Below are 122,624 nucleotides of genomic sequence, written 5' to 3'. Positions count from 1 at the left end.
TGATTATTATAAGGTAAATATATATTTTTCTGAACCTCAAACATCCAAACCATCCTGTTTTACTGAAGAGAACGGAAAAATATTTTGTAGTGTTTTTTTTTATTATTATTATATTATTATACACCAAGGATTTACTGCATATTAGACTAGAAAGGATGTTGTGGGAAATGGATGTAAGGGTGTTTTATATTTTGCTGTGCATGCACACCATGTTAATAATAGTAGTTATTATGTGCTTTAGAAAAAATGAAACAAATAAAAGCCAAAAAGTTGAGATTAGATTCATGATCCATGTGGGGAAATTGGGTCGTTGCAGCAGCAAATAGCAGTAGGATACAGCAAAGAGGAATAAAATATGAATAACAATAGAGCAAATGGGGGTTACTTAAGCATACTCAACTGACAATTTCAACACTAAAACATATTAAGTAGAATTTATCAAACTCACGTTTTAAGACATGTGAAACAAGCTTACAGAATATTACCAAAGGCAAATATATGGAAGCTGAGAAGTGACATAATTAAATTGAAATCATGAAATAGAATTGCAATTTGAATTCCCATATATGCGAGCATAATGTATGACAAAATGAAAATCAAACAATCCAATTTTCATTTTCATTTACATGTTGGAAAATGCTTTATTACTGCCAAAATGAAAATGAAAATGAAAATGGAAGCTCCATTGACAATTATTTTTCCATGCACTCCGAAAGCATAACTGTGCCATCATGTTCACATTTGCAATTTAATTTCATCATTGTGGTCGCAATATTTAGGACAAAAATAAATGTATTTATTTATTTATGTATTTAATCATTTATGTATTTATTTAATCGTTTATCTATTTATTTATTTAATCATATATTTATTTATTTCAGGCTTAGTTAAAATATAGTTAAAAACAAATTATACAAAACTCTGCCTGTAAATTTATTTTTAAATTTTTTTTAAAGTGATTTAAAAGACTTGTGAAGTTTGACTGTGTGTAATGTTTTGACCCGCATATTACTATCTCAGAGTCAGCGTGGATGTGAGAATGGATGTGATCTGTCCTCTACCTCCTCCAGCTATTTCACCTTCCCATTCAATGAGATGACCTTTGACCAGGAAATGCAGCTGATGAACCAGGCGGACAAGGCGTGCCACTTCCTGGCCCACAATGGCTGGGTGGTGGGAGACGACCCGCTCAGGAACTTTGCCGAACCAGGTTAGCAGATTAACAGTTTGTTTTTTGAATTTTGATTAAAGGCCCATGTGGTATAAAACAGTTTGGACTTTGTGGCGTCACAAAGGTTCGCTCATTATCATTTTTGTAAGAAATAGTAATAGTAAGATATATAAGATAATAATAATAAGTAAGATAATAGTTAATAATAATAATAATAAGTAAGATAATAAGTAATATAATAGTAATAGTAAGACTAACAAAGTATTTTTTTCAAAGCGGTTGAGCGGTTGTCATTGTTTACTACTGGAGAGTTTTCCCTACCTGTAGCCGCAGGGCCGCAGCGTCTCACGTTTCACTCTTGAAACGGTTAGCCAATCGGAACAGAGGATCGTTAATATTAATGAGCCTTAAAGACACAGCGACAGAAACAGCCTGTTCTTGGTAAGGCTCAGAGAGATGCTGGAAAATGGAAATGGAAATGTGTCAAAATGGATTGAGAGTGTTTTTTTTTTTTTAGTGGGCACATTACTGCGCATGTGCCCACTAAGATGCATCACTCTATGATCTGCATCACTTCAACTATGAATGTGACTACGCATAGGTAGTCGTTGCATACAAGCCATTGCATGAGCTAACCCAGAAATGATTCAATGACAATTCACAATTGACAATTAATTTCAGCAGTGTAGCTCAGTTGGTAAAGCTAGAGACCTGCGTTTGAATCTTAAGCCAAACAAATCTAGTTTTGCTAATTGCATTGCCTGCTTTTCCCTTTTCTTCCTTACTGCACAGCCAAACATCCTCTAAATTAGTACAGTCTATACAGTTATAAATGGCAAATCAAGACACATATTCAAATTACAATTTAGCACGCTGGTTGCAGTTTATCACAGATTACATGCTTGTTCATTTATTTACCGAGTGGCCCAAGGGGTGACTGCATCATTTGTACAGTCAACCAGTAGAGGGCACTACAACTTCCAAAAAGAAAAGCCTAGCAGACAATGGAAATGGGCCTAAATGGTGTATTTGCATTGTCACATAATAGACTGAAACTTTGATCATTTTCACATTTGAAGAATTTGCGAATGATTAGCGCAGAGGGGGGCTGCATCACTGGTAGGGGACGATATGTTTATGGTTGCCTTGTTTTGAACATGCGATCAATTCATTATTCTTTGCCTTTTTTGTACTTTATGATCATTGACTGATTGTACACAGAAGACCTAGGCCTAGTCTCAATGTCCACCCTCACAGGCTCTCAGACTTGTAGCATCCCTGTAATCTAGCAATGTGACTCGAACTTGGTGATGTCAGCAGTGCTGTCCCATTTGCCCCTATTATGGCACTATTATGGCAAACTGGAAATGTAATATTATCACTACTGGGCTTGTCTCCTCTCCTCTCTGCTCTAGGTTCAGAGGTCTATCTGCGGAGGGAGCTGCTGTGCTGGAACGACAGCGTCAAGCTTCGTTACGGAGAGAAACCAGAAGACTGTCCGTACCTGTGGGCTCACATGAAGAAATACACAGAGATCACAGCCAAGCACTTCGCTGGCCTCCGCCTGGACAACTGCCACTCCACCCCTCTGCACGTGGCTGAGGTACTCTGTTACTACACCCAGTGCAACCACAACTAAAATACACGAGCCTATGTGTTCAATGCACAGTATATGTTATGGTTTATGCGGAAAAACGAAAAACATATGCACTGTCACAATATGCATCTTTTCTCCTTGCAACAGGAAGTATTGTTAGTCCCGCCCTCCTTCCCCTCATTTGGTCAAGTTCCTGCTCCAACACTTGTCACTCAAGTTGCATAATGCAGCTTTAAGGCCACATTTCCCATAAACCCGGTTGCTTCTTATTGCGACTTAAAATCCCCCTAACAGCACTATCACAAGAACCTTTTAAGAACCACACTGGGTTCTGTATTCTGAATTAACGTTTTTTTTTAATTTATTTTAGGAAGTCAGAGTTCTTTGAGTTATTATGGTTCCATATAGAACCACCACTCTCACCAAGGAACCCTTGAAGAACCTTACATTTACTGGGTGCATACATTCTTACCAAAAAGGCTTTTATATAGTAGCACAAAATGGTTCTTTAGGCTTTTACTATAGCAGAAACCTTCCAGAAAGCTTTTCCATAGCACCGTGCTCAAATGGTTCTACATAGAACCTTTAGGGTGCTGTAAAGAACCATTTTAGAATGGAACCCTTTAAGAATGTATGAAATGCAGAAGGATCCAGAAGAACCCCTGTTTCATTCAAAAATGAGATACCCACCAGGTTCAAAATGTTGCATCTACTCTGACAAAATAGTTAGAATTAGTCAAAATAGACAAAAAAGTAAAACTCATTATTGAATACTGTTATTAGCTAAGTTGCTGCTATTTTAGCTATTTTGGCTATTTTAAACCCATTACTTAAAAAATTGAAATATTTCAGGAGATGTCATCATCTGTTTTTATTTAATATTGAGCAAAGAGCATCAAGTAATTTTTTTCTTCTCCAAACTAATATGATCTTGGATACATAGCGGATATACAGTACAGTAGAGTGATTTCTGTAAGGACATTCTTTGAGAGCCTCAGACCAAACTGACAAGTTAACCAAATGTCTGCCAAAAAATGTAATTTTTGGAAAGGTGACACACAATTTGAAAGCATTTCCATTGAGAATTTGACTGTATAAGGCAACTAGGAATGTGTGTCATGTTAGAAAACACTTGTAATAGTTTGAATTAGCAAGGTTCTACTATAGCGCCTTCGAAAGTATTCAACCTCCTTGAATTTTTTGAAGAAAAGGAAAAAAATTGTTCAATGTTTTTTGTTTCAGAAATATATTTATTGAAAAAGAAATGTAGAAATGTCTCATTTAAATAAGTATTTAACCCCCTCAGTCGCCCCTCTGTATTTTGCTCTGTGTGGTCACACATTCAACTCCCAGGTGTCAATAGAACCATTCTTCAGATATTATAACTTTTATAAAGTAATAATATAATAATAATTTTATTTATATAGCACTTTTCAAAACAAGGTTACTTTAGGTGCTAAAAAGATAAAAACACCAACAGATTGTCATAACACTACGAAACCAAACTCCTTAATTTTATCCCTGAGATGTCCTTAATTTCTCACTACATAAACATGAATTATCCATTAAAAATAAAATAGCTTTAAAAAAGTAAGGTTAGTATCATGGGTTTTTAAGGGATTTATTCATGGGTTGATTCGTGAAGAGACGAGTGATTAAGCGATTTTTCATGCCTTTTGTGCAGGGTTTACAGGTTATTAATGGAAAGTTGCTGTCTCCCTGAATTTTACATTAAATTAGAAAGTAAGCAGTCAAACATTAAGGGGTATTTAAGGGGGTTTTGATGGGGTCTCCTCCATTAATGACTCCCTTAACTTTTTTGCATGAATTAAGGGGTGAATTCATGTAAATGTACGGGCACTTTAAGGGATTACTGGTTTGTAGAGACATAAAAATAAAAGTCGGAGTAAAAAAAATATTAAAATAAGAGAATAAGACAGGGATAAAAGGGAAAATAAAATAATAAAAACAAGATATAAAATAGTATCCACCTTGTGATGCGAAAACAGAGGGAATCCAGGTTAACTGTTGTGCATACTGTATGTGTTGGTCTCTGCAGGCGATGCTTGCAGCAGCCAGAGCCATCAGGCCTAACCTCTATGTGATAGCAGAGCTCTTTACCGGCAGCGAGCTCATTGACAATGTCTTTGTAAACCGCCTTGGAATCACCAGTCTGGTGCGAGGTACTGACCCCGACACCGGCCCGCTCCGCCCTGAAAAATGCACAAGTTAGACGAAGCAGCTAGAAGTTTTATGGCTTGCATTGATCTATTGGTAACGCTTTATTTTCCAGGTCCGCAATTTCCTAACAATTTCCTAGAAAGGAACTGGTAATTTCTTGGGAAGTTTCCTGGAAAGAACCATGACATGATGCAGTAGTTATACAGAAAATATAAGCAGTCTGGTGGAGTCGATAACATACTAAGTTTCTAAAAGAGGTTCCTGGAAAGAACTGCAAAACTATATTAAAAATAATAGGTATCCCAAGTCATTATTCATATAATTATGCAGAGGTGGAAAGTAACTAAGTACATTTACTCGAATACTGTACCTGAGTACAGTTTTGAGGTACTTATACTTTACTTGAGTATTACCATTTTATGCTACTTTATACTTCTACTCCACTACATTTCAAAGGGAAATATTGTACTTTTTACTCCACTACTTTTATTTGATAACTTAAGTTACTAGTTACTTTGCAGATTCAGATTATTAATACAAAATATAATCAACTAATAAATTGTGATGTATTATTATAGATTACTGTAAGCTACCCAGCAGTATATAAAGTAGTGGAAATCAGCCCCACTTTTTCCAGCTGCAACATTAAAGTGATACTTACACATTAATGCATCAATAATTATAATTCAGTAATATAATATATACTGAATTATTCTGAAATGGACCATTCCAATGAGTACTTTTACTTTTGTTGCTTTAAGTACATTTTGATGCTAATACTTTTGTACTTAAGTAACATTTTGAATGCAGGACTTCTACTTCTGTAATATAGTTATTTGTTGAATTCCTTCCTCTAATTTCAAATTTTCTATATAACTGCTACATAATTTCATGGCTCCGTCTTGGAAACAACAGAAGAAATTGGAGAAAATCACCAACTACCATTGAACTCGTTCTCTATTTTCACTATAATTAGTGCATAATTTCATGGTTCAGACATTAACAGTTCCTTTCTAGGAAATTATTAGGAAAGTGCAGAACCGGAAAATAAAGCGTCACTGATCTTTTTTGGACTGAGTATGACGCTAAATCTATCTCTTCTGTTTCCTTTTTCTTCTCCTTTCTTCTTGTCTCCTTTATCTTTTTAACACACTCACTTGCCTTTGGACCTGGCAAATTATGATGCACATGCCATAATTGTCACTCCTCTCTTCTGACAAACTGTCCTCCTTCATTCCAAATACTCTTTTGCTTTCAATACTAATTTGTTCAACCATGCTGTATGTCCATGATTATTCTACCGTGTTCACCTGCAAATATTTCCCCAATCTCTCACCGATGTGTTAACACCTTGTTGCATGTATTATCGCCTCTCTCTCTCTGTCTGTCTATTCTTCTGTGCTGCTTGTCTACATTCTCTCTCTGCCCATATCTATATCTATACATATATATATCTATACTCTCTATATCCCCCTCCCCTGTTGCTTCCTGCATCTCTCTGTTTTGTTCCCCTCTTTCTGATTTTAACCCTATGTCCACCTTTACCGCCTGCCTGCCGGTCTCCCTGGTTTGGTTGTGTTTGCTGTGTTTTGGCCTGGCCTGGCCTGGCCTGGCCTTGGCTCTGCAGTACATGCTGGATCAGGCTCGTGCGCTGAGGCCAGAGCTGTATGTGGTGGCTGAGCTGTTCACCAGCAGCGAGGAGCTGGATAATGTCTTTGTGACTAGGCTGGGTATTACCTCGGTCGTCAGAGGTAAGCAGTGACAGCAGCCTCGTGTGTGTGTGGATTGGAACTTAGCATCCATGCATGATATATACTGTACAACCTCTGGCTCAAGGCTGGTATCACTGAGATTTTGTGTCGTGGACAGATTAGGGCTGCACAATTAAAATCAAAAAAATGAAATGAAAAAATCACTACTGCAATTTCCAAATCGCGAGAGGCTGCAATTTTTTATCAGAGGGAAAGTTGTTGTCGACAGCTTCCTAAACAAACTTTGTATGTCATTGGTTTAAAGTTGCTATGTGTTTAATTTTTAAACATCAATATATGATTGTCAAGTTAATTGTGATACCTTGGTATAATGACAGTAAACAAATGAGACTATGGTTGAGATGACTATGTCACACCAGTGTTATTGCTAGTGCTAGTGTTTCTCAAACTTAAGACCACATTTTCCATAAACCCCTTTCTGTTTGTTGTAGATAGGATGCTAGCTGGCTGCTAACAAAAAACACTGGTGTATGCTGCATTCCATTGTACTCTGAACTCCCAGTTCCCAGTCAGAAATTCGGACAGGATCTGTGCCACCCGGGTTTTCCGACACAAACACAGCTGACGTCGCAGCATCAATTTGTACTTAATAAAACTGGATTTTCCTTGATATGTAGTTTTTGTGTTATGAAAAACTTCTTGTAACAACTTTGTACTTTCCATTTCAAACCTAATTCAGTTGACTTGTGCTTCGTTACTAGATAGACGTTTTTGCTAGTATGAACTAGCCTGTTAACGTTACTAGAGCATTGTCAGGTTGCTAACGCTAACGTGGGCAAAGCGTGATGTGTCCATGTTTTCTCCAGCAGACGCACTGGACAACATTTAGATCGGAAGTCGGTAATACCAACTCGGAAGTATCGACTTCCGACTTGCAATGGAATGCAGCATCAGTTTGTGGTGGAAGAACAGTGCCCTCTTCCTGTTTTGTGCCATAAAGCAATTCAGCAGATTTCCCTCCAAATCTGAACTGCTGTCACACAATGTTAAATACAGTGTAGAGGCCGGTAGAGGCTGCCAATCTTCTCAGCAATGGTCTTGTTTGTTCACAGAAATTGTACTAATGCCTCCAAATTAATGTGGTAATTATTGATGTTAAAATGACAATGTAGCACCTTCAAAGAAAAGAGGATACAGAATGCTTCTGTTTGATTTTGTTGTGTGGAGGCATTTTTGGAAGGTGCTCTTTGGTTTGAAGATGTCGCTTGAATGGAAATTCAGGAGTTCCAAGACACTCTTTAAGCAAAAAAGTAAAAAGCTTTTATTTAAAGGATAAGGCTGGTGTTTTTTAATGCATTGCTTACCGTCAACAAATCCTATGAAAATAACAAAATCAGCAATGATTTTGTTTTGCCGACAAGTCTCGTCCATGTAGCTGGTGCCCAATAAAGCCATGTCCCAGTAGCCATAGAACTCCAGTGTATTAAAAAAAACTATTAAAAACACATCAAGAGCCAATGCCGTTGCTCTGGGCAACATATTTCATCATCACGATGCACTGGGCCGGCCGACTTTTTCCTCAAACAACTTAATAAGCCGACTGTAAACATGTTTTCCATCTCAGGAAAGTAGTTCCGTAGCACTGAAAATAGTCCCCGACGTAATGATGAATTTGTTCCCATTTGAATTTGATTTGGTAATAACTACAACAGTCTGACTTTTCATGGTAACAGTTAGCGATTTTGAAAATGTAAACTATGTCTTTGTGAGCTGTATTTAAAGGTTTTTAGCTTACAATTGGAGCCAATGACTTCTGGTTTGAAGGCTAAAAAGGGAATGTGGGAAGTCGGAAAGTAACGGGAGTAGAGCAAACACATTGTTGCTTTTGTTATTTTCATAGGATTTGTTGACGGTAAGAAATGCATTAAAAAACACTAACCTTATCCTTTAATGGATAGTTCAAAAGAACATGTTAGGCAGTCGGTTGTTGTGGAGTTTGTTTTAATGTCTTCTTTTGAACTAGCCATAAAATAAAATTTGTTTAATTTGAAAATGGGAACTCTTTATGTACATCAGTGTTTCTTCAGACCCCTGGCCTACGTGTTACACTATATGTCGGAAAAAATGTTTCACTAAACTATTTTCCGACCAAGCAACTCGCACACAGCGCTGAAAAAGAACTAGTGGAGAAAATGTTGTGTCCTCACACTTCATATCATGATCACAGTATTCAGAAACAATTGCAATATGAAGTTTTACATTGTGCAGCCTGAGTATGTTTGGATTTAACATTGCGGAACTTGTGGTGATGTTTGAAGCACGACATGGTGTGTCAGATTTGTTCTATTCTATATTTCTGTGTAATAATTCTGTTCTGGGACCAATGCTTTGACATAATTCAAACCATGTCAGTATTAAAGCTGCACTGAGCAATTTTGCACATTGGCGGCCCCAAATGGCAACGAGAGGTAACTGTTTCAATGTGAGAACTTCATTACCCAGAAATCCTGTGCGGTGATGTCAGTAAACTTAATGTCTTCTTCTTAGTGTCTGGTGGGGTGGAGGTAGTGAAGAGCTCTTCTCTGTTGCAGCCCCACTGTGTGATGTAGGCCAGCGGTTCTCAACCTGGGGTCTGAGGACCACCAGGGGTCCTTGAGGGGGTTCCAGGGGGTCCCCAGCAAACTGATGAATTGTAAAACTTTAAAGCATTATTTCATTTACAAGAAGTTAACACAATTAGAGAATGTAGAAGAATGACTGTTTTGGTCATAGTTTCACTGTTATCGCTCTACCTACAATACAGATAGTCATGGAATTCGGGACAAAATCATATCTAACAATAAAAATATTCTCAGACGTACAAAATCTCATCTAATGGGGGTCTGTGGCCCTATTGTGTACTAAATTAGGGATCCTTGATATGAATAAGTTTGAGAATTACTTATATGAGGCTGTACCTTTACATAAAAATCTTGCCTAATGCAGCTTTAAGTACATCACTGACATGGGCTTTTTTACCTGGATAAAAAGAGCTGCAATGACTTCTCTTCCCTCTGTCTGTCTGTCTGCCTGTCTGTCTGTCTGTCTGTGTGTCTGTCTGTCTGCCTGTCTGTCTGTCAGAGGCTATGAGTGCTGGCAACAGTCATGAGGAGGGTCGGTTGGTGTACCGGTTTGGTGGGGAGCCGGTGGGCTCCTTCGTCCAGCCCAGCCTCCGACCTCTGGTCCCGGCTGTTGCCCACGCCATGTTCCTGGACGTCACCCACGACAACCAGAGTCCCATCCAGGTAGGCTCTCCCTCACCTGGACAGATAATATGAATCCTATACTGCTGCTGCTGCTATTACTACTACTTCTACTGCCACTATTTCTACTACTACATAACTTCATACAGTGATTCAATTCAAAGTGCTTTACAAACATGATTAAAAGCGTCAAAGATACAAAAATAAGTAGACCTATAAAAAGTGTACGTATATAATCAAGCATATCAGATAAACACTTGAAAAGATTTAAAAACCAATAAAATAATTACAATATTTATTCTGAAACTGATTGGAATCCAGTGTACTGATTAAAAATGTAAATTAAAAAAAAAAAGAAAGACATACAGTAGTTCCCTGATGTGTTGTATAACCAGTTGATTGTTTCGATATTTCAGATGCGTTCAGTGTATGACTGCCTCCCCAGCTCTGCTATCGTCTCTATGGCCTGCTGCGCTACAGGCAGCACCAGAGGATACGATGAGCTGGTACCTCATCAGGTAGGATGACATGCAAATACCACATGACAGCATCTCTCTCTCTCTCTCTCTCTCAGCACAAAATATAAGCTATTGGCCGCTTCAACACAAAAATTGGCCTTCAAAAACCCATATCGGAAAGTATGCAGTACCTAGTATCCAATATCTAAAAACAGAGTAGCCTATAGTACAAACGATACATACAACAAAATAGTCTAGATTGCATATATACAGTATCATTCATACTTGAGCCCACATAGTGTGGTCTACTGGTCTCCAATAGAGATTTTAATGTACAATTGTCTGAAACACATTTTATACTTTGATTGAAGAAAATACTTAAATTAAGTAACATCCTGGTGAGTAGGATCAAGTAGGTTGTGTTCATTTAGATGTTAAAGTAGGTCAATAAACACAAACTGTTGCACAAGACCTACAACTGCTAAGATAAGCTGAAACTTGAATTATCTCTGTGGGGAAATTGGGTTGTTAAAGCAGCATATAGTAATAGAGTATAGCAACGATAAATAGAATACTAGAAAATTTCAGGAAATTTTGAGTGTGCCTGCTGCTTGGTGCGCATCTCCATCCCTCGCACACACACAAACACAAACTGTATGACAGTATTAAACAGTATTAAACAGTATTAACTGTCCACCTAGCCAATCACGGGCAGGTGTGACAATTTCTGCCCAGAGACCGAGTCACTAGTTGCTATGGATACAGGCCCCCCTGTGGCGGGAAACTTTGAACTAATGTTTCATTAGCACTCACAATAAGCCAAGACTGTCCCCGAACAAATCCCTGTATCTCGAAAAGTAAAGCTCACATCGAAAATGTTTTTTCACTTTGAGCGTCCCAAGACTTCACCGGCGACACTGATGTATGACATGTGTCTGTATGATTTTAAAAAAAGGAGCTGTGATAAAATATAAATCACCTCCTTTTCTTCTTCTCACTCTGGGTTTGAGCGGTCAAATTACATTGAAGCGGATGGGAGTGTCGGACGGCACTCCCTGCCCTTTCGGGCGATTTATTCAAAAACCGTGGGTCCTATATCAATGGAAGTAACATTGGATGAGAGAGGACAAAAATGCCTACAATTTGGTGTATAAATCTTGCTTGTAGAGTGGAAGCTGTGGGACTAAGATGATAATGTTTGGAAGATTTCTGATCAAACTTGAAGGCGTGGAGCTAGAGTGTGTGACGACATCACGTGCTCTAGGTCTGAACATTCCGCGCAATACACACCCATTATAAAATCTGAAACTGTCCAAAAGTCGTATAAAACGTAATCTGCGATTGCGTAAAAACCGTAGTAGCTATTGAAAAGTGTCTTTAGACCAAAAGAGTTCAAAGTCTTGTGACCCGTGTAAACTTTTAATCATGTTTCTGCGACAAAGTATGACCGAGTGGCGTGGCTCCAAAGAGGGGCCGATTTGATGAATTTGTGCGATTTTTTTTCCGATTCTCCATTCATTTCAATGGGCCGAAAATCGCACATTTTCGCACTTCGTGCGAAAACTTTACGTACAATCTCTAAGAAAAGTCATAGCACTTGATTCCCGTTCAAGGCGCACGTTTTGATGTATTTTGACTAGTGTCGCGGCTACGCCGCGACACTAGTTACATACCGAAGTTTTGCAAGGAAGAATAATAATAACTAGAAAATTTCAGGAAATTTTGAGTGTGCCTGCTGCTTGGTGCGCATCTCCATCCCTCGCACACACACAAACATAAACAGAATGACAGTATTAAACAGTATTAAACAGTATTAACTGTCGACCTAGCCAATCACGGGCAGGTGTGACAATTTCTGCCCAGAGACCGAGTCACTAGTTGCTATGGATACAGGCCCCCCTGTGGCGGGAAACTTTGAACTAATGTTTCATTAGCACTCACAATAAGCCAAGACTGTCCCCGAACAAATCCCTGTATCTCGAAAAGTAAAGCTCGCATCGAAAATGTTTTTTCACTTTGAGCGTCCCAAGACTTCACTGGCGACACTGATGTATGACATGTGTCTGTATGATTTAAACTAAAGGAGCTGTGATAAAATATAAATCACCTTCTTTTCTTCTTCTCACTCTGGGTTTGAGCGGTCAAATTACATGGAAGCGGATGGGAGTGTCGGACGGCACTCCCTGCCCTTTTGGGCGATTTATTCAAAAACCGTGGGTCCTATTTCAATGGAAGTAACATTGGGTGAGAGAGGACAAAAATGCCTACAATTTGGTGTATAAATCTTGCTTGTAGAGTGGAAGCTGTGGGACTAAGACGATAATGTTTGGAAGATTTCTGATCAAACTTGAAGGCGTGGAGCTAGAGTGTGTGACGACATCACGTGCTCTAGGTCTGAACATTCCGCGCAATACACACCCATTATAAAATCTGAAACTGTCCAAAAGTCGTATAAAACGTAATCTGCGATTGCTTAAAAACCGTAGTAGCTATTGAAAAGTGTCTTTAGACCAACAGAGTTCAAAGTCTTGTGACCCGTGTAAACGTTTAATCATGTTTCTGCGACAAAGTATGACCGAGTGGCGTGGCTCCAAAGAGGGGCCGATTTGATGAATTTGTGCGATTTTTTTTCCGATTCTCCATTCATTTCAATGGGCCGAAAATCGCACGTTTTCGCACTTCGTGCGAAAACTTTACGTACAATCTCTAAGAAAAGTCATAGCACTTGATTCCCGTTCAAGGCGCACGTTTTGATGTATTTTGAGGGGTGTCGCGGCTACGCTGCGAGACTAGTTACATACCGAAGTTTTGCAAGGAAGAATAATAATAATAATAATAAGTATGAGCAATAATAAGAGTGTGCTCCTTTGCCTTGCAAAGCAGGCACACTAACTAGAAAATTTCAGGAAATTTTGAGTGTGCCTGCTGCTTGGTGCGCATCTCCATCCCTCGCACACACACAAACACAAACAGTATGACAGTATTAAACAGTATTAACTGTCCACCTAGCCAATCACGGGCAGGTGTGAGAATTTCTGCCCAGAGACTGAGTCACTAGTTGCTATGGATACAGGCCCCCCTGTGGCGGGAAACTTTGAACTAATGTTTCATTAGCACTCACAATAAGCCAAGACTGTCCCCGAACAAATCCCTGTATCTCGAAAAGTAAAGCTCGCATCGAAAATGTTTTTTCACTTTGAGCGTCCCAAGACTTCACTGGCGACACTGATGTATGACATGTGTCTGTATGATTTAAACTAAAGGAGCTGTGATAAAATATAAATCACCTCCTTTTCTTCTTCTCACTCTGGGTTTGAGCGGTCAAATTGCATGGAAGCGGATGGGAGTGTTGGATGGCACTCCCTGCCCTTTCGGGCGATTTATTCAAAAACCGTGGGTCCTTTTTCAATGGAAGTAACATTGGGTGAGAGAGGACAAAAATGCCTACAATTTGGTGTATAAAGCTTGCTTGTAGAGTGGAAGCTGTGGGACTAAGATGATAATGTTTGGAAGATTTCTGATCAAACTTGAAGGCGTGGAGCTAGAGTGTGTGACGACATCACGTGCTCTAGGTCTGAACATTCCGCGCAATACACACCCATTATAAAATCTGAAACTGTCCAAAAGTCGTATAAAACGTAAACTGCGATTGCGTAAAAACCGTAGTAGCTATTGAAAAGTGTCTTTAGACCAACAGAGTTCAAAGTCTTGTGACCCGTGTAAACTTTTAATCATGTTTCTGCGACAAAGTATGACCGAGTGGCGTGGCTCCAAAGAGGGGCCGATTTGATGAATTTGTGCGATTTTTTTTCCGATTCTCCATTCATTTCAATGGGCCGAAAATCGCACGTTTTCGCACTTCGTGCGAAAACTCTACGTACAATCTCTAAGAAAAGTCATAGCACTTGATTCCCGTTCAAGGCGCACGTTTTGATGTATTTTGAGGGGTGTCGCAACAACGCCCCAAGACTAGTTACGCGCCGAAGTTTTGCAAGGAAGAATAATAAAAAGAAAAAAAATAATAATAATAATAATAAGTATGAGCAATATTAAGAGTGTGCTCCTTTGCCTTGCAAAGCAGGCACACTAATGAATAAGAATATACAGTAGCAACTGGGTGTATTAAATATGTGCAACCAACAATTCCATGATGACAACATACAAAATTGAAAAGTATCAATGAGAAATATTAAAAAATGTATGGATTACAGCATTGTAAAGCTGTGGCAAAATAGCAGCAGTAGTAGCACTTAGACAAAGAAAGAATGAATGCAGAATATGTACGGTTTGAAAATACTACAAATATGAAATATGTGCAATATGCAACATATAACAATGAGAAAGATATGGGTAGTCTATTTGAAGAAAACAATGTGATTTTTTTAGTTATTTCTAGACTAGTCATTTACAGCAGGTATCCATGTGTGTAGATGTGTGTTGTAACAAGACTATACTTACCACGGATCTGTTCACATCTGTGTGTTGTCCAGATCTCGGTGGTAAAGGAGGGCCGCCTGTACGCCCGCTGGAGCCCAGAGGCCGAGACATCCGATCCAGCCAAGGTGGATCTGCAGACGGGCATCCTGGCTGGCAAGCTGGCCCTCAACAAGCTGCACCAGGAGCTGGCTGCTAAGGGCTTTACTCAGGTGGGCTGGGTCAAGAATATATGAGGGGCTCCAGTCAGAACTGCAAATTGGCCCCTGACATTCATTACTATTCCTTGATATTCTTTATTTACATTGCATTATAATATTACAGAATGATTCGATGATTCGATTTTCTACACAGGAGATGTGTGTTTGAATCTGTTATCTGACCATCAGCAAAGAAGTCATCTGTAAACTAAACCTGTTACATAACACATGCATACTTTAACGGTCAGTGGGTGTTAAAGAGGTTGAGCCAGGGGAAGGCAGGCAAAGCCCTCAGCAAAGTACTTCACCTGAATCTCTAAACAAGACAAAAACACTTGATCCCTTAAGAGAAAATGGTGAAATCACTTGACCACGGTGAAGAGCATTAAGTACCATCAGAGTGGATTCCGACCCCTTTGACTTTTTCTGCATTTTGTGGTGAGGCTTGAAGTACGGAAGAGGATTAGGGCCACATGTAAACAGAGTTCTGAGTTTAAAGTCATAATTCTGAGTTTAAAGTCATAATTCTGAGTTTAAAGACAGAATTCTGAGAAAAAAGACAGAATTCTGAGTTTAAAGTCAGAATTCTGATCCTCCCTTGTCCCTTAATCAATATGAATGAACCATATTAGTGTGATGCATCATGTTCACACAGCCTGAAGAAGACCTACTGAAATTCAAACTCCTTGCCTGTTTTGTCCATTCTGAGTTTCTGAGATCCTTGAAAAATGTCCTACTCTTTAAAACCTGTATTGCTATTGTGCGTACCAATGGTAAAATATCCCGGTTGAATGTGTGGTTGTCAGGTGTATGTGGACCAGGTGGATGAGGACGTGGTGGCGGTGACCAGACACTGTCCCAGCAGCCACCAGTCCGTGGTGGCCGTGTCGCGAACCGCCTTCAAAAATCCCAAGACACACCACTACAGAGATGACGTTCCGCCAATGTTCATACCAGGTATTAACCCTAAAGCCAAGTCCTAGATCTAAACTAGTCCTTTGAAGAAGGAGAAGTAGAAGAAGAAGGATACAAGTACAAGAACACACACACACCCACAAAACTCAAGGACGGACATTTGAAAACCACAGGGAGGCAGCACTGATATGTGGACTACAAGAATCTTTGGCCCCCTACCTATCCTAACATTTGCCAGTAGATGAAGAAATGAAACACAACACACACTAACAAAGCCAGATAACCAAAATGTAACACAAAACATTCACTGTAAATAAGAATTTTCACTGCCTGCCTCTTCCCTCCATAGGTAAAATTGAGGAGGTGGTGTTGGAGGCTCGGACCGTTGAGAGGAGCGCCGGCTCCTACAGGAAGGATGAAAACAGCATTAATGGCCTGCCAGACTACACTCTAGAGATCAGGGAACACATCCAGGTAAGGACAGCTGTAATGAAGATGACTTTCTTAAGTCTCTTGTGGTTAAAGTAGTTGAAGTCGCTGTGGTGTATCCATTAAAATACATGAGAAGAGATACTGAATTCCCAGACTGGACTTTAGTAAGTGGCTGTACATATACCCCTTGCTGGGTATAAAAAGTGTAGCATGTGGTTTCTGGAAATAAGAACAATAAACAATGAGGATAATACAGATATAATAAATATGGCACAACCAGCTATTAAACTACTATGTTGTCCTGTCATTCCACTTTAGCCACAAGGTGGCAGTCCAACGTCAATTATATGCAGACAAGGACAATTTCCATCAGCAGATGAGTGAAATACATTGTGCACACTATATGATTACTCAAGTGAAATAGTAATTAAAGCAATTGAAAGTGTAGCTTAACCTAAATAGTAGACTTCCAATATACATAATGAAGCTAGCACAGTAAGCCAACAACATGAGCATGTATCATTTACATAATCAGAATTACCTTTAATTAATAACATAAACAAATTAGATGTACTTACAGATTAATAGACGCACATAAATCCAATACAGCCACACTCTTAGTCCCAAACACGGATTATGGTTGTTAAAGTCAATTTAGACTGCAAGCCTTTTTTACAACAGCAGTCATCTGCAGTGGTTTGGGATACACTGCAATATCTGTTCCATATATTGTCAAGGTGCTGTGACCTCTGACCCTTAACCTCCTTACTATTGGTTGCTTGCAATGTGGGAATCTAGACACTGTAAGTGGCTCTGGATAAGAGTGTCAACCTAAACAACCAATGGTGGCTTTATTGCAGATCTCTAGTACTCAAGCACTTTCATGTATCTTTGTAATAAACACACCATCAGAAAGAGATGAACGGCAGGATTAGAGGATGTCAAAAACAGGCCAGCGGGGCAGGGACTTCCAATCTACGTTAGTTCACTCTTCCATTCTACGTTATGTGGGAGAAAAACCTTCAGTTGGGCCAGATGTCTTCAGGTCTTCTGCCACACGTAAACCAAGTTGGTCCATGGACCAACTCGGTTTATGCGTGTACTCTGTTTGATTTTGAATCTCTTTGATTATTTGATTACTGACAAATACGAAGTGTGGCAGAAGACCTGAAGACATCTGGCCCAACTGAAGGTTTTTCTCCCACAGTTACTTCACTCTTCTATTCTACATTAGTTCACTCTTCCATTCTACATTCATTCTCTCTCCTATTCTAGTTTAGTTCTCTCTTCCCTTCTATGTTAGTGCAGTCTTCCATTCTACTTTTTGTATATAAAACTACATCACTCCTCTATAGCTATATGCTAGTAAACTACATCACTCCTCTATGTATGCTAGCAAACTACATCACTCCTCTATAGCTGAACGCTATGAAACTACATCACTCCTCTATAGCTATACGCTAGTAAACTACATCACTCCTCTATAGCTGTACGCTAGCAAACTACATCACTCCTCTATAGCTGTATGCTAGAAAACTACATCACTCCTCTACATGTACGCTAGCAAACTACATCACAGTTTGGTAAAAAAATTCCCTAAAAGTCATTTCTGTTATATACACAGGGATGTAATGGAGGGTAAATCCAGCTCAACTCACCTTACCCACCTTATTACACCATAATGTAATAAGTAGTGCCAGTTATATGAGGATAGGGTCTTTTAAAGAAAAAAACATTCATAAATTAAGTTAATTTCTGTAGGTGTATTTTATTTTAACTCATATTTTAACTCATAGTGTGTTATGATCAGAACTGGATGATATGATAATAACCAAATGAATTTTTATTTACCACTACATCACTGGTTATAAGCTACGTTTGCTAATGTTACTGTATTCCATAGATGAGATGAAGGCAGCTGATTGACTAGGGAGCCAGAGATCTGAGATCAAATTCAAATAAATTCATCACTCATTAGATCAGTATGTCGTTGCCATGAATGCACTGTGGGACTGGACAGAATGTGTATTTGTTTTTTTCTTCTTGTTAATCCCTCTGAGTGTTTTCCCTCCCCTCATTCTCTCGCTCTCTGTTTGAAGCAGCAGGTTGATGGTTTCTAGAGTTACAGGAGGAATTTCCCTTTTGTTTGCTCACCCATTGTTGAGAGTGGAGTTGCTATGTTTTGCTGATAGAGTATGTGTACCCTACATACTACGTCCTATACCTTGGCCTAGAGAAGGGATTGGTAAAAAAAAAAAAAAAACATGTTTTCCATAGTCCTTCAGGGAATTAAAAAAAAAAATGTTTTAGTACTTTGGACTGCTGATTAGAGGTGGGTACAACTTGCATTATACCAATCTGGGCTCAGATGATGACATGGGTTAAAATCATCTTCAATGGAAGGAAAATTGAAGATAAACAGATTCTCTTGGCAGGGATCACAGCAGCTAAGAGGAGGATTGTGTGCCATTGGAAGCACCGCACACCTTGTGTATCACTGATTGGCAATCTCATTAGTCAGATATAGCTCATTTGGAGCTCTCTGCTGCTAGACTACATCATGCTAATACTTCTAATTTATCATACTGGACTGAATTAATTGTGAAAATTGGGAATACAGAGCTGATGGAGTCCTTGGGTAGGGATCTTGACTGATCAGTGATGGAATAGGGTGACTCACTCAAATTGTAGTTGGAATGGGGAAGGGGGAATCAAGGTGGGTGGGTGACCTAATTTGTGTGTGTGTGTGTGTGTGTGTGTGTGTGTGTATGTGTGTGTTTGAGGTGAGAACAATGACATATGGCACACAGTGTCATGGAATTTAGGGTTGATAATTCTGTAATATGTTATGATATCCTGATGTGAAAGGACTACATATTTGAAAAGTGACTATAGTGTTATTTTCGTCTATCTTGTCTTTATGGTCTTTGTAGTCCATGCTGTGTTTTTTGTATAGATGTGTATGTGTGTGTGATTTGTGTTTTTGATACTTGGCTGCACAGCAAATTTCCCATCAGGGACAATAAATGTATTGATTGATTGATTGATTGAATTGTAAACTGCAAGTCCCTACCCCATAATATTGGATTGTATTATACATATACAGTATTTGTCAACTTGCTTTGGAGCTGAGATATAACGATATAACTGTCTTAAATTTTTGTTGATGTTGTCATGTGCCACCCCTCAGTAATTAAAAAAAAAAAGATCACAAAACTAATAATTACTGTAAGCAAATGAGGCCATGATAGAGACAGTTGGTAGCCTCTTTGTCACTCTATGCGAGTTTCTCAAAATTAAGACCACATTTCCCATAAACCCCATTACTGAACACACAATGTAAATTGAAATGCAGAGGCCTCATTTGTTTACGGTAATTATACTTATGCCTCAAAATGAATGTGGTAATGATTTATTGAGCTTAAAATGCCATGTAGCACGTTTAAGTGACTCAGAAATAAAAGTTGATGAATAAAAGGTTGATGTCATGACATTTTAAAGCGTATTGAATGTGTCTTCCAGCTGAAGGACAGCAAGGTGGTGAAACAGGCCGACATCACGTCAAAAGGCAGCAGCGAGTTCGTCCAGGAGATTGTGTTTGAGAAGCTCAGCCCGGGCAGCGTCATCGTCTTCAGGTCGGTCAACTTTTTTGTAATATTCCATCAATCGCAAAAACCACCTCCCACAAGCCTGCTTCTCTAACCTCTAGGCTATAGGCTACAAGGTGCAGGCTGTATGTCGGGCCCCGGTTCTGCTTGCAATACAAATTAAAGGTCAAGGTCCGTCCTTTGCAGGGTGAGTCTGGACCCGCGGTCCCAGGAGCTGCTGGGGGCTCTGAGGCGCCACCTGATCCAGTTCAGCCCCCAGTACCAGACTGGCAGCCTGGCCGACAACAACACCCCGGCCATCCTCACCATGCCGCTAGAGACGTACGTATGCCTTAATAGTACTACTGCCAATAAGAAGAAGAAGAAGCAGAAGAAGAACTATGTCTACATATCAACCTCCCCTCCTCATTCTGTTGTAGATAGAATCCATGTAGAGAATGTCCAGAAATGACTGTAGCCATTGAGCACGACTGAGAATATGAGGCAGGTTCCAGCATCTTTTTGGCTGCACTTATGCCAGAAAAGAGAGTGTCCTTCTGGGAGGATGATAGGTCCAATGATGAGGTATCGTTTAATAGTAACAGTCTGGGACAAAAAGGTATGTTTGTTCCCAGTATATCAGATAGAGTATGACATACCAAACTCCTTATAATGCCTTAATTTATTTGAGAAAGAACCTATTTTGCCTAAAAAAAAAAGGGTGTATAGCTTAGAAACTACACATCTAGATGGACCCCTGTAACACCGCATTATGTAATAACTTGACAAAATGTAATACATTTTCACTTCATTATGTAATAACACCCGCATTTTGTAATAATCTGTCGCATTTTGTAACACACAGCCTGAACGCAATATGTAATAAATTTCCCCGTATTTTGTATTAAATTATTACATATTGCGGTGGTTATTACAAAATACGGGAGTTGCACTTTTTTTTTTATGAAAATCTAATAATATGGTGCATTATGTTATAACCAACCAAAATGGATGTCTTCATTCATAAAAATTGTTATAATATTATAACAACGTTTATTTTATGCATTCTAGCATGAATCATACTGACTCAAAATTAATTTTAAAAAGATGCTATTAATTCAATAGATTAGTATCTTTCATCAGTCCAAACTACATTAAGTGTCACTGTATTCCTTAGCTTAATAGAAACTGTACTTGAGAGTTCATAGAATTTAAGTAATTAAGTGAAAAACAAACACAGCATAAAGCCAGTGGATTTCTAATATACAAACAGTTCAGTTTTAACTTGTAAAAACTACTTATCAAGTATCCATGATAGAAAGAACCATAGATGGTTGTTACATAATGCACTGTATTATTACATTTTCATCATAAAGTGCAACTCCCGCATTTTGTAATAACCACCACAATATGTAATCATTTATTACAAAATGCGGGGAAATTTATGACATATTGCGTTCAGGCTGTGTATTACAAAATGCGGCAGATTATTACAAAATGCAGGTATTATTACATAATGAAGTGAAAATGTATTACATTTTGTTGAGTTATTACATAATGTGGTGTTATTACATAATGTGTTGTTACAACCCCTTACATCCAAAAGTATGGCTTAAAAATCCCCCAAAAGACAACTAATAAGGACATCTGCTGTCCTCATTTCATGACCCTATATCAGAAAGTGGCCTCTATTTTATGCCCCTATTTTCCCTGGCCTATCTCTCTACACACCTCTTCCTCATTCTACCTCTTGATGTCTTACTCCATCCCTCTCTCCTCTTCAGGATCATGTCCAGGCTGACCCTGGCTGACATGAACATGTTGCTGTACCGCTGTGATGCTGAGGAGAAGGAGGACGGGGGAGGATGCTACGACATCCCTTCCTGGTTACCCCTCAAGTACGGTGGCTTGCAAGGTACAATAGCGCACACTATAAATGAGAGCCATACAACATTCCCAGTTTGAATCCCCAGACCAGCTGGGAAAATCTTTGCGGGGGAAAGTCAGGGTTTCCAGTTGTGTTTATAGTCAAAGGAAGTCAAGTACAGGAAAGGTAATAAAAAAGAGGTAATGAAATAAAATAAAGGTAATGTACATAACATAAAACTACAGAGACAGTGCAAATAAATGCAAATAATAAATGCAGATTCGGATAAGGATAAAGAAGGGAATTTAATGGAACGAGGCAATAAGTTAATAAGTAATTCATAGTCATAATAATGAATGTACCACTACTGTATGTTCAAGATCAGTGTGTTAATGCATATCCACGTATGTGACTGTGTGTGTGTGTGTGTGTGTGTGCATGAGGCCTTAATTCAACGGCAAATTGAGGTGGTTGAAGTAGATTCTACTGAAGCTATGCATTTGTTTTTTTTCAAGAGAGGGTGTTAGTTTTTTTATTCCAGACTTTATGAATTTTTGCCAACATTTATGAATAGCTTGCGGTGTAACGTCTCCTCAGGGCTGATGTCGGTGATGGCAGAGATTCGTCCCAAGAATGACCTCGGCCACCTGTTCTGTGACAACCTGAGGGAGGGAGACTGGATGATCGACTACGTCTCCGACAGACTGCTGGCCAAGGGCGGGGCTCTGGGAGAGGTGAGCTACAGTACAGCTAGCTATCAGAGCTAAGTTCAGTCTTAAAGGGATAGTTCACCCAAAAATGAAAATTCTGTCATCATCTCCTCACCCTCATGCCAGTTGAAACACAGGTGAAGTTTGTCCATATAACACACAGGGAGGCTGCCAGCACAACTCCATAGCAGCCTTCTCCAAAACAACTGAAGTCAGAGGGGACCAGTTCTTCAGAGTTCCAAAAAGACCTACAGTATATTTACACCATCATTTAGTGCAGATCTTAACTACAGCTGATTGATCTGCAACAAATAATGGTGTATAGGTCTTTCTATTCACAGTGTGATTGTTTGGCTGTTTTTGTTTTGGAACTCTAAAGAACAGGTCCCCATTGACTTCAGTTGTTTTGGAGAAGGCTGCTACCAAGTTGTGCTGGCAGCCTCCCTGTGTGTTATATGGACTAACAAATTTCACCTGTGTTTCATTTGGCATGAGGGTGAGTAGATGATGACAGAATTTTCATTTTTAGGGTGAACTATTCCTTTAAGCCTAGTCATGATGGCAGTCAAGATTCTGGCACCACTCATGATGACCACGGCATAAAATCTCCAGTACTTTAGTGGTGCTGTAGGAAAATTCAGCTCTCCACATCCCCCAACAAGAAAACCCCCACCAGAACCGACCAGCAGCCCCAGCTCACTTCATTTTGACCGCGCACACTTTGTCACGTTTGTGACAATCATCGCTGTTACACTGTTGCATTTTTCCTGTGGCCACGGAGCGTAATGTGCCGATTACTTTCATCTCTGCTAAGAGAGCATAAGTTCTTTCCATGGATAGAGAGATAGCGTCACGCACAAAATCCATTACACCCTGAGATATGAGCACTTTTATGTCGTAAGAATGTTAAATGCATGTTACTCCTATGCGTAAAAATAGGACTAAATTTGCATTAATTGCGTCAATTTGCGGGCAGTTGGGACTGGGCTTGGGCCGGTATTCGATATTATCGACCATCGCGATATTCCCGCGATATCGAATCCCCCCCCCCCCCCCCCACCTCCCCACCACCACCCAAAACAAAAAAAAACACGTGTTGCTTAGATCACAATTGTGCAAACTTTTAAACTTATAAACCTATAATCTACTTGTGGTCGGATAAAAAACAAAAATAGTCATACTTTAAGTGAAAAAATGTGTCTTTTAATTCAGGTGAGTTTCCTTTTCCGCAATCAGCCCGTTTTTCTGGAAATGGCAGGAATGAGCAAATTACACCTAATGGCCGTCTCCTCCAATGCTTGAATAGTAAGATCAAATTTCTAGGCTGTTAGTAATAATTACTGTTATTATTATTATTATTAACAGCCTAGGGATTGGATGTAATTTGGAAGAAATAAAATAAAGTTCTCCCCCGCCCAAAAAACAAACAAAAAAAAAAAATAATCTTGCCAACAACCAACTGACTGGTGTTGACTTGCAGGTGGGCCAGTGGTTCCAGGCCATGTTCAGCTACCTGAAGCACATCCCTCGCTACCTGGTGCCCTGCTACTTTGACGCCATCATCCTGGGAGCCTACACTACCGCTCTGGAGGCTGTCTTCAAGCTGATGTCAAGGTGTTTTTTCCTCTCTTTATTTCACCTTTCTCATATTTTCCGGAGAATAACATTTTAGATTTACTTTAGATACCAAAGATTTAGCAGATGTCAAGGATATTATGTAGAGCTCATTCTGCTTTCCTAATATTTTCTGATGAGATGATTACCAATGTAGGTTCTCCAGACTAATACTGTATGTACATTACTTTTTTACTGTATTTGACTTGTAGCGCATGTCAAGGTTATGCAGTCTCTATTTGGCTTGTCAAATGGTTTCTAATGGATTTATGGTAATTACAATAATACAATAAGGGTACATTAATTAAGGGTTAGTTAATGCTTAATAAGCATTAAATAACCCTTAATTAACAGTTAACTAATGTGTAATTTACTAATGGTGTTCAAGTTAACTAAGGTATTAATTTATACATTATTTAATAGTTTATAAAGATGACTATTAAATAATGTATAAATTAATACATGAACACCATTAGTAAATGATTACCAGACACATTAGTTAACTGTTAATTAAGGGTTAGTTAATGCTTATTAACCATTAACTAACCCTTAATTAATGTACCCTTATTGTAAAGTGTTACCGGATTTATTATTATCAGCATATGAGTCATCTAGACCTACTTCAGTTTACTTTACTTTTCCTTACTTGACTTGACTTTAGCAGATGCTAATTTTTGTCTAGTCTTATTTATTGTAGTAGATTTATTATCAACGTGGGTTCTCCACACTTAACTTAATTTTCCTTTACTTTTAATTAAACTTTATTTAAATTGACTTGACCTGAATTGACTTTACTTTTCATTGTCTGTTTTCTAATTTATTTATTTCTGATATATTATCAATGTGGGTTCCCCAGACTTATTTTCACTTTACATTATATTTTAATGGTTACTTTACAGATTATTGATTTTATTGGTTTCTGCTTTTTTACTTTAAAGGAATTTAAGTATCTGTTCATGTGTCATTGTTCACCTAGTGATAGCTGCTGTGTGTCGCTGTGTATTGTGTCCCCCTGGCTGCCTCAGCTTTGTGCAGAATGGTTCCAGCCTGGTTAAACAGTTGGCGCTAGGTTCGGTGCAGATGTGTGGAGTGGGTCGCTGCCTGGCGCTGCCCCCCCTCTCCCCTTGCCTTAAAGACGTCCCGTACCGATTCAATGACATCACCAACCAGAAAGAGCAGTGCTGTGTCTCGTTGGCAGCAGGTCTGCAAGTTTTACTCTTCTCTCTCTCACTGTCCATGTCTCTCTCTCTCTTAAGCTGCATTCATGTCATATAGGAATAACCATCAGAACATCCTAATGTTTAATAGCAATGGCTAGGAGCATCCTGCCTGGCTCAGTTGTCTATCCGGCCTAACCTGACTCTGGCCCAGGACCTTTGCCGCATGTCATCCCCCTCTCTCTACCCCAATCTTTCCCCTGTCTCTCTCTCTCCGCTTTCAACTGTGTAATAAAGGCCATTAAAAAGCAACAACTTGGAAGTGTTCATAAATTTGGACTCGCTTGAAGCTCTCAAGATGCCATGACTTAGGTTTTCTGTAGACTTGAGTTGCTCCTGATGAGCTTTTTCACACTCAACACACATGAACTTATGTGATGAAAATCTTGGTTTTATTTGAAATGAATATATTATCCCCTAAACTTGACTACAGCCATTTCCTTGTCGGTGATGTCAGAATTCAGGAAACTGGGTCCATCACCAAAGCCTGATTTCACAAGTAGTATTTACCATCTGGAAGCTGAGGTGAACAATAGTTTCTAGTCGTATTTACCAACTGAAAGCTGAGGTGAACAGTATTTTCTAGTAGTATTTACCATCTGGAAGCTGAGTGAACAGTATTTTCTAGTAGTATTTACCATCTGGAAGCTGAGGTGAACAGTATTTTCTAGTAGTATTTACCATCTGGAAGCTGAGTGAACAGTATTTTCTAGTAGTATTTACCATCTGGAAGCTGAGGTGAACAGTATTTTCTAGTAGTATTACCATCTGGAAGCTGAGGTGAACAGTATTTTCTAGTGGGGAGATTACATCTACTGTCTTTCCCATGGGGCATGAATGCAGCTTCAGCCTGATGTGCACTAAAAACCACACCTGTTCAACGGCCGACTGAGTTGATGTTTTTCACTGTTTCAGGTCTTCCACACTTCTCCTCTGGGATTTTCCGCTGTTGGGGTCGCGACACCTTCATCGCTCTGAGAGGCCTGATGCTGCTGACTGGGAGACACCTGGAGGCTCGGTCAGTCCAGAGCAGCAGAACGCAGTAGAATACAGGGTTCCACTGATATCGGGTTTTGAAGGACAATAGCAATATATTTGGATTGAAGCTGTTGATCATTTCCATGCCAGAAAATTCAAATAAATCAAAATGTCAGATCACATTTTATTTGGATAGTCCAATGTTGAAACTCAACTTGCTCTCAGATGAGTTTCAGGTGATACAATGCGTGAAAAGTATTCACTGTCCAGGGTTAATCTTAGGGTTAGGGTTAGGCTAAGGCAAGTGACATCTAGTTTTTGTCACCTGGGTATCAACCTTAGACTCTCCAAATAAAGTGTTACCAAAAATGTAAGGGGACGACACCGACTGGACCAGACCCCATTGTTGATAAAAGGACCATATCTGCCCCCAGATATCAGCAAACCAATATAAAAAGGACAATATCTGATGATGAAACTGGGGGATTGATGCATCTCACCACTGTGTTCCAGTATTTGCAAAATTGCACTGATTGGCCAAAGGAAGTGCTACAATTACAGGTCAAAACAAGGTGACATTGTTATATTTGTTAATGATTGAGCCTCTTTCATACCAGGCTAATTAGCAGTTACTAGGAGTGGGTCTACTGATTGTTCTGACTGGCAGAACAAGTATCCAGTACGTGTTTTCCAAGTATGACTGTCATCCGATCATTTTGGGCTTACGTGTGATCGGAGATATCACATTTGTTTTCATTTGATCTCATTGGGTATATCTGCTGTTTAACACTTTGTCACTTAGTATGATCTGCAATATGTGGTATCAGGCCTTATAATCAATCCTGAAACTAACGTGTGCTATGTCTAGTATGACCAGATCTTGTCACTCATCTCCTAGAAACGCAAAAGTATCCAGATGAAATGGTCTATACTAAACTAGTCAATGCAACGTACAATTATTTACTATAATTTAAAGCAATTGCCTCTGTACTAAAATATTTTTTAGGCCTATGTGCAGCTGACAGTAGACAGGTAGCCTCAGTCAGCTGCAGTACTTCCAATTTAGGCAACTTTCTGAATCCAATCATACAATCACGAGTATTGGGGCTTATTTTACAGATACGGATCTGATTCTGACTATTCTGACCAGTTACGCACGTCAACATTATTTAAGTAAAGTAATTCTATTCCAATTGCCACTAAGCGTTATGTATATGTTTTATCCTAGGAACCTCATCCTGGCGTTTGCGGGCACGCTGCGCTACGGTCTGATCCCCAACCTGCTGGGCCAGGGCAGCGGTGCCCGCTACAACTGCCGCGATGCTGTGTGGTGGTGGCTGCAGTGCATCCAGGACTACTGCACCCTGGTAACCGACGGCACCCACATCCTCAAGTGCCCCGTCTCCAGGATGTACCCCACCAACGTCTCGGAGCCCCAGCCCGCCGGAGCATGGGTAGGACTCAGGAACCCAACAGTCACAAACAGTAGCTATACTAAACCCATCTCACCTACAAAAGTGACGACTTGCAATACAGAAACCAATCTCTTATACTCATATATCTTATACTCGTATATCTGCAAGTCTGTTGGTTCTCAATCTGGGAACCCATCGTCTATTGGTTTGACGATGATTAGACTCTGGGGGCAACGGCCAATATTTCGGCAACCAAGTTGCTAATCGGACTGTAAACAATGACCGGCGCACGGAAGAGGAAGTCTTGACCCGATGTCCGCTGGTTCCACCGGAAACCCCGAAATATTGGCCATCGCCTCCAGAGTCTAATCATCCTCAGACCGATAGATGATGGGTTCCGAGATTGTACAGAAACAAATGTACACATACCCGGTGTAACCCTGTACTGATTAGTTTGTCTGCTCAAGTAATCTTTATGCTAAAACTTTGCTCCACTCTAAGGCAGTAAGGCAAAGATTAAGATGTGGCCCAAGACATCCAACACCAAATGAGGAAATTGCAGTTGGTTAACTGGTGACATGTTGATTTCGTATTCATTATATGAAAAGTTTTGCTCCAAAATGAGATATTTGCCATGTGAAAAAAAGTGACATTACCTCCAACAAAATGATTTACAGCACAAAACTAAAACTAGAAGGGCACTTGGAGAGTGCTATTATTGCTTGTTCGTGAGTCGGATCCGGATCCGCTCCAAAATTTAATGGGTTCTTCCTTGGCCCATGCTACACCCTTCCACGAAGTTTCATGAAAATCAGGCCAGTAGTTTTTCCGTAATCCTGCTAACAGACAAACAGACAAACAAACAAACAGCACCGAAGACATAACCTCCTTGGTGGAGGTAACAAATCATGGTGCTTTTTGAGGGGTGGGTATATTTTAGGGGTGTTGAATGATGAACTTGAGGTAATGATTTTTTTTAAATGAATATACAGTTTTGTACTCTTCATCTGTGGCTTGCTTCCAGGATCAGCCCCTGTACGATGTGATCCAGGAAGCCATGCAGCGCCACATGCAGGGCATCGAGTTCAGAGAGAGGAACGCTGGGCCGCAGATAGACCGCAACATGACCTATGAAGGTATGTACATGCACACATAAACATACACACACACTGGTGACACCTCCCACCGACCTTGCCCTTAGGATGGAAGAGGTCTACGTCTTTCACTAAATTGGAGAGGTAATGGAGAATAACTAATCTCAGACTCTCCAGACTTGAAGAATTCCTAACACACAAATCGCAGAAGACTCTACAAACATGTAGAGTCTTCACACTGGAGATGCTGTTGACTGTAGGGTGTTGTGGACAGCAGTGTATCTCTCTCCCTCCAGGGTTCAATGTGGAGGCCAAAGTCGACCAGGACACCGGCTTCGTCTACGGAGGAAACCGCTTCAACTGTGGAACCTGGATGGACAAGATGGGCGAGAGTGAAAAGGCTCACAACAAGGGAGTCCCTGCCACGCCCAGGTACCGCTTCTTCAGCCTCATCCATCCATCATCATTTGGTCATACATGACACCCATCGTGACACCCATCTGATTACTAGCTACATAAAAATAGATATAACGAGTCACAGTTTGAATTGCTTGAGACTTGACTTGGGTTCTGGTGACTTGGGACTTGACTCTGACTTGTACTCTGATGACTTGAAAAGGTTTCTAAAGTCTTGACTTGAGATCTTGTGTTTGTGTAAATGACTTAGATCGGAAGTGATGAGATTTGTTCCAGCAGACAACTGAAATTTAAATTCTGTTTTCTGAATTTGTATGGAATGATTTAATTTATTGAAGCTGATATCCTATTACTGTAAAACCATATTGCATTGAAAAGTCCTAGATATTTAGTTTTCTTTAAGATATTAAATTGATACTGGACTCTTGATTTGTTCTGACTTGACTTGGTAATCTACATTTATACTTGAGACTTGACATTAATGACATGGACTTGACTCAGACTTGACTTGGTAATCTACATTTAGACTCGAGACTTGACTTGAGACTTCTGCCTCAAGAATTGAGACTTGACTTGGGACTTGAGCAAAGCTGACTTGGTCTCACCTCTGATAACGACCATCTGATTGCAATAATTTTCACATTTTGGTTGGCAAAAATCCCAAATGTTAGAAAGGTTAGAAATGTAAAAGTTATTTTGGTCTCTAGTATTTGTGGTATCTAGTATTCATCAAATGTTCGTCACGTGAACTATGTCTGTTGAAGAATGTTTTCCATTATTATTTTCTTCCACAAAATGAACATTTCCTTTGTGTGTGTGTGTGTACATGTGTGTGTGTGTGTGTGTGATCCAGGGATGGCTCTGCAGTGGAGATAGTGGGCCTGTGTAAGTCTACTGTTCGCTGGCTGGTGAACCTCCATAAGAAGGGCCAGTTTCCCCATGCTACAGTCACCATACGTAGAGAAGGTACAGTCAACCACATACATAATCACTGCAGCAATTTGTCTTACAGCACGGAGCCCATTTTCCACATTGAGATGATATTGCGGGCACTTGAGATGGACCTTCTTCCCTCATTTTGGTTAATTAGTGCCCTTATTTTCATTTGTGTGCATAATTTCACAATTTGTGCAAACAAATTAACACGTGTGCCCGTAATTTAATAAAACAAATGTGTAGAAATGTGTGTAATTTGTGGTCAGTTTAGCCAATTCAGCAAGTTTCAAACACACCATAATTAGATTAATTTGAATTTATGATTTCAACTTTTGAATTGATTTATTGAATGTAAAAATCCAGCTATGTAATCAGCCTAACTCACACAACTGGGGCTACAACAGGGATTAATTGAGACGATGTAGATTCACCCTATCTACCCAGATTAAATTGGTGTTGGCATGGTTACTGGTGGGAAATCTTCTCCACACAGGAAGTGATGAATTGAAAGAAATGTGAAACTTGGTACAGTTAGGAGTATCTGAACATGCTGAACATTTTTGCCTCTAGGACCCATAATGTCCGTCAATTGGGATTTTTTTATTTAAAACTTATAAAAGTTTTTAAACTTTTGGCAAGTACATGACCTGTCAGGCTAATAAAATTGAAGTCAAAGTCATTACAATTTTGTTTTGATAAACAAGTAGGGCTGGGCGATATGGATGAAATCAATATCATGATAATCATAAGGATTTTTCACGATATCGATATATATCACGATATGGTTCATGTATGCAAAATCACATTGAATAATCAAATTAATGTTCATCTCATTGAACCGAATGGTAATGTTAGGTGTGATGTCAAACAAAACAGAAATATTCAAATAATATTCCTACCATACCTCATTTTATGAGAGTTTTTAAGTAAAATATGCTTGTCATCGTCAATTTAGACAGCAGAAATGTGTGTCATGATATCAAAATATCTTCATATCATCACAATATGATTCCACTGAAAGACTGCCCAGCCCTATAAACAAGTATCATTATTTCAGTGATGTTGGAACAGTTAGCATTGGTCAGCCTCTCAGTGGGAGAAATTGTACCTGCAGGCTCCCTGCCCAGCAACAACATCATCACCACAGTGACAGACCAATCAGAAAAAGAGTGTGGAAGCATGGTTATAGTAATTTTTTTTCTTGGATGTTCTTATTCATTCTAAATGTTTGACCTCAGGCCGCAATCTCTCTGTGCCATATGCCGAGTGGGACAGAAAGATCCAGGAGAGCTTTGAGAAGAAGTTCTACGTTTCCCATGATCCCGCGGACCCAGAGGAGAAACACCCACACTTGATCCACAAGAGAGGCATCTACAAGGACAGCTACGGGGCCTCCAGTCCCTGGTGTGACTACCAGCTCCGGCCTAACTTCACTATCGCCATGGTGGTGGTAGGTAGCTACACCTGCTGTGCCTATGTGTGTGTGTGTGTACATTTTAGTCATTTAATCCAATTTTAGTTTTTGTTAAAGGCATACTGAGCAGGATATTCCCCCTTGAAATAACATAAACTCATCCAAAAGTGATCCAATCATTGCATATAGCTCATTGGTAGTGTGTGACAGTGTGTGTCTACAGAGACCCTGCTGCCTTCTGCCTGGATTTTCTTATTTCTGAATGTTCGGGACGTTTCTGGGCGTCAACCTTTTGGCAGCAGGTGTGTCCGCCTGCAACCAAAACCACTGCTGAATCCTTTTATATCTAAAAGCCTCGCTGGCTATGGTAGCGGTCCTGACCTCTAATACAGAGTAACTGGAGTTCTGGGCAGAGCTAGTGTTTGTCTGAGCTGGCTGCTAGCTAACAGAATTGTATCCAATTCCAGACACTGTATCCAATTCCGGTCACTCACGTAATTTCCAGTGTTTACGGCAGTTCCCAACCAAAAGCTAAGTGATGTAAATTCATACACATTTCAGAAGCTAGGTATAAAATTTCATAAATATCTATACACATTTAAGCATATAAAACATTAAGTTACAAACTTAGTCACAAACAATAAGTGGGAAGCCTTAAATCCCACTCCCATCCTACAGTTACTTCATGTAGAGAATCGGTATTGGCTGATAAATGGAAAAATAAGAGCTTTGAGTACATAGCCTGCACTTCTTACAAGTATCTGTAACATTGTGACGGTACAGGAAGGGTTAATAAAGGGTTAATATCGAGTATATGAATACACCGACACGGACGAAAGTAAGTGTCCGGAATTGGATACAAATTTTGAATCTCAAAAATAGGTGCTCTATCATCCATTTGCAGGGACTGGAAGAAAATCAATTACAAGTTAAGGTAAAAGTGATATTAAACTTGAAAAAAGACAGATGGAGGATTGTTAATTTATGAGAAACTTCAGCGAAAACAGTACAGGATGAAATATATTGGTATATGATTGTGATTTTTTTTGGTCATATGCTGTCCGGAATTGGATACCCTGATGTTACTTGTTAGCGTAGCTTCGTTGTAATAGAAAAGCTGATATCTAGCTAGCTAGCTAAGCTAACCAACACCTACCTGTCCAACAGAAAAGAGGCCAACAGGCTAGGACAGGGTATCCGCGGGTCATTAAAAAGTATGAAAAAGCATTAAATCAATTTTGCAAAAAAATAAGGCCTTAAATGTCATTAAAAAGTCTGAAATATGATTCCCAGGGGTCTTAAATATCTTCTTTATTGTCGCTCTTTCCGCGACCACACCTGGCTAATACGCATAAAGATGCGTCTCGGCAGAAATACATTTGATTTAAAAAAAATCTAGTGCATTTTCAGCGGCGGCAACTGGATGACTTCAGTTCACATAAATATCTGTCAAGGAATATGCTAACAAACAACCTCAGAGTGGCATTAAAAGGTCTTAAAAGTGGCATTAAAAAGTTGTTAAAAAGCATTACATTAAATTTGCTGATACCTGCAGATACCCTGTAGGAAGGAGGGGTCCATTTTGAAGTTGCGTTTACAAGCCACAACCGGCAAAATCCTACTCAGTATGCCTTTAAGGTTCAGTCAACAAAACCTGGTGGTCATCATGTTTCCATCATGAACATATCCAGTGTGTGTGTGTGTGTGTGTGTGTCATGCAGGCTCCTGAGCTGTTTACTGTAGAGAAAGCCTGGGAGGCGCTAGATGTGGCTGAGAAGAAACTGCTGGGGCCCCTGGGAATGAAGACCCTCGACCCTGAGTTAGTAACCTGCTTTAGTGTAGAGGGTTTTCAGGTGACATGATACACTCTCTGGCAGCCATGTTGAAGGTCCACAGCTGTTGGCAACAGCAGCTGAGAACAGCTGGTTGTGTTTCTCAACTTATATTGACATATTTTTCTGCTGTTTTTGACTGGAAACTGATAATTTCATCACTGATACATCTGATTGATTTTGTATTTAGATAATTATCTAAATAACCATCACTGTTCTGTTTCTGATGTGCACAACAGCTAACATTACATAACTAGTAATTGCATATTCAAGTCACACTGTAATGAAAAATGACTTTTTTGCCTTTTTAGCTCATTTTATCATACAATATACTATTTGACAATTTATACCCAAAAAAATGACATTTTTTTTGTTTTCTTGTATTTTTATATCAAAATCTCATTACTTTTACTCCCTGGAAAACGGAAAATGATTAGTAGTGACTAGGAGGCGTACATAAAAATTCCATTCAATAAAACCATCACAGCATCCTGTGTCAACAGGAAATACGTCACATTAAGGAAGCATGAATCTCTCAAAATACGGTTTCATTGTGACTGTAAGCAACCGTATCAGACTAATTATTTTTACTTAAAACACTACTGAATGGATCCACACTTGCATCCTTTTTCTAGCCTGGTTGGTATACTCTCACTGGCCACTTTATTAGGTACGTCTGCTCATTAATACAAATAGCCTGCAAATCATGTGGCAGCAACTCGATATATACAGCATGCACACATGGTGAAGTGGTTTAGTTTTTTGTTCAATCAAACATTAGAGTGGGTGAGATAAGTGACTTTGACCGTGGTATGATTGTTGGTGCCAGAGGTGGCGGTTCCAGCATCTCAGAACCAGCTGCCCTCCTGGGATTTTCACACACTACAGTCTCTAGGGTTTACAGAGAATGGTGCAATAAACAAAGAACATCCAGTGAGCGAAAACACCTTGTTAAAGAAAGAGGTGAGAGGAGAATGGACAGACTTGTTCTAAAGTTAACAGAAGAACATGCTCAAATAAAAAAACAGCTCTTTACAACAGTGGTGTGCAGAAGTGCATCTCTAACACACATGTTGTTGGCCCTTATGATAAATGGGCTACAGCAACAGATAGTTGTACCTAATAAAGTGGCCGGCGAGTGTATATTTAGACATTATTTGTGCACATTAATGTTAATGTATTGCCATTATTCTTCAAAGGACCTCCAAGATGGCATTAGCCATAGTTGCTAGATTCCTGACACAACTGAAAAGTCTCTATTCAAAGTTGACCTCTTCTGTTAAAGGAATAGTTCACCCAAAAATGAAAATTCTGTCATCATCTACTCACCCTCATGCCAAATGAAACACAGGTGAAATTTGTTAGTCCATATAACACACAGGGAGGTTGCCAGCACAACTTGGTAGCAGCCTTCTCCAAAACAACTGAAGTCAATGGGGACCTGTTCTTTAGAGTTCCAAAACAAAAACAGCCAAACAATCACACTGTGAATAGAAAGACCTATACACCATTATTTGTTGCAAATCAATCAGCTGTAGTTAAGATTTGCACTAAATGATGGTGTAAATATACTGTAGGTCTTTTTGGAACTCTGAAGAACTCTGAAGAGTAGATGATGACAGAGTTTTCATTTTTGGGTGAACTATTCCTTTAAAAGAGAACAGTTCTGTTCTGTTCTATATGCTTTAGCCAATCAAAATCACCTTTTAAGAACACAAACATTTACCAGGACCTTGCTGTTTGATGTTGCACTTGACAATATGAGTTGAGACAGACATATGAGGTGTGGTGATTGTTGGCCATTGTTGTCGGACAGGTGATATTCTCCTTCTCCCTTGTTCTTCTCCAGTGATAGTGTGTACTGTGGAGTCTACACCAATAATCTGGATAATGAGAACTTCAACTTGGCTAAGGGCTTCAACTATCATCAAGGCCCAGTAAGTCATTTTTGCTCCTTTCAGACTTCTTCTGTTTCCACTGAATACACCTTCTTAATAGGTATCAGTAGTAATTCTGCCAGCCATTTAAAAAGTTCTCTCTATATTCCTCTTTGCAGGAATGGCTGTGGCCTGTAGGCTACTTCCTGCGTGCCAAACTCTACTTTGCCAAGAAAATGGGTAAGGAGACGTACGACAAGACGGTTTACCTGGTGAAAAACGTATTGTCTCGCCACTACATCCACTTGGAGAGGTAAGCAGCCCTGCTGACAGTTTTACGATGTCGTTAATGCAGTTGTGTTCGTAAAAAGTAATGATTCCGATCTGCTAACCTGTGTGCACAAGCATTTGGGGTCACCTGGCAGGACACATAGTCGCATAGTCGGGCAGGGAAAGCATGTTCTAAGTTCTCAGCCTGAGAAAGCCATGGCAGCTGGGTCATTTGTTCAAAGGCACAACAGGCAGAGAGGATGACAAACAAGAGAGAGGGTGTTCCATTTGAGTCTTGAAACTATGGAAGTCAGAATTCTGACCTTTTTTTTTCTCTCGCAAAAAAAGTCAGAATTCTGAGATTTAAAGTCAGAATTGTGAGAAAAAAAGTCAGAATTCTAAGATATAAAGTCAGAATTCTGAGAAATTAAGTCAGAATTCTGAGATAAAAACTCACAATTGAGTCGTTTTTTATTTTATTGAGTGGCGGGAATTGGCTCTTTCAAATGTCAGAGGATGAGATTTAAAAATAGTTTGCTAAATCAAATTATATTAGTACTGCTTGAACAGTAAAGCACCTCTTAATAAAAACAGCCTTGGGTTGGCATCATGAAGATGAAACTTTAATGATCCCTGTGGGGAAATTGGGTCGTTGCATGTTTTTATCCATTGTCCAATGTCTCCCTGTAGGTCGTCTTGGAAGGGTCTACCTGAGTTGACCAATGAGAACGGTCAGTATTGCCCCTTCAGCTGTGAAAGCCAAGCCTGGTCCATCGCTACCGTCCTGGAGGTCCTGTACGACCTCTGACCCCACCACCACCACCCCCACCACCACCAACTACACCATACACACACAGATACACTAGATCCGTTCACAAGCAGTGAAAAGCACACCATAGGACAGAGTGGTCAGCCAGTGTGTGTTCATCCATGGCAGTCCCAGCAAACATTTTGACGTTAAATAGATGTTGATAGGACGGCCTTCAAAACAGTTTTTAAATCTGTTTGAATATGAATTTTTAGTATGCCGTATTATCAATTTGGGAAAATATTGGACTCGTTTGGGTTTCCATTGAACCTGCACACCATGTAGACCTAATGGGTTGGCCTTGGCCCCATCTTGCATGTTGCTGTCCCTCAAATGCTTGCTGGGATGTGTCCTGTCAAAGTGTCCTCCAGCAAGACACCGAACCTCTACATGCTCAATCTCTGGAAGTCTGGATTAGAGCACCAGATTGATGCCTGAAATATAAATGTTAAAAGAAACATTGTGCCAAGCTCGTCTAGACATTTGTCCAGAGCGTTGTATATCTGCGAGTCTGTTGGTTCTCAATCTCTGGAACACACCGGAAACCCCGAAATATTGCCCGTTGCCCCCAGAGTCTAATCGTCGTCAGACCGATAGACGATGGGTTCCGAGATTGGTTGGTTCTCAACCATGTGCCTTCGAGACCCAATGGTATAGCAGCTGAGTTCACTGACTGACACATCTTCAACCAGAGAGGAGGAATTAATCCATGAAATCAGCTGCTGTAGCGTTTGGTTGGAATGAAAACCTGCAAACTCCTGGACCTCCATGGCACATGGCTGAGAACTGCTGCCCTAGGCCACTACAATGCCCCATTGATGGATCTTTGAGGATGATCGCATAAATATATGGCAAACAAGGAAAGGCAGTTTCCTTGAAGCAGGGCGTTGCTGAAAAGGAGCACACATCTTTAGCTAACCTGTGCGGGATAAAACCACCCTCCTGTTCCTCAAAGCCCACGGTGGAAGTGAACAACCTGTGGATTCAGTGAAGCTGCTCCATCTCCAACAGTAGCAGATCAGTCATTCAGGCGGGAGCAACTGTCTTAAAGGAATAGTTCACCCAAAAATGAAAATTCTGTCATCATCCACTCACCCTCATGCCAGCTGAAATACAGGTGAAGTTTGTCCATATAACACACAGGGAGGTTGCCAGCACAACTCCATAGCAGCCTTCTCCAAAACAACTGAAGTCAGTGGGGACCAGTTCTTCAGAGTTCCAAAAAGACCTACAGTATATTTACACCATCATTTAGTGCAAATCTTAACTACAGCTGATTGATTTGCAACAAATAATGGTGGATAGGTCTTTCTATTCACAGTGTGACTGTTTGGCTGTTTTTGTTTTGGAACTCTAAAGAACTGGTCCCCATTGACTTCTGTTGTTTTGGAGAAGGCTGCTACCAAGTTGTGCTGGCAACCTCCCTGTGTGTTATATGGACTAACAAATTTCACCTGTGTTTCATTTGGCATGAGGGGGAGGAGATGATGACAGAATTTTCATTTTTAGGGTGAACTATTCCTTTAACTCATTGCCGGAACAGTGTAGGGGAACTCCACGTCACATTCAACATTTTCATGTTTATTTCACTTAATAAATCTAAAATGTATGTAACAAAACATCAGAAGCACTTTGTGTTTGACTTTGTTGTTCCAGTGAAATCCACTTTGAATGTCTCAGAAACAGAAAACTCCATGTTCAATCCTATTTACCCTTTTGGGGAAGTGTCGTTTACTCAAGATGCAAGTACCTGCAAATGAGTGACCAAGGAATGACATCACCAAGGCTGTTCTAGCTATCTTTTGGCCAGACCTGAAGACTGCTTGTTTGATTGCCTTGCACAGCAAACAAATGAGACAAGCAACAAACTTTGGTGTCATTTTTTTCTCTGACTCCCTGCCATGCACACTCATTCACACTCACACTGGAAGTTTGTCATTTGTTAACATAAAACGTCTATAAGCTGTGTTGGTTGTGAATTTTTGTTCCATTGTGACATACACCTATTTGAATTTTTTGAAAGTTTGAAGGACTTCATTACCCAGAAATCCTGTCAGTAAACATTACATTTACATCACCGGCTATTTCCAGCACAGCCAAGAGAATTTGATGGCATAATGTTTATTCAGCTATTTAAAAAGGTTTTGGTGTCAGTCCCTCAGAATCAAAGAGTGAGGGCTTCTTTCTAGAGCCGCCATTTTGCACCAAGAGACGTTCAATAATCATACAGGGAGAAATCCATCGTAGAAGAGGAGAGAGACCAATTTCTCCACCCACAGGAGCCTCAATAGACCAGTTGTGTAAAGCTAGTTTAAGACTAGTCTAAGCTTTAGACTGGCCTTAGATTCTCAGGTTGGACTAGTCTAATTAAGACTGACTGTTACTTAAATATTACGACTGACTTATTTTGAGGTAGGAATGTTAGCCACCTCCCCCCTGGCTAATCCTGAGTTAAGAATTTTGTTGTTATGGCAACGAGTCAGCCTAACTGTCAGAGTGGGAAGTTTAAATACTGAAGCTGTTTCATAAAGGATAGCAAATCTTTGGTTTTTGGGAAGAGTCTGAAGAAGCAAGCGAGTCTTTAGAGACAGAAACAAACCATTAGAGATCTACAACAACCAAGAAGTAGTAGGAACAGGTAAATATAAATGGCTATAGCAAGTTTGACTTAAAGTCACATTTAAGTCTAAGACTAGGGCTGTGACCGGAATGGATCACTATCTGTGTTTTAGGGCACTAATACGTCAGACATTTTTTGTTAGTGTCCGAACCGTAAAATGATATTGTGGAATGATTTTGAGGGTGCTACATATTTCCCACAATGCACTGTAATATGTAGTGAACAAGCCTGGTCACTAAAACGGTGAAAGTACCAAAATGCATTGCGAGTCTGTCGTCACCTGGCCGTTACCAAGCAACCAAGTTGCAACCATTCTGTGGTTTTATAATGATGCATCCTCTTCTTCACCAAACCTCGTTTACTAATGCAAGTAAATAAACCTTTTTTTGGTACCAAAAAGACGTCAAGCTACTCTAAAGATATTTTCTTTTAACTGCAAATTCATAACTAATTATAAATGCACGTTTTTTTATGCTAATTTGAGCTAGTTAACGCTAACATTAACATTGCGGTCTGTTGTTCAGGAAGGTATTTATCTCTAGCTGCAGGTTATACAGTACATAGCTTATTGTAAGGTGTTTTTTGTTAATGTCAGCTAGTGAGAATCCAAAACCTGAAGGAAACCTCACACCTGGATTGGTGAAGTGCTGCTGTGTGAAAATAAACAGAAAAAAGTAGCCGCACACAACTCCAACGCATAGAATATTTATTCAGACATAAGGTCGGAAAACGCCTAGACGGGAACGTCGGTGAATATTTTTTTCTGTTTAATGTCAGCTAGTGACACATATATGGCTTTGAAGGAATATTGGTAACTTGTCAAATGTTATCTGAAACATTTGTTTATGTGACTGGTGAATGCAGACGCAGGTTGATGATGAATGATGATGAATTAAATGTCCGAATTCACTCATTAATCATGTGTGATTTACCGCTAATTAGTGCACTAATAGAGCAGCACTATATAGGGAAATACAAATGAGGGAATAGTGATCCATTCCGGCCACAGCTCAGGTCTATCTTTATACAACTCGCCAGAACGCAATGCAGCCACAAGAACTGTTGTGTTTTGAGTAAGGGCCGAAAGTCACTCTGGGAAACATAGGAAATAGACTTGTCTACTTCTACTTCAGGCAGGTTTAGAGAAAGCGAGTACAGCAAAAAAGTAACGTGAACAAGATCTGAGGATCTGGATTTTTTCCTTGACCGAACATAACATGTCATCACTCTTCATGAGTTGCTCAAACAGAGGGAGCACACTGGAAGCAAGGTGACATTTTTTGGGTGTGTCCCATGTTAGGAGGCTGTTGGGATGAAGAAGCACCGCTCTGGTGATGCAACATCAGTGATCTGCCATCACGGATCGCACAGACAAAACTCTTGATTGTTCCAGTCCAGGCATGAATATCAGAGAAATCAGTACTGCTGGAATGAGGATTTATTTCAAAGCTCTTGGAAATTCTGCCATGTCATGGTGTAGTCATCATTTCTGGTACCCCCCCCCCCCCACACACACACACACACACACACACACACATACACCAGCTCTTCCTGGAAACACTGTGTTTTGTTGTTGTCGGATGTGACTCGGCTTGGTTTGTGTCATGGTTTGTGCAGACAAAGGGGGCTCAGTCACGCTCGGCTCAACTTTATCCTAATGCTTGGAAATGTCTTGTGTGTGTGTGTGTGTGTGTGTGAGAGAGAGAGAGAGAGAGACTGGATGCACTTGCCTTCTTCCACACTGCTTTATTCAGTCATATATTCTTATTAGTGATGATAATAAAAATGAACTTTATAGAGTTTACAAAGCGTTTTACACAGCATGAAAAGACATTATCCTAATGCTTGGAAATGGCTTAGCTTGAGTGTGTGTGTGTGTGTGTGAGTGTGAGTGAGTGAGAGAGAGAGAGAGAGAGAGAGAGAATAAAGGGTACTTGTTCATATTCTTATTAAAGCTGGTAATATAATCAACTTTATTTGTAACTTTGGATGATAGACAAGGTTAGATTATGATTATTATACAGTGAAATAGATGAAAAGAACAGGTGCGCTGTACCTGTAGCCCCTCCCACAGCTCCGACCCCCCCTCCCCCCACATCACATCCCCACACCGACTCTCCACCCGAGAGTGAATGGGAATATTCTCGGGTTTCCCTCTCTCTCTTTCCCCCCCCCCCCCACCACCACTTTCCTTTCTTGAACAGAAAGGGGGTAAAATAAACTAAATATTCAAGTCATTTCATTGCAATGGACCGTGTCGTGTTGCTGCTGGCGTGCGTCGCTCCCGCGGTTCGGTGCTACAGTTCGGGTCAGGTTACGGGAAGCTGCGACGACATGCGGCCCCGCCACTCCGGGAACAGCCCGCAGTCGAACCCAGCGCCCTTCACCGTCACCGCCGACCGGAGCAGCTACAGAGTCGGAGAGGAGATCACAGGTAAGAGACAGATTTATCATCCAGCTGATAGTTATTACAGAGGTGATAGTTATTCATTATGGAGGTGATGATTATTATACCGCTGATGGTTATTATACAGCATACAGCTGATAGCTATTCATTATGGAGGTGATATTATTACCCAGTTGATATTCATTGGAGCTGGCAGTTATCATTCAGCTGATAGTTATTATAGAGCTGACATTCATTTTTGGATATGACAGTTATTACACAGCTGTTTTAATTGTTATTTATATAGCACAGAAGAGTAATTCAAACAAAATATCCATAACTATACCAACATCATAAAGAGCATGTGCAAGGAAGACCAAAGAAACCCAGAGGGGCTTATGGAGTGTCTCCCTTAATAACAATCATACATAATTACAGTATAGTGTAATAAAACCCCCAAAAAAGTTTAGAAAGAACAAAACTATATGAACAAATCAATAGGTCAGGTAATAGGCTACTGTTAAATAAATAGGGGGAAAAGTAGAAAAGTAACGATATTAAAAGAAACTGAAAAGAAAAGGAAAAGCGGAGTAAAGGGATACAGAGAGAGAGAAAAAAAACGTTTTATACATTGTGATGAGGATGTTATTAGAAATAAAGTGAATGAATGAAAACTAGAGTCCAACCAAACCAAATACACCAAATAAATCTGGCTTCATCACAATGTTAACTTTGTGTTGGATGTAATGTCCATTAACGTCTACATAATTACACCTAAACTCGAACCAAGCTAAACTATGGCTACTTCACAGAAAAAAAGTGGCAGGAATGGAAACTTTCTATTGGATGGAAACCTAAAATAAAGAAATAAAAGGGGGCTTTGTAACAGCTGACTGGTACTACAATTAAAATAAAAAAGACTTGCTTTTCTTTCCCTTCCTTTATAACCAAAATAGTTGGTAGTTGCAGTATGCAACTATGCCTCAAAAGACAAAAAAACATATATATTGCCAAATGTAGTTAAACTGCTAGTTTAATTACGTGATGAAACTCCTCCCCAACACTGTGTATGCTATGAGTGTATCTCATTAATATTTATGTGAGATGTTCTTTATGTGATTTATGTGAACCTCATAATTTTCAGTAGGGTTTAATTTCCCGGCTGTGAGTAGCCTACTGAGCTGAATTGTTTTTCCAGTTCTGCTCCAGGCTCCAAGCTCGACCCCATTCACTGGTTTCCTGTTACAGGCCAGAGAGGTGGGGGGGTCTCCCCTGGGCTCCTTCAGCCTGACCGGAGGGGCCGCACAGTTACTCACCTGCAACCAAAAACCTGTAAGTTAACTCCCCTACACCGTGCTTTGTCCTGGACAACATGTAGGCCTAAAGCAAACACAGCATACCATACAATAGATACATTATGTACAGACAGATTTAAAAGCTGTGGGTTAACACTACAAAGGCCAAGACATAGTCAATTGTGTTTTGAAATTTAGAATTGAGATACTGAGATATTTAAGTTTTCAAACTTTTGCTAGACCCAATTTCTGTACAAACAGTGTTTCTAAAACACAAAAGGAAATGGTACTTATTAATATTATAATTATGATATTATTATTTTTCTTAGACTGGGAGGTGTGGTTTTACATGGAGTCCCCAGCATAATTAAGATTAGTTTAATGTTGCTATTATTTAATTCACTAGAATTTGGCAAAATGATACAATACAATAAGATAAGATAGCACTTTATTTAAAGATAAATTAGATTAGATTAGATTAGACACAGATGAGGAAATGGGTAATTTCAGCAGTGAACGATAATAGAATTCAGCAAATAGAATAGGACATAAATAAGAATAGAGCAAATGGAGGTAATATGAACATGAATGAAAATGTGTAAAAAGTGCGGATTCCAGCATGTAAAATAGTAACAGTATCACTAGCAGCACAAGCACAACTTACTGAGACAGACAGACAATGTGAAATACATTATAAGAAAGTCGGAGAATCAATGAGGAGAATATGAGTATGAGATAAGACAATATGAAGATGATGTGCAAAAATGTGTAGATATGTATCGTATAAATAGATACTTTATTTTACCCCAGAAAAATCACAATATATAAGAATAAATGTTTTGACAAGGTTTGACACTGTCATCTACATTAGATTATGTAATTCCAACATTTCACAGATAAATTATGTCTAACAATGACAGTCATGTCTTGTCAGATCAGGGTCAAATGGGAGTCAGTGGTCTGATGGTAGCCTGCTGACATAGTAAGACTTAGAAGCCCTTCAATACTATGTGTATGTGTGTTGTGTGTGTGTGTCCAGAACTCAGCGGTATCCCACACATCAGAATCTGCCAAGACCTCCATCCAGGTGACATGGAGAGCAGCAGCATCAGAAGATGCAAAACCCATCCAGTTCCAGTAATGCTGAATTAAACTCATCTCTGTTCTATTCTATTCTATTCTATTCAGCTAATGTAACTCAATGGATTACTTTATAAACCACTGATTGGATAGTTATGAAGTAACTGCCCGTGAAGCAGTGCCTCACCAGTCTGATGATGATGATTGACATGTGTCTAACCGAATCAGAACACAAGTTCAGCCGTCCAGTACAATACAGGCACTAGGACCGCCAATTTCTCTTTGTTGGGTCTTAGAGGCGTTATGCAGCGTGTCGTTTTCAGTGGCATGTAGTCTATATATTCTAAATAGTATAATTCTTAAGTAATTTCAATTTGTTCAGATTTTTATTGTTGATATTTCATTTTTTTTGCGTAACATACAAGCTAATCGCTAGTGATTTAGCTAGCTTAGCAAGAAGACAATGGACAACATCGTGGATCGGATTCTACGGGATTCTTTCCAGTCTTTCAGTTATGAGGAAAAACTGAGAGTGAAGACCAAAGCCTCTTATTAACTTGACTCAGAGAGTGGGATTCGTACGTAAGAGTTTTAAAAGTGCTTGGTATGACAAAGTGGAGTGGCTAACAGGGAGCTTGCTAACAAAACCCATGTATTGCTGGCCATGTGTGTTGTTTAAGTGCGCTGCAGCAGGTAATGGATGCTCCAAATTTGCCAGAAACGGATTTGAGGATTTGCGTAATTTCTACAGGTCTGTTAAGATTCATGGAAAGTTGAAAGAGCATGTCAGTGCAGCATGCTGCATAACGCCTCTAATGATGGTGCTTCTGTGATGAGTGGGATAAGAGGCAGAGTGCAGCTATTGCTGCAAAAAAATATTGGCAGACATATACATTGCAACAACCATCAGCTGCACCTGGCAGTGGTGCATGCAATGCAGGCAGAGCCATGTGCCAAAGCCTTTTTTGAGTTATCAGGATCGCTTCATTCTTTCTTTCATCGCCACTACATTACACAGCAATACAATGCACCCTCTCTGAAGAGACTACTGGAAATACGGTGGCCCAGTCACTATGATGTGACCAGGTGTGTGGTTGAGAATCAGCAATCTAATCTTGAATCTATCTTGAATCTTCTCTCAGAGGTTTCAGATGACACTGCAGCAGTAATGGATATTTGAGGCATCTGGACTGTTAGTGCAGCTGAGGAAACTCCATTTCTTTGAAATAGGTGAAATCTTCGTCAAAGTTCTTGGTGCCTTGAAGCCTACTAATTCTATTCTGCAGGCTCAGTCAGTAGACCTCTGGTGTGCTGAGGAGATCAGCAGTGCCTCTTTGCAGGCATTGAAAGATATGTGTGGAGACAATTAATGGGATCAATCTGGCAATCTGGCTACAGACCTTTCTTTAACAGACAAGTTAAAGACTACAAGGAAGCATTCCCTGAGCTGCATGCACAATTAACAATAAAATGATGAAAAAAACAAATGATGCAAGCATGATGACTGTAAAAAGATGCCCCTCAGAACTTTTGACTGCACCCCCAGTCAAAGCAGGCTAAATCTGGCCCTGGTTGATATAAGATTTGTGATGCAACTGCAAAGCTCTATTCTATTCTATTCTATTCTATTCTATTCTATTCTATTCTTAACTAAGACAAAATGGCATTTTGATCTTGTATTATTTGTTTGCTGACAATAGTTGTTGTTGTTGTTCACTTAACACCTCTGTTTCTGCAGTGCGTCCTTTGTGCAAGATTTCAGGACGTTCTGGGTTGAGGTTAAAAGTCCTTCACTGATGTTCAGTAATGACAGTGGATCCATCAGCTCCCCCACTACACCAACAGTGACAGCAATGGCAACGCCTCCGTCTCCACCTGCTGTAAGTAATGATGATGATCAGGACTGGGCCATGGAACTAGCTGGCTATCTGCCAAACTGGCTAGTAGATGGAGAATTACCAGCCAAAGTGAAAATGTTCCAGATTTGGCTGGAGGCTGGTGTTAGTTTTAAGTCCTGATCAGAACCTACATTCTCTCTCGGAATAGTTGACCTAGGATCAGTGAAGTGGAGATTTCTGTGATATTAAAAAGAAAATAATTGGTTCTGTACATTTGGTACCTCAGTCTGGAGTTTTTGATAAAGTGGAGCCCCCCATCACCATGTAGGTGGACAGAGAAATTACAATAGCGATAGCGAAAGTAATGGCAAGAGAGTGAGAGATTCCAGTCGAGAAAATTGACTCGCACCCCTTACTCAAAACGCAACATGTCTGGTGCTGCATTGCATTCTGGTCTATTGAGGCTACTGTCAGTCCAGAAATTGGTCTCTCTCTTCTTCTGCAGTGGATTGACAGCAGAAGAATGGTTAGATTGCTTTATGTACTTTGAGGAGTGAATAGGGTTTTTGAGGAGTGAATAGGGTTTTATAGGAATTCACACAGATTTGCAGCCCCAAATGGCAGTGAGAGGTAATGGTTTGAATTTTGATGACTTCATTACCCAGAAATCCTGTGCGGTAACGTCAGTAAACTAAAAGTCTTCTTCTGAGAGTCTGGTGGGGGCTGAGGTGGTGAGGAGGTTCAACCGTTGCTGGTGAATCCAGCGTACATACTCACCGTCATGTCAGTCGAAACCAAGTTTGTATGTTTGTATATAACATACAGCGAGTTTGCTAGCACAGCTCTGTGGCAGCCTCCTTCAAAACAACAGAAGTTGCTGGAGAGTTCCAAACACTAAAAGATTACAATAGAACTACTCCAACAGCTTGTGCAGCATAATCCAAGCCAAATGATTGCACTGTGGGTCCAAAAGTCCAATATTTACCTCATTATCTCCTAGATTTTTCTGCTCCATGCCAACAGTCACAACAGTAGCTAGGTGATGCTGCCTTCAAATACAGTTGGGAATATTGTAATATTATAATTACAGGTAAAGCACACTTGAACAAACCAATAAAGTGGTAATTACAAATGGGAATTCAATTACTTTAAATTTTTCCAATTACTACCGAAGTAGAAATCTCAGATAATGAAGGAAAGTGGTTGATGAGATTGGTTTTATCAAGTGTTTGAATTGACACCTCTAGAACAGTGGTCTTTTATCCTGGTCCTTGGGGCACACAGCCTTACTGGTTTTCATTCTAGCCCTCTAATAGGGACTGATTGTCCCCCACCAAAGGGGGGACTATGGATTGGTCTCTGTCCGTTAGTTTGTTAGTCACACTGTAATGTTGACTTTGTGCCACTAGGGGGCGACATTGACAATGAATGGGGACTCAGCGACTCAACTCATCCACCACCGGTGTGTAGCACCCACCTGGGTGATGCACGGCAGCCAGTTTACGCCAGAACGCTCAGCACACATCAGTCAGGAGTCAGGACCTCGGTTTAACGTCTCATCCGAAGGATGGTGCTCACTCACAGGACAGAGTCCCTATCTCTGTCCTGGGGCATTGGGGATATTATTCATGAGACCAGAGGGAAGAGCACCTCTTACTGGTCCACCAACACAACACTGCTTAACTTCCCAGACAAGCTAGCGATGTGATGCAAGAGCTATGGTGCTGAAAGCCATTAACTATATACTTGGTAGGATAGAAAACCAGTGGTGCTCAAAGTTCTGAGGACCAGGATTGAAGACCACTGCTCTAGAAGTATCTTTGTAATTATACAGGATTGGTGTTTTCTCTCCAGCAGACCATCTCCAGTGCCGGCTGTGGCATCACTAAGGTTTGTTTCAGCCGACCTTTGAACTGTGACCCTGCAGTCAACGCCGACTGTCATTTCATGTCGGCTTGGATGTCCTCTCTCAGCGATGCAGCCGTTCAGTTTGAGATGACTGGCCCCTCGCAGGGATATATCTCCTTTGGATTCTCCGATGATCAGATGATGGTAATGGGATGACAAAATACATGATGATATGAATGCTTGACTGATGGTTCTGGGTTACTGCTGTATGTGGTCAATTTCAATTTGGATATTCCCTTACAAAATTAATCCCTGAGACTTTGATTCTGGCTTGAGCTGTGGTTTTCTATCATGTCCCATGGAGTGCCAAGAGTCTGCAGGTTTTCATTCCAACCATTGGTCTTCTTCTCCAAGCATTTCTTTACTGATTTTTTTTCTTCCCTCTGTTTTCCTTAGGGAAATGATGACATTTATATTTGTGGCCTGGACAGTAACGGCTTGGTTCAGTTGCAGCATGCCTTTTCAACAGGACGATGGGCACCACAAACCCTTCCTCTGGTACATCAATTCCTCTCATATTACTGATTAATATCATCTAGGTCAATGGTTTGCTAATCTAGCATTTTGCGTGTCTGACTATGAAATATTTAATGCTTTGCAGTGTTAGTAAGTAAAATGCACACGTAACTGAAGGGTTTCATTCCAAAATGCCACAAATCAAATTTGTAACAAATTTGCTCCCAGACAATTAAAGTACAGATTGTTATGTCATATTTTTGAGTTATTAAGATGACTCATAACGGTACATAACATAATGGTAGCCCATAATGTGCTCTACTTTCATGCCAGCTGTCGTTTTGCAAGAAAATTTTCTTTCAAAGGGTGGATATCTCATTTTAGAATGAAATGCTTCCCATGAATAAAGGGATAAAGAGGACCTGTGGTGAGGAAAACCAGACGTCCCCGACTTGACGTTGAAGTGTTTTGTAACTGTCCAGGGGAATGTTTCTGATGTGAGAGCCTCAGTACAGGACGGGATGATCAGCTGTTCCTTCACCTCCATGAACCCAATCTCTACTCAGAGGACCACTGGCTTCAGCAAACCCTACCACCTCATGTTTGCCTATGGACCCACCAGCAATGGTAATAAATAAGTAGTGTCATGGAGAAGGAGGAATATACGGTTTCCTTCAATATTTACCTGTGATCAGGGATGGAAATGTTACTAGCTCACTAGAATTTAGCCAGTATTTTTCACTGTATTTCATTCTGTTTTAAATTGTCCATATTAGCTAAAAGTTGGATGGGGGCTAAATGATGATTGTATGGAGATGACAAAAATTGCCCCACTGGGATAGTGCCTAAAACCCTTAAAGCTGCAATAAGTAAAATTTTCTGACCACTAGAGGGTGACAGAAACTGCTAAATATTTGTAAGTAAAACACAGCAAAGCCTCTGCATTACGGAGGCCTACCATGAACAAACTTTACAAACCACTGTGTATACAGCCAAGCTAAATGTGCCCATTGAGAAGTCTGTCCGGTTACAGTCCCACTTTGCCATAACTTTCTCCCGCTGAAGGTTACATGTCCCACAATGACAAGTGCAGAGGTAGGTAGCAAGTGTACTAGTTTAACAAGTTTACTCTCTCACTTAATCGATTCCACCATTAGGAGTACATTTTCAGTAATGGGACGGGATGAGGGTCGCTTTTAAACAAATGGTGTGGGAGCGGGAGGAGCTTCATTCCACACCATAATTTGACAACAAGCTTTAGAAAAGAGGTGAAAACAGCAACACAGCTGGCTGCTGTGTGGATATTGGTCATTATGTCTCAATGAAATCTCCACATAGCACACATTAGTTTCAGGATTGGTTATAAGGTCTGATATCGCTTATTGCAGGTTTAAGCTCTTTCCCTGACTAGGATTGATTGAATGGGTCTAACACCATGAAGCCAATTGAATGTATCAATACACAAAATCATGGCCATTGAGTATGGTGTGGTGTGGTACTCTCCATACCTTAGCCTGAGTCCAAATTTGATCTTGTAGGTTTTATTATTGCAATTAAGAGCAAAGCTCGAACAAAAATCACTTATTTGGAAGCCAAATCTTAATGACCAAATAATTATCTTATATCTAATAATAATTTGCTCAATTGAGTGCTACACTACTAACATCATTTCAAAGTGGTCTACTGTAAATACATGAATTGGAGCATTTAGTTCTGTCTCTGTTTTATTTGTCTCTCCTATAGGACAAATCCGCCTCCATACTGGGACCTTCATCAGCGATGACAAGGTGGACATTTCCAGGCCTCAGCTTGTTGGTAAAGCTAGCCGGCCTCATATCATCAAAGCACATGGTGAGATCCTGTCCAGAGTGATATGTGCAGTAATGCTGTTGTAGCACTAATTGGATCCATACACTTGTTTTTTACTATGTGTATCATTTCACCATCAATAAATCATTACATTAATTTTGAGACAGTATAGGCTAGTTACTGTAAACAAACGAGACCATTGCCAAAAACATTGGCAGCCTCTACTGGCTTCTAAACTGCATTTTACACCATGTTGGATTTGGTAGGAAATCTGCTATGTTCATTTATGACACCAAACAAGAAGGTGCTACTCTTCTAATGCAAACAGAGTTAAAACTTTCAGTTTCTGGCAATGGCAGATGGTGGAAGGAGTGAAAGACCAATGGGAAAAATCACTTCCAACATGTTTATCCTCTTCAGTAAAGACAAAGACGGCGGGGAGGGGGAGAGGGGACAGGTAGCCATGGGGTTTATGGGAAACATGGTCTTAAAAGAATAGTTCACCCAAAACTGAAAATTGTGTCATCATCTCCTCCCCCTCATGCCAGTTGAAACACAGGTGAAGTTTGTCCATATAACACACAGGGAGGCTGCCAGCACAACTCCATAGCAGCCTTCTCCAAAACAACTGAAGTCAGTGGGGACCAGTTCTTCAGAGTTCCAAAAAGACCTACAGTATATTTACACCATCATTTAGTGCAAATCTTAACTACAGCTGATTGATTTGCAACAAATAATGGTGTATAGGTCTTTCTATTCACAGTGTGATTGTTTGGCTGTTTTTGTTTTGGAACTCTAAAGAACTGGTCCCCATTGACTTCAGTTGTTTTGGAGAAGGCTGCTACCAAGTTGTGCTGGCAACCTCCCTGTGTGTTATATGGACTAACAAATTTCCCCTGTGTTTCATTTGGCATGGGGTGAGTAGATGATGACAGAATTCTCAATTTTGGGTGAACTATTCCTTTAATTTGGAGAAACACTAGCACAAACAATGCCACTGGCATGAGATAGAGGCTACCATTCATCTCAACCATTGTCTCAGATGTTTACAGTAATTATACCTGGGTATCACAATAATATATTTGTGGTTAAAAAATAATACACAGAGCACCTTCCTTTAAATTCTTTGATTGCCAACATTAAGCAGCTAACAGTAAGGAGGTCATGGGTCGAAGACACAACACCCACACAATAGATGGAACAAATATTTCTGTTTCCCTAGAGGGATCATGTATCAACAAGAAGTGAGAGGGAGACAAACAAGAGCTTATCTTGTTATTCTCAACTCTCCAGTACCATATCATTTTACCAAGCCTGGATGGCCATGCTGTATAATGCTGTATTCTGCATCTAATACATGTGAACACAATGAGCTTCCACCTTGTATAGCCATAAAACATTGAAACATATTGTTTTATAGACATTTTGCAAGAACTGGAAGGACAATTTTGGACCTATATATATTTGGTTTCTTACATACCTGTAGTCAGTCGGCCATCAGTAGAAACGGCAAGTTCCCGTTGCTAGGCCTCTTGCTGCTAACAATGAGTGCAATGTGAATACAATCCACATTTATGTTGACTCATAAAACAAGTCAATCTGGGTTGTGAAATGGGCAGTAATCCAACATGCAATTATGTTTCAGGAGCACTGATGCTGGTAGCCTGGATGACCACAGCAACAGTCGGCATGATGGTGGCCAGATATCTGAAAAGTGTGGCCAAGGGACAGAGCTACCTGGGCAAAGATGTCTGGTTTCTGGTGAGACTTCACAGATAAGATAAGATAAACTTTATTGTCCCGAAGGAAATTTGTCTTGGACACATACAGTATCTGCTGTTAAAATACAAATAACATAGTGCATACATACGATACATACATACACACACAGGACGATGCAACAGTGCTTGGCAAAATCATCTTTTTTGTATTTATCCTTTATATAATCGGGTAGTCTTATTGAAATTTTGATTTCTGTTCCAAGACTGAACTGAGAACAAAAAATATATAATTTAGTCAGCAACATACAGGACGTACATTATAAACTTCAATAAACCTCATAGAAAATGTTAGATATCATTGCTTTAAATTATTCTGTAACTGGTGGAGAAGGCTAATGTTGACTAATAACTGATGGAGAAGAAGCCCAATGGTCTAGTAAACCACAATGAATTGAGGAATAAATTCACCCCACTGAAAGTTTTGGTCATTAATCTAGGGAGGTAATGTAGCACGTAGTTAGCATTAGCAACAGTGCCAGCATGCTAAAGTTAACCACACACCCGAGGAAAACATAAGAAAAATGGTGAGGAATGTTCCAATTGTCTGCTAATGCAAATCCCTGAATTTCTAAGAAGTCGAAAATGACGTGAATAAACATGAAAGTTATCGTTTGAAGATATCTAGATCGTTGTCACTTAACGGAGAAGTTGTGTTGAGGCTAAGTTGTAGTAACTTATAGCTAACTACTCCCTCCTGCTAGGGCTGGGCGATAATTCAATATTATCGTTTATCGTCTTTCAGTGGAATCATATTGTGATGATATGAAGATATTTTGATATCGTGACACACATTTCTGCTGTCTACATTGATGATGACAAGCAAATTTTACTTAAAAACTCTGATAAAATGAGGTATGGTAGGAATATTATTTGAATATTTCTGTTTTGTTTGACATCACACCTAATCTTACCATTCGGTTCAATGAGATGAACATTCATTTGATTATTTAACGTGATTTTGCATACATGAACCATATTGCGATATATATTGATATCGAGAAAAATCCTTATGATTATCGTGATATTGATTTCAACTATATCGCCCAGCCCTACCTCCTGCCAGGCTAAAATTATGAATTGATGGTACAGTACATGTCCATATCAGCACAAAATATCGGCTACCAGCAGCTTCAGACTAAAAGTGCCGGTATTGGCCTTCAAAAACCCATATCGGTCCGACCCTAGTTCTATCAGGCGTATTTGATATTGCACATCTCTCCTGAGCTTTGTATGTGTTTTGCATGTACAGTAACATTGTTCTGCTGTTTGTGCTCCTCAAGGTCCATGTTGTAGTGATGAGTGTGACAGTAGCAGCCACCATCATCGCCTTCATCCTCTCCTTCTCATACGTCAAGGCCTGGTCTGGGGTCAGTATTCTGCCGCTGTTCTATGTCTTACATTGTAATAGTGTTTGTTCATTTGGAAAAAAAGGGACAATTTACTGTTTACAAGTCACCGACCTTCTTGTGTTGATGTTTCCTAAAAAATAGGTAATGGCCAGTCTATACACAGGGGTGTAAATCTGGTATTACTGGAAATGATATTAAAATTAAAATTTGCCAGTAAATTGAGATTCAGCCTTGAAATTGACAGAAAGCTGAGATTCAAACACAACATACTATTTTGTACTAGAATACAACAAAAAGTTCCTATATACTTCATGGGGCAACTGTCTGAAGATTGGCGATTTAGTATACATTTTTAAGTATTAATGTAATAATTTCTTGGACCAGAGCTGCTCCGGAGGCAGAAATTTAAACCTCAGTGGGAGAAGCCAAAGAATCAGGCTTTTCCTGGTTCTTTGGCTTCCTGGTTCTTTGGTGCATTCACCAATGAAATTATTTCTACCTCCAGAGCAGCTCTTCCTCCACGAAATATTTGGATAACCAAAACAACAACCTGCATTTTGTTTGTCAGTCATGTTTGTCAGATGACGCACTTCAAGTAAAGTGTTACCCTTATTTTCCTTAAATAGGCTACTCTTAGTTTCCCTAAATAGCGTTTGTCAGCTATTTCAGGGGAACTGAAAAACAAAAGTGAATGCTTTCCCCAACAATGTGATGAGTGCCTGGTGAAGTAAAATGAGCTAAATATAAAACGCCAAAATGTCAGCATTGCTTCATGCTGTTTGCAGGGAGCTCATCCTGTCTTAGGCTGCCTGGTGATGATCCTCTCATTCCTCCAGCCCATTGTGGCTCTGCTGCGCTGTGGACCACACCATGCACTGTAAGTCTACTGGTGTGTGTGTGTGTGTGTGTGTGTGTGTGTGTGGGTGTGTGTGTGTGGGTGATTATTTCACATTTGCCTTGCTTTCTTTGACAGGAGGTTTCTGTTCAACTGGTCACATGCTTTGAATGCAGTGGCAGTAAAAGCTCTAGCTGGTAAGTCTGACTTGACACCGATGAAAGCCTTGGGTCCAAACCTTAGAAGTAGTTTAGTCTACGGACTTTGTTTTTGACTGCAAACCAAGGCTCCAAGTCTCGAAAAAGCTGCTACATTTCATCACACAGTGGCGGCCATATTCACGGGCCTGAAGTTGATTGACAGCACTGAGGACCAATGGCTGATGAAGGTGATGGGTGGTTTCGTTGCCTGGGAAGCTTTATTCTACCTCCTGTTGGAGGTCCACTTCAGATGGAAGCACAAAGGTAAAATCACTTTATTTTCACTGCAGAACTTGTTGTATGCTTGTTTGCATCCTACATGAATGTAAAATAATGTGAGAACTAAAATTTGTCTTTTCCATAGTTTCTATAGTACCTTAAGCACATTGAGTGAATGATAATATTGTAGCATGCCATCACAGCATGATATAATAACCTTATGCAAAAAAATGTAGGGGGTTGAATACTTTGGCTCAAATGTATAATTAATTACATGTTAAACTTAATGTGATTTTCTGGTTCTTGTCTGATGATTATGTTGTAACAAAAGTTCATCTATGTATGTTTCTAATGGGATTATAATCTGCTGGTAATGAATCATAATGCACTTCAAGTAAAGTGTTACCTTTATTAAACATGCTTCCAATAAAGGCTTGGTACCCTCTGCAGTAGAGGGTACCAAGCCTTTATTGGAAGCATGTTTATATTAGAGACAGACCTTTATTTCTAATTCCCTCTGTTTGATAAGTATATTTGCTCATATTTTAGTACGAAGCCTCCTTGTTTTCTGATCTGCTTCTGTTGGGGTTCGTTAGGTAGCCGTTTTTTTGTTACTGCAATGCATTACCGATAATTACGGTAATCGACGACAGCACGCTCCAGAGACTTCCGCCGGCCGAGCCATCTTGTGGCATACTGCCATCTTGTGGCACTTGTACGTTACTACAAACTACAGTTACATTATATAACAGGCACCAGGAGTTTACCGGTATCCACCGTTGTTTTTTCCTTTGGTTTTTTCCCCGGCCTGTATTTGGGGCCGGCCTTTATTTGTTTGTGTCGGCCAACGGCCCCGGCCATTATCGGAGACCCGGCTTTCAATTTACTACCGGCCACTATTAGAGGAAATACGGTATGCAATATTAAAGTCAAAGACCTGCTGGGAAAACAGATTTTTGTATAAAAGCCCCTAACTTCTTTTTTCACATTTCATCTCTCATCATCAAACCGTCGTCCATATGTAAACTGCTCTACTTTGATTTGCAATGTGTGATGATGGGCCTTGCAGCTCCTCCAAGGTACAGGAACCAAAAATAACCAAAGGAATACAGAGAATTAAACTACAAGCATTAATATTAAAAACCAACATGTTTCAACTGCAATAACCTTCGTCAGGGTGTTATATTACAGTTAAGCTTTGTCAAATTGGTCCCCGAATGTAGCTGAATTATTTTTATTCCTTCCATTCAAAACACATCCGCAATATTCAGGGGAAAAAAACATTCAGTGGGATTTTTGTCATTTATTTATTTTTTATTAACCTTTATGTATCCAAGGAAAGTCACACTCTTTACATTGGTACAGTTCCACACATTCACAGTGGGAGCTGCTCAGTACAAACACAGTTTGTTTGTTTGTTTGTTTGTTTGTTTATTTATTTAGATCCCCATTAGCTACTGTATTGTAACAGTAGCTACTCTTCCTGGGGTCTCCATTAGCATTTTTAACAATACTTCAATAACAGAAAATACATCAATACACATCCGTAACATTCATACTCACAATAAGACTCAATACATAACACAACCACTAAGACACACAACAACAAACACCAACTAAAGCCTGTCTAATATATACGATAGCTCTATATAATAATTTAATCTCTTGAGTAATTGAGAAAAAGAAATCACTTAGCAACTCATCCACTAAATCAGTGGTTGTCAACGTGGGGTCCGGGGACCACCAGGGGTCCTTCAGGGGGTCCCCAGAAAATTGATGAATTGTTAAACTTCAACTATTATTTCATTTAAAAGAAGTCAACACAGTTATAGAATGCAGAAGAATGACTGTTTTGATCATAGTTTCTCTGTTATCTCTCTACCTACAATACAGATAGTCATGGAATTCTGGACAAAATCATATCTAACAATAAAAATATTCTCAGATTTGGGTCAGACACAAAATCTCATCAAATGGGGGTCCGTGGCTCTAATGTGGACTAAATTAGGGCTCCTTGATATGAGGTTGAGAATCACTGCAATCACTGCACATCACAAATAAAAGTGGGATGGATAGCTCAAAAACAAAGTCATATAATATTCTACACTATTCCTTGTGTAAACAAATACAATCTTAACTTTTTTTAAAACATGTTGTATTACTTTCTGACATCAAAAAAACTTGGTAATGAATCCCATGCCACCATTGCTCGATAATGAACTGTTCTCTGTATTAAACTAGTTCTACACAGAGGCAACAGAAAACAACCCTCTGATGATTGCCGAGTAGAATAATGATGTCTATCTGGAAAAAATGTCTTTGTTTCTTCCATAATCTTTGTTTATTATGGAAGTGTCCCTCAGCACCTTTAATCCCTCTGCTTTCTTTTTCGATACAGATAATTCTGAATCTAAAACGGTAAGACAAATTTACTGTTACCAAAATAACACAACTGGCTGGTTCCTCATGTATCCCGTTAACTTCTTTCTCCTCTGCAGGAAAAAATTGATTTGATGCTGCTGGCACTGTTTATCCTGGGAAATGTGACGTTTTTGGTGGCGCTGCTGGTTGGAATCGGGACGTCATAAGAAGATTCCATGATGAAGAAATAACATCTATCACTACTGAGGCCTTTGCATTATCATATGCCAGAAAGTTTTCTAATTAGTGGATTAGCTGTATGTGAAATTGATAGTTTTTTTTTAAATGAAATACTTGAACTTATAGTTTTTCACGTCTAATTTCTAGGCTCTACCTCAACTCTATAGGCCACATGAAATATATATGATCTTATTTAGATTTATTTTTTAATGAAGTTGTTGAATTTATATATTTTTTTTATATTTCTGTAGTATCAAAAAGCACATTTCAGAATGTCTAGATATAAATAGCTAACCTTGCAAACACAATCACTCTCAAATTATGTCCAGAACTATGAATGGATATTAATTATGTATGTAAGATATATTTAATAAATGTTTAGCTGTTTTTTTACTCACAATTTCTCTCTCTCTCATTAACAGTTTATAGTCTGCGCTGTTATAAATGCTGACATGTTTTACATAAAAAGCTTGCTATGAACTAAAGAGAAAGTGTTTTCATGACATTTCTACATGACAAAGCTCTAATGCAAAATGGCTGCCACTCTTCTTCTACGCCTCTTCCGTGTGAGCTGTAACAACGTTGGTCCCGTTGGGGGCTCGCCACACAGGGAAGAGGCATAGAAGAAGAGTGGCAGCCATTTTGGGGCATTGGTCTAGTAGTTTGTGGGTATTATGGACCTATTGTTCCCCTGGGTGCTAACTGAAACTAAATTGTGGTTCTTCTGTGCATGAAGCCTCCTGGCTTGCTCTGTGACAGTCATCTTTTGCGTGCACGCAATATTCATTTGTGATCTCTGGTTTTATTGTGCTTGTATATTTTAACGAGATTTTATGTACGGGGTATATGTATTTTTGTTTTGTTCATTTGGGGAAAACCTAGTGTTGAACCATTGTTCTCACTTATTGTATCCTAGTGCTATTACTCTGCTGGGACCGTCGGGTGTGTGGTTTGCTGTGCAATTGTAGTAGAGTGGTTATTCAATCCTGCATGGCCTTAACATGTTAGACAAGTTACAATTTCCCATTGGGCTTTTATTTCGCTTTTATCCAAAGCGATGTACACATGAGATTTTAATACAACACAAGCAAGGATCTAGTCTGGAGAGAACAATTGATCCATCATGGATCGAAACGTCATGTAATAGAGTGAAATGGAGGTTCTACTTCTCAACTGTCTCATGGGCCATCATGGAGTATGAGACAAAGATCATCTCACACATTCCCTCAGTAAAATGGGGTCCTGGGCATGAAGACACTGCAAGAGATGACTTTTACAACAATACACACCAATTTTGTTCTGAAACGTACAGGCCTTGTCATCTACCAGCCTTACCCATTCCTTGCAGCATCACCTGATGGGATCTCAACCTGTGACTGTCATGGAGAAGCACTTGAGCACTAGAGGTTAAGTGTCCTTAGGGGTTATTTATGAGGGGGGGGTATCTTTGTTAATAACCATATTTTATTATATTCACACCAAAGGTAGGTAGTATTGGAGAAAATAAAAAGGTGTTCAATCGGTGTTTGGAAACAAGTTATATTTTAACTTTGTGTTATCCTTGACATTTTCAAATATGTATTTGTCGCAGTGTATGACTTTTGATATGTCAAATAAATCAAATCAAATCAAAACTATGACCCATGAACATAAAGAGTGTGTGCCTACCTTTAACATCTTCACGTGCTCCAGGGACTCCATGAGAAAGTTTTTATTTTCTAAATCCCCAACTCATTCTGAGGGCCATTTTCCAGCAACGCGAATGAGTTGTTCTGTTGCTTCAGAAATCCGGGCCTCCAAACCTTCATGGTGCTCTGTTAGCCGCTGGTTCACTAGGTCTTTGGCTGCATTTTTAGTATGCTCCCATGCCAGTAGCCTCTCTTCCAAGCAGGTCAGCAGCTTTTTATCTCTATCAGGGGCCACACCAAGCTGGTATTGTTCTGAATGGGATTTTCCACAGCAAAGCAGTATTGTTGCTACTGATCTATCATACATAAGTTTGATGAGAGTCTCGACTATTGCTAGCTTGCTATCCATATACCAATCAAAAAATGAAGAGTATAATATGTTCAGTAAGAGGGTGCCATAATAATTGGAAGAAACGAAGGGAGTCTCAGAGCACCTGTGGAGCCGCATAAGACCTGCATCCACCTCTGAAGGAGGACGAGGCTCTACGGCTCTGGTTGAAGGCTTTGAACCTGAAAAACCCACCCAAACATCCTTTTGTGTGTTCCTTCCACTTTGTGGATAAAAAGCCAATGACAGAGCATCCCTACCCGGAAAAGTGGCTTGGCTATGAAGCTCCGGTGAAGAAGCCACGTCGGGTGCTAGTCAGTCACGTATGCCAAATTATCAAGCTCCTGTTTGCACGGGTTGTTTGTTCAAAAGTAGGTGTACAATTTGTAATGATAACAACAATAATAATGGCGAAAAGCAAAGCTGTATCATTTTGTTACCAAATTAATTCAACATCCACTTTAAGCATTCAGTAATGCTACAAATTATACTTATAAAACGTTAACACCAGGGAATAACACGTTAGTACACGTCCTTACTGTATAAGTGTTCAAATTGTTTACCATCATTGACTCATTATTTGCCTGGGTCCAGACCTGTAGCACCCAATAATGTAATAATTTCCTGAAAATGTCATAAAATTTGCACTTAACTTGATCGAAAATGTAATAAAACCCAATAATGTAATAACTTGATCAGTAATGTAATAAAATGTCCTGACTGATATTGTAATAACATTTTTATGTTTATTTTTATATTTCATGTTTGGAAATGTAAACTCTAGGCTTTATGTAGAATTTGAAATTTACAACAGATGGCAAGTGGTACGTTGTTATCAGGCAAAGATGCATTAAACTAAAATCCCTATCAATGGGAAATGAACCCGCCCATACCCATACTGATTGGTCATTGTGCAAGGATCGTCCATTAGACCAGAGTGGATCTTAGATTAGACACCATCAGAAGATTTGTAAAAAAGTAGAAACTTTTTGACTTTTACTCAATTGCACCCCCACGGATTATGATGGGGAGATCCAATCACGTATTTTCTAGTTTTAAAGGGGGGGCATGACCAAAAAACTTTGAGAACCACTGCTTTAACTTAAGTATAATTTCTGGGTACTTTTTACACCCCTGGTGATTTATTTCCTGATAAGGCAAAGTTAGCATCACTTTGCGTTGAGAATGGTACTGTCAAATTTCTGTGAGCACACAGCCTAATTGTTTTGGCAAGCACGGGAAAATAACGCAACTGCTGAGCGCCTGTCATTATTATGTGGTAGAGACAGGAACAGATTTAATTCTATGAATATGCTACGTTGAGTAAAGAAGCCAAACTTAACCATACTTGTTTTATATGTTTATTTCGTTACAATAGCCCACAGAACAGAATGTTGAACTCAACATGACATGACAGGGCAAGTCAATCTAATCAAAACAGCCATTTAGGCTACAGTAATTTCTCCTCAACTACTCTCCTCAACAACAATCTCGTAAATGTAACCTGTACAGTGTAACCTATAGTGAATGACTTTAAATAGTCATTTAACAGTGAATTACATTAAACGGTCATTTAACAGTGAATGACATTAAACACTATCCATGTTCATCACTCTCGCTTTGTCCCTTCTCTACTTGAGCCTTCCATACTCTATCATAGAATAGAAATGAACTCACCCATCTGATCTATTTCCAGTATATATATCTTTCACTTGATATCTAAGCACAAGCCATGCTTTCATCCAATCTGAGCATTTAGAGAATAACTGTTTGAGTCGAAGTGCCAAGCCGCTATTTCGACCAGATGCTTTGTATAGTTTCATCAGACTGATGGTGGGTTCATTTTCCTGGTCCAATTTCAGACTGTCAGCCAATGCATCTCGCACAAAGATCCAAGGTAGGAAAGATCTGGATAGATGTCTGAAAAGATGAGAAACCCTATTGAGTGTTCCTAACATGCTCATGTCCATCTCAAGGGTGAGCTTGATGATTAGTTCCAGTATTTCCTCGGGTAGGGTGACAGGGGATGCTATGTCAGAATTTGATAGGGGCTGTGGGAGCAATCGATGGCTGCCATGTCCGTATCAAGCCACCGGGCGGCCCCGATGGTCAGTGCTACCGAAACAGGAAACTGTTTCCCTCCATCATCCTCCAAGCTGTGTGTGACCATCGGGGCCGCTTCATCGACACCTATGTGGGCTGGCCTGGGTCAGTTCATGACTCCAGGGTGCTCCGCCACAGCCCACTGTACCAGAGGGCTGTCTATCCTCCTCCAGGGAACTTCCTCCTTGCAGATGGGGGGTACCCTTGCCTCCAACACAAAGGCACGTTCTATTATAGAACGTGCCTTTGGAATGATGAAGACCAGGTTCCGCGCCATCTTCCTGCAAGCGCTGGAGGTCAAGCCCACCTTTGTACCTAAGGTAAGTCATTACTCCATGATGGGTTTTTTTCTATAATTACATAAATAAATCTGTCTAGATAAACAAATCTAACAGTAGTGTATCTTTTTGTTGTCTAACAATTTGTTTCAGGTGATAACAGCATGTGCCGTCCTCCATAACATCTGCCTCAGGGCTGGCGATGTCATGGCACCAGAGGATGAGCCTGAGGAAGAGGTGGATGAGGATGAGAGTGAGGAGTTGGAGGCAGCAAGTGGGGCTCCCTGGCACAAGCAGCTATGTGCGGAGGTGTCCACCATGGAGGAGGTGCCCACCATGGAGGAGGTGCCCCCTGACCATAACTATTTTCAGTAGGCAAGTTAAAGCACTAAACTGTTATATTCCATCCTCCAGTGAATCAGGGCAGGGATGCACAGCTATGTCTTATCTAAATTAGCAGAACTCAAGTTGTTATTCCTACTTTGCCCTGTACACCAATGATTTACTTACAAAGCCTTGTAGTAATTGTATTCTACCAATTGAGTAGTAACTGTATTTTGCCAATTGGGACAGACATCCCTGCCCTGATTCCCCTGTTTAACACCTAGACCTCATTTTAACTACAATATGATTGGTGGAGATAATCATATCACTTTCTGAGATGCAGTATTTTAAGGAAGCTTGGTAATTTAGGGAGGGTCATGAGGTCACTGTTTGTTTGTGTATTTTAAGGACTATAAAGCTGAACAGCAGCACAATATATGGCATATTCTTACATGGCAGTTAAGGTTGTATTTTGTATAGCACTGAGTGTCTCCTCTTATTCTTGTCCCTTTCAGAAACATCTTGGAGACATGGCAGCCGTCGACTGCTGCACGCCAGCCCTGCAAACCCATCTCACTCCTTGGACGATGCGGTGGACAGCCCAGAGGCATCCCAAACTCTTCTGGAGACCACCCCAAATGATGTCCCGCTGACAGAGGGAGAAACACCAGGGTAACTGTTGTGGCAGTCCATCCATGTTGCCAGTTATTAGTCAAGCAGCACCATCAGACTCCCTGCTCAGCTGACCACCTAAAAATGTAGTGTTCGTTTTTTGAAACATTTTTAAAATCAGTTCTTTCCAGGCCATTTTGTTAATTGTTCAGTATTTTTATTACACATTTTTATTAGTTCACTGTTCCTATTTACCAATCTATACATATGGCCATAGTTTGATGTTCACTGTGCCTTTTGACATTCCAATTTGCATCAATTGCATGTTGTGTTGTGTAAATAAAATAAACAATTTATTTTAAATAAAATATTTATTTAACAGAATTCATTAAATGTTCATTGTTTTTCTACTAATTTCTCTAAGCTCGAAAACAAGCGATCTGCTCTCGCCCTACTCTCCTCTGTACGCCTCTCCTCTGCCTCCCTCTGGAACTTGATGTCTTCTCTAATGAGTTCCAGCAACTCGTCATCTGCCCTCCTAGCGCACTTTGCTGGCCCTGGCTCAGATGCTCCTGCCTCAGTCCCTGCCTCTCCTTCCTCCTCCTGCTCCTCCACTGCTGCACTTGGCCCTGGTTTGTCCTCTTGGATAGAGGCAATGAGAACAGGGGGGGAAATGGAGTGCACCTCATCCATCGAGACAAACCAGGCCTGAGTTTTCCGCCGCTGACTCCCTCTCCTGACCCTGGACACGTGCAATCCTACAATAGAGGACAACATGACACTCAAATACAAACAATGTCACAACTTCAAGGCACATTTACAATAATGTCTTTATTAACTTTTTTAGGCACTACAAATTTTGGCAAAATACGTTTTCCAGTTGGTATGTGTTCTGATTAATTGTACAGCTCGATATAATCCCATGTCATTCTCTTTTTTGGACTTACCTTATGAACTGAGGTTGTGAACCATTCTCTACTGAAAGACTGATGATTTTTGGGGTTGAACTAAATGAATAGACTAAAACTAGGCTAAATACCTTCACAAGCAAATACAACTTATTGGCAGTACCCAGGACCCCAAATCACAGCCTTTCTGTTTGGAAGTGGGAATGCATCATACTTGTCTAATGTCACACAGGCATGACAAATCTACTAGTCTATTCCTAAAGTAGATTTGAGGTTGTACCTGCCCCTCCACCTATTATAACACACAGACCTACTGACATACTTACATACTTTCTAAGCATCATCAACTGACCATTTCTTAGAATCAGTCTAGGCTACATACTTTATTTTATTTTTTTTAGGTTGTCCCATTTCTTTTTGGCCTGCAAGGGAATCACCTTCCCTTCCAGACCCATTTTCTCCAGGATGACCCCATAGCACAGAGAGAGAAAACAAGTTAAAAAAAAAAATAGGAAGCAGATATTAAATCAGTTGTCAGCAAAACAAAGGTTTATGCCCCATCTACTGGCTCTCATGTGCTTTACATAGGTAACTCATTCTTACTGGCTGATTATTCCACACTGTAGCCTATATTTATAAAGTTTCATTTGTTGCGAGGTATCAATATTGTATAGAAGCATCTACCCAAGACAATTGCCGTTAACTACATTAGTAGCCTACTGCCCTAATTCCAGTTTTTGGCCCCAGTGAAGAGGCCGTCATTCTCCGCCCTGAGATGTATGAATCAGCCTGTTTGTTCTTTGCTCCCTAAACACAGAAGCAAATATTTAAGCAGATGACATTTTCGATATTGTAAGAGGACCAGCCGATAACAAGCACGGAGACTGGACCTCTGATAGCGAACAAGAGTAACTTAGGTTAGCTACCTAACGTAGCTGGATGGTTAGCTGGGCTGGTAACGTTAGTAGTTAAGCTAGTCATGTAACGGAAACTTTGGTGCCTGTGGAAACATACTACTTACTTTAATATTACACACTCAGCTAAAGATTTAGCAGCGAGTCTTAAATTAAAATAGTTAGAAACCGAAACCAATACTCACATTTAAAAGTGAATTCCTCCGCTCCGGAGGTCGTTCCTGCCGGGCCAGATGCCATTTTCACAGAAAAAATATCAACAAGCGACCGGTGCGCCATGGATATTGGGATACCATGGGCCGCAAAGGATACACCGGTTCTGTCCTCCAAATTCGGCCAAAAGAAGGCTGCATTTCTCGGCCGCATATGCAGGAGCCTTTGAAATGGGACAGCCTTCACGACCCAGTATGACGTATTCGGCCTCGAAATGCGGGCTTCGAAGGAGGCGGCCCCAGAAATGGGACACAGCTAGTATGTGTCCTGACCCATTTCCATTCTCACCCACAAGTGTTTTGTCTCCCTCAGCTTGCTGTTTCACAGCTAAAAGCACCTCTCTTTCTTCATTCTTTATATATTTGCTGCATCTAACAAATGGCAGAGGCTTAAAACATACAACATACAGATGTAAGATATGATACCACGCACCAGAGGGACATTCGCTTTGCTATTCAATTCAACTTCATTGTCCCCGAGAGGAAATTCTCATTGCAGCCAGGTGCATAAACACAAGCATAAAGACATATAAACATAAATACAGTATGTAAAACGTAAGTAAAAGTATGTAAAACGTGGAACAGGACAAAAGAGGCATAAATCAAGAACGTCTTCACCTATTGAACAGCATTAAAATAAACACTCCTCCTACAAGAAATACATAGATCAAGTTAAGCAAGTTAATGGCACGAGAAATAAAATGGTTTCTAACCCTGTTCAACTTGCCTTTTGGTGGTCTAAACCATCTGCCAGAGGGAAGAAAACTAGATTAGATAAGAAATACAGGATAAAATGAATAAAAAACAAATAAAAAGAGATAATGAAGTGTTTAAGGAGAGAATAAAGAAATACTTAAAATGCATAAAAAGAGAATAAAGATCAAGTTGCATAGACAGAGCACAACAAATAAGTACTACACTCCAGTATAGTATAGCAACTACTCTGCACTGGTCATCTGTTAGAAATGTAACTGACAGAAACACTCTCTATTTCACAGTATACAATAGAAGACTAGACCGAGATTCATTAGCGGTTTTGACTTCAAACTGTTATCCTAAGATTCAAACACGTGTGGAAAGTGAACCTTCTCTAACTGGCAGGATCTTTACAGAAGAGGCTTCAACTTGGTGCTTATCCAAAGGAGACTGAGGAGACTTCAAAGGTCTAAATTTCATTTCACACAGTTTTTGTATAGTGATAACTTTGTTCATGTGTTTTTAATGTCGGACTATTTTTAAGAGGAGTGCATTTGGGCTAAAAGAGACCCTGGTGAAAGAAAGTCAGTCAGTCTGTGTTCATAGAGAGCAAGACAGTGAGCATCATGCAAATCAGTGGGCAGCACATTCCCACAAGCAGGCCCTGTTTACGATCATCTGTACAGTAAAACAAGTTAATATTGAAATTAGGGCTGCAACTAACGATTATTTTCATTGTCGATTAATCTGTCTATTATTTTCTCGATTAATCGATTAGTTGTTTGGTCTATAAAATGTCAGAAAATGTCGATCAGTGTTTCCCAAGCCCAAGATGACGTCCTCAAATGTCTTGTTTTGTCCACAACCCAAAGATATTCAGTTTACTGTCATAGAGGAGTAAAGAAACCAGAAAATATTCACATTTAAGAAGCTGGAATCACAGAATTTCGACTTATTTTTCTTAAAAAATTACTCAAACTAATTAATTGATTATCAAAATAGTTGGCGATTAATTTAATAGTTGACAACTAATCGATTAATCGTTGCAGCCGTAATTGAAATCTGTTAAGCGAGCTGCTCACTTCATACCTTTTGGCTGGTGGCTGGTAATAATTCCCCACCCTGCTGGCCCTGGGATGTTGCAATCCCTATTGTGGTTAGCTGATACATTTCAATTTTTCATTTTATTGAATTTTATGTAGGATAATAACCATATCTGGAGGTGAGGGGTGGGGGTGGTACTGATGCCCAGCGTCCGAGCCCCTACATTCAGTCCTCCCCAAACTGTTGGGCACAGCCTATTCCCAACTCCAAATTATTTTGAAATTCAGTGTAATTTTGATCCAAGGGGAGGTGGAGCACCGATGTACGGAGCCCCTCTGGGGTCACATGGTAGAAAAAAAAAACTCGATGTGCAAATCCTTGGGAACGGATTTGTAAAGTGTGTACGGATTTCAAATCAGTTCGCACAGTTTACAAATCCGTTTGCACGGATTTACACATCAAGTTTTTTTTTCTACGATGTGACCTCAGAGGGACTCCGTACCAATGCACACGTGTTGGCCTTTGGGAACTTGGCCAGTCCATCTTCCGGATGTAAAAAGTCCAACGCTGGCTGGATCCGAAACCCCATTGCTGGGATCCGCTCCAGGCCAGTGGCGAATATTAGCACTTGTTCCAGGGTAATAGGATGGGCAAGCCCACCTGTACATAAATAAACAAAGATACAACAAATTATAAAGCAATATATCTTACAAAAAAGTATGGATCATAGTGTTAGGGTATATGTTAGGGTTGGATTAAATGCACTGATTAAATTATTTTCTTTTAAAATGTGTGGGCTATAACGTTATCCCTGTTTATTTCATGCACTACCACAATCCGTCTGTAGCTCAATCTTATAGCCTACCGGCCCTTGCTGAATAGCTCACATTTGTCATAAAGTTTTGTTTAAAACTTTACACAATATAGTAACTTTCACCACTGCTCATTTTAGAAAGGCCACTGCAAGAAAACGTGTTCTTTGTTTAGATTATCAAACGGACAATGGATCATTTGTTTGTTTCTGGCTGCTAGCGTTAGCAACATGGCTAACGTTGCTAACGCTAGCTACGATAGCTACGATAGCTAACGCTAGCAGCCAGAAACAAACATAGTTAGATGTTTGTTTCTGGCTGGTCTTGGCTTCCTTGTAACTCCTGGTTCATTTTCTGGCTGCTAGCGGTAGCGTTAGCAACATGGCTAATGCTAACGCCAGCAGCCTGGCTACTGTCCAAAGCAAGAAACAACCATAGCTACCGATAGTTACCGGGGAAAACCTACCCTAATTCCTCTTTTGGTTGCACAATGGATGACATACTTCCTTTGTGCCGTAAATCGAGCCTTCATTCTCCCGGGAGATCGTACCCGGTGGCAGACAGAATTGCATAGTGAAAGCGAGGCTTATAGGGAACCAATCTAAACGCCGATGGTGTCATTATTCTACAGCCATTACACTGTGCAATCAACATTTACTTCATAATGATAAGTTAAAGCAAAAAAGTTGTCTATAGGGTCTTTAAATAATTAATTTTAAGGTCACTGGACACTACATGTACCTCCGTCCACAGTACACCAAGTGGTGCTCAAGTGTTGGCAGAGGCACTTCAAGCTGACACCGTTGGCACCGCTCCTTGACAACCTTAAGAAATGAGAATGGTAGAAAACATTGAAAGGCAAATCAATCTAGAAATGGCTAACAAACAAAATCAGAGGTCAATCTTAAGCAAAAATAACTAAATAACTACCACTTGGTCATCAATAAATGGCATCTCCGCATTCAGCCTCAGCTCTGTTTGAAGTGGAACAATATTATGCCACTGCTCGATTCAGTCCTCTGTCACAGCAGAGAAAGTGGATGCTGTATCCATCTGGTGGCATCACTAGCTCCACCAATTGCCTGCTTCTGCAGCACCTCATTAGCTTGAACCCTCCACCATTCCGCAGTAAAGGGTACACTTCAAACAGCCGTTTCACCAGGTCTCTGTGTGAGCCTTCGTTATTAGGGAAGGTTATTCTCTTTCTGCCCAGACCACTTCTCTGTAAAGCCATGGTTGTCTGCATATTTGGCACTGTGGCTGTCCCTGGCTCAGCCAAACAAAAGAAGTCATGCTCCCAGGGGTTGATCATTGGTCGAGATCTGGCTGTGCGATATGGCTGGAAGAGCCTGGACAACGTTGATTGCGTACCACGGGCTTGTGCTTAGGTGTGTGACTGAGCTGGGTTGTATGTGACATTTGTAAAATGTCACAGAGTAAACGCAATATGCTATCATGTATATGGCCAATGTAGGGGCTAAAATAGGTTTATCTCTGCTGCCAGGTCTCTCTTGTGAATGCGACCCCGTGTCTCTGATTACCTGTCTAAATAATGGTTTAATAATAACAATAATATCTTTGATTCCAGCATTTCCTCTAGTTGCCTTTATAGGAAATATTTTTCCTTGCGCATCAACACTAAGTAATCCCTTCGACCTCCGACACATGCACCAACGGTGAGATCAGTCACTTTGAGTTCGACAGGGGAGGCGAGCCGGTCAGGTGAGTTAACAACAGGCACTTCGATGTAAAATGCAAAGACGTATTGTGCTTTTACCTTTTGCATTCAAAACTTTTGAGATTGAGGCTACATGGCTTTTTTTCTAGATAGCTGGGGGTTTTTTTAACCCTAACCCTAACCAACGTCGATTAGACATCTGATGGATGACGAAATGTTTGCTGGCGATATTTCACCACTCACAACCGTATTTTAGTGGCAGCATCGTTGTGCTTTTATTTTGAAAAGAAAATGCACTTCGGCGACAAAAACGGAAATTAAATTGTTAGTTTTATGGAACTTATATCAAGTGTCGACTGTTTCCGGGTGAAGCGGGTCAGTTTCTGATTACTGGGAGTCGAAAATAACCGACAAAGAAGAAGCCTGAGCGTGGAGCTGGCCTGACAGCGGAGGTGTGCAGCCAGACCCCTCTCAGATTTTCACATCTCAGTCTTAAGTAAATTGCTCTGAAAGAATGTTTGATTTAATGATATCAATTTAAACATCTACAGACATCTGTGAGTCCATAATGGCACCAACAACAGCGGCAGAAAGGCAGAGGCAGTATCGTGCACGACTAAAAGCCGATCCCGAAAGAAGGGAGGAATACCTGCAGAGTGAACGCCAGAGATGGAGAAAAAATGTAGAGACAGTATGAAGGGTAAGGGAAGTAACAAAAATCAAATGATAAAAATCGATGTGATGAAAATGCTTGTGAATTGAAAACGAGTGATGAAAATGCATGTGAATTAAAAAACTGAGTAATAAATTAAGTGATTTGATGAAAATGCATGTGAATTGAAAAACTGAGTGATAAACTGGCAAGTGATTTGATTAAAATGGTGGTGATTTGATAAAAACAGAGCCATTTTCATCATTTATCACCACTTTCTATCATTCAGCATTGCCATTTATCATTTAAGGCGAGCCCCAGAAGGGTGGAAGTAACACAAATTAACTGATAAATTTAGAGGCAAAAAGACTATTGCCTGTCGAACGTTCCTGTCTTCGACGCTTTCGTTTAGCTGCGGCCACATTTCTATCAGAGATGTAATGTGCCAGACAGCTTCGATGATACTTGGCATCAAAAGCAAAGAGATCTTGATATGCCAGCATTCAAAGCTCAATTTGTTCATCTGCTCTCTCTTCTGCTGCATGGAGCAGTTTGTCTCTGGTGTTCTTGCCAGTGCCGGTGGTGATTGAGATAAGGCTCTCTGGTCTTACACGGTCTTTCCCGCAAATGAAGCAATCTCTTCGGACATTGAATGAAATGGTGTCCTCCCTACTTAATCTTCCAGATAAGGTGGTTGGTGTAGATCAGTGATTCTCAACCTTTTTCATATCAAGGACCCCATAATTTAGTCCACATTAGAGCCACGGACCGCTATTTGATGATTTTGTCTCTCGGACCCAAATCTGAGAATATTTTTATTGTCAGATACGATTTTGTCCAGAATCCCATGACTACCTGCGTTGTAGGTCGAGAGATAACAGTGACACTATGATCACAACAGTCATTCTTCTACATTCTCCAACTGTGTTAACGTCTTGTAAATGAAATAGTGGTTAAGTTTAACAGTTCATCCATGTGCTGGGGACCCCCTGGAACGCCCTCAAGGACCCCTGGTGGTCTACGGACCCAACATTGAGACCCATTGATGTAGATTAAGCCTCATGATTTCTGGTTGCATCCGGTCCTTTGATGTTCGTCTTTGTGGTGTATGAGGCTCTACATAATTTATGATAAGACACCTGGATTTTGAAACCCAGTATATCTTCTTTGTGCGGAGAAACACGTTTGTGAACCTCATCATTTCTCAACTCGTCTATAACTTTTTTTAGTCCCTCATATGTTGGATTCTTCACATGAGGCCTCTGTTCTTGAATTAATGGTTTGGAACAGATGATAGTTTTTGCTGTTCAGTACGTCAGACTCATCAGCTGGTGGTTCCATCTTGTTGCTCCAGATTGAACTTCATAGTCTACAGATGGAAATGAGGCATTGCATATTACTACATTGCATGTTATTCTTCAGTCTTGGAGTGTACATGAACATTAATGTCTGTCATGTCTCTATTGTTTACATAGGGTGGAATCAGGTAATTTGGGACACTTTTTGGTAGAATTACCAGGAGACCATCAAAAAAGCTGGATACTTACTCCAATGATGTTTTTATAAGTTATCACGGATCTCTGCAATATTTCTGTTTTGAAATTATATTGTAAAGTATACTTGTTTAGAAACTACAGACCTTCAAACACAGCAAGACCCCTTCTCTCACGTTGATGGCATGTTCAGGTAAAATGGGACAGCTGGTAAAGTAAATTGGGACATTCATTTTCAGTTCAAATTTTTTTTTTTTATTTGAACATAGTACGTAGTACAATTGAACATAGTAAATCATAGCTTATAGAAGGGCTGAACAGAGTAAAATAGGGAATCAGGTGTTGTATGAATACAAAAATATTTACAATTAATTAATTATAATTATATAATAGTAATTATTATATAATAACAAAAATAAAAATCAACACTTTAAGTTTATAGAAGGGCTGCACAGAGTGAAATAACTGCGTGCCGTGAAATATGAACCGACACTGACACGATACTGCTGAAGGAAACCCCAAACGGCTTAGTAATGACCAAGGACAGATATAGCGACTAACACCCTGTTAACCTTAAACCTTAACATAACCTCTTAAATGTTTAATATTTAATATTCATCATATTTCATCCTACTAAATGTAGCGTGTAGAGTAGAAAATATCGAACTTATAATTTGGTAAAGGCATATACAGTGCATCCAGAAAGTATTCACACCCCTTCACTTTTTCCACATTTTGTTACGTTACAGACTTATTGTAAAATAGATTGAGTTTATTTTTCTTCTCAAAAATCGACCCACAATAGCCCATAATGACAAAGTGAAAACAGGTTTTTAGAAATTTTTGCAAATTTATTAAAAATAAAAAAAACTAGAATATCACATGTACATAAGTATTCACACCCATAACTTAGTACTTTGTTGAAGCACCTTTGGCAGCGATTACAGCCTCAAGTCTTCTTGGGTATGACGCTACAAGCTTGGCACACCTGTTTTTGGGCAGTTTCTCCCATTCTTCTCTGCAGATCCTCTCAAGCTCCATCAGGTTGGATGGGGAGCGTCGGTGCACAGCTATTTTCAGGTCTCTCCAGAGATGTTCGATCGGGTTCAAGTCCGGGCTCTGGCTGGCCCACTCAAGAATATTCACAGACTTGTCCCGAAGCCACTCCTTTGTTATCTTGGCTGTGTGCTTAGGGTCATTGTCCTGTTGGAAGGTGAACCTTCGCCCCAGTCTGAGGTCCAGAGCGCTCTGGACCAGGTTTTCATCAAGGATCTCTCTGTAGTTTGCTGCATTCATCTTTCCCTCTATCCGGACTAGTCGCCCAGTTCCTGCCGCTGAAAAACATCCCCACAGCATGATGCTGCCACCACCATGCTTCACCGAAGGGATTGTATTGGCCAGGTGATGAGCAGTGCCTGGTTTCCTCTAGACATGACGCTTGGCATTCAGGCCAAAGAGTTCAATCTTGGTTTCATCAGACCAGAGAATCTTGTTTCTCATGGTCTGAGAGTCCTTTAGGTGCTTTTTGGCAAACGCTGTCATGTGCCTTTTACTGAGGAGTGGCTTCCGTCTGGCCACTCTACCATAAAGGCCTGATTGGTGGAGTGCTGCAGAGATGGTTGACCTTCTGGAAGGTTCTCCCATCTTCAGAGAGGAATCCTGGAGCTCTGTCAGAGTGACCATCGGGTTCTTGGTCACCTCCCTGACCAAGGCCCTTCTCCCAGGATTGCTCAGTTTGTCCGGGCGGCCAGCTCTAGGAAGAGTCCTGGTGGTTCCAAACTTCTTCCATTTACGAATGATGGAGACCACTGTGCTCTTCGGGACCTTCAAAGCTGCAGAAATTTTTTGGTACCCTTCCCCAGATCTGTGCCTCGACACAATCCTGTCTCGGAGGTCTACGGACAGTTCCTTTGACTTCATGGCTTGGTTTCTGCTCTGACATGCACTGTCAACTGTGGGACCTTATATAAACAGGTGTGTGCCTTTCCAAATCATGTCCAGTCAATTGAATTTACCACAGGTGGACTCCAATCAAGTTGTAGAAACATCTCAAGGATGATCAGTGGAAACAGGATGCACCTGAGCTCAATTTTGAGTGTCATAGCAAAGGGTGTGAATACTTATGTACATGTGATATTTTAGTTTTTTTATTTTTAATAAATTTGCAAAAATGTCTAAAAACCTGTTTTCACTTTGTCATTATGGGCTATTGTGGGTCGATTTTTGAGAAGAAAAATAAACTCAATCCATTTTAGAATAAGTCTGTAACATAAAATGTGGAAAAAGTGAAGGGGTGTGAATACTTTCTGGATGCACTGTAAATATTAATATTTTGATCAAGAGATCAAATTACACTAGTAGGGGCACCACCTTCGTAAATGAAGGACCTTTACTCATACTAATCAGTCAATCTAAAGATCATGAGATCTTTCCAGTTCAGGGATTACTTTTCTCTGCAGGTAAGGAAACACATGACAACTTCTCTGCAATAAATGGGAATATTTATTTAACAATCCAAGTATAACCATGTTCAATGAAATAAGCAATAGGCTATAAGTCACTGATATTGATCACCATAATGAAATACTGGAACTATAGACTAAAATAGGCATGAAAGGTAATGAAACAAAATAAGGATGAAAGTAAAATGATAATGAAATGTGGGAATAAGAATTGGCAGCAGTAAATGGAGGTATGTATGGATCAATTAAGCAGAGGGACGAGGCAGAAAGTTACAGGACAACTGAACTATAAAGCCTAACTTTCTTGACCTATTAAGATGATTTGAATCTAAGCTTTTGCATCAACTCTCAGCAGTAAAGACGTGGATAGTCAGAGCCTACTTTGTTCAGTTGGGAAGTCTTGCCGGTCGGGCTGTCTGGTCCCGCTGAGCTCGGAGAGACGGACTCGGCGTGGCCGGTTACCTGGCAACGGCAGACGCTGGATGGAACAGCTGGTCTCTGGTACTATCGTCACGTCGGGGCAAGCAGCGCTACCGGCTCGTCAAAGCTGTAGTCGTCAGGCCTCTGGATGTAGAACACTGTGGCGATGTTGCACCAGTGTTGGCTGCTGGACGGAGTTGAAGTTTCTAGCTCTTCTTAACTGTTGTAAAAGTCTAAATGATCTTGTTCCTAAATAGCTTCAAAAGCAATCTTCGCTTGGCCGGGCGTTGATAACTTCTTAACTATTAGACGCGAGGTTCAAACTTCTTGCAAGCGATTCTTAAGTTCATCTGGAGAAGACGTCTCTAACTCCAGGCTCAAACTCTAAGTTTCACTAAAGGCGAATTGCAGCTAAAATTGTTGATCTTGTTTTTGGTTTCTTGGCGAGAGCAGAATGTTGAACTTTGAACAAGGCCAGATAAGAGAGTTTTATAGATCTTTGAATTTCCAGGCGTGGTTGGCCATGCAAATCACGCTTTGCGCTCTTTTTCTGTTACGCCTTGTTTACTAATTAATTTCTTTGTTTGAGATTCCACCCCGAACAGGGAGAGGGGGGGAAATGAATGTAAGAGGAATTCTTCCTCTAGTCTATTTTATTTTGAGATCTATTACCAAGTGATCTTAATAAAGATTTCTTTTTAAAGTAATATGCAGGTATTTTACATCTCCACCAATTACTGTTGTCAATTGATCAAAATAATAAAAACCTGTGAACTTACATTCATATTTATATAGCTAGCACATCAATGGAAGGACCTCAAATAAACCTTTCTGGCCTACTATATGCCTATACAGTCTTCACCAAGTTAACTCATGTAACTTGTGTTTCTAACTGTGTGACTAATGTGAAAAACATTTTAACCATTTAATACAATTAAACTTGGTCGATATTATACTGACCTGTCATAGCTATAAATGACCACACGGTGGCAGTGTGGTACCATGTAAAAGAAAGGGAGAGAGTGATATAATTGTAACTTTCCTCAACTAAAGTAGATAACATTGTGGGTGCATACAATTCACTACTAGTTAAACAACTTCAACATATATATAGTTGACACATTTAACCTATACTTCAAGATACATAAGAAATCAAAATAAAACATTTTGAGAAGTACAGGGTTGAAAGTAGGTTTAGAGGAGAATGTAGAGAGGGGAAAGATTTGTAGTTGTCCTGTTTCAGAGAGGGGGTAGTGATGTGGTTCTGGTAAGTGTCAACAGCAGTCTTTTGTTTCTTCGTACTGACCCATTGGTATGTCTCCCCGTTCTCACCCAATGGTGACTGTCCCTTTTGATTAATCAGAACTGTCTTGTTCTCCAAATGAAGAAAGGAGGATAATTCCCTATATCCAGATGTGTGAAAGGTATGGGTGTGTGAGTGTTTAGTTCATTAGTGTTCCTGAGTCCTTGAGTCCTTCTCCTCCTGATGGCTGGAATATAAAGGTCATTAACTGTGGAATGTGTGAGAAAGTTTCAAACCTCTTCGCAGTATCCTGTTGTTAATCCCCAAGAGCTTTTGGGGAGACATCTCCTGCTATCAGATACCACTTTTGAAGCTGTGGGTTGTGTCAGATAGACACCTTTATGGCCATTTGGTGTTGATTCAAGAAAGCCACAGAAAGATTGGGGCTTTCTCCAAAGGTCTCACTGGTATCGCTACATAAACCACCACACCTTCATCGATGTTAGCTGGGTTTTAGTTTTAATTGTTAGAACGTAAAAGGGCTGAACGGCCCAGTGAAACGAGCCAGAATACTGGTTATGAAATCATTCATAGGCCTACTGTGTGTAGCCTACTGCTACTGTGAAATGTAATTATACACAGTCTTTGCAGACAAACCCCTCGTCTTCCATTATGCCATAGTCCTCCCCACAGCTCTCGTGGAACCAGCAATGGCACTGGTGACAGCTAATCCAATCCTCTGTCGCCTTTGGGTCACTTTTGTCCCCATACATTCTCCTACAGACCTTACAGGGGTAGCTGCTGCAGGTTTGGCTTTCTGCTTGGCTGGCTGCTTGCTCAGCCTTTGTTGGCTTCTTGTTTTTTTTTTGAAGAAACATAGTCGAAATGCTCCGTGCTGGTGAGTCGGTAGCTAGGGGGTTTAGCCCTCTTTCGAATCCCTCTCTCTCTCTCTTTGGAATGGGAATCAGGTCGATGAATGTCACTGGGCCGGCCTGAGGGGAATCAAGAGACAGAAGACAGAAGGTTGACTTAGGTGACGGATACAGGTAAGTGACAGGTTACAGTGACGGGTAAGTAGTTAAAGAACCATACCAATGGTTTTGAGTGTTCTTGCCCACAGTGGGTAATGTTTTTCAGGTTATCTAGGCTACCTACCGTAGAGGTTGATGGCTGCTCATCGTCCTGATGGGTGGATGGGTCCTCCAGCAATGGGGTGAAGCAGAGGAAGGAGATATCTTCATCATCGAGCGAAGACATGACAACTTCCTCTGCACCCAGATCTTCCATGCTGAAAGTCGTCTCAGCGTGTGAGGGTGGCAAGGCGGGTGCTACAGTGGGTGGCGGTGGCACGGCCCTCTCCGTGGTGGTACTTCGAGCATAGACCTCAGCGGGGACGATGTTTTTGTTCAGGGGAAACATTCCCGTTCCCCTGAAGCCAGCCTGAGCATTCTCAACTGTGGCAGTCTTCTGCCACGCCTAGCTGAAAAGGGAGAAGAACTCAGTTTTTGGCAGCTTGAGTCCTGCCGTCTCCCTCGTCCACCTTCTCCCTTCCTCGTACCAATTGTGCTTAAGGCTCTTAAAAAGAGCCTTGTGGGCCGGCTGCAGGACATGTGTCGTGCGGGATGGGTAGCACATGACGTGAACATTGTGGTTTTTCATCAGCTGGAGGAAAGGCATGTTATAGACATGGCTGCTGTGGCCGTCGAGTAGGAGGACATGAGGTCTGAGGTCGTCCTTCGGCAGCTGCGCCACGAACAGCTTACCCCACTCAACGAAGAGCTCACTGTTTATCCAGCCATTCTCTGAGACACTGGCAGCCACATGACTTGGGGACCCATACACCCAGTCCACCCTCAGCCGTTTTCCTTTGAAAATGACAAGTCTATCTACAGGCTCTCTCACAACCAACTCAACAGGATGAAAACCTTTAAACGCCATTATCTGTAGAACTTTGTTTACAACTTTGGCCTATAAAACAAAAAAGATGATCCCCACTTAAACTGCACAGAATGACTGAAGTCCCCTGTTACATAACATGGAGCACACTCACGCTAATGATGTATACATTATGTCAGAAAAAACATATCATTGTCAGTACTTATGTGACAGAATTTAACACAAAAGGATTACTTAGTGTTAAATCATTTATCTCTTTTGTAAATATGTTTCCTCCTCTGTGTCTGCAGAGGCAAATACAAACTTAGAAATTCTTCCACTGTTCGCAAATACAATGCAACAATTACACACACAAATTCTGGCATGAGACAAACCATAAAATAACCTTCATATACATTTTCCCACTGGATCCAATCTCTCTCACATGCATATTTACATTTATTGGTGAACACACAAGATGAAACATAGCTGACCTCCATCTAATAATGCAGCATTGCATCAATACACCTTAACATTGCATAAGGTGCAAGGCACACTACAAATGCAACATTACATTGTCAATTCTTACAACAAAAGCAAAAAAACCCTATTTAAAAATCTTTCAAAACTTACAAATCCTTTTATGCTGCTTCTCACATAGGCTACAGGCAACTCCATCAATAGAATGTCAATGCATATTTCATATCAACTGTACCTCTTCAACAAACATTTAAAAAAAACAATTATGGGATCTGTCATTCATATCAAAATACAATTGTTTTTCTATACAAAATAGATTCCAAGAATCCAAGATTTTGTCCACATAATGTAGCCTTTATTGTCCAGAGCATTCCATTATACAAAATTTAGATTTTACTACATTGTCCATTCTTGTACTGACACCAACAGAAAAACATTCATACACAATTATAGATAAATAAAACTGAACAGAAAACTAGCATAGCAAAAGATCCATATTAAAAACCCCTTACATCAATACCTTTTATGTGACCTCACTATGTTATTTTCTGCTATGTATTTTGTAAACCATTACAGCCACTCACTTCACTTACATTTCATACCTATTTACTAAAATACCATCTACTTGGAAACTCTGTCTAGCTTCCTATAAGTGTATTTATTTAACTCACATGTCCACAAAAACCTATCTTGCTGGGTGCATTGCACCTCTCACAATCGCAGTGACTGATTTTCTTTGCCTTTCAATTATACTTACAAAAAACATTACAAAATTATATATTCCCCAAACATGACACTCAGCCAATTCTACGAGTGGGCGTGCCCACGACCAGCACAACACCGCCCCTATATAACAGCGCGCGAATTGTGGTTTGCTCAAACTCTTTCTGGTCATTCTTCTTCAATCATCCACGACTAAAACAATGGCCCACCACACACCTTCTCCCACCAAGCTGCCGCCTGCTGCCTCCGCTGAAGTGGCAACAATCAAAGAATGGTTCGAGCTCCTAACCGTAAGTAAAGTCCACTCAAAAATAGACTAATATCTTCTCTACATGTGTGCATCTACTAGTAACCTTTGCATCGATTCATTACAAACGCTACATCAACATGTATTTATGTTTTCACAGTATAACTGTGTGGACTCCACTGTCAGCCGTCAACTCCTAGCTGAACGCATAGCAGCTACGGGAACCACGGTCGTCAACACTGTTACGCGGCTGGAGCACAAAGACGTTGCTTGTACACAGCAAGCGGCATTCCACCAGCAATAGCCTACATAAAAAAAAACTACAGCAACAACTGGATGACGCATCGGCCAGCCTTCGTTCCCTCCAGGAACAACTAGACGACACAGAAGCCCGCCTGTACACCCTGGAGTGGGGACACATAATGATGGCAGGTGGGTGAAAATCACTTTATATCGAATGCTCGCGGATACGTGTTTGCTTGTGTTACACCCGCTACAAGTCATTAGCAAAATGAATGACAATCACGGAGGTAAAGAGTAAACATTCTTTTTTATTTGCAAAGTTCAGGCTTGACAAATTAAGTTCGCCCACCTTAACCTCCTCACTGTTGTTCCCAGCTATCGCTAACAGGGCAGGGGCTGAGTTCCACCACATCACACCAGTGCACACTGTAGGCAATAAGGCTTGCACGCTAGGTTAGTGAACACACTCCAAGGTTTACACACGTGATTAATTTCACTGCAAACGATTAATAACCACGTCACCTCTTAAGCCTGCCCTGACGGTCTGGCTGGGAATCAAGCTAAGTACAGTTATTGGTGGGGGAAGTGAACAGATAAACAAAACAAACAAACGAAAACAAAAAAGAAACGAAAACTAGTCCGCCCCAAGGGCAATACCCATATATTTTTGCCCGCTACCAGCACACTTGCCAGGGCGGACTAGACAGAAAAAGAAACCCCAAAAAACAAACTGGCAACGAACGAAAAATAGTCCCACGGCAAGAGCAGCTAGTGGACCACTGATGCTCTGCAGGAAACAAAAATTAACAATCTTAGACACTTTATTTTAAAATGCATACCAATTAAATGTTAAAAAACTATTTTAAAATACCTGGTATGTCGATCTATTTCCTAGACTACCAGCCGCAACAAAGAACAGGGAAGCAGGTCTGAAATACATGAAAACCATTCATGTCACACACACATTCAAACCTGACAGTAAAAACACTACACAGAAAACAGCTTTAGGCCTACCCGTTGTTCCTGCACTCCGGTCTTCCCTGCAGGCCAGCATGGAATGAGATGTGCACCTGCCTCACTCCACCGGCCTGAACCAACCGCTGCAACCTGCGTTCCTCCTGCAGGTAGCCCTATATCTACAAACCCTGCTAATTGGTGCACCTCCCCTTTTTTACTCAGTGCCACCTGCCACACTTATAATCGCACAACCTACAGCTTTATCAACATTTTTTCCTCCTTCACAAGATATGGATGCAGATGACCCCGCCACCGCCTACCATGCTCTCTCCCGTCAGTGCTGCCGCCGCCGCCCCCCCGTCGCCATGCCCACGGACGCTGACGCTCTCCAGACTGTCGACGAGGAACGGCAGCTGGCTTGATTTTTCTTTTTTATATTGTTTCTTTTGATTTTTTTGCACTTTTTAATAAACATATGCCACTGTTTTAAACTCTTGATACTGCATGCTCCTTATTTCTGGTTACGCATTCAATTACTGCTTTTTCTGTCGTGTTCGCGTCATGGGCTACATACATCTATAAATGTACGCCAGATGACGACAAAAGCCTGCGCTACATCCACAAACCCACATAGACTCTCGCCTTAAATGGCTAATGTGGCAAGCAAAAATATCGCTATCAACAAAAGCCACCCACACTAACGGCTGCCACCACAACAACTACAGTCTAGCGTGTTTTGCCGCAGTTAACTACGCCTTGGATAATCAAGAAGAAAACTTTTGTCCGTATACATGTAAACCGTGCCTATTACCTGCTACTTCTCACCGGAAATGCCACCAGCTGTATCGTTCCACTTGTGCTGCATTTACTGTCATTGTTAAGCTCGGAAATTCTAGTTTCCAGCGAGACAACGCATATCGATGTACACTGCCAGTCACATTATCACACATCTTGTAATCACAACCTGCTCTTATATTTACACCATTCATATTTATACGCCTTCAAAGTTAAAGCCTTTGCCATAACACATAGTTTATTAAATATACAATGAACTTACATAACCTAACTGTTAAATCCCCTATTTTCACAACACAGCTAAAAGTTCAATTGCATCTTCATTCTAGCTTGATACAAACCTATTGTACCCCTACTACCAACCTTGCCCACTTCCATTTGATCTTACACCTTAAACATTAACCCCTTAACTGAAACTGATACAACACTAAAAATCAACACTCCACTGATTCCCAAAACCTAACTACTACCAACCCACTACTGCCCTAAAGAACACAAAACCCCCACACACAAATTACCAATTTTATTCTTTATTTACCAATTAATACTTTTACATTATTCAAACCTTCCACTTCATCTTGTTTAACTCTCCTTCTTCCTATTCAAGCTATTCCAACTTCCTTTATAAAATAGCTATTTCTTCTTCCTGTTCCTTCCTCCTTTACTACTTTCTTCTCATTCTTTCCTCACATTTATATTACAACAGTCTATTAAAGGTATTCTACAGCCAGCTCCTCCAAAAAAAACACTTACCTATACTATGCTCTGACAGAATTTCCCACACTATTCACATTGCTTCACAGTCCTGATGTTCCATGGATGTCCTGCTATCCTGTTACTGCAAGACCTTGTGGGTCACATATGGCCATTATGTCCAATTCCATATCTACAAGTTTGTTTATTGTACATTTCTGCTTTACAGCGGTTCATCGCATACACACTAACACTGGCCACCATGTATACCACACCTTGACCATAGAAAGCTGTGCAAGGCTTGACTTTCAATTACACAACATGAGCAGGACAACACATCCATTCCACATTTCACATGTCAATGTTTCGCCATGACACAGGAAGCTGTGATAACTTGAATGTACATTGTCCAATTTCCATCACATTTCACATGCTGGACAAGAGTCCAGGCCTGAGGACATCTACAGGCCAATTGGGAGTCATAGGCATTGCGCCACCTACTGGCGACAGGAAGTAAGCCTTGTGTGACAATCACCACATGATTTACATGGAATTTTCATGGTGTGGGCCACGTCGACCGGTCGGTGTCGGGTAACGCAGCACACCCCAACTTGCACACAGAGGCGAGGGCCCGCTCATCACTGCTTGCAGTTTTAATTATTATTATTATTGTTAAGATTATTATTATTATTATTATTATATTTATATTAGGCCTATATATGTATTATTTATTTATATTATTATTATTATCATTATTATTATTATTAGTAGTAGTAGTAGTAGTAGTATTAGTATTATTATTATTCTGTGTTTAACTGGACAGTTGGAATATCATTATCATTAGTTTCCCAGGGAGCAAAAAAGCCACATGAATAGAAATTATATTTATGAGTGTTAAACAAATGCAACGGTTACATTCAAACATTAATCACAGGCGTAGGCCTATTACAAACAGCAGCCAATCAGAAATGCCAAACAAGAAGCATTCTTATTAATTGTTCCAACGGAAAACAAGAGCAGCCCACCAAGAAAAACGTCTGAGGCTATTGGAAAAAAAAGCAGAAGGATAGGCTATATCTTGACTTTCAAAGGAAATAAGCTAAATTGCTTTGAAAGTTAGGGTGAGCCCTGCGCTTGGTGGTTCTCTGCTAGTTTCTTCACTGCGGGTTGCAGAGAAGTTAGTTTCAGCCATAGTGCGCCTGAGGCCATCAAGTCCAAGCGATTGCGGTACTTGGACTGCATGTGGAGGACCTGGCTGAATCCCTGCTCAACTAAATATGTTGTTGGGAAAGCAAGAAGCAGCAGCCTGGTCTTCTCCCAGAGAGCCGGGTAACGCTGGGCATATTTGACCCACATGCTGCCCCAGCCAGAGGTGCGGAAAGTAGCCTGAGCCTCGTCGTCGCACTGGATGTCGATAAGATGCTCCTGGACAGCGGGCTCGCATTCGGTCACGTCCGCCTGAAAGGGCTGCACCACCCAGACGGGAACATCGAGGTTCAGGAGGTCCCTGAAGCGGATCTCCATGTCGGCCTTAACCATCCTCAGGTGGTCGATGTAAATGAGGAGGCGGTCATCGGTAAGAGCCTCAGACACCTGCAATGAGTATAACCAGCAAATTGCTCTCTGGTGCAGATTTTTAGACGATTTTGAACTGGTTATTTTATTGCTAATTACTAGTCTACTAATAAATGTTTCTTTATATTTATAATGCATAGGGATATAGGCCTATATTTTCAGACAAGTCAATATAATAAACATTACAACATAATGTATTCATAGAAAACAAATATATTAATTATAATAATAGCGGGCCTATTATATCTATTTAGCTTCTGAAAAATAGTAGATCACCTTGGTCAACTGCGGGAAATGCGCAAACTGCCTCCTGCCTATGCTCTGCTTGTACAGATCCAGCCTGGAAGTGAGACTGTGAATGACCGCCTTGCACTGGACCAGAGTAACGCCATTTCCTTGGAGCTTTAGGGTGACTTCATTCATCTTTTCAAAAAAGTCTGCGAGGTACATGATGTCGCAGCGGCTGGATGACACCTTTTCCCCGAGAGCTGCATCAACCTCCTCCAGGAACTCCACGATGCTGTCAAACAGCTCACAAAAACGAGCAAGGCAGTTTCCCTTTGAGAGCCAGTGGACATCATTATGGAGAAGAAGACGCTCAAATGTCATCATTTTCCTGACACAGCTGTCAGAAGAGCCTGTCATTCACGGGATGGGCTTTAATTTTGTTTATTGCCTTGACTGCAACATTGAGAGACTCGTGGAGAGGTGGACTTTTAGATTTGGCCACAAGGTTGTGGCGGTGCAAGACACAGTGGACTGTGAGGACATGCGGGACCTGCTCCTTCAGCAGAGCGGTGAAGCCACGGTACCTGCCAACCATGGAGGGGGCACCATCAGTGGCGCATGCGAGGATGTTGGTGATGGGGATTGACTTCTCCTGTAGATGCGCATAAAGCGCATTAAAAATGGTCTGGCCCTTGGTGTCTGTTTCCAGATATTTGGAAAACAAAAATTCCTCAGCCATCTCCTGACTGTTGGAGGCCTTATAGCGGACATAGGCCATCAGCAGAGCGTTGTTGTCAGAGGTGGTTGTCTCATCCAGCTGAAGGCTGAATGGAGAGTTCCGCAGGATGGCACACAGCTGCTCCTCTGTATCGGCGGCCATTTCATTTATCTACAATACTATTTGTTTACTGACTCACTGTTTTCTTTTTTGACAGTGAATTAGAACTGTTTGGCCTTAATCTCCAACAAAATTTGAGTGAGGAGGCAATGGAAAGGCTTACCATTTTTAAAGAAAAAATGGAAAGTGCCCTCAAATCTGAAGATTTTCTAAACAGACTGTAAATTTGTACTTTATTAGGTGCAATAAATTCTTTGACACACTCTGTCACAGTCTGGCATCTATGTCTCTCAGATGCCATTCTCCACCTGCCCTACATCAACCCTCGTTAGCCCTGCCCTGCGTGTTTTCCCCAACCAATCAGCTCTCCCTGTTTCCCGCCAGTCACCAGCTGTCCCTTGTTTAGTTGGATTACTAGTCCAGTAATTATGTCTCAGCCACCTGCCTTTGTTTGCTGGTTTGTTTGTCTTTGTTTACCTAGTTCTTGTAACTATAGTCTTTGTTACTCTGAGGCCTGTACTACAAAGCAGGATTTAGGGTTAGCAAGGTAACTTCAGGTTTAACCCTGGGTTTTTAGGGTTGCGACGGTGGTTCACTTTTAACCAGGGTAGATCACCATGGTAACTTATGCTGGACGGCTAACCTGCTCCGGAGCAGGTTAAAGGTCCCATATTATGCTCTTTTTAGCTGTTTAAAACATTTCTCAGTGCTCTTTAAAATAAGGTTATGAATTCTGTTGCAAAAAATCACACAAATCCAGGCTCTGTGGGGACCTCTCCATCTTCTCTGTCCCATAAAAACGATATCTAACGTTACCTGCCGTGTCTCGCACTGTAACTATACCGTATGGTTTGTTTGATTTGCTTTTAGCCTGACGTTCACCGGTGCCGGTGGTTTGAGGCTGTTTAGTAAGCTCGTCAACACAGTAGGTGTCGGTAGCTTTTTACTGGTGTCGGTAGCTTTTTACTAATTTGATAGCTGCTGTAATGTTGTTCCATCAAGTTTCTTACAATTGCCGTTGTACTGGCTAGCGATAGGAAACAAATCCACACCAGACATTGTGTAGTTATTACGTTCAATTACATCAAATTGATGTGAAGACGCAAAAGAAGAACTCATCTGCGGTGGATACAAATATTGTCACGACACCGGCAAACATATGGGTATGTCCCATGCTATCTACCATTTGGACATATGACTGTCGTAATTTATGCCAGTGTTACTCAGCTATAACGCTAGCTCAACAGTTTTAGAACTATAGCTGAAATATTCAAAAACTGCATCTCATGGAGGCCTGCTGGTCATTCTCCCTGTACATAACATCTTACCTCTTTTAGAGTTGACACCTTTGTTTGTCCTGTACATTAGGTTGTACAGTACTCACATCTACTCTAAATTGTCTGTGCTAATAAACATATAATATAGATAAACGTAATTGTCAGTGTAATGTTCGTATAAAGCTTGCAAAATTCAATAACAGTTACCCTTTCTCATTCCTTAGGTTACCAGAAGAATGAAGCAGCTTCATGCATGTTGATCATCCTGGTCTGGAGCCTGTATGTTTGAATGTGTTCTCACTACAGAATGCAATGAACATTTATAAAGCAGACTACGGGCCCTTACAGCTTAGAGGTAGAGAGCAGTAAGTTTCTTTTATGCATTCTGTGCATGAATTGATTTGAACATGTGACTTTAGATAATATTTTACATGACAATAAATTTGAGTAAAATAACTGTGTTATACTTTATTACACATCCATGTAGAAAAAACTTTAGCACACATAAAGGTATTTTAGTGACAGGGGTATAGGCCAAAAGTTACTGAAAAAGTAATATAATCCCACACACTGTCTACACATGGTGCTTTATTATAAAGCACCATGCAAGTGTAGACAGTGTGTGTGGGTTTCCCTTTACACACCCATGTAAATTAAATGTGAAACCAATACGACATTCGACACTGACTGTTCATACAGAATACAATTATTTTATTTTAGAAAAGGCATTAAAAAAGGCACATGTAGAAACATAACACTGCTTGTGAAGGATCATAATGGGGTGCTGTTATGTTACAAAATCTACATCTGTGAGTGTACACAGGGGAGTGTTCCACTTATGCAGTTACTGCAGTGTAGTAAAGTAGTGCAGTAGGGTGGAATCAGGTAATTTAGGACACTTTTGGTAGAATTACCAGGAGACCATCAAAAAAGCTGGTTACTTACTCCAATGATGTTTTTATAAGTTATCACGGATCTCTGCAATATTTCTGTTTTGAAATGATGTTGTAAAGTATACTTGTTTAGAAACTACAGACCTTCAAACACACCAAGACCCCTTCTCTCACATTGATGGCATGTTCAGGTAAAATGGGACAGCTGGTAAGGTAAATTGGGACATTCATTTTCAGTTCAAATATTTTTTTTTATTTGAACATAGTACATAGTACAATTGAACATAGTAAATCATAGCTAGACCCAAACCGAATCTGCGTCATTTTTTTTCCATTTTCTGCGCGTATTGCTTTTTAAAATCTGTGGAATTCTGCGGAGTGGAATTTTTTGCTTCTTAGGTGTACAACAACCATATCGTAACATAAAAAATGTGTTTTAGAAATTCTAGCTACTTAAAATGTGTTAAATCAAGATGGGAATACTTAAGTATTTGTGATAATTGAGAGAGACAGCACAATAGCCATGAAGTTTACAATTTTTATTATCAATATTATTTAAGAAACTCTCTTTAAAGTGTAAATACAATAAATATATTATAAATATACTATAAATACTTTAAATAAAGCAAAAGTTGCATCAATAAATAAATAATCTCATGTACAAACAGGAATATTAACAAGCAAACATTTAAGCTGTTTAAGAAATACAATTGTGTGTGATACAGAGAGAGAGATGGATGGGAAATGTCTTGGAGTGTAAAATGAACACTGAATTTAAAACTCATACGAATACAGTAAGTAAGTAAGTAATTTATTTTTCAAAGTGTCATGCACCAAAAGGTGCCCAGCCCGCATGGGCTTACAAGACACTACAAACATAACAAAAAGAGCAATAACATAGTGAGCGCGAAAGAACAAATACAATACACCTCCATACATGTCAAACAATGTCAAACCAAATATGAGCACAGTCCTGCTTCTTAAACATTACAGCTATAAAACATAACTTAGACACATCTGAGGCACAGACTGTGCCTCTAACACATCAAACATAAAGCGCCCCCCCTATGCTGTTGGTAGGCATTTAACACAAACTGAGCTGCATTTCATTTTCAACCTCTCCCAGATCACAGAGGTAACATTTTCTATTCTCCTCTGGAATTGAGTGGAGAACATATGAAAGACAATAACAAAGAAAAGAAAAGTTTACCATAACCATCCATTAAACAAGGTTAAAGCTGCATGTCATGGTGTGAGTGTGTATGTGTGCACAGTTATGTGTGGGGGGAGAGAAAGAGTGAGGAGAATGGGGGGGAGATGGGTGGATCTCAGTGCTACTGGGTGCTGTTGAATTTGGCAATGAGCAGCATCTTGACATTATTTTCTGTCAGGCTCCTTCTGTACTGAGTGAGAAGCTTCGCATAATGTGAGAACAGCCTCTCAACATCCACTGAGGTAGTAGGGAGGTGTGAGGGGGGCCAAAGTTGGCATCCTGTCCTCCCTCACAGCCCACCACTCAGCAGTACTGACTTCATCTGCATCCGATTTGTCCATGCAAATGTAGCGGTGCCATTCCTCCACTGATACCTGGCTGAGAACAGGGATGACCTCCACATAGTCCTTGATATTGTTCCTGCCACCAGCCACCTTGGTTGGTTCAAAAGCATTTTGCATTTTGAAGAGGTCCATGCTGGGGTGCCTCTCCAGTACTGCTTGCAGCTTGGTGGAGCAGCTGGCCATGGCCTCCTGGAAGAGCACTGAGCAGGAGAGCCGCTCCTCCTCTTCCAGTGTGCTCAGCATCTCCCTGGTGCCAGGACGCCAGTCCTCAGCCTCTGCACTGCGCCCATACTCAAACAGCATCTGCAGGTCCTCCAGCTGGCTGAAGATGGTGGTGGCAGAGGGAGTAGAAGTCTCCTCCAGTCTGGTGAGCATGGCCAGGATCTCTGTGCTGTGCTCCACAATGAAGACAGCTTTGGTCTTCAGTTGAGCTCTCTTCTTCTCCAGCAGCAACTTCAGGTCCTGCACTGCCTTGGAGGAGAGTGGCAAGGTGGCAGTGAAGTCACTTAAGACATCTATGTGCTCTGCCAGATACTGCACCGCTTTGATCCAGGAGCCCCACCTGGTCTGCACAGCAAAAACAGGCATTACAGGAGAAAGACCCTGCTGCTCCATGAAGGCTCTCAGCCCAAGGCGACGCTGAGGTGCCTGGCAGAAAACCCTCTTCACCAGAGCACACAGCTGGTTGACATCTCCAAAGTTATCTGGAAAGACCTCCAGTACCAGGTTGAGGAGGTGAGCAAGGCAGGTGACATGCCTGGAGTTGGGGAAGAGACCCAGAAGGATGGTGTTGTAGGCCTTCTTCATGTAAATGGCTGAGTCTGTGACAAATGCCCAGACGTCACTGAAAGCGACATTATTATTATTAAGGCAGGAGATGATGGCCTGTGACACTCTGCTGTAATTCACAGTGTCTAAAAAGATCAGGTCTGCTCCAAGACCAAGACACACCGCCCACACGCATCTGTAGTCTCATCTGCAATGACATAGACTGCCTGTCCCTGAACAGCATCCTTAATGTCCTGTAGGTACTGTGGGAAGAGCTCTGGGAGGTAGTCTGAGCGGAGATGGGATGCCGCTGGAATGGACCCTCCCTGCTTACAGTGCCTTTTCAGGTTCTGGTGAAGTCCAGCACAAAGTTCTTCCTCTCCTGTTGAAAACCGGGGCATTTTAGTGTTTTACAGATAGGCCTATTTGTCGGGACTCGGGACACCCATCTTGAAACCGGGACAATCCCGGACAAACCGGGACATCTAATCACCGTCGTGTGTGTGTGTGTGTGTGTGTGTGCGTCTGTCTGTGTGTCGCTGTCGCTATGCTGCCTCCTCGTTCTCCTGTAGCACCAGAAAAAACTCTAAAACATTAAAGTGAGTAGTGGCGGTTTGCATTCTAATTCCGGAGTTCTCGTCGGAGCTCTGCAGGTGCAGATTCCGTGCGGGCCTGATCATAGCTTATAGAAGGGCTGAACAGAGTAATTATAATTATATCATATAATTAATTAATTGTAATTTTTATGTAATAACAAAAATAAAAATCAACACTTTAAGTTTATAGAAGGGCTGCAGAATTAAATAACTGCGTGCCGTGAAATATGAACAGACACTGACACGATACTGCTGAAGGAAACCCCAACCGGCTTAGTAATGACCAAGGACAGATATAGCGACTAACACGCTGTTAACCTTAAACCTTAACATAACCTCTTAAATGTTTCATATTTCATATTTCATATTCATCATATTTCATCCTACTAAACCACCACACCTTCATCAATGTTAGTTGGGTTTTAGTTTTAATTGTTAGAACGTAAAAGGGCTGAACGGCCCAGTGAAACGAGCCAGAATACTGGTTATGAAATCATTCATAGGCCTACTGTGAAATGTAATTATACACAGTCTTTGCAGACAAACCCCTCGTCTTCCATTATGCCATAGTCCTCCCCACAGCTCTCGTGGAACCAGCAACCCATACATTCTCCTACAGACCTTACAGGGGTAGCTGCTGCAGGTTTGGCTTTCTGCTTGGCTGGCTGCTTGCTCAGCCTTTGTTGGCTTCTTGTTTTTTTTTTGAAGAAACATAGTTGAAATGCTCCGTGCTGGTGAGTCGGTAGCTAGGGGGTTTAGCCCTCTTTCGAATCCCTCTCTCTCTCTTTGGAATGGGAATCAGGTCGATGAATGTCACTGGGCCGGCCTGAGGGGAATCAAGAGACAGAAGACAGAAGGTTGACTTAGGTGACGGATACAGGTAAGTGACAGGTTACAGTGACGGGTAAGTAGTTAAAGAACCATACCCATGGTTTTGAGTGTTCTTGCCCACAGTGGGTAATGTTTTACAGGTTATCTAGGTTACCTACCATAGAGGTTGATGGCTGCTCATCGTCCTGATGGGTGGATGGGTCCTCCGGCAATGGGGTGAAGCAGAGGAAGGAGATATCTTCATCAAGCGAAGACATGACAACTTCCTCTGCACCCAGATCTTCCATGCTGAAAGTCGTCTCAGCGTGTGGGGGTGGCACGACACGTGAGGGTGGCACGGCGGGTGAGGGCGGCACGGTACGTGAGGGTGGCACGACACGTGAGGGCGGCACAGCGGGTGAGGGCGGCACGGCACGTGAGGGTGGCACGGCGGGAGCTACAGTGGGTGGCACGGCCCTCTCCCTGGTGGTACTTGGAGCATAGACCTCAGCGGGGACAATGTTTTTGTTCAGGGGAAACATTCCTGTTCCCCTGAAGCCAGCCTGAGCATTCTCAACTGTGGCGGTCTTCTGCCACGCCTAGTTGAAAAGGGAGAAGAACTCCGTTTTTGGCAGCTTGAGTCCTGCCGTCTCCCTCGTCCACCTTCTCCCTTCCTCGTACCAATTGTGCCTAAGAGCCTTGTCGGCTGGCTGCAGGACATGTGTCGTGCGGGATGGGTAGCACATGACGTGAACATTGTGGTTTTTCATCAGCTGGAGGAAAGGCATGTTATAGACATGGCTGCTGTGGCCGTGGAGTAGGAGGACATGAGGTCTGAGGTCGTCCTTCGGCAGCTGCGCCACAAACAGCTTACCCCACTCAACGAAGAGCTCACTGTTTATCCAGCCATTCTCTGAGACACTAGCAACCACATGACTTGGGGACCCATACACCCATTCCACCCTCAGCCGTTTTCCTTTGAAAATGACAAGTGTGCAGCTGTACTTGCCCACAGCATTGAACGCTGCCAGCACCGTCGTGGTTTCTCCCTTCTCCCCAGCCGTTATTTCCACACACTGTTTCCCCACTCCCCCAACCACCCGTGTGGAGCAGAACTGGTCTTGTAGTCCTGATTCATCGCAGTTCCACAGATGTGAAGGAATGTTTAGCTCTGTGAGCAGGGCTTCGTACTCCTCAAACCATTTTCCCACCACCACTGGATTCAGGCCTGCAGCCCTTGCTGCAGACAGTGCTTTGGTTTTTTGATCTTCAGCTCTTTGTGACGTTTCATAAAATTGTTAAACCAGTAGTAGCCGGCTGAACCCTTGGCTTCCGAAAAGCATTTAATGCCATTAGCTTTGGCAAAGCTAAAGGCAAGCTGTTGAATATCTTTCTTGCCCAAGGGGAAACCACACCGAGATCGTATTTTTACTACGCTAGCGAGTTCTTTTTCCGCCACCTCTGACAGGTAGGGTTTCCTGCCAGAGGCATATTTGGAGCCACTTATCTTCCCATTGACCCTTCTTTCCAAAGTGGACTTTGGCACGTTCCATGCCCTTGCCAAGAATCTTAGTTTGGGATTCTGCCCTGCCTCCACTGCCTCCCTATATTCTTTAATGGCACCCTCCATCCTGTCCTCTCTCCACTGATTGTATCCTACTTTGACATTCTCTCCATGTCTTGTCTTCCCTGTCTCTCTCCTTGGTGCCATAGCCTATCTGTAATAAATATTTTTACAAAATGTTAGTTTTAGGCTACTAAACTGTTCAATTAGTGAACAGAGCTAGCATGAACGCATAGCATAGCCTACATTAGCCTAGGTTTCATGGGGGTTGTGGGGAATATTGTGTATCTGTGCGAGGCAAAATGTGTGACAAGGTCAAAATAATAAAAGAAAATGCCTATAATAACAGGGTATTACAGCATACTGCTAATATTTAAAGAGCACAGTGCCTCAAAGCTTATATGTCCCATTTTACCTGATGTCCCAATTTACCTGACATCACCCTATCAATCACAAAAATGATTTATAATTTGATGTTTTTAGTTATCTGTTATGTATACGTGGAAAACACCCAACTACAACCTGACCTCATGCCAGATAACCAAAACAACAAAAGAAGAGACTAAGTATTCAAATGAAATATATTGACAGTGTGTGTACCCTCTTCTCAGTGTCTAGCCTACAGATCCTTTGTCAGCTAGTGCTGGGGCTTTCTAGGTCACGGGGTCAGAGTAGTGATACCAGTGTGTGTGTTGCTGTGCAAATGCTGTGAGCTCCCTGATGCTGCCAGCTGCATCGAGGTTAACTAGACGACTGTTCACTGTTGTCGTTGTGGCCAACAGGCTTCCTCGTATTCACAGGCCCACATCAAACGCCGTCCCATCAGGACTGGAGCTAAATCGCTACCCGATGCTAATCGGACTGAAACACCATAAACTACCGTATTCATTTCTCATTCTCAAGCTACGTTAGCGGACACATCTCTCCACACAAGGCAACTGATTTAGCAACAAAGCACCACAGACTGTATTAAAAAATAAACATGAAAACAATGTGGCAAACAAGCAAATGGAACATAACTTTACACACTTTAGCAAAGCGGGACATGTCAAGCCCAGCTGACTGTACCCAACTGTAAATATCATCACAAAGTGGCGACACCGATTGTACGTTTGCTGTTGGGTCACATCCAGTTGGGATAAATCCATCTTTCAGGAGCAGTGTTGATGTAAATCCTGCTTTGTATTGACACGCATTTACGAAGCAGTCCGAGGTAAAGCGGTTAGCACAAACATGCAAATTTGGACTAAGTTTACTGTAGTCAGAATGTTATTGTAAAAACAATCTCTTTATCTTCCGATGCTGAGAGGCAGTGTAGAGCTCTGTGTTCAGCCTTGAAGCCAACAATGGAATATTTAGCATGTTTTGCTCTTGCTTTTGACATCTTCTAAGCTGTAGTAGCGAAGAAAAACAATGGCGGCCGACAGCCCACAGAGAGCAGAGAGGAGTGTGAGTGGTTATCCACCTTGGAGGTCGGCGTATGCAAATTGCTCCCCTTGGGACGTCACAAGGGGAGCCAAATCAAAACGGCTTGTAGAAGCACATTTTCCCAGGAAGGAGGCTAGGGCAACAATGCAGAGGCATTCACTTCTCACATTCTGGGGGTTGTTAGGTTGAAGGATGACTAAAGTATATGTGTATGGGCAAGGAAAAACGTGTTTTTCATAATATGGGACCTTTAATGGCTTAGGACCGGCCTACAGAATCCCTGCTGTTCTACATTCCATCAAGAGCCCTCAGGTCTTCTACTGCTGGTTTGTTAGAAGTACAAAACCCCACTCAAGATTGGGGATGCAGCCTTTTTTAACTCTGCTCCTAAACTGTGGAACACCCTGCCAAAGAATATTAGACAGGCTCTGTAAGCATTTTCAAACGACTGCTAAAAACTTCTTTTCAGCTTAGCTTTTAAATAGCCTTCATTTTAACTGTTTCTGTTCAGGATCCCAACAGAGCTGACATGGGCAAGTACAAATTCTCATTGGTCTTGTCCGGGTAATGCTTACTTGCACAAGTGAACACTATATGTGGGGGGGACAGAGCTTTACCCTGTATGATTCTCATCCATCTGTGGATGGTGAGGTTTTTGACCAAGAGGAGAATCTATGATTCTCGTCTGCCTTAGGCAGTGAGATCTGACGTAAATATCAGATCAAGAGTAGAATCAGGAAGACATATCCCAGCAAACACGGACGGACCCGGACGAATCAGTGAGAGCCCAATAGGGGCCAGATCAAGTCATATCATGACTAGTCAGATCTGGCCCAGAATATCACCCTATTTCAACTCGCATAAATCCTAGAGAAAAAAGACTTTGCCACTGAAATCTCCACGAGGATAACTAAATGTTTGTAATCGAGGTCAAATCACGTATTTTTCAGTCTGATGCGTTCTTATCCAAAATCTGACTATCTGACCAGCACTGTCATGTTCCTTGTGTAACATCAGAAATATAATTTGCGTTGATTTACAAGCTGATTTCGCGGAGGCGTAAAAATTCATAAAGTCTATTCTTAAATTGCGAGGATAACACTGCAGCAGAATATCTGCGTAGGTGACCAATTCACAAAGCACTGTTCAGTCACTGTTGCAAGCATCATACAATGTCATTTTTGGGGGGAATCCTGAAGTTGTAGCTCCGTCTTGCACACCTGCGAAGAAGCTATGAGTGTTGCCAGATTGGGTCAATTGAACTGCTTTTGGTTGCATTTTTGGGCTAAAAATGCACTGGAGAATGGTAAATGGAAAATGGTAGTTTAGGTCTTGAAGTAGTTTAAGCATTGAAATGTAACGTTTTGGGCGGTTTTATGCTTTTTGGCGATTTTTGGAAAACATTGGGCGGGTTTTTGCCAAACTATCTGGCAACACTGGCTACAACGAACACTAGTTTCTCCAGCCTGCAGCAAACGAGCGAGTACTTTTCAGTAAGCAACGTTACCTTACTTTAATTAAATTAACGGTTGAATCATGCGAAAACTCTCTGGCAAGGAAGTGTATATGTAATGTACTTAATCAAAGTAGCTTGCTAGCTAACGCGTTAGCAAGGCTAGTGACTAGCAAGCTAGCTGTGTTGTACTGAAATCGATCGCATGTCTAACAACGTTAGCAAGCAAGCTGCCTTTAGCTCGTTGGCTACGTAGCTAGCGTTAGCTGGCTCATAGCCCTGCTGCTGCCAGCTACACATCATTGAAAGTATCCACCTTGCCTCCCGCTGTGTGGGACTGAGCTCGCTCGAGCTAAATTATAGTGTTAACTTTCAGCTGGGTCCACTAAGACCGAGGTGGAAGAATAGCGTGTACTTACAACAATGTTATTGATATGTGTTTTATTTTGAGCTTAAAGTTAGGTTTTGAGGTTCTGACTATGTTAATTATTTTCAATTACAGAAGCGGTGAAACGGTGGGACAGGTCGGCAACTGACCACAGTGTCACCCTCATAGTTGGCGACTATCTGAAACATGCCCCTGGGAGGTCTGGTGGTGGGGGGTTTAGTAAGAGTGCAGCCAACAATACACCTTAAGATACCCCATCACCATGACCCCATGTGTTAAGTGTTCAAGTTAAATTCATGTTAATTGTTCAAATTTTAATAAATATATATTTTCCAAATCTACTGTTGTACTGCAAAATGACTGAGTTAAACATTAGTATGTAGATGAGCATTTTAGAAGAGAAGTTGTCTATATTTGTGATCACATATTTATTGCCCTTGTATTTTTAGACAGTGCCAGTTTTTGCAAAATGCCAAAGTTAATAGTGCACTTTTTCCACCTCAGTCTCGCTCTGGATTTAAAGTAATGTATAAATTAATCTAGCAAGGCGAATTAGTAAAAGGGAGCAAGGCACCAAGCAGATTACGTCATGATGACGTTGTGATGAAGTCTTTCAGTGATGTCCAGGACTAGGCCAGATCACAGCCGATATGGGGATGATTTAGACGTCATTTCCAGGACGTTGTCACCAGGACGTCATCTCGACGACTTTTTAATGACCCTAACCGGCCGTAGAACAGGCTGTTTTAGGTCACTAAAAAGTCGTCGAGATGACGTCCTGGTGATGACGTCTAAATCATCCCCATATCGGCTGTGATCTGGCCTAGTCCTGGGCGTCACTGAAAGACTTCATCACAACGTTATCATGACGTAATTTGGCTTGCTGGGATGGGTTCACTCACAATGTGCATCTACAAGTGGGAGTATTTGTTGTGTTCTTTTATCTTTCTATTTTTTTACTTGATTTGATTCTTTTAATGCAGTGCATTTTGCTTGTTCTTTTATATGAATTTTATCTTTCTATCTGTCTTTTATCTGCCTTCTATTGATGTAAAGCACTTTGAGCTGCATGTTGTGTGAAAGGTGCTATACAAATTATTATTATTATTATTGATTACATTTATATAGCGCTTTTCTAGGTACTCAAAGCGCTTCACATATGGGGGGGGGGGGACTCAACTCATCCACCACTGAAATGTAAGGTTATTATTATTATTATTACAATTGTTTTTTGGATGGATCAGCACCCCATGTCGCATTGAGCACCTCTCCAGTTTACTCCAATACACCACGGAAGTGTTCAGTAGCCTAGTCACTTTTGGGGAAAAAAATATGAAGCTAAGAACTGAACTAACTAGACAAATAGATAACATAAATAGAAAAAAAACAGAAAGAAATCATAACTGACATGTTTCTCCACAGTTTTCCCTTTGGTGACAGGGCACGGTTACATCAGTGGGTCAATGTAAGGCGCAAGAATAGGAAACCAACTCATCTCTCCAGGATATGTGCCCACCATTTTGAAGAGGAGTGTTTTGAGCATATCAGCAGGAGGAAGCGCCTGACTTCAACAGCTGTCCCCACCATTTTCGCCCACCTTGATGCCCCCTCAGAAAATGGAAGTCGATGGAGCAACATGCCAGGGACAAGCGGTAGGTATAGAGGTAAGTGATGCTACACTCACAGTTGCACATAATCACAGGTACTCACACAACGATGCTGTGAGTGCTGATGATGAATGCATAAATATGGTAGAGGTCTCGGAGGATGTTGACAGCAACATGCTTGATGATACAAATTTTGTGCCAGATGTTGTCCTGCATCACAATGATATAGCTGTCATTTCAGATTCAGAGGGACAAGATATTTCGGATGCAGCAGCAACATCCACCCATACTGAGCACAACTACATGGTGATGGAATCTCCCAGATCACCGAAGCGTCAGTTTGGGAGTTACTTGCATTCAGTGGAAGACAAACTGCAAACTTGTCGAAAGAAATTGAAATTGAGGGAAAAGACCAGAAGACTAACAAAAAAAGAGTTTCCAGTTTGTCTAAGGTCATCAGTGAGCTTAAGCAGAAAACGCTCATTTCTACAAGCTGTGCAGAGATGTTGGAGACATTCTTTAGTGGATTGTCAAAGGAAATCCTTACCAGAGTGGAGCAAGGAAAAAGTCCAAAGTGTCAGAGGAATTGCGGTCATTTGCTATGACTCTGCCCTTCTATTCTGCCAAAGCCTACGCTTATGTGCGAGAAGGTTTTGACCTTGTTTTGCCCCACCCAGACACCATCCGGACCTGGTGCAGCAACATCTCTGCAGATCCAGGATTTACAAAACCTGCCTTTTCTGCTCTTGAGTCTCATATGAAGGATAGGAAACAAGAGGGAAAAGAAACCTTGTGTGCCCTCATGGTGGATGAAATGGCCATACGCAAGCATGTGGAATATGCTGCCGGGAAATTCCATGGATATGTGGACCTCGATGATAGTTTACCACTAGCCAAAGACGCCTTGGTCCTCATGGTTGTTGCCATTGATGAATCTTGGAAAATCCCTGTGGCCTACTTCCTCGATGGACTGACTGGAGAAGAGCGTGCTAACATCATCAGTGAATGCCTTCAATGACTTAATGATGTTGGAGTTCGTAGTCTCCTTAACAAGCGATGGACCATCATGACATTTCGAGAGCCCTGGGAGCTGAATTGGATGTTCATGCCATGAGACCCTCATTTCCACATCCTGCAGATCCACAAGTTGGTCATGTAGTTTTGGATGTGTGCCACATGCTGAAGCTGCTCAGGAATACGCTGGCTGCAGGAAGTACCTTTCAAACTCAAAGAGGAAAAATAAAGTGGCAATACCTCGAGGAGCTGAATAAACTGCAAGAGACGGAAGGTCTTAGACTTGGAAACAAGCTGAAAATGGCACACATACGTTGGGAGAGACAGAAGACGGAGGTTAAACTTGCAGCTCAAGTTTTCAGCAGCAGTTTAGCGGATGCTCTGGAGTACTGCAACACACAGCTCCATCTACCACAGTTCAGAGGACGTGAGGAGACAGTGGACTTCCTCAGGACCATCGATGCTGCTTTTGATCTCAACAGCAGGAACCCCCTGGGAATGGGATACAAAGCACCCATGAGGACATCAAACAAAGAACGTTCAGAGGCAATCCTGCTAAAAGCGGAGAAGTCCCTTTTGGAACTTAACAACAAAGGCATTCCATTGCATTCTGGAAAAAGAAAAACATGTGTTATTGGCTTCATTGCCAGTTCCAGAAGCATTCAAAAGGTTTTCCATGACCTGGTTGAGAAGCCGAATGCCCAATGCAGATACCGCCTCACATCCAAGCTGAGCCAAGATCACCTTGAGCTCTTCTTTTCCTCTGTCAGAACATGCAGTGGATTCAACAACAATCCAACTGCAAGACAATTTACAGCTGCATACAAACGTCTTCTGGTGATGCAACAGGTGAAGACATGAACAGGCAATTGCCTCCTCCGAGACAAGATACCAGCATCCTGGAGGCAACACCTGCGTCAGTACACACCGCACGTAGGTTTGACTTGAAGCCTGTGGGGCATGTAGAGCCTGACCATGACTATCAACTCTGCCCAAATGTAGATGCTGTTTCCGAGTACAAGGAGGCTGCCATAAGCTACATCGCTGGCTTTGTGGTAAAGAAGCTCAAGGAAAAACACAACTGCATGCCTTGCACTGAAGCGCTGACCTCTGATTCCACCGGGCATCCCTTCCTTCTCTTGAAGAATAGTGGAGGTTTGCAAAAACCATCTCCAGGGATAATCGCCATCTGCACAGAGTCAGAACGCAGATTTCAAGGGATTTTGAGATCAACCCCTGGCAAGCTCCCCCAGGGACATGGCATAACATCAGCCGTCATCAATCAAGTGCTAAGTTACAGTGCTGATAAGACGACGTTTCCTGAGCTGCACAACCACATGTTCGAAACCACTGTGGAAGACAACCATGTGCATGGCTTGGTGAAAATGGCATCCTCCATGTACTGGCAAGACGGGAAACAGAGAAGCTAACAAAGGACATTGTTAGACATAAATTCACCAAGCTGGTCCACTTTCACCACCAGTAGTAACTGAGAGGTGAGAGGTTTGTTCTATTGATAAATAAATCTGTGTGACCTTATGTTTATCATTGTAAATATTGTCTGTTGTGTTTTTTAATGTTTGTGTGTATATTTGTGACCACCTGTATATTTCTCCTATCCTTTAATTTTTATTAAATTCACTATATTCTTTTCAGCTGAGCTTCCCTGTTTACTTCTGTACACATTTACATGTAGTTTGTTATTTGTATATGTACAGCATGTCGGTGTATTTCTATGTGTTTGTGTATTCTGTTTACTTATCAGTGTTTCCTATATACTTGTATATACTTGTATACTGATCACATTAGTTTCCTTTTATATGTTGTTTGTCCTATATATCTGTATATCATTTGTGTGTATGCATTCTGTGTCACATGTCATCTACTTCTGTACAGGCAAGATTTAGTTTCTTTATATAACACCTCTCTCAGCTTCAGCAGATTCATCTTGAGCATCTTTACCATCCTCCAACAAGCACAAGTCTTTACTGAACATTAGTCCCCTATTGGAACAGCCCATTCATCCAAGACCTCTTTCCCTCTTTGTATATAGTTTCACTACTGTTTATTCAAATTATTTTATTAATTGCACAGAGTTTGATGTTTGAGTTTGTTTGATTAAAAAATATACTTGTTCTTTATTGCATACCAAAAAACTGCACTTATTTATTGCATACCAAAAAAATGCACTTCTTTCTTTATAGTAGAAATTAGCTAAGGGTTTTGCATGTTTTTGAATGTTGTGCATGTTTTTATTTGTACTGGTCTCATCTGGGTTTGTCTTGTCCTTGTCTGGTCTTGTGTTCCCACTATGAGCCTGCACCTTGCCGTGGTGAGTGGGCTTTAAACCAAGACAGGCTTTTAATGTTAATGTTTAATCCGCTTAAGTAATGAACCTTAGATAGCTCATGCCATCTCTCATTGCAGAAAACTCCTGCACACAAAGAACCAATCAACAGATCTAGGTAAAAGTGGCCCATCTGTTTATTCCAGAAGTAACAGATCTTAACCTGGACAATTCTGCTGCACACTGATGTAGACATCACTCTCAAGATTTATGAAAAAGGGATGGTATTTTCTTTTAATGGAGTAATTAAAATGGAGAATGTCTGCACACTGGATGCCAGCTTCCTTGATTTTATTACCGCCAACATTTTGTAAAGCAATAACGATGCGATTGCCTGACAAGGACCTTGTTAGTAAAATTATAATCAAGTAAAAAGAGGACAAATCCAGGGAAAGAACATTCTTCTTTTCAGTTGTTCCAGATCTATTGGGCCCCTGGCCTAACAAAGCATTACTGTCAAGTTAATGTATAACTCACTATTTTGGGATTTAGCTTGGGCTTGCACATATTCTATATTGAATGCAGCTAGATAATTGCACTGATCTAAGGTTGCCAATTTTGGCATGGAATATTTTGATATCTGTTTTTATGCCCTATGACTGTGCCTATGATGTCTTTATTTCATCAATACAGCTACAATTTGTCTGTATGTGTGCAATCACAAGTGGAGGCGATCTAGTACACAAGTCTTGGGTGGTAAATTATGGTTCATTTAGAATAACGGGTGCATAATTTAATACTATAAATCAATATACTATACTCTAATTCAATACATGCCAGTAACCACTAACCATGTTATCTTGCTTTTTACATTAGTGATGCTGACTATCTCTGTCCCAACACGAAGTCCTTGACCAGAGGATGATATACAGTCAGTATTGCACCTGGCCAGAATTTCAAGCCCGTGTTTTAAAGAGATGGTCAAGGAAATGCTGTTATACTGTATATTGCCACAGCTGTGATTTGGTCATAGATAGATAATCACAGCCGTATCAACAAGCTATTCATCAAGTAATGGTAATTTGAGACAACAGATTATTTTTGTATTCATCTCCACCAATAAACAGTTTCCTCAGGATTCTACTACCAATTTTTGCCAAGCAACAGAAAAACTGTTTCTATTAGAACAGCTGTAAAGCGGAGTGATAAAGTAAAATGTCCCAGTGCTGTTATACTGTATATCAGCACTCAGGGAATGTCCTGTTCAATCAAATTATTGGAACTGTTGTCAGTCAAACAATTACACTTACTGGACATATCCTGCCCTCAGTGGAGGGATTAGGCTGTTAAGACATGATCCATCCATGACTCAGCGTCCAATTTCCCATTTCAACCTCTGCAATCACCTTCATCTCAGACTATGAGCCTGTCTTGAGCTTCGGGAACGAGTGTCCTGCTTCCTTTGCTTCACTTTTATTAAGATATTAAGTATTTTACATGAGTAGCCCATCGGTATTTAACATGTACAGAGAAGAGCAGATCAATGAAAACGGAGGTTTGGGATTAGGTGTGTTTTCTGTGCTTGTTCATGACATGGATCTAGCAACTCTATTAGCCTTGTTTTAGCCTAGTTAACATGTATTCCACAGGTCTATCTGACAAACTAGTCTAACATTACATGCCATTCATAATTTTTGTATTTCGTTGTAAATTAACTTATGTTCTTTTCATTTTTCAAATAAACAATTTTAAATAACTTACCCTGTACGCTATTTCTAATTCTAATTTCATGACAATAACTGTATGGTGCTATATGGCTAACCTGCTTGCATGGTAGTGACTGTGAGTAGTGACTGTGAGTCTAGCGTATTGTGTGGAGCGTTTCTCCACACAATACACAAACATCGCTACTTTTTGTAGGTGTTTTAGGTCCACACGACATTTCGGCTAATCTCTATAAACAGATATCTGCATATGAGACGTCGTCTCTCGACTCCGACTCCATTCTCGTGTCTCGAGTTGCTAATCGGACTGTAAACAATGACCGGCGCACGGAAGAGGAAGTCTTGGCCCGGATGTCCGCTGGCTACACCGGAAACCCCCAAATATTGGCCGTCGCCCCCAGAGTCTAATCATCGTCAGACCGATAGATGATGGGTTCAGAGATTGGTTCTCATGTGGATGCTAACCAACTGTTGGCAAAGTCTAGGTGCGATAAGCGTTGTTAAAACTGTTAACTAGGATTCCTGTAAATATATTTTAAAGATATTTAAAGATATTTGGTTATGCTAGATGGTATGCCTCACAGACATTGATTTTTGCCTAGCTACCATATACTGTTCCCCTTCATGAGAGAGGATAAATGTTTGTAATCTCAATTTAATCAGGTAAACTCAGTAGTAGGAACTAATATAATATCATTTTTAATCCACAGGCAAAAAAATCATGGCTAATTGGAAGCAGCTACATCCAGCGTAGGGAAGAGAAAGCGAGGCAGACCATGGGTACCAACCTCGGACTGGATGCTCGAGTCCAGTGGTTTGGCTGGGGTGGACTGAGGGGGGCATCAACTTCTCCCCTTTTTCTACCGGTCCCTCGAAGGAAGAACAGCCCGGGACGTCCTGCTGATTCACCGCGGCAGCAACGAGGGGAGGGTCAAAGGTGTCGAGCTCGTCTCAGCGATGAAGCGGGACCTGCAGCACCTCCACCTGCACTTCCCGGGGATGAAGATCGTCTTCTCTTCCATCTCTCCAGGAGTGTGATGGGTACATTTGTGCAGGATTTTGGTGGGAGCGTGGTACATCGTCCTCGCATAAAGTTTGACAGCTCTGGCCTCTTTCTGGGTGATGGGAGTTCATTTCACCCCTTTGTGAAATTATATTTTTTTTAGACAGCATCACTCAGTCCCTGAAAGCTACCATCTGGAGTAGGTTAAAGCTGCCTCTGAAGCTTGTGAGTTGATTTTTTTTTACTGTTCTTTAGTGTTCCTGGACCTGGCAGTTTTACCAACTCCAGATTGTGACTTTATAGAGGTTTATTTATTCAGAAAACAAGCCAATAAATAAGCCAGGGAATAATTCTTTATGTGACGATTAACAATTTATCACATTTAAAAGGGTTTATAAATATTTCATTTTTTCAAATAACATTTGTACTCATCCCACCTTTCACTCATATTTTCACTGTTCTTCCTTATCCCTCTCCCTCCCTTTCTCTCTCTTGCTCTGTCTCTCATCCCTCTTCCCCATCCAGTCTTCCACTCCAGCCATACCAACCCATGGTCTGTCTCACTCTTTTCTCTCTCCTCCCCTTGTTGGATGTAGTTGGATGTAGCCAGTAGCTATAGTAGTTATTTAATAGTTATGTTCAAGTAAATGTTATTAAATGATGTTCAATTAAATTCAATGTTCAATATATAAATAAATATAACATTTCATACTTCATCCTTAATTTTCTTTTACTGGAAGTTAGTAGATTAGTTCCTTTGTACCTTCACTTCAAAGCATGATGCTCCAGTATGTTTTTGATAAGATATTCAGCAACACTACTAAATACCCATATACATTGGTTTTCACCTGAAAAAAGTGGTTTGGGGGTTTAGTTACTCTTTTAAAGAGTAACTAAACCCGAGTTTTGGCTGAAGTGCCTCTCCCCTGGAAATTCAAAAAATGCCTCTAGAACGTGAAAAAAGTATCAACATGGGCAGGGCTGGCAGGGGGGGCTAAGACACGCCCAGTCACTCCTCCGTGCCCCCCCCTCCCGCAGCCGTCGCCCCCCCACCCCCACCCCGACCCCAACCACCACCACACACACAGACACAAACAGATTACCTAGGTGTTCTAGGTTATCTAGCTATGAGCGACGACTCGAGTAGTAGCACAAACACTTTTGCGACAGAAATGTCGTTTGAAGTAGAGGACTCCTCGCCTCCGGAGTCTCCTGTCAGCCAAGACCACGGCGATCCAGAGCCGTACCAATTTGAGCCGTTGGCACAGGCAGCCGGTGCCGAGACAGCCGGGGCTGAGGACATGTGCTGCAGGCTGTTTATGGGACATACCTGCAGCTCTTTGGGGAGATGGAGGAACCAGTGCTCAATAGGTCAGTTTTAGGAAATCAAAGTCAGTTTATACAGGGAATAGTATTTAGAGTTTTTTATTTTTAATACATAACATATAGTATAAATAAAGTCAGCAAGTACTCAATGAAGTGTTGAAGCACGTCTCACCAGCGAACATTCTTTCCATCCTGAAAATGATCCTTGTTTTAGAGTACATAAAATTATTCACATTTTGGACAAAGCACTGATAAAAAACAAAAAGGCTGACCATAAATATAGTATATTCATTCTTCACAGTTGCTACAGACACCTGGCATAACGAAACTTTGTGCGGTGGTGATGGGGATACCTGGGCCGGCACATCAGGGTGGTCATCCCGTCCTGTGCCGTCACCCGCATCAGGCAGGAGTTCCCTGAAAATGGGGAAACCTACACAGGTCTCCAACTTCCAACTATTTTTTGTAGCTCTACCATGTCCACAGCTGTGTCAATTCCAAAAGTTCTTTTTGGTGCAGGATGGTTTTATCATCACATAACAGAATGCAATGCAATACAGGTTAGACTGGGAAATATAGCAGGAATTAGACATGTTATATGTTTTTCAGGGAGTAAAAATAAGGGAATAAGGGACACACATTTTATGTCATTCATCAGGTGACTCCCATGGAGATAGAAATGTCCTTTTAGGAGGTTCTGGTTAAGAGGCAGCAGCAACTTCAAAAGGTAATGATAACAGCATATCATAAAAATGTCAAAACATAAATAGCACAGAAATTACAAACAAATACAAAAGGTTACATTTTCTACTATCTACTATCTACTCTAACTATCTAAAACACACAAAGTTGAGTTGAACTACGAGCTAAAGCTAACCTACAACTACTAAAATTGGAAAACTCAACTTAACAACTGTATAAAATCGCTAACTAACCTACTAAATACTATAAACACAACTATAAAATTTACACTAAAATAATCTATGCTAACAGTAAAATCTAGCTACTCAATCACTATACTCAATCCACGCAATTCGCTCAATCCACTCTTCACTAATACTCTCCACAGTCTGCTGAGTCTGGAGACGTTGGTTTTATAGGAGGGGGCGGGGAGGGGGGGGTTGGTTGGTGACGAAAGCTGGCACCCTACGTCACCTGGCACCACGATCAGCCAATAGCAAAATTCAATTGCAATAGCCGGGTTTCAACCAGTAGAGGGCAGTCGCTATGCATATTTATAATACAATATGTAGAATTCAAATACTTTGCACTAAAATGTCAGGATTTGGACCTGAATCCATCAACAACACTACTAAATACCCATATACATTGGTTTTCAGCTGAAAAAAGTGGTTTGGGGGTTTAGTTACTCTTTAATGTACTGGTAACATGTCTATCAAGAGTAAAAGTACTCATTCTACATTGCATTCTTGTTTTTCAGTGTTTGGGAGTGTTCAATTGTTAATGCATAACTTCTAAAGGGTATGTTAAAGTTTATAGTACAGTTACATCAACAAATTATTGTTGCAAAGCCATTTTCTTAAGAGGAACTACTAACTGCTGGGTTCACATATATTTAGTAAAAGTAAAAGGGAGTTAAGACTGCAAACTCTTAATTGGGAGACCCGAGTTTGATTCCCAGCAGGCATGCTTCCACAAAATCCAATGTCGCAGAGCTTGTAGTCTTGTTTATTATTGCGTCTGTTTTTAGGCAACCCTCTTGGATTTTATGTCTTAATGACTTTTATTTATTTGACTTTTATTATAATGACTCTTATTTTTGTATGTAGGCAGGAATCTCTGTGTGGTGGAACTCCTGCCTGGACAAAACCAGGAAGGAAGACCAGTGGCCAGACAGGAGGAGGGCCAGTGAGGACAGACAGGAGAGCAGTGGGGGAATAGTATTAGTATTAGGTGGAGAAGAGGCAGGGATGAGAGAGGGAGAGGAGTCAACGAAACAGCGGTTAGAGCAGAGAGAGAGATAGGAGCAGTCATGGAGAGAACAAATGGAAAAAGATCAGTGGAAAAGAGTGAAGAAACCAACAGAAAGGAGAGAGAAAGTGTCAGAGGGTTCAAGACAAAAGGGAAAGAAAAGCGGAGAAATGAACATGGAGAAGAGGATATGACAGAAAGTTCTGAGGGAGGAACCTGTAAGGGAGGCAGAACTGAGAAGAGGCAGGGGAAAGGCTGGAGCCTGGTCCCCATTGGGAAAGCCCAGTTAAGGCCATCAAGCCCAACGAAACAAAAAACTAAAGAAATGCCATAAAGTCACATTTCCTCTGTTCACTTGAGGATGTTTTTTTTTTTTACAAAATAAAAACTGGGAGATTTTTCTTTTCTAACAAAAATAAAGCTTACATTATTGCTTTCACATTTCGTGACTTTTTTTATTCAATTTTTTCAGGAGAGTTTGACTGAATAACTTTAACATATAACAGAATCAGATTGCAGATGGCATTAATAAAATGGTCAGAAGCCAGCAATAGTTCTGTGTTGAACCCATTGGCTGAAGAAACATTGTTTTTATGAATTTTCAGCGGTTAATTCAGCTTGAACCAACCCAATGGCAGCACCAGGATTGGGCCTACAGAAAATCAGGTAGGCGCTCCAAGATGCTAGTTATGAGCCAAAAAATTACACCAGTACTTGCCTAAATTTGCCCAGTTTATTACAAGCCGTAGCATTACAGGCACCAAAAAAAAAAAAAAAAAAAAAAAAAAGACAGCATCTCAACCTGGCACGCTGCCCTCCACAAACACACACTCTGCTGTCAGACACAAGAGCAGCATTAAATCATATACTGTAGCCTATATATTCAGATGCAAACACATGTGCCTATCAGACCCAACAGAACGGCGTAACAGCCCGGCACAACTCAAAAAAAGCCCAATAAACAATTAGGCAATATTACATTCAGATAATGTAAACAGTTTAGGCCTACCTTTGATGATTACAGCAGGAGACGACGGGGCTTCCGATTGAGGATTCACCTGCAAGTGTTTACCTGTGCTGCAATGTATGTTATCATGAACAAAAGTTTCTGACATGCGTAAAATACAGAATCCAGCACTCTAACATGGGCTTACGTTTTTAAAAGATGATCCTGCATCGGGCGCTTGGCAGGGCTGTTGCTTTGCTGCTGTTCTTTCTGATGAAGCAACAGTTTTATCGCAACATACGACATACGAACATACGAAACTCGCCCGGATAGGTGGAGTCAGCACTTGATATTAAAATGGGCTGCGCCACCTACATCAAGCCCGAGCGCCCCCGGGGTAACAAGCACATATCCATTCAAATTCCCCCGGAAAAATAGGGAACGTAATTGACGTTACTTGCGTCAAATGCGCGCGCATGTGCAGAAAGAGGCGAGATAGTCCAACCAAATAAAGTTGGAATGAGTGTTTACATGACGAAATTTTTACGTGTGTTAAGTCTCGCGATTGGGTGGGTTAGGGTTACAGCGTCAGGTTACCCACAGTCCCGCGTATGGCTTGAAATGCATGCAATTCCATGTATACATTAGCAAATATTACCTCTTAAAAACTCCTTAATTTTAAAACCCAAATTAAAGGAATTGTTCACCCAAAAATGAAAATTCAGTCATCTAACGTAGACTAACCTAACCTAACTGACAGTCTACACTTTGATTGATGTCTTTTGGACCAATAGTATTTGAGAAAAAAGGGGAAAAGCACCTCCTCCGCCTGTGTACGTATGATCATAAGGGTTAATGGTGTTCCGTACAGAGCGCATAACTTGATTTCAACGGCGAAAATGGACGTTAAAAGTGATCAATGGTGAGCTGTTTATTCATTTTAACTTAAGAAAATATCATTTAAACGAAAAAAATAAATAAAGGTGAGTACCTTTTTATTTGGTTAAAACGTAAGTTAATTGCTGCGTTCATTAGCTAGAGCACCACGTGAGTTAGGCATGATCGTGTCGTGATATTAATTATGGCATGTGAGTTAAGAATGAACCATGTGTAACGTTAGTGAATAACGGTTACCATCTCTTATCTTTCTGTAGAACAAGGACAATAGGCATTAATTTAAGATTAAGAAGAAAATTTAATGATTGAAATAAACAATTGAAAGCAATGTGCAAACTTAAAGTCGAGATGAAATGAAAAATGCATTTTTAACCCTTTTAGATCACATCCCCTGTCATATTGTGCACCTATTTAACAATATATGCCAAAAAAAAAAAAAATTCTTTGTATTCTTATATCAAAATTCAATCATGTTTTCTTCCTGTAAAACAAAATATGCTGTGTGCTTATAAGCATGAACCAACCAATTTCAACCAATAATATCATGACATCCACCCATCAATCATTCTTCAACCTGGTGTGTGTGGAGCCAACAGTCCTCTGTAGCTCTGTTTCTCTCTGTAGCTCTGTATCGCGCTAAACTCTAAGCCCCGCCCACTGTTTACTGGTCCAATCAAATGCCAAGGATTTGATTTAAATCCCTCTTGTAACTGTACACCACTCAACTATTCCGTTTCACTGGGAAATACGTCACAGTACAGAAGCTAAAGACGCTCTAACTTCCATTTTCCGAAAACTGCTTCTTCCCCACTACAAGATCCCCTCGCACCAGACCCATCCTGGAAGCCATGGTGGAGAAGGCCGTCTTCAGCGGGTTGAACACAGCGATGTCCAGGGGCTGAAGGATGTGTGTGGTGTGGGCAGGTAAGCACAGTATTTCGATTTGGTTTTCCCTGCAGTACATGATTACGTATTTTGACACGTGTGTCTCGTGTTTCTCTAAAATGAGTGGTCTCTCCTCAGGAGCGTGTTTTATGAAGTGCCGGAGCCATTTGAGGAAGAGCTCCGTGTCCATGTACCCCTTCTCCTGGACACCATAGAGGGCGTTGGGGGGGGGGGGGGGGGGCATCCAGCCTATAGGCATTGCTTGGGAGACAGCCGGGGTTAAATGATGGAGGGTGGAATGCTTTCCCCGGCTGCATTCACACAGCAGTGCACCGTGATGTGCTCTCTGGTCGTCTGCTGCTGGTAGACGTGTTTCCTCCCAGTCTGGCACAGGACTTTCTCCCTGGACCTAGGCTTGTCCCCAAATCCAGTTTCATCACAATTGAAGATAAGATGTGGCTTGTTCTCCAAATCATGCTGGATATAGAGGGCTTCATATATCTGAAAGAAGCCTTCAATGGCCTCTGGTGTAGCGCCGTGGACTCTGGCTCTGTCCAGGGAATCTGCCGTCCTAGAGGTCAGTTCTGGATGGCGGGCCTTGAACCTGGACCACCAGACGTCACCGGGAAGCCATGGTCTGCCATCCAGAATATGAAGGAGATGAGGGCTATATATTTTTTTGTAGTCCTGCAGAGTGGTGTGAGGTATGTCGTATTTTTTTGACGTTGCCCGCAAACTCACTCCTGCCTTCACTTCCTCAACTGCCTTCTCGAAGATCTCCCTTGTGTACTGCTTTTTCTTTCCTGACATCTTTTTCTTCCCTTGCTTTCCTGACGTTGCTTTAAAAATAACATGTTAACATTAGTAATCATGTCAATGTTTATGTGAATATAAATCAATCATTATAAACGATCATTTGATGTATGAAATTTTATTAAATCTGTGTGAATATCCTAACATTGTGTTTTAACATTAAATAACGTTACTTTTTGTGAAAAGTTGGCTATGAAATAATATCACAATCAATTAACAGTTATGTTAATTAATGTTTCATCTTTTAAAGAATGAAAATTTAAAATGTTAAAATATCATCATCACTGCGCGCAGGATGACAGACTTGCTGCCCGCAATTGACATTAAAAAAAATACCCATTTCAAAGCATTTATTCAACAAAAGGTAATATATTTAACAACTTGTGATATCATAATAATCATTTCATATAGACTGTAGTACTGTGAGAAGCATAAATTTAATCGAAATGTACATTTTCGCTGCTCTAGGTGTCTCCCCACCCAAATTGCAGTCTGGACTGGAGCTTGCCCACTCCCCATTTTCAAGCGTAGTGAGCGCACCTAGCAAAACTTAACTGAAATTTCACAGGAACAAATGGCGGCGGGGGGGGGGGGGGGGGGGGGTCTCTGTCTTGGTCGGGGATGAAAGAGGGAGAAATGAAGATGACACAGATATACATTTAATTCATGACCTGGAAGAATTTATTCAGTGATCGGCGGGAGAAGGTCATCTGTACAGAACATTGTTGTGTACGGAACATAGTTAGTCTACGTTACCCCCGTGCCAGCAGAAAATCGAGTAAAGTTTGTTAGTCCATAAAACAGTCCAGGAGACGGAGTAATGCAGCTTTCTCCAAAACAACTTAAGTTGCCAGAGACCTGTGTTCAGATTTCAAAAAATAACCACAAAATGGCTCCATGCAGCTCTCTTGGGGGGGATAATCCAAGTCTCTTGAACAGATCCCAAAGTGACTTGAAAAGACTGACATCTACACCATTATTTACCTGAAATCACCCAGCCTTGATAGGTAAGAGTAGCTCCAATTCGCAGAAACAAGACTTCCGGTTTGGCCGGTTAGGTTTCAAAATAATAGCGCGATATTTGAAAATAGTTAGAAATGCTGTTTTAAACCAATTACTTTATATTTAATCGTCAAATTCAATAAGCGAGCACCCATATTGTTTGATGTCATAATAATAATAAAAACGAAAAATGCCATTGCCATTTTTAACTATAAATGCTGCATGTATTACACTGCAGAATACATACAGAACGGAGACTTAAGTGGACATCAAACATTAAGATGGGTGCTCACTTATTGAATTTCACGATTACATACAAAGTAACTGGTTTAAAACAGTATTTCTACCTATTTTCAAATCTTGTGCTTTTATTTTGAAGGCAAAGTAAGCCAATGTGTTTACATATTTAATTTCATCATATTGTAGCCCAGGCTTATTGAGGCTGTAAATCTAATGCCTGTCTGTCCGTGACATTAAACACAAGACGGAAAAGGTAACCATATTGACCATCAACCATATCGCATTGATTTTATTTTATTTTATCACAACACTTGTAGCCAAGCTAGCATTTTGATTGTGTTCTAGTTGTTAAAAATCATTCAGTAGTGAGAGATCACTGGGGCCATTTCTCATTCATTTTGAGAGAACGGGAAATTATGCTCTCAAAATTATCTTTTCTCCCCTCGAATTGTGTCAGTAAAATAACGCCATAGAAAGACAGCAGGGCCCAAAGCTCATAGATTACTCAGTACATAAAGCTGGGGTAGGCAATTTATTTTAGAACCATTTTGGTAGTAGGCCTATTTGTTGAAATTCTTTTTACGTTCCAACAGCTATCAATATTATCAAATGCTCTGAGAAAAAAATCCAGTCTCTGTGGCTGTCCCAGGCCCTGTAATCTGTAGTGATGAAAGAACCGTGGACGATTCGTTTGTGGTTCGTGGAATCTTCTTAAGGAACTGGGAGTCGTGACTCGCTGCCAAACAAATCGTTCGTTCAGGGCTCCGCAGCGCCACACGCAACCATTCAAGAATTCGAACAAATTGTCGCGAACGATGATATTGAGCGAGTGAGAGAGGGTGAGTGACTCAGCGAGTGGTGAATGATGAACAATGAGTGAGTGACTTATGCCTACCATACGCTAGAAGACTTTGAAAAGACTTTTAAAAGACTAAACACCCTCTCACATCCAGCTCACATCTAAAGACAAGTCACTGAGTTTTTAGTCACAGACTATAAGATGTTGCAAAGACTGCCTACCATACACTAGAAGACTTCGAAAAGGGCTACCCCTACTATTCAGAGTTTTCCAATAGATTGTAAACATGGACTGACTTGTGAACACCTCTACAAAGTAAATCCCCCTCCTACATACACACACACACACACACACACACACACACATATAGCGTATGTATGAGAGAAAGGGAGAGAGGGAGCACTGCAGCCAGATTTACTGTATATGATTGCAGCTAGCGATCTTCAGCTGAAACGTACGGTTAGCTCGTAGGCTAATAGCAAACATTACAGTAGCTAACGTTAGCTTTGCAAGTAGCCCCGTTCGGGACAGTGGTTAGCTAGCTAGCTAGCATATAGCATACTCACCGGGGATTTCGAGGGCTACAGCAATTTCTGTCCACTTTTTTTCCTTCAGAGAGAGCGCAACTATTGGTTGTTGACAATGTTCACGTCATTGAACTTCATTATTTGCATGAGCCAAGACTAAAGACTTCCGATAATATTAAACATGTTTGATTTGATCGGAACATCAAGACGAGTAAAAGACTGACTGAAGACAGCTGGGACTGAGTTTTCTGACCAGCTTACACCAAACCATCGAGATGACGGGAGCGCGCAACAACTCCAGCAAAACTCTCATGATTTTATTCCGACATTGGAAATTTGTCTGCGACAGTGAAATCTCTTGAAAAGTCGTTTGGTGTAAGGTCGCCATAAGCGACTCACGAACAATGAGCTACCCTGTAGTATGCAGTTCAGCTCAATTGTTATTCATGAATGAGTTTTGAGAATGAGGTTTACACTACAACCAAATAAGCAGCCAGAGAAATTATATATGTAATTTTACTAATTCACTGACTAATTCACTTTGAATTCCTCCACCTAAGTAAATAATTGTGATTATTTCACAAATTCAAGTCATGTTAGAGAAAATTCATTTCTCGCATTTGGGCTCATAATCGTCTCTGTGCCATTACCAATTTTAATCTATTTTGTCTGCATAGTTTTGATAGCCACAGCTGAAAACCACAAACTTGCACAGGAAGGGCATATCCAAGTTGATTTGCCTTGGCTGAAAGACAAAAAAAAATCCTGATGCCGCATCCTCTGACTGGGTCCTCGGAGCACGGTGTGCTCTATGATAAATTTCATGAGAACAAAGATGAAGCAGACACACTGCGTCGAATCCAGTTGGTACCACAGTTGACAGGGAGCAGATATTTTCAAAGATGGAGAAAAATAACTACTTCCTGAATGACATGACCCCGTCAGCCCATCTGTTTTTAATGAGAAATATTCTCCACCATCACATCACGGCTATAAACCAAAGGTCGAAAGAAAATCTCTGCAGGACTGTCAATGGCAAGCACATGGTAGATGTTTATTCTTGTAATTATTTGACTTATGTTCATGCGTTGTTATTTGTAATGTTTTTCACATTCATTGTCATCCACCTTACTTCATAATTTGTAATTCATAATATAGTTTACCATCATTATGTCACTGAATCATATTTTTAGGAAAACCACAAAGCCACTGTGGGGTGAACTGTGAGGTCTTGAGGCATGTTTCCAATCTCAAGCCCTGCAGCCCTCAAGCCTCGAGCCCCCTTCAGGAGAAACTGGTAAATGCATTACTGAAATACATGAATGTATTGATTTTATTATTTATTATCTGATGTATTGAATTAAATTGTATGTATGCTATTATCTATAGGAAGTTAGTTTTATTCCATGTTGTTATGATTAATGACATTATTTGTCATTGTGAGGATTCAGATGGATAAAGGTTGTGCAAATGTTCTACTGTCAAAGTTAAACTGGGGTGTCGTTGGTAGTATGACTGGAAAAGCATAGGGTCTGTATTAGGGATTCACCAATACCACTTTTTTTCAGACCAGGTACAAGCCTCTGTAGCTTCTTTATCCCATTTCATAACTGCCGCTGCAAGAGTTGAACAAAAACAAAAATGATAAATATGCAAAGACAGCCAGTGTAGTTACATCGCAGTATGCGTGTTCACATATTTGTATGTGAAAACATCCAGGTTTGAAGTTCCAGTGGCTCATCCAACACAGCCCTAATATAATGGATTTAGGTACTATAACTTCCATTTTAGCAAATACTAGCTTACTTGTAGATGACGTTAGATAGAGGTAAGACTGCTGATTTTTGACAAGTTCTACTAAACTGAAATATCCCTTCAAGATGCTTGAATAAAGCTTTTTTTTCTCTAAACATTTAATTAGTCATAAAAATCCCATGGATATGAATGAAAGTAATGTCCATGCTGCTCAAATTCTATAACTCCATCAGTGTTTTCCCCCATATGCACCTGCTGAAATGACCGCCGCTGCTGAATTATTATTTTTTTATGAGAAGAGAGGAGAGGGCTCTGTCTTATCTCTTTAGAAACTAACGTTATGTTATTTTGCACTACGGACGCTTCATATCCAGGTCAATTCACACAATACCGACGCTAGTTGGTTTGCTAGCCAGCTAGCTTTAGCCGCAGCAGGCGTTCACGGCTAGATTAGCAAGCTAGCCTACTAACTTCACTACTCCTCTTCCTACGTTCGAAGGGTGTTTACGCCCTCAACGCTGTCTTACAGCAGCACGGCTGTGGCATGGGTAACTTGATAACTCTACTGATACTAACTGATACTTTTATTATGTTGAATAAAAGTGTATTTTCCTAAATCTTGAGACAACTCATATGTAAGCTAGACAGACATTTCCCCTGATCATTACTGTGCACAAATGTACTGTATTGTACTGAAACCTCCCGGCAGGGCGCGCTTTGCAAGCGCACAAAAAAAAAATTCACCTGCTACAAGTCCATCCTAGGGGAAACACTGTCCATTATAACGTCATAATATCAAGTGCCCGAGGCTGATTAACGTCATAATGCATCATATAGTTTGCTGCTTGACCCGCTGATTCCAATATTCTCATTCAACAAGTAAGCCAACTTAATAAACTTTCATCAAATAAAATTATATCAATTGAACAAACCGCTTTCCCTTCTACAGCCAGATTTTTGCTACCACTGACCTTTCGTTTAGAAAATGTAGCCTACTGTATAATTCAGAACATGTTGAGGTAGTGAATATGAGTGAGAGTTGGTGTAGACTTAAATGACATGGGGAAAATGCTGTGTTAGTAAGTTTTAGTTGTCTCCAGAGGCAGTTTCTGCTTCTTCCCCTTCCCCCTCATATTGAATTTTGCCATCAGCTGGTTGGTGAAGAGCCTGAAGAAACAGAAATTGCACCATTTAGAAATGACATGTGTATGTAGTAATCTACAGCAACTGTAGCATGGGTGAGAGTGCCAAGAGTGGACTGAAGAGCTGTGGTTCTGGGACACCGTAGTCTTCTGGAACCAGTTAAACAAAACCTCTGATGGGAGGTGACCGTTTGATAGCTCCAATGACAGACTGTCCCTGCACCTTAGTTAAATTGGCTTTATTCACATGCCTGCCATTTTGGTCGACTGTGACACAATGAGGTGGTAGGACACGGAAGCACCTATTCACTTCAACATTCATTTCTAACCACACTAGCTTTCCTGTTTTATATGCAGGTGAATTTGTCATCTGCTCATCGATAATCTGCTCATCTTCAGATCGATCTAGGAGAACAACAGCGGCAGAAAATATTCAATCATGAGTCTCATGATTGCATTTCAGAGAATTAAATATCATTTTTAGAATTGTGATTTTTGATCAATTTGCCTTTTTTATGAAATATAAAATGGCAGTCAATGCAGTTCTCTGGAGCTCTTCCTGTTTGTCCGCAGCTATCTTGTTTCTGATTTAAGATGGTGGCCAGGTGAATAAAGTGTATAGCACAAGGGATAGATATGTCACATCCTGTCTACGTCTTTCCCTCCAATTCTTGCAAGTTGACATGGTATTGCACATCATTCACAACAAGTGATTTTGTGGTTTGGAGTTCTACATCTGCCAAAGGTACATCTAGCCTTCTCTGCAGAGCATCCGCAACTACATGCAACTTCACTGAACTTCACTGCAACTTCCTGTGTGGCTTGCTTCTTCTGCAAGACTTGATTGAGACTTGCAAGATTTCAGAACATCCGGGGTGGGGGGGGGGGCATCCTCCCCCGGGAGAAAATGTTTAAAAGTTCAACAGCAAAATGCATCAATCAGGTGTAATTTGACATGAACATACATGGGTGTAAATGAAGCAGCATAGTAAACAGTTTGAGCAGCAGTCTGCACAGGCCAACAGTGAGACAGTATATTGTAGTCTGTCTGTCTCTCTCCTCAGGTCTGCCTCCTGAATTCTTCTCTTGACACTTATTTGTCTCCTTTGTCTCTGTCTCCTCCTCTCTCTTGCAAAAAATGAACAGGGACAGTTATCAATTTATATATAAAACTTTAAATATATATGATATACAGTAGGCTATGTGCTCCTCACTCCTCATCTGTCTCTTTACTGTAAAAAAAAAACCCCAATCCAATCATAATCCAGTGAGTTATATTTAATCAAAAGTTAGATTTCTATATATTTCACTACCTATATCACTATATTACTACAACCTACTAGTGAGATACTTTGTTTGTTTATGTATAGAAACTTACCTTTAAGCATAACTCATTTTAAGAAGTAAATTATTTAACCTGTGATGTCCTTCTGTTAGGAAGCTTATATTTTCAATGCCACATCAAAGATCACCATGAAAAGCCTAATCCATTCTGAATGGCTGGAGGAGTCTACCAGCATAGTAAAATATACAGAGGCACAAATTAAAAATTACACCAGGAATTCTGTTGTTTTTTCCTCCAGGTATGACATCCATGATATTTTTACAACTGGTGCCATAATGATGTCCGCTATCTCACGTAGCAGCAGATAGCAGCTCCAATACTTATTCGGAACAATGAGGGAACCAATCAACTGTGGCAGTAGCTGGGAGAGAGTCCATTTCTCAGAGGTACTCCCAGTAAGCTGGCCACCACTCTTCAGTGTCCTCTCTGAAAGGAGTTGAGGTTTAGATGGCCTGTCATTCCACCCATATGACAAATTTCATAGTTTAGCTGACCAAGGGTCAGCATCTTCTTGATCATTCTTGAGTGCAAATGGAATGACACCCTCTAGAACATCATGCATGACATCAGGTGGGAAAGATGTGTGATCACAGAAGGAACGTAGTGTAGTTTGGTGAAGCAGCACGGTGCATCACACCATACACTGAACCATTCTCTACAACCTCTTGCACAGCCCTCAGATGGTAAGAATAGTTTTCACTGTCCCTCAATATGTGCTCTTCTTGTCTGGGCTTAGAATTGACCTCTTCTCTCATTGCCATGCAAAACCGACATACGGCCATGAGTGAAGTTCCTTGACAACCCTGCCACTGCATGAGCTGAGAGGTTGTCAGCTGAGACTGTGGGAATAGGGCCAAAGAAATGATTTGACTCTCCTTTGCATTCTAACCACACTCCCTCTGTTTCAAGTCGTCTTACATCTTCAATGAGAGGCCTTAACACATCATCATAATTGCTAGCATCTTTGTGGATAAATCTGTGCTTGATTAATGTGGACAGGTGTGTTCTGTTTTTTATGTGTAGCGATGGTGAAGGTTGCCTAATTTGAAGTATACTGCAGTAAGCTTGTGCTTCCCCCTCTTGGCTCCAAGGGGATTGACAACTTCAAATTCATCGACATAGAAGTGAAGCCGGATACTATTGTTATTGCAAAGGAGTGGGTGAGTTTTACACTGCTCCCCATCAGTGTAGCCCTCCAAGATGTCCTCATTTTTCTCCACAGGTTGAGAGTTAAGCATTGCCCACACGTCTTCATTCTTTGATAATTTCTCCAGTACAACCGGCAAGGGGATGCATTGGAGATGGGCATTAGGAATTTGGCCATTAATCTCCACCTGCAGTGGTGATATGTAACCAAGCTCTTCTGTGCAGTAGTGCCGCAGCATCCACTCACTGCTGATGTCTATCACTTTCAACAGCTGGAACACAGTGCTTCTCTCGTAACTTGAGAGTAAAGAGAGAAATGTTCTTTAGATCTCTGACAAGATCCTCGGTTCGATATTCTCTAGCACGCACTGGGGTGTCCTCAAAGGCATCATCATCATCGTGAAAGTGTTCAGCATCAGCAAAGTTATTTTCAATTATCTCCTGTTGATTTTCTCGATTTTCATCAGGGATGAACCCTGAACCCTAACCCTAACCAGGGATCACAAGATCTCTGTGCTTTCTATAAACATGATCTATATGAAGTAAAGCACTTGTTAACTTGCCCACATCCATTTAGGCTGCATGTAAATGAAGAGTTGGCATCATTTTCATGGTATAGTCCAATGTGGCGAATCTGTTTTATTAGTGAAAATGTGTGCTTATTGCACAAAGGGCAACTAAACAACCAGCATAATATTTCCCACCTTGACATCTCTGAAGGTATTGATCAAGACTGTTAGATATCAACCAGCAAGAAACATTTTCTGTTGAGCAGAGGGACACAGATTTGTTCATTCTGAAAAAAAAATAAAGAACAGACAACACTAAAGCAACTAAAATCATACTGGGTCAGTAGTCTGGACTAAGGCATGGATGTTGCAGTAAGCAGTGGTGTGCACAGACTCTCTAAGGGGCAGGGGCAAAAAATGAAAAAGGGGCACCTCTTCCGCCCGCACCAACCTGAAGCCATTGGGTTTTGGGGGCATAAGTGCATGCTGATATGGCCCCCAACTGGGTTGGAGTGAATATTAATTTAGGCTGAATTACATCACAAACGAACACACACACACACACCTTACACAAGAGTGTGTCTTTCAGTGGCATGGACACTTTCTGACAAGGCACTTTTAAATTTTTTCTTAGTGTTGTTAGGACCGGCCTCATATATGACTTTATATGGTCTAATAAATACACAAAGACAAATGTATTTCTTTGGAGTGTCTCTGCACTCCATTCGATGAACAAACCAGGTTAACCCCAACACATCACAGAAACCCAAGTGAATAGGTGAAAATAACTGGGATGATTAATCAAATCAAAACTTGGATACCAACTCTTACTCTACGATTAATTAGTGTGCTTGCTGCAAGCGAAGCACACTATTATTATCTTGCATACTTCTTCTTCTGAAATTTTTTTTTATTATAGAGACAGTATTTCTGTCTGACAGTTCAATTCCATGAGATTGCAGTGCTGCAATCTCAATGGATATTTCATATTATATTCAATGCATAACAATAACAGCACAGAGCAACTGATAACTGTACAATTAACCCAAATAGTGAACGCAGTAACTGCAGGAAGTTTGTGTAAAACGAACAATTTGGATGAATATTGTGCAGATTATGTGAATATTGCATCAGAGATTAGTTTTCCAGATATTTTTAGGAATGTTTTATCCAATTCTCTGTATTATTTATTTTTAACTATCATACATACTTATTATGCTTATTTCGGACAAATAATGCAAATAACTAATGCAGGACGAGGCTGTTTAGCAGAGAGTGAATAGAGCTTGTGTTCATGTCTTCACCCTTATCCTCCTTCATATCTTAAAAAAACATCTAAACTTTAAAAATAACAACTACATTTAGTTATTTTCTTCACAGAAATTAATTAAATGCTGAGATATACTGTATTTTTTTTTTTTTAAGTTTTCTTACACCCCTTAAAACCAAGAAGGCCTCGCGACCCCCCGTGAAGCTTTGGTGACCCCTAGTGGGGGTCGGGACCCCCAAGTTGGGAACCAGTGGTCTAAATGATGGGAAGTATATACACGTCACCTTCTATGCTAATGTCCTTCTTTCAGATCTATGCTGTATGCTGCTGTCATTCCAGTCTCTGTGCTTACCTTCGTCCCTCCACCACCCATCACCACCAATGTCCAGGCTCCAGAGGAACTAACTTCACGAATGGGAGGAGTTCCTCCATGGAGTTTACGCCAAAGTTTCCATCATGTTTCATGTCATAAATAAAGTTATTAATTTGAGCATTCATCCTAGTCTCTCCTGGTTGAATTGTAATTAAAAGTCCATTTGACAAAGTCACCAATGGTCAGTTATTTTTATTCAGAGGGAATGATCAATTCTGTCCTTTTTGGTTTGAGACAGGATCACCTCTGGGCTAATCCAGTCTCTCCCTATGGCAAGCAGTTTTAATGTTTAATGATCCCTGTGGGGAAACTGGGCCATTACAGCAGCAAAGAACAGGATGTAGCAGTGGTTCAGATATAAATGAGGATAGAGCAAATAGAGGGTATAACACATGACACAGCCCATAATTACAACCAATAGAGAAGATAGTGAGAAAGACCAGGGAGGAAACTTCAATTCTTAAATTGTCAACAGTACAAGCAACCAAATACTTATGAGGTTAAGGGTCAGAACCATGTGTAGTGACTGCACCCACACCGTCATTGTCATCACACATCTGGAAGGGCCTTGCATCCTGTGTGAGACTCTTCCCTGATAACAGATCAGGAAAGTGGTTGGATCGTAAAGGAGGCCACTGACCTCTTGGTAAATCACTCCATTTTCACCCTAAGAGCTGGTATCAAGGACCAGACCTGGTAAATAACCATAAAACTCCAACACTCAGCCCTGTCTTTGGTAATCCCCAAAGAGACAGAGAGTCTGAGATGACACCTGGCCATTGGAATGTTGCCAAAATCAAGAGAAATCTTTGATACGGACTCATGAAACCCTGGGTATCACATTGTGGTGGACTCTAATGTATATGATTAATTTTATGTGTAACTGTGATGTTTTATATAATAGTTATTTACGTTATTCAATTTCGTTATCTTTACATAGGGCTTAGATAGCCATGTTTGATATTAAAGTGTTCAGGAATTTGTGCTGAGTTTAATAATGTTAATGTTACGAAGGTCAATTACATTGGATAGATCTGGGAACCAAAATTAGGGTTTCATGCATATGTAATGAGCTGTAACACTAGACATGCCAGCCCACGCACACACCCCTCAACTGATCACAACAAAACCAAACACACACATTTCCAATGCGGATTTCATGCACTTTCCGTGGTCGCGACACGTGTGCTAACGGAGTCTGACAACAACCTTGTTCCAAAGTTTGTCTCCAAAGACAGACTCAACTGCATCATCATCATCAAGCCAAGTAGAAGCCTGTTTCATCCGAAACAGTGAAGAGAGCCTTGCTGCCTGACAAATACACACACACACACCAGCACGTGTGTCTGTGTGTCCTGCCTGCTACAACCTCACCATCAGCTATCCTGCTGAGTTTAACTCTGAAGAATCATCAGAACCTCCAGAGTGGGTCGGCGTTAGCCTTGAGAGACCCACAGCCCTGTCCAGCAGCCTGCGTGCTCCAGCCTACGTGCTTCACTCTGCTGCGGCCTGCTGAGATCAACTGAACAGACGTTGGATCTTCATCCTCCAGCACCTCGTCGAGCCGAGACTCCTCACAGCCTCCCGGCCTCAGCGTGCTTCAGCTCCCTCCGGACCTCCGCTGGTGTCGTATGTACTGATCATTGTCCGCTGGGCATCATATCATACATCACACATAGCTATTTCATTACATTCATACTTCACACACATATCACACACTTTATTACGGCTCCCTATAGTTATAGTGACCATTCAGTTATTCAAAGAATCATTTGAGTCAGTTTTCCAGATAGTTATACTGTCGCCCCTTTATTCCTATCTTGCTGGCTCATGTCTTCCACTGCTCATCTTCCATGATTGTGTCTGCTAAAATATTGGTTTAGTTATCAGTATTGTATATTCACATGATCATCTATTCCTATTGCCATTGATTCATCACAATTCATTGGTGTACCGCTTGTATATACTGTACTATATTCACTTGTATTTACCTGATTATTGAGTGTGCTTTAGTTTAGTAATAAATATATTATTTTGCATAAAGTCAACTCATGTGCTCATTGTGTGGGTTTAAATTCAAACATGCCGAGAATTCACTCCTTCAGATGAGACCTGTTGATGCTGTCTGTTATCTGGTGCCCTGTTCTTAATTCTCATTGAAGCTAACTCTAAATTATATTGATATCAGACACCATTGATACCTATCACCACTACATATCTGGTGCCCCGTGTGAGGCGGAGTTGTTTGAATTGCCCATACATTTCTGGCACAGCCCGTGGCGGATTTGCTTGAATTACCCACACAATCAACTCAATATTCAGTGTTCATATTTTATAGCATAAGGTATAGGTGTGGCTCATGTGCTTGTTGTACTGGGAGTACTGATTGATGATGCTTGTCCTGTCATAAGAAAAGTGCTTAAGACTGCGGCTATTGCCTTAGTTAAAATAGCAGCTCAAGTGTGCACCATTAGTGCATTGATATTAATGTTGCAGTATTGTGTGGCATCCATCAATATACTGTAGATTGAGGTAGATTGATTAACGCCTGAATATGTGTGTACCGCATTCTAGCCGATAATAGTGCTTTGAGTGTTACTCAATATCACAAGTCATTATTCTGTCTAGACTGTTGTTTTGAAGTGCTGATCTATACGGACGTGCCTATAGATTTAGCCAAGCGATTGCATTGTGTAAAGTTCCTTGGTGATAAAAGTCTAGCCCACTTTTATCCTCTCTGCTGGGCCGCAGATGTAGGAACGTGATTTGGGTAAATCTCCACTTGTAATGAGTAATTGAATGAGTTTGTAACTTGTTTGTGTACACTCATAGCTGGAGACCTGTGTTTACCCCTAGTTCAACCAGTGGCGTTTTCTCCCGGATGCCAAGGGAAGCCAGGCTTCCCCTATTATCCAAACTATCATTGTCACTTTAATAAAAACATTAAAACATTTTCTTTGTCTCGTTCTATGTCCTGTATTTGTATTACATGACATGTTGTCACCGCTATGTCTTCCCCGTTTCTCATTGAGTTTCTTCAAATTGGAGAAACAGCGCCCCTCTGAATTGCAACGTGTGGAAAATGTCAGTCAATGTGTGTGGTGAAAGAGTGTATTGCGTTCCTGCGGTGGCCTTGGAGGCAATCATGTTAAGTCTATGGAAGGGAAGCCAGGCGAATTTGGCCTCCTTTGATTAAAAAAAAAAATAAGTATCAACCAATCAGATATGGCTATCGTCATGCGACTGCCAAACTGCAAATGGTCAGGAATCTGGAAAAAAAACTGTAAAGGGAAGCCACCAGTGCTCTGGCTTCACACCAATCAAATCATAGCATAACCTAACGTCATTCGAACGAAAACAACCGGGAAAGTTAGCTAGTTTTCCAGTGTTGCTAAATTATACCAAAAAACCTAGCAGCAGTAATGGAGGGTGGAGATCTGGAGTTTTTGGTGAAAAACAACTTCACAAAATTACCATTTCAGCAACAGCTGAAGATAAAGTCAGATGGGAGGCCTACTCCAAAACTGGACTTGCTGCAAGGCAGAAAAAGAGGAGGGACACGGACATTCTGTGAGGAGAACTACATGCGAACGGAGTGGCTAGCTGGCAGTGTCAACCTTCAGCAGCTGTTTTGTTGGCCATGTCTTCTTTTTGACCGGGATACCTGCTCTCTCAACAACCCGTGGGCCACAACGGGGTTCAGTGACCTAGCCAACTTGGCTCGGGCTATAGAGAGACACGGAAAATCCAGAAATCACATCGATTGCTCTGTGAAACTGAAGCTGTTTGGGCGCATCAGGATTGACGAGGCTCTGGACCAAGCAGCAGCTATTAGCGTGAAGAGGCATAATGAACAGGTCAGGAAGAACCGGGATATTCTGAGGAAACTCATCATAGCAGCCCTGTACCTTGCACGCCAGGAGCAGGCATTTAGGGGTCATGATGAGTCTGCTGGCAGTTCAAACAGGGGCAACTTCGTGGAGCTGGTGCACGCATTTGCGGAGTTTGACACGGCACTCGCAGAGCACTTGGGGTCATCCACAGTCTTCAGCGGTATGTCAAACACCATCCA

General features: G+C 40.9%; 4 protein-coding genes across 4 annotated transcripts; 3 read left to right on the top strand and 1 right to left on the bottom strand.

Moving 5' to 3' along the window:
• Window positions 1-1,070: 1,070 nt before the first annotated feature.
• agla (amylo-alpha-1, 6-glucosidase, 4-alpha-glucanotransferase a) lies at window positions 1,071-36,378 on the top strand (the record flags this gene model as incomplete). Its single annotated transcript, XM_071541443.1, has 24 exons — window positions 1,071-1,210; window positions 2,587-2,774; window positions 4,828-4,951; window positions 9,782-9,945; window positions 10,320-10,421; window positions 14,852-15,007; window positions 15,802-15,952; window positions 16,260-16,384; window positions 19,865-19,977; window positions 20,137-20,271; window positions 21,714-21,844; window positions 22,394-22,530; window positions 23,987-24,120; window positions 25,146-25,321; window positions 26,253-26,355; window positions 27,544-27,769; window positions 28,755-28,866; window positions 29,121-29,256; window positions 30,095-30,207; window positions 31,416-31,627; window positions 33,313-33,410; window positions 35,273-35,360; window positions 35,480-35,613; window positions 36,261-36,378. Coding segments are annotated over 24 exons (3,316 nt in total), but the record flags the coding sequence as incomplete, so codon positions are not given.
• A 4,861-nt stretch (window positions 36,379-41,239) lies between these two features.
• LOC139662717 (putative ferric-chelate reductase 1) lies at window positions 41,240-43,820 on the top strand. The gene is made up of 3 exons (XM_071541442.1): window positions 41,240-41,432; window positions 42,583-42,716; window positions 43,719-43,820. The coding sequence occupies exons 1-3, from the start codon at window positions 41,246-41,248 to the stop codon at window positions 43,818-43,820; spliced, it is 423 nt and encodes a 140-aa protein (XP_071397543.1). The 5' UTR covers window positions 41,240-41,245.
• Window positions 43,821-45,509: 1,689 nt separating this feature from the next.
• Window positions 45,510-56,921, top strand: LOC139662724 (putative ferric-chelate reductase 1). The gene is made up of 12 exons (XM_071541447.1): window positions 45,510-45,639; window positions 47,452-47,649; window positions 47,902-48,003; window positions 48,444-48,588; window positions 49,705-49,812; window positions 51,416-51,531; window positions 52,832-52,918; window positions 53,686-53,777; window positions 53,874-53,932; window positions 54,062-54,199; window positions 56,553-56,572; window positions 56,653-56,921. Exons 1-12 carry the CDS (start codon window positions 45,556-45,558, stop codon window positions 56,740-56,742), a joined length of 1,239 nt encoding a protein of 412 aa, XP_071397548.1. The 5' UTR covers window positions 45,510-45,555; the 3' UTR covers window positions 56,743-56,921.
• A 24,830-nt stretch (window positions 56,922-81,751) lies between these two features.
• Window positions 81,752-83,318, bottom strand: LOC139662716 (zinc finger BED domain-containing protein 5-like). The gene is made up of 3 exons (XM_071541441.1): window positions 82,887-83,318; window positions 82,487-82,768; window positions 81,752-82,228 (listed from the first exon to the last, which is right to left on the bottom strand). The coding sequence occupies exons 1-3, from the start codon at window positions 83,316-83,318 to the stop codon at window positions 81,752-81,754; spliced, it is 1,191 nt and encodes a 396-aa protein (XP_071397542.1).
• Window positions 83,319-122,624: the final 39,306 nt, after the last annotated feature.

The sequence above is a fragment of the Centroberyx affinis genome, unplaced genomic scaffold, assembly GCF_046629955.1.
Source record: "Centroberyx affinis isolate AG114_WGS23_722 - 3 ecotype Tasmania unplaced genomic scaffold, CSIRO-AGI_Caff_v1 ptg003878l_1, whole genome shotgun sequence".
Classification (NCBI taxonomy): domain Eukaryota; kingdom Metazoa; phylum Chordata; class Actinopteri; order Beryciformes; family Berycidae; genus Centroberyx; species Centroberyx affinis.
The sequence above is the reverse complement of the archived record's forward strand: the minus strand, read 5'-3'. Positions and strand labels throughout refer to the sequence as shown.

Coding starts and splice junctions, on each gene's coding strand:
- LOC139662717 (XM_071541442.1), top strand. CDS start 41,246: ATGGACCGTGTCGTGTTGCTGCTGGCGTGCGTCGCTCCCGCGGTTCGG. Junction 41,433..42,582: donor AGTCGGAGAGGAGATCACAG/GTAAGAGACAGA, acceptor TTGTTTTTCCAG/TTCTGCTCCAGGCTCCAAGC. Junction 42,717..43,718: donor TCACCTGCAACCAAAAACCT/GTAAGTTAACTC, acceptor GTGTGTGTCCAG/AACTCAGCGGTATCCCACAC.
- LOC139662724 (XM_071541447.1), top strand. CDS start 45,556: ATGTTCAGTAATGACAGTGGATCCATCAGCTCCCCCACTACACCAACA. Junction 47,650..47,901: donor TCTCCGATGATCAGATGATG/GTAATGGGATGA, acceptor TGTTTTCCTTAG/GGAAATGATGACATTTATAT. Junction 48,589..49,704: donor CTATGGACCCACCAGCAATG/GTAATAAATAAG, acceptor TCTCTCCTATAG/GACAAATCCGCCTCCATACT.
- LOC139662716 (XM_071541441.1), bottom strand. CDS start 83,318: ATGGCCGCCGATACAGAGGAGCAGCTGTGTGCCATCCTGCGGAACTCT. Junction 82,769..82,886: donor CTCTCAATGTTGCAGTCAAG/GCAATAAACAAA, acceptor TGGCTCTCAAAG/GGAAACTGCCTTGCTCGTTT. Junction 82,229..82,486: donor ATTTCCCGCAGTTGACCAAG/GTGATCTACTAT, acceptor TACTCATTGCAG/GTGTCTGAGGCTCTTACCGA.